A 144,179-nucleotide genomic window follows, 5' to 3' on the forward strand; every position below is an offset into this window, starting at 1 on the left:
CTATATATCTATATATCTATAATATATATATATATATATATATATTAGGGGTGAGCGGGTTCGGATTTCTGAAATCCGAACCCCCCCGAGCCCCCCCGATCCGAGTCCGATCCGAGTCAGGCTCGACTTTTCCCGCCTGACTCGGATCTGACATCGAGGCAAAACGTCATCATCCCGCCTTCCGAGTCTCGCGGGTTTTGGATCCTATATAAGGTACCCGCGTCGGCGCCATTTTCTCACTCGGCTGTGGACAGTGAAGAGGGAGGGTGGGAGTTAGTGCTGTGTAGTGTAGTGTAGTGTAGTGCTGCTGTTGTCCACTACTTCAAAGTCCATAGGGGCTGGCTGTGTTGTGCTGTGCTGCTGTTGTTAATAGGGGCTGTGTCCACTACTTCAAAGTCCATAGGGGCTGGCTGGACTGTGTTGTGCAGTCAGTTCCAAAGTCCTGTGCAGTGTCCCAGTCCTAAAGGGGTGCTGTAGTGTTGTCCAGGGGGTGCTCTGTCCATCAGGGGTGCTCCCCCCAAGTGCTAAAAAAATAATATATTTTCTGTGTTTGTGAATTGTGTGCGCAGTAGCCGCACGTGCATCAACAAAGTAGTGCCAAGCGTGCGCCTGTGTCATAAGTAAAGGGCCGGCTGGCTTGACCGTTAAGGGTGCTGTAACCCCCGAAAGTACACTCCAGTCCAAACCAAAAAAAAAATTATTTTCTGTGTTTGTGAATTGTGTGCGCAGTAGCCGCACGTGCATCAACAAAGTAGTGCCAAGCGTGCGCCTGTGTCATAAGTAAAGGGCCGGCTGGCTTGACCGTTAAGGGTGCTGTAACCCCCGAAAGTACACTCCAGTCCAAACCTAAAAAAAAATTATTTTCTGTGTTTGTGAATTGTGTGCGCAGTAGCCGCACGTGCATCAACAAAGTAGTGCCAAGCGTGCGCCTGTGTCATAAGTAAAGGGCCGGCTGGCTTGACCGTTAAAGGGTGCTGTAACCCCTGAAAGTACACTCCAGTCCAAACCAAAAAAAAATTATTTTCTGTGTTTGTGAATTGTGTGCGCAGTAGCCGCACGTGCATCAACAAAGTAGTGTCAAGCGTTCGCCTGTGTCATAAGTAAAGGGCCGGCTGGCTTGACCGTTAAGGGTGCTGTAACCCCCGAAAGTACACTCCAGTCCAAACCAAAAAAAAAATTATTTTCTGTGTTTGTGAATTGTGTGCGCAGTAGCCGCACGTGCATCAACAAAGTAGTGCCAAGCGTGCGCCTGTGTCATAAGTAAAGGGCCGGCTGGCTTGACCGTTAAGGGTGCTGTAACCCCCGAAAGTACACTCCAGTCCAAACCTAAAAAAAAATTATTTTCTGTGTTTGTGAATTGTGTGCGCAGTAGCCGCACGTGCATCAACAAAGTAGTGCCAAGCGTGCGCCTGTGTCATAAGTAAAGGGCCGGCTGGCTTGACCGTTAAAGGGTGCTGTAACCCCCGAAAGTACACTCCAGTCCAAACCAAAAAAAAATTATTTTCTGTGTTTGTGAATTGTGTGCGCAGTAGCCGCACGTGCATCAACAAAGTAGTGCCAAGCGTGCGCCTGTGTCATAAGTAAAGGGCCGGCTGGCTTGACCGTTAAGGGTGCTGTAACCCCCGAAAGTACACTCCAGTCCAAACCTAAAAAAAAATTATTTTCTGTGTTTGTGAATTGTGTGCGCAGTAGCCGCACGTGCATCAACAAAGTAGTGCCAAGAGTGCGCCTGTGTCATAAGTAAAGGGCCGGCTGGCTTGACCGTTAAAGGGTGCTGTAACCCCCGAAAGTACACTCCAGTCCAAACCAAAAAAAAATTATTTTCTGTGTTTGTGAATTGTGTGCGCAGTAGCCGCACGTGCATCAACAAAGTAGTGCCAAGCGTGCGCCTGTGTCATAAGTAAAGGGCCGGCTGGCTTGACCGTTAAAGGGTGCTGTAACCCCTGAAAGTACACTCCAGTCCAAACCAAAAAAAAATTATTTTCTGTGTTTGTGAATTGTGTGCGCAGTAGCCGCACGTGCATCAACAAAGTAGTGCCAAGCGTGCGCCTGTGTCATAAGTAAAGGGCCGGCTGGCTTGACCGTTAAGGGTGCTGTAACTCCCGAAAGTACACTCCAGTCCAAACCAAAAAAAAAATTATTTTCTGTGTTTGTGAATTGTGTGCGCAGTAGCCGCACGTGCATCAACAAAGTAGTGCCAAGCGTGCGCCTGTGTCATAAGTAAAGGGCCGGCTGGCTTGACCGTTAAGGGTGCTGTAACCCCCGAAAGTACACTCCAGTCCAAACCTAAAAAAAAATTATTTTCTGTGTTTGTGAATTGTGTGCGCAGTAGCCGCACGTGCATCAACAAAGTAGTGCCAAGCGTGCGCCTGTGTCATAAGTAAAGGGCCGGCTGGCTTGACCGTTAAGGGTGCTGTAACCCCCGAAAGTACACTCCAGTCCAAACCTAAAAAAAAATTATTTTCTGTGTTTGTGAATTGTGTGCGCAGTAGCCGCACGTGCATCAACAAAGTAGTGCCAAGCGTGCGCCTGTGTCATAAGTAAAGGGCCGGCTGGCTTGACCGTTAAAGGGTGCTGTAACCCCCGAAAGTACACTCCAGTCCAAACCAAAAAAAAATTATTTTCTGTGTTTGTGAATTGTGTGCGCAGTAGCCGCACGTGCATCAACAAAGTAGTGCCAAGCGTGCGCCTGTGTCATAAGTAAAGGGCCGGCTGGCTTGACCGTTAAAGGGTGCTGTAACCCCCAAAGTACACTCCAGTCCAAACCAAAAAAAAATTATTTTCTGTGTTTGTGAATTGTGTGCGCAGTAGCCGCACGTGCATCAACAAAGTAGTGCCAAGCGTGCGCCTGTGTCATAAGTAAAGGGCCGGCTGGCTTGACCGTTAAGGGTGCTGTAACTCCCGAAAGTACACTCCAGTCCAAACCAAAAAAAAAATTATTTTCTGTGTTTGTGAATTGTGTGCGCAGTAGCCGCACGTGCATCAACAAAGTAGTGCCAAGCGTGCGCCTGTGTCATAAGTAAAGGGCCGGCTGGCTTGACCGTTAAGGGTGCTGTAACCCCCGAAAGTACACTCCAGTCCAAACCAAAAAAAAAATTATTTTCTGTGTTTGTGAATTGTGTGCGCAGTAGCCGCACGTGCATCAACAAAGTAGTGCCAAGCGTGCGCCTGTGTCATAAGTAAAGGGCCGGCTGGCTTGACCGTTAAGGGTGCTGTAACCCCCGAAAGTACACTCCAGTCCAAACCTAAAAAAAAATTATTTTCTGTGTTTGTGAATTGTGTGCGCAGTAGCCGCACGTGCATCAACAAAGTAGTGCCAAGCGTGCGCCTGTGTCATAAGTAAAGGGCCGGCTGGCTTGACCGTTAAAGGGTGCTGTAACCCCCGAAAGTACACTCCAGTCCAAACCAAAAAAAAATTATTTTCTGTGTTTGTGAATTGTGTGCGCAGTAGCCGCACGTGCATCAACAAAGTAGTGCCAAGCGTGCGCCTGTGTCATAAGTAAAGGGCCGGCTGGCTTGACCGTTAAAGGGTGCTGTAACCCCCAAAGTACACTCCAGTCCAAACCAAAAAAAAATTATTTTCTGTGTTTGTGAATTGTGTGCGCAGTAGCCGCACGTGCATCAACAAAGTAGTGCCAAGAGTGCGCCTGTGTCATAAGTAAAGGGCCGGCTGGCTTGACCGTTAAAGGGTGCTGTAACCCACAAAGTACACTCCAGTCCGAACCAAAAAAAAATTTATTTTCTGTGTTTAGCCGCACGTATATATCAAATCGATATAACATAAATGGAGGACCAAACTTTCTCCGATAAAAATAAAATAGAGAAAGATCAAGAACCACTTCCTCCTAGTGCTGAAGCTGCTGCCACTAGTCATGACATAGACGATAACATGCCATCAACGTCGTCTGCCAAGGCCGATGCCCAATGTCATAGTAGAGGGCACATACAATCCCAAATGGCAAAGTTCAGGAAAATGACCTTGAAAAAGACATTTAAATCAGCTGAAGAGAAACGTAAACTTGCCAATATGCCATTTACGACACGGAGTGGCAAGGAACGGCTAAGGTCGATCCCTAGTATGTTCATGACTAGTGGTTCAGCTTCACATGACGATGGAAGCACTCCTCCCACTAAAAAAATCAAAAGAGTTAAGCTGGCAAAAGCACAGCGAAGAACTGTGCTTTCTAAGAAGATATCACAAATCCCCAAAGAGAGTCCAAGTGTGGTGGTGGTTGCGATGCCTGACCTTCCCAGCACTGGACGGGAAGAGGTGGCTCTTTCCACCATTTGCACGCCCCCTGCAAGTGCTGAAAGGAGCACCCACAGTCCACTTGCTGATATGCAAATTGAAGATGTCACTGTTGAAGTACAACAGGATGAGGATACTGGTGTAGCTGGCGCTGAGGAGGAAGTTGGCGAGGAGGATTCTGATGGTGATGTGGTTTGTTTAAATCAGGCTCCGGGGGAGACAGTTGTTGTCCGTGGGATGAAAAAGCCCATCACGGTCATGCCTGGGCAGAAGACCAAACATTCCACCTCTTTGGTCTGGCAATATTTCTATCCAAATCCGGACAACAACTGTCTTGCCATATGTACCATATGTAAAGGTGAAATAAGTAGGGGTAGGGACGTCAACCACCTAGGAACATCCTCCCTTATACGGCACCTGCAGCGCGTTCATAAAAAGTTACTGTCAAGTTCAGAAACTTTGGCTCAGACCGTAAGCAGTCCAGGGACACCTAAATCCCGTTGTCCTGTTGTATCCAAGCGCCTGCAAACCACACCGTCAACTCCCTCCTCGTCAATTTCCTCCTTAGTCAGGATCGGAAGTAGTCCTGCAGGCCATATCACTGGCATGACTGACTCTCCTATCCGGGATTCCTCCGGAGGATCCTGCATTGCTACGCCTACTGCTGCCGCTGCTGCTGTTGCTGCTGCTGCTGGGAGTCGTTCATCATCCCAGAGAGGAAGTAGGAACACCACTACTTTTACTAAACAATTGACCCTCCAACAGTCCTTAGCGATGAGGATGAAGTACGACAGCAGTCATCCTGAAGCAAAACGTATAACTGAGGCCTTGACTGCTATGTTGGTGTTAGACGTGCGTCCGGTATCCGCCATTAGTGCAGTGGGATTTAGACAATTGATGGAGGTAGTGTGTCCCCGGTTCCAAATCCCGTCTAGATTCCACTTCACTAGGCAGGCGATACCGAGACTGTACAGAAACGTCAGAAAAAGTGTCCTCAGTGTCCTGAAAAATGCCGTTGTACACAATGTCCACTTAACCACGGACATGTGGACAAGTGGAACAGGGCAGACTAAGGACTATATGACTGTGACAGCCCACTGGGTAGATGTATCACCTTACGCAGCAACAGCAGCAGCGTCACCAGTAGCAGCATCTCAGAAACGCCAGCTCGTTACAAGGCAGGCTACGCTGTGTATCACCGGTTTCAGTAAGAGGCACACCGCCGACAACCTCTTAGAGAAACTGAGGGAAATCATCGCCCAGTGGCTTACCCCACTTAGACTCTCCTGGGGATTTGTGATATCTGACAACGCCACCAATATTGTGCGGGCATTACATCTGGGCAAATTCCAGCACGTCCCATGTTTTGCTCACACAATAAACTTGGTGGTGCAGAATTTTCTGAAAAGCGACAGGGGCGTGCAGGAGACGCTTTGGGTGGCCCGAAAAATTTCTGGCCACTTTCGCCATTCAGCGACTGCGTGCCGAAGACTGGAGCGCCAGCAAACACTCTTGAACCTGCCCCGCCATCACCTGAAGCAAGAGGTTGTGACGCGGTGGAACTCAACCCTCTATATGCTTCAGAGGATGGAGGAGCAGCAAAAGGCCATACAAGCCTATACATCCACCTATGACATAGGCAAAGGAGGGGGTATGCACCTGACTCAAGCGCAGTGGAGAATGATTTCCGTGTTGTGCAAGGTTCTTCAGCCCTTCGAACTTGCCACACGTGAAGTCAGTTCAGACACTGCCAGCTTGAGTCAGGTCATTCCCCTCATCAGGCTTTTGCAGAAGCAGCTGGAGAAAGTGAAGGAGGAGCTAAGACGGAGCGATTCCGCTCGGCATGTGGGACTTGTGGATGAAGCCCTTCATTCGCTTTGCCAGGATTCCAGGGTGGTCAATCTGTTGAAATCAGACCACTACATTTTGGCCACCGTGCTCGATCCTAGGTTTAAAGCCTATGTGGTGTCTCTCTTTCCGGCCGACACAAGCCTGCAGAGGTGCAAAGACCTGCTGGTGAACACACTGTCAGCTGAAGCGGAACGTGACACGTCAACGGCTCCTTCTTCATTTTCTCCCGCAACTGGGGCTGCCAGGAAAAAACTTAGGTATCCTAAGCAACCCGCTGGCGGTGATGCAGGGCAGGCAGGACCAAGTTTGGACATCTGGTCCGGACTGAAGGACCTGGCAACAATTTCTGACATGTCTACTGTCACTGCATATGATACTGTCACCATTGACAGAATGGTGGAGGATTACATCGGTGACAGCATCCAAGTAGGCATGTCAGACAGTCCATACCTGTACTGGCAGGAAAAAGAGGCAATTTGGAGGCCCCTGTACAAACTGGCTCTATTTTACCTGAGTTGCCCCCCCTCCAGTGTGTACTCCGAAAGAGTGTTTAGTGCAGCCGGGAACCTTGTCAGCGAAAGGCGTAGGAGGTTGCTTCCACAGAATGTGGAGAAGATGATGTTCATCAAAATGAATTATCAGCTCTTCCAGGGAGACCAGCCTCCAGAAGGTACAGAGGGACCTGTGGTGGTGGATTCAAGTGGGGACGAGTTAATACTTTGTGAGGATGAGGATGTACACACTGAAGAGGGTGAGGAATCGGTGGATGAGGAGGATGAGGATGACATCTTGCCTCCGTAGAGCCAGTTTGTGCAGGGACACATTAATTGCCAGCTTGTTTTGTGGGGGCCCAAACGAACCAATCATTTCAGCCACAGTTGTGTGGCAGACCCTGGCGCTGAAATGATTGATTTGTTAAAGTGTGCATGTCCTGTTTATACAACATAAGGGTGGGTGGGAGGGCCCAAGGACAATTCCATCTTGCACCTCTTTTTTTCTTTGCATTATGTACAGTTTGGGGCCTAGTTTTTCTAACTGCCATCCTGCCTGCCACTGCAGTGTCACTCCTAGATGGGTCACGTGTTTGTGCCGCCCACTCGTGTCGCTTAGCATAGTCATCCAGCTACCTCGGTGCAACCTTTTGGACATAAAAACACTATTGTGAGGTGTGAGGTGTTCAGAATAGACTGGAAATGAGTGGAAATTAAGGTTATTGAGGTTAATAATAGCATAGGAGCAGAAAAACCTACAAATTCTGTGATTTTAGCTGTTTTTATGCTTTTTTTCAAAAAAATACAGATCCAAAACACAAAACCCAGAACCCAAAACACGGAAGGGTGGTTTTGGCAAAACCAATCCAGATCCAAAACACGAAGAAAGATCCAGATCCAAAACCAAAACACAAAACACGAAAAGTGGCCGGTGCACACCCCTAATATATATATATATTTTTTTTTTTAGAAAGTCCTACATTTGCCCCTGGCCTCCTTGGTGTCAGCAACCCACCCTGTTCTTTCGCAGTCCATCTCTACTGCCTGCATGCACCTTGTCTCCCCCAATCACTCATTTCTGTCCCACCCCACCTTACTCCCCAGCAGCACTGCGCATCAACCTATCTCCATGGAAGACCTGGACATTCCCACCTCCAAGTGAGATTATGACTGTGTCCATCTGCATGGGACACATATAACCTGCTTATGTGTTTAACCCCTTTTGGGGGGAACAGGGGCGGTAGGGTGAAGTTTTGCCTAGGGCGTCTAGACACCTTGTACCGGCCCTGCCGATCAGCATTAGGCTGTAAAAGATTAGTATGTGGATGAGGAAGAATTGCCCAGGTATTCAGGGCCTGATTCTCAGGTGGGAGTAAAGCAAAAAGAGCAAGTAAATGTGCACCTTGGCAAACCATGTTGCACTGTAGGTGGGGCAGGTTAAAAATGGGCAGAGAGATTTAGATTTGTGAAGGGTGTGTCCAAACTCAACAATAAATTGCTGTGTAAAAATAAAGCTGACCAGTATTTATGGGCTCCATGCAAAAGCATTAGGATTTACGTTTGAGGTTCGCACTATAGGGCTCTATGTGCACCTTTAGCTGCTGTATACAAGGAAGGTATCCGGACCAGTGGTCGAAGTGACATACCGCCACTTCCCACCGCCACTTCGTTTTTGCTGCAGAAGATGTACCAGCACTCGGATCGAGTATGGGATCCCAGCGCTGGAACAGCAGCGTGTGGAGATGTGTCCCGCTGGGGACACATCTCTCTGTCTGCGACGGCGCTGACACGGAGCCAGGAGCCTCGGGTAATGGCTGCGCTGCAGTAGTAAGCAGAGGCACTGAAAGCCAGCCAATCGCGGCTCACAGAGCGCTGCACAATGAGAAGCTGCCAAGTGGGATTGGCTGGCAGCCGGTATGGAAACTAAACTGCAGTTCAGCAGGGACAAAATGCTCCGGGCCCCGGGTCCGTTCCATCTGCAGTGTACCTAAAGGTAAGAGGGAAGGGTGAAGGAGGGGATATGTTAATGAGAGGGGCAGGGGGTGAGATAGATGAATAGGCAGTTAGTGGTGTAAAGGGGATGAGAGAGGCGGAACCAGTTAGAGAAAGGGACAGGGGGTGAGAGAGGGGGAAGCAGGCAGGGAGAAGTGCAGTAAGTGATGCAGTGGGTGAGATAGAAGCAGGGGCTAAAAGGGTAGCCGCACCCACTATTCTGTGGTGACTGCACCAGGTGTCACCCAGTGCAGGAAAGCCACTGGAGTGAGAGTTGTGGGAGTGGGGGGATTCAAATCTCCATACCCCCACCTCTAAATTCCCACTTCGAGCACTGATCCTGACCTAAACAAAAGACTTTAAAATTGTAGAAGGTATGTGTAAACGCTCTAAGGTATAATTGACTAACTTGAGTAATGTGATGCTCATGATGTTTGGTGTTCTATATTTAAGACCATAGTTGTGTAAAATGCTCAATATATTATGTTAATGTCCCATGGTGAACCACCTTGTGAATCTGTGGGATGGGTGTTCTTGGAAAGGGTAAGTCCAAAATACTTTTAGGCTCTCTGTTTTGGACTTACCTTTTCCAAGAACACCCATCCCACAAATTCACACTTGGTTCACACCGGGACATTAACATAATATATTTTTGCATTTTACACAACTATAGTCTTAAATATAGAACACCAAACATCATGAGCATCACATGACTCAAGTTAGTCAATTATACCTTAGAGCGCTTACACATACCTTCTGTAATTTTACATGTAAAAGCAGACAGTATTTGCCCTGAATGTAAAACAAATGTATTTGCAACCCTTGTATTGCAACATGGTTTGTCCAGGTCATACTTGCCGACATTCTGGCAGCCAGGTCGGACAAGCAGGGGGGGGCGTGTCCGGGGATACTACCCGGCAATGGGGAAGAAGCGAGGGGCGTGGCCACAGAATTGCATCATTTTGGCCTCACTCTAACTACACAATGGCGAACATTTTTTACATTGTGAAGCAGGGGGCGGGGTCATGATGCGACTGAGCGCAAATCATGTCATCAGCCCCCCCTCCCGCTGCGAAGGTTTGTCTGGGATTCGCGTGGTTGTTCAGGGGATCGGCAGCCGGCCGGAAGGGAGGTTTACCTACTTTTCTGGGGCCGGGAGCTTAACCCAATTTTCGGGAGGGTCCCGGCCAAATCAGGAGTGTAGGTAAGTATGGTCCAGGTGCAGTTACTTGCTCTTGTTTTCTTTATTTCCAACTCAGAATCAGGCCCTCAGTGTCAATGCACTTTTGAGCAATTGCTCCCTTTTAAAATGACCACCAAGTCATTATCTGGAACCCATTTGTGAAAGCAGAGGGAGAAAAATGATTAAAATGTGTTATTGTTTAAACAACAGGGGACATTTAGGGATAGAATTGAATAATATATTTTACAAATAATAATTTCAGTTCTTGGGTATATCTGTCCTTTATCGAAAAAGACAAAGAAGTCTGCATGCAGCAGCAGCAGCGTAACTATAGCGGCTGCTACAAGGCTCAGATATGTAGGGGTGAGTTGGGATTTGGCAGGTGCTTGCAACTTTTTGTAGCTTAACAGCCATGTTACTGGAAGCTTATTTTAAAGATCAATCATTCTGTGTTCTCCATATACAGTATATTTCCTGGTCAGCTATGTTCTATACTGTCCTATACTGAGCACCAATTTGCTGAAGGAGCTCTGGGCTTGATTCAGTGATGGACGTAATGCTAATATTTACGCAGATCGAGCGATTGTTAGCCATTGCGCATGTGTGTAAGTCGCACTGCGCACACGCAGCGCTTGTTTTGTGATTACGCTCACACAGAGGATCGATTCGCAAAGTGAGTGACAGGCAGTGTGCGTTTGGGGAGGTAATGGGGGGTGGCTAGGCAAATGCAGGCATGTCTGACCATTTAAACGCCATTTCATGGGAGTGCATAAATTAGCCACTGCGATCTCCTTTGCAGCATGAGAGCTCTCTGTGTGTCAGGAGAGCCGCTGTGTTTGAAACAGGCCAGACTCGGTGGCAAACGCAGGATTTTTAAGGATGGTTTTCATAATATATATATATATATATATATAATATATATATATATATATATATATACATACACACAGCATACATACTGTACTGTACACACAAGCTTGCATGCATTCACACATAGCATACATACACACACGCATAGCAAACATTCACACAGCATACATACATTCATTCACACAGAGCATACATACACACCAGTGGTCGAAGTGGGAATTTTGAAGTGGTGGTATGGAATATTTAAGCTTGTACTTATGCGTCGAAAAGAGGGGGCGTGGTAACTCAAACGGGATGTGCCCTTAAGATGTGTCCTCCTTTTCATCAGTGTAGTGTACCACACCATAGTACCCCTTATGCACATTATGCCATGAGGTAGTAGTTCCCCTTATATATTATGCCACACAGTAATGCCTCTTAGATTTTATGCCACACATAGTAATGGCCTTTACAAGTGATCCCACACAGTAATGCCTGTTACAAATTATGCCATGTAGAAATAGTCCCCCTTACACATTATGCCACACAGTAATGCCCCTTAAACCATATGCCCTACAGTAAAGCCACCCCTTCACGGCAGCCTCTTACCCGATGTCTTTCCAGCATCCTGTCACTTCCGCATCATGAGGCAATCGGCAGCAGCCGCAGACCACTCCCTCATGTGCCAGCAAATGTGGATTTGGTGCCGTGTCTGGCAGGCATCCATGGAGAGACAGCGGCACAGCTCCGAAGTCATTTTGAATCTGGCACTGTCCACTAACTAATTAGAGCTGATGGACCGCTACATGCGCAGCAATCCCGTCTCTCCTGCGTTGTTATAGTATGTATGTTGGCAGTAGATCGGGAAGTAGTAATGTAGGTAGTTGGAAGGTGGGCAGTAGATAAGTAGACAATTGGTGGTTAGGTTAATAGCAGGTTGGTAGTATATAGGCAGATTGTAGGGGTAAGTAGAGAGTAGATGGTGAGTAATAAGGTAGGTAGTAAAAAAGGGGGCAGTAGGTAAGAAGACAATAGGTAGTTAGGTTTATAGCAGGTAAGGAGTATAGCCAAGTGGTAGGTAAGTATGTAGAGAGTAGACTGTAAATAAGTAGTAAGGTAGGCAGTAGGATGGTGGGTAGTTAGTAAGTACACAATAGCTAGTTAGGTAGATAGCAGGTAGGTAGTATGTAGGCAGGTGGTAGTTAGGTGAGCAGAGAGTAGGCAAGTAGGTATGTTGGTAGTAGGCAGGCATGCAGAGAGTAGGCAGGTAGGTATGTAGGTAGTAGGCAGGCATGCAGAGAGTAGGCAGGTAGATAGGTATGTAGGTAGGCAGGCATGCAGAGAGTAGGCAGGTAGGTATGTAGGTAGTAGGCAGGCATGCAGAGAGTAGGCAGGTAGGTAGGTAGTAGGCAGGCAGACAGAGAGTAGGCAGGTAGTTGGGTATGTAGGTTGTAGGCAGATATGCAGAGAGTAGGCAGGTAGATAGGTATGTAGGTAGTAGGCAGGCATGCAGAGAGTAGGCAGGTAGATAGGTATGTAGGTAGGCAGGCATGCAGAGAGTAGGCAGGTAGGTATGTAGGTAGTAGGCAGGCATGCAGAGAGTAGGCAGGCAGACAGACAGTAGGCAGGTAGTTAGGTATGTAGGTTGTAGGCAGACATGCAGAGAGTAGGTAGGTAGATAGGTATGTAGGTAGTAGGCAGGCATGCAGAGAGTAGGCAGGTAGGTAGTAGGCAGGCAGACAGAGAGTAGGCAGGTAGTTAGGTATGTAGGTTGTAGGCAGACATGCAGAGAGTAGGCAGGTAGATAGGTATGTAGGTAGTAGGCAGGCATGCAGAGAGTAGGCAGGTAGGTATGTAGGTAGGCAGGCATGCAGAGAGTAGGCAGGTAGTTAGGTATGTAGGTTGTAGGCAGGCAAGCAGAGAGTAGGTAGGTAGTTATGTATGTCAAGCAGGCATGCAGAGAGTAGGCAGGTAGTTAGTATGTACAGGCAGGCATGCAGAGAGTAGACAGGTAGTTAGGTATGTACAGGTAGGCATGCAGAGAGTAGGCAGGTAGTTAGGTATGTAGTACAGGCAGGCATGCAGAGAGTAGGCCAGGAGACAGTATATCGATAGTAAATCACCAGCTCCTCTGCGCTCAGCAGGAACCCCCGAGGGACTGGAGGGCGGGAGGCAGCAGCGGGGGGAGAGACACTGGTCGCAATCTGGGTGGAAGCAGCAGGAGGAGAGGAGGAGCCAGTGGGTCGTGGGGAACATGTGGGGAGGGTAAATTTTGGAGCAAAGAGTCCTTACAACTGCTAATCCGGGGGATCGTCACCAAGCCCCTGCTGCTCTGCACTTCTCCTCCTGCACTCTGCCAAGGCTCCCAGGTCCGCTAGCTCCAATTGACTCGTGGAACAGTCAGCAATGCAGCATGTGATTTCTTGTTGTAGGGACTCTCAGGCTCTGCACCAAAAGTTAGTCTCCCCCACCGGCTCCTCCTCCCCCCGCTGCTGCCACCCGGATCGCGGGACCAGCGTCTCTCTGATTGCCCCACAATATGTAGTTATAGGTAGTGTGTGGCATGAAAGGGCCGCTGGAGTAGGTTGTAGTTTCCTCCTGTTAGGGCAGCGGGCGGCACAGAAGAGTTCAGTGCTTGAAGTGCCGGTATACCATACCTTCGTATACCGGCTCACTTCGAGCACTGATACACACACACACACACATAGCATACATACACACACACATAGCAAACATACACACAGCATACATACTGTACTGTACACACAAGCTTGCATGCATTCACACATAGCATACATACACAAACACATAGCAAACATACACACAGCATACACACACACACACACAGAATATACACACACACATACAGCATATAGTACTTACATAAACCCAGGGCTGAGGAGGAGGAGCTCACTGCCGTGGCTACTCTAGCAGATGGTATCCTGCACATGCGCCTCTGCTCCCTCGGCCATCCGTATCTTCTGAATCCAGTGCAGAGAGCTCTTCCGATCAAAGGGCCTGATTCAGAGTCGGACGCTCTGACAGAGCGCTCGCTCTGAATCAGGGCCGTCCGTCTTGTTTTTCAGAGCCGCCTCCTGGCCGCTCGCATAGCTGTGGGTGACCACCCACAGCTATAGCGAGCGGCCAGGAAGATGGTTGCAATGGTCAAGACCATCGCGACCATCGGGCTTGCGACGAGACCCTTGTGGTAGGATCTCGTTGCCGCAAGCCCCAGAGTGCTTTCGGCTCTAACAGAGCCGAAAGCACTCCCACTGACATCACTTGTGATGTCAGTGGGTCCGGCCCCAGACGGTAGGCGTTCCCATGGGAACGCCTCCGTATGGGCAGCCATGCCCCCGGCCCGCCCACCAAAGGGGCATGCTGTCACTCAACATCGACAGCACGCCCCCTTTGGTATGAGACCCGGAGCGACGGATTGCCTGTCGCTATCCGGGTCTCGCGCATACGCACTGGGCCACCATCGACCCGCTTGCGAGCGCATATCGCTCGCGAGCGGGTCTAAATCAGGCCCAGAGCTCTCTGCCTGAGGAGCTGCTGCACGTGTGTGGCAGCTCCAATCGCAGTCGCAGGTGGCCCGCTGACTCTGCAGAGTCAAAGTTGTCTCCATCTTTAAAAAAAGAATTATTCGTCTGGGGGGGTTTCTGTGTGCTCGTAAACCCCCCCTGCGTGCACTAGAGACTAGCCACATATGCAGCATTGCTGCCCTATCTGCGTCAATGTTACCGATGTTTATGCTGTGCGCAACGTCAGACGGATATGAGAAGGTAGCAGTGGGCGTCCCTATGCTCGGGTAAGCTCTGTAAATATTAGCAAACTTTCGCAATTGTGAACCATGTGAAATCACAGCTGTGATTGCATGAGCATCCATCTCTGATGCTGCAAGTGGATGTAAGCCCTTCAAAGAGAGTGAGCCTGTGGATGGAAAGTACTCATATTGGAGACCACACACGGCTCTATATTAGACTGGCACCAGATATGATTCTTGTAAGTATTATTTGCAGCAGTAGAAACACACACACACACACAAAAACATGTGGACTGTAATGCATGTCTGTATATGAATCACTAATGGAGTTATCTGAATGCAGATCACTAAAAATGTCTTCGTACTGCGTGCACATAGCACGCACCAGTAGCTTCCTGAATGTGCACAACTGTGAAACTTGTTTTAAAACCTTTCACTGAGTCAGGTTTTATGTGTTTCTAAAATGTTTTTTTTATTAGACATACTGGTGCTGATTCAAAGTTGGGAGCAAAGCAAAAACAAAATGGAACACTGAACCCTGACAAAACCATGTTGCACTGTAGGTGGAGCAGGTTTAGAGGGGAGAATTTATGAAGCAGCAGCTTCTGTAAGCTGCTGCCTCCCGGCGGGTTGCAGGTAAATATATAAAACGGCACCTGGAGTCAGTGTAAAGTACGCCGCGCTTCACACTGACTGTGGGTGCCTTTTTAAGTATGTACCTGCAACCAGCCGGGAAGCCACGGCTTACAGAAGCTGCTGCTTCATAAATTCTCATAAATTCTCCCCAGAATATGCTGTGAGGTTTACAGTTGGAAATTCTGGCTTAAAACTAAATTGCAGTGTAAAAATAAAGCTGTCCAATATTTGATGAATACATACAAAAGAAGCCAGCATTTACCCTGCATGCAATAAAAAAGATGTGTTTGCATTTCTTGCATTGTGGCATGGTTTGTCCGGGCACCCCTTGCATTGCGACATGGATTGTCCAGGTGGATTTCCTGGAACGGCACCATGCAGCCTAGAGAGCCTCTGGAGCGTCTTTAGGATGCTCCAATCTGCACCCCCCTGAGTGTCCCTGGGTGCTCAGCTCCTTCCTGCTCCAGGATGCTCAGCCCCCTCATTGTGACATCATCTCACATGTTCGGAGGCAATGCCGACACTGGGCAGAATATAACCTGGCTCAAGTTTATGCAGCCTATGGCTCTCCAGCTGTTATGGCGCATGCGTTATACTGTGTGTAGGTGCAGTTGCAATTGAGACACACGGTATCAGAAATGTATTAGAAATGTGCAGGGCAGTCCTGGGTGGTGACTGGAATGTGGCTATCAAACACAAGGAGATGGTCCGTGTTATGGGAGTGTCGCAGGTGTGTCACTGAAATGGATGCGTGCACAGATGCTTAATTGTTTACATAGGAGGCCATACTCGGATGGAAAATCTGCACCTGCCATAAGGCTGGTGCAAGTTTTGATGGTGCAACCGATGATGGCATCTTTAGAGGCACCAAACAGTATTACAACTAGAGATGTGCGCCGGCCCCCATGTTTTGGTTTTGGATCTGAATCTCCCCTGGTTTTGGATCTGAATCTGGTTTTGGATTTTTTTTCCTTGGTGTTTTGTTTTTAGGTTTTGGTTTTGGATCTGTATTTTTTTCAAAAAAATATATAAAAAGCTAAAACCACATAATTTGGGCCTGTTTTTGTTCCTACAGTAATATTAACCTTAATAACAATCATTTTCAGTAATTTCTAGGCATTTTTAACCACGTCACAGCTCACAATATTGATTTCACTATTTTTCACCAATACAGGCCAAAGGCTGCAGCGAGCTGGCTGGCTAAAGTAAGCAACAGAGCAGCGGCATAAATGCACGGCAGTTTAAAAAAATATAGGACATCTATGAAACATTGCCACACAGCAGTGGCATACAAGATGGCAGTTTAATAAACTATAATAATGTCAGTCGGCAATGCCCCAAATTGTGCCAAATGTAAAGGAAAGAGGTGCAAGATGGAATTGTCCCTCCCACCCACTCTTATGTGGGATATTAAAAAGGACATGCACAGTTTAACAATCCAAGCACTTTAGTGACTAGGACTGACACTCTTGTGGCTGAACTCCTTGGTTTGTTTGGGCCCTCACAAAACATTTTTGGAAGGACTACCTTCAATTATTAAGGAGGAGGTTGATGATTAGGGTGTTGGTGGTGGAGATTGCATGTGCTGGTCCAAACTGCTGGTAGCTGATACTGGACTGCTTGTTATTAATTTATAAATTATAATTTTGTTAAACAAATTACATGAACTTGCTGCAAATGACGTAACATGGAGGAGGTGCCTAGATGGTTAATGTCCCTTCCTCTGCTAACTTTGGCTTTACAAATGGAACAGATGCCTTCACAACTGTTGTCAGAATTTAGATTAAAATAATTCCACACCCAAGACGTTGCTTTTTTGGCTTTCTTTTTATCATTAACAAGAACTGCTGCCACTGGTGGCTGATTTACGCAAACCACATCCTTATCATCAACATCCACATTAGCGTCACATAGGACACAGATTTCCCCCTCATCCTCCTTTTGCACTTCCTCCACACTATCAGCCTCATTTTTTATTATTTCACCATCGAATTAGGGATGTGCTCTGGACCATTTTTGCCGGATTTGGATTTGGTTCTAATTCGTCGTCCGACTTTGGATTTGGATTTGCCAAACTGCGGTGACTGTCTTTGGATTTGGATTTTTTTACAAAAATTGACAAAAAATGCTAAAATCACATAAATTTGGCTTTTTTTTCTTCCTAGAGTATTATTAACCTCAATAACATTAATTTCCAGTCATTTACAGTCAATTTAGACCACCTCACAGTTTAAATTATAGTTTTCACCATTATTGGCCAAAGGTTGCAGTGAGCTGACTGGTTACTAAGCAGAGCAGCGGCGCAGTGGCACAGACACCACAGTATAAAGCACATCTATGACACATTGCCACACAGGAGTGGCAGAAATGAAAGGCAGAGCAATGGGGTATGGCCAGCAGAGTCACAGTACTTGTATACACAGGTGGCTACGGCCCAATGAGTCACAGTGCACAATCTTATTCACATTACACCATAAAGTAGTGTCTCTTATTTATGTTATGACACACAGTAGTGCCCCTTTTACACAATGCCCACAGTAGTGCCCCTTTTACACAATGTCCACATTAGTGACCCTTATACACAAAGCCCACAGTAGTAATGCCCCTTATACAATGCTCACAGTAGTAGTGCCCCTTATACAATATCCACAGCAATAGTGTCCCTTACACAATGCCCCCGCCAGTGGTTGTATCCCTTACACAATGCCCTCAGTAGTAGTGCCCCCTATGCAATGCCCCTCAGTAGTATGCCCCCATTACAACTGCCCCCAGTCGTTCTGCCCCCATTAGTTATGCCCCTTGTAGTATGCCCCCATTAGAATAAGTGCCCCCAGTAGTTGTGCCCCTTGTAGTATGCCCCCAGTAGTTATGCCTCTTGTAGTATGCCCCCATTACAATAAGTGCCCCCAGTAGTTATGCCCCCATTAGAATTAGTGACCCCAGTAGTTATGCCCCTTGTAGTATGCCCCCATTAGAATAAGTGCCCCCAGTAGTTATACCCCTTGTAGTATGCCCCCATTAGAATAAGTGCCCCCACTAGTTGTGCCCCTTGTAGTATGCCCCATTAGAATAAGTACCCCCAGTAGTTATGCCCCTTGCAGTGTGCCCCCATTAGAATAAGTGCCCCCAGTAGTTATGCCCCTTGTAGTATGCCCCCATTAGAATAAGTGCCCCCATTAGTTATGCCCCTTGTAGTGTGCCCCTTGTAGTATGCCCCCAGTAGTGCCGCCTTACACTGAAAAAAAAAAAACTTGCCTGCATCCCCGCTCCTGCTTGTGACCACAGCGGTCCGCTCCTCTTTGCACTATGGGAGAGACGTCACACTCATTTCACATAATTTTAGTATCACATAAATGTATCAAAGGGCAGTTTTCGTAAAAAGCTCCTCCAAGCCCGTAAATTTGCATTCTTTTAGTAAGAAGATCGCATTTCCCATACTAGTAATGAGAAATGCGATCTGTTTCAGATTTATTATAAGAAATTGTGAGAAAACATCGGGATGGAGCCCTGCAATATTAACTCTATCTGGAGATAGTGTTATGCAGGGTTCCTTTCCATTTTACCTACTTCCTGCTGACAGGGAGAGCAGAGCACGGAGCAGGCTTCTGTGATCAGCAATGTGTGTCTGATAGACCACAGGCTGATTACAGTCAATGAAAAAAAAAATAATAACACTTACCTGCACCCAGGGACCGGTCATCAGTGATCTGGTGAGCTCCTCGGTGACCTGGTCATTTGATTGCAATGCTCTGTTACCCCGGTCAACTGATCTGTAAAGTGATCTGAGATGCTGTGAAGTCCCAGCCGACATCTCAGTTTACCAATCAGATGACCATGGTCACAGAGCAGGAGCCCAGCGATCAGATGACCGGATCACCAGTCCCTGGGTGCAGCTAAGTGTAAGCTTAGTGGAACAGGGTGGGGGGGAGAAGCAGAGTCATCTGAAGATGGCATTGGCCACTATAGCCTATGGGCTACATTCACATACCTTACTGGGAGAGGGTTCCTCCGGAAACCCTAGGCAATGGCCATCACACATGCATGGTCAGCAGATTGCACATGTGCAGTAGCGCTGAGGGATCACTTCACTCCTCCTAACACATCACAGGGACAGGCACCTTTAGGAGCCTGTCCCTGTGAATTTCTTATTGTCGTGAATAACGGCAATAAGAAGTAAAACCCGATAATTGATATCTGTGGAACATGAGGAGATGGAGCAATAATGCAGCAACCTCTCACTTAGGTCACAAGTATAAATAAAAAAAAAAAAACATTTTTAGTATCATAATTTATTTTCCACAGAAGAGAAAACAATTGGATGGGAGTAACTGTAGCTTGGAAACAAGCTGAATTTTCAGTACATGTCATGCAAGAGAGTGCTCTCTAAACACAATAGGTAAATGGCTAGAAAATTCAGTTCAGTATAAACTTCCCTTGTCTATAATGCGGTGTTGTAACCACTACTATTGGAACTCTGTGACTCTTCCCCTTTGTTCTACATAGATGTTTTAAATGTTTTCACATTAGGAGACACATTAGTTTAATGGCAAACATTGTGGTTTTGGCTCAGTATGCACATCAGCTGAAACGAGAGAGAGGAGGAGGATACACATTAGCTGCACAGAATAAAAAGGTGAATGCTACCTCAGAAACTATGCACTATAGGCACACACTGACTCCTGATCAAATATCACAGTAGCATCCACAGCCTTAAACTTCCTCTCCACGCCTCATCTGTCCCTCTCTTCTCAGGTGTCCTTTATTCCAGCAAATAACATGGTTTTAGGTTTCTTATTCCTTTTTGCTCTTCTTTCCAACCCCCACAGCTTCTGCCTGGCTATTTTGTTTGCTCCTGAGGGATAATCTGTATTTAAATTCAGAAATGTAAATAACTTAATCTGATTTGATGTTCCAACAGGTAGGGATACCTGGGGATCTCTTAGGTGCTGACCGCACACATGAATACCCAGAGATGTATTAGCATATTCATGAATGGACAAAGAGCTTCAGGAGGGTGCTGGGAAACACAGCATAATCCTGTCCTTCAAAGGGACAAGCAGGTTATAAACCAGTCACAGTAATATACAATATAAACTTAACGTGGGAAGCATTTAGAAGATGAAGCCCAAAAGGATGACATAGCTATATGGACAGTAAGAAAATTTAAACACATAGATTTTGAAGGAAACCTCAATTTTCAGAGTAAAGTGGTCATAATGTATTTTATTTATTTTACAGTTATTTAGAGAATATTTCAGTCAGCCATTTTGCCTGCAATGTATCCTGCCCCCGACCGCAAGCATAGCAGCATTTAGTAACGCCGTATGCTTTACTCGTGCAATTGCGAGTAAAAATGGAAATGACCTCTCTCAGAACGGGGCCCATTTATCAAAGTGTATTTGAGGTATAATCCCAGAAACACCCATTTTCGGGGTTTACCTCAAATACTAAGTATCCCCCGCATGTATTAAGAAGGGACCGCAGTAGGTATATTCATTACCGCTGGCAGCCGCATCCCCCGTACATTTCTATGGGGGATGTGATGCTGCCAAACTTACCAATATTCGGAATGTGATGCATTCTAGAAATTGGCCCCCACAGCTAACGCCATCTGAAGATGGCGTTAGCCGCTGTAGCCTATGGGCTACACCACGCACTATTAGCCGGTGGAGGGATCCGCCAGAACCCTCCTCGGCAATGGCGGATGTGAATGTGCAGTCCACGGGACTACGCATGCGCAGCACCCCCTGCACTGGCTGGCAGCTCTTCGGAGACATCGCAGGGACGAGCCCGTGTCCCTGCAGGTCCCGGAAGATACATCCTTCCGATAGGATCGCTTTTTGCAATGCGATCATGGGCGTTACTGGCATGCCCTGATCGCATTGCAAAAGCAATCATTGATAAATGGGCTCCAATAAGAGCTGTCCTTTGCGATATCTGGGTTTATCACCATGGAGTCTTTCTACGCATGCTAGAGCCTTGGGGGGCAAAGGGAGGGATCTGATTGGCTTCTATTAGGCAACGCCATTTATAGATGGCGTTGCCTATTGGGTCCACGCTCTAAAACATTTCACTGTCTGGAGTTTTGTGCATATGGGGAATGTGGTCAAACCTACGAAAACTACATTTTCGGACATTTGACCACTTTTTTGTAGTTGATGCATCCTGCCCCTTAAATCTATACATACTAGGGTTAATTTTTTTGTCAGACTCCAATTAATCTACCAGTATTTTTTTGGAGTATGGGAGGAAACTAGAGCACCCGGAGGAAACCCACGCAAGCATATGAAGAACATACAAACTCAACACCTATAGACCATGACTGTGCAATGAACATTGCTGTGAGGCAGTATTCTAACCACTGTGCCATCTGTGCTGCACATAAATGACACATTCTTTAGGTTGAAAATCCCCCATACAGACTCATACAGGGATACACTCATCACAGCCACAATACTGCTACTCTGAACAGTATGTTAAAATGATTGGTTACTTGTGTATAGAGACCCCATGTGGAGTATGAATTAATTTACAAGATACATCATGTCGGGGCTATACATAAGTAATCAATCAGGCCTGTCATTCATGACGTGGATCCTAGTGTAGCATGTGTCTTGTAATGCAAAAGGGGTTTTTTTGAACCACAGACTTACCAGGTAAGAAAAGAAGGTGGAACGTATATTAAAACAAAGTTTTTACATAAATGTGTCCTAATATGTATAAGTGAGGTACCCTTTAAGTTTTATTTTTCAACAAGCTTATGTTTCAGGCCTCCCTCCTCCCTAGTTACTTCTTAGGTCTACTCCACTACTATTAATCTTGTTTAAATGCTACCTTTACCCATCAACATTTGGGATTTTATACTATTTAAAGGTCTGGTAAAAATTGCTTCAGAGCTATTGTCTGCTTTGTAGGACATGTGGTAGCTCTAACTTGATATAATCTATCATTACTTAGAGGTAGTTGTATAACCTGATGTTCTGGCTGTGATTATATGCCCTTCCAAGAATGGAATGACATTACTTCAAAAGGACAGAAGCACATTAACCTTTTCACTGCTATAGTTCTCTGTCTTCCATTAAGGACATTTCTTGTTCAGGGTTGGCTCAAGGGCTGTTCTAACTGAGAGGCAAACAACCACAAGGGCAACCACAGCTCCAGACGCCAGCAGCACTCTTAAGCTGGGTACACACCTATACAATCATCGGGCCGTTCATCCAATATCGAGAGAACAGCCGTTGGATTGTATAGGTGTGTATGATGTCCCGATGCAGGAGTGTTAGCCGACAAATGGCTTTTAACACTCCTGCAACTGTCGGGATTGGGAGGTCGCATCTTATGTATGGTTTAATATTTATCAGGTCGACCTCCCAATCCCATAGGAGCCAGTACACACTGTACTATGGGCCTGATTCAGAGTCGGACGCTCTTTCAGAGCGCTCGGTCTGATTAGGGCGGCGTTTTTTTTTTTGAACCGGCCTCCTGGCTGGTCGCTAAACTGTGGGTGAAAACCCACAGCTTTTGCGAGTGGCTAGGTGATGGTCGTGACCATCGCGACCATCGGGCTTGCGACGAGACCCTTGTGGTAGGGTCTCGTCCATCGCAAGCCCCAGTGAGCTTTCGGCTCTAATAGAGCCGGAAGCTCACTACTGAGGCCACCCCCAAACGGCAGGCGTTGCTTCAGGAACGCCTCCGTTTGGCCAGCCACCCCCCCTGCCCACCTCCAAAATGGGGTGAACTGTCAATCACAATTGACAGCTGCCCCATTTTGGTGCGAGACCCATAGCGACGGAGCGCCCGTCGTTGGCCAGGTGTCGTGCATGCACACGCCGGAGCTGGCTCCGGCGTGCGAATGCGCAGTGGGGGACCATGGACCTGCTTGCGAGTGCTGTGCGCTCGCGAGCGGGTCTGAATCAGGCCCTATGTTTGCATAGTGTGTACGCGGCACAAGGGCAGGGCTGTCTTAAAAGCAGTGTGGGCCCTGGGCAAGGCAATGCACTGGGGCCCCTACCCACCCATTCACGGGATAAAGTGCCTGTAAATTTTTAGTTTATTATCAATTTCACTTGTAGATTCCTCTTATTATATCCCTGGCATCACCTGGCTGCCCCTATCTCTTCCCTGGCCTTTCCCCATGAGGCCATTCCTTATTTTGGGTGCGTTATATCCCTATTTGAAAAATGGGGGGCAATGCTCTTTCTGGCACAGGGCACCAAAAAGTCTAGTTAAGCCTATAAGTATGACTGGCTGCTCAGGCTCTTCTTCCCCGTCCCGCCCCAGTCAGAGTCACTGCTACTCTGTCACTGCCACTGGTCAGACAATCAGAAATTATGTCTGATTGTCTGACCAATGGCAGAGTGGGCAGTGGCAGTGACACAGATACCACTTACTGATACAGAAACCACTTCCTGACTGTTAACCCTTACTGGCACACACACTTACTGACATCACTTACTGACACCACTTACTGACACAGGTGCATAGCGCCCGTCATTTACTGCTAAACCCCCTGGTCATACATCGGGGAGAAGCTGTATAAGCGCACGTAACGTGCGCTGATGCCGCTTCTAGGCTTCATACATTTCCCCCATAGGGAGAAACCAAAACACATAGGCCCCCGAATGAACAAAAAAAACACACATTGGCTCCCATAGGGAAAAAACCACCACATAGACCCCCGCCACAGAAAATAATCATACACTGTTGTGGAGGATGCTGTTTGCTCTACAGTTATATCTATTGTCTATACATCACTATAATACCTTGCATGAACATACTGTCAATTACATATATACAGTATGTGCTACATAATAAGGTTATGTACATTCATTTACAAAAAATATGGTATGTACACCGTACATGTATAAAGCAATGTACTAAAGTATGTTCACTTCTTTTATGACATAATATTGGGCTGAGGCAAGTGCCACTTTACCACTGCTTCCATGCTTTTCTATGAGGAGTCGGGGCTGGCGAAGGGCCCAGCCAGACAGAGCTGCGCGTGAGGAGGCTGCGGCTGCCCTGCAGGCTACTGTGGCCATTGGGGGGAGGGCATCTGTTACCGGCCATCATCCGCAATGCATGCTACGGGGGCCCGGGAAAGGTGTCGGCTGTTACTGGACAGCGGTGGGGGGTTGCCGCTGTTACCCGCCGCGGCTGCAGTGCACGCTTCGGGGGCCGGCGGCTACCTGCCACAGAACACACTTCAGGGGTCGGGAGGTGGCGGCTGTTACTCACCGCGGCGGCAGTGCATGCTTCATGGGCCGGGGGGTGGCGGCTGTACCGGCGGAATCGGTATGAATTACCGCCCAACAGCGGCTGGCTGTCTTGGCTGAAAATCCCGATCGTCCGCAGGTAAGTATCGACTAACCTAACCCCCCTAACCCTCCTTAGGGGTGCCTAACCCTAACCTTCCCTCCAGTGCCTAACCCTAATCCCCCCTCTAAGTGACTAAACCTAACCCCCCCGCGGGGGTGCCTAACCCTAAGATCCCCCGGTAACCTTAAACCTAACCCTCCCCCCCCGCGGCTCTCCGCAGCGGCACCCGGCATCACTTCGGCGTCGGTAAAATGACAGGCGTTTACATTTAGATGACGGTCATTTAACCCTCGCTGGGATAAAGCAGTCAGGAGGCCGGCTGTCGGGCTTACGTCCGCCGGCTTCCCGACTGCATACCGTACCGGCCGTGGCAGCAAGCTGTCATCAAACCTATACTGTACAAACAGACAGCACTAGGCGGAGGAAGGGCCCCGGCAGAGGGACAGGCACTAGTGGGCCTGCGGCTGGCTTTAGGTTTAGGGGCTGTCCTCCTGTGACAGCCTGTGAGCAGTGTGTCAGTCATTGACAAACGGGCGAAGGTATGTAGCTTCCCCGCACAGTACTGAAGCCACGCCTGTCCTTGCAACTTGAAGAAAAAAAATTGTTTAGTGCTTGAAGTGCCGGTATGCCATACCGTTGCATACCGGCACACTTCAAGCACTGACACACCTACGAAATGAGGCGCCATGACCCTATTTTGTAGAGCGGTCCAGGTCGCCACCCCCACTCGGTCTCCCAAACGCCACAGCAGGAGGGACTGCGAGTGACCATGCATGACTCCTGCGCATGTGCAGACCTGCAAACATCCGCGATGTACAGAAACCAATGGGATTCTGTACATCTCTGGCCCTGATGTTCGTAAATCACAATATGCTGCTTGCATTGCAGACAACTACAAAGAATACAACCAAGTACAGTAGCTAAAATAAAAATCAGTTGTACCACTCACCCCTCCTGGGTTGCAGAGTTAGAAAGCTGTACTTGGTCAGGCTAAGGTACTACTGCTCCCAGATGGTTGTTAGGAGGATTTTACCAGAAAAAAAGCCAGGGGACTAGGGGGCTCCCACACTAATGACACATTTTCCAGGTGACCAGGGGAGGAGCTTAGCGAGACCAAGGGCTACACTGGTGACACAGCGTTGTATGACAGGGGGCAGAGCTTACTGTGGCCAGGGGGCGGAGTTTACCACGATAAGGGGCGGAACTTAGAGTGACAAGTGTGCTCCCACAGTCCCACTCTTACTGTGGGAACACAACTTCGGAAAGGCCAGGGATGGAGATTAAAGGAAAACAGAAGGCGGCGTTTACCGCAACCATGGGGCTCTCGCACTAACAGCACAGGTTTGGGGTGGGGCAGAGCTCGAGTAGAGGGCGGACCTTTGGTGGTCAATACAGGGGGTATGGAGTAGACGATGCCTTGGCCAGTCTGGAGGATAATGTGCTGGGCTGTTGGTGGTGACAGTCTGGGGGGGTTGCTCGTCACCAAGGGAGGGAGGGAGAGGGCCTCGCGGATCGGAACACACAGTGCTTTAAAAAAAAAACATTTTCCAACTGACGGGCCCCTTGAAGCTTCGGGACCTTGGGCAACTGCAAAACAAGCCCAATGGAAGAGACAGCCCTGACACTGGGGACAGACTGCACGGCTGATCGGGACAGTTTTACCCGATCAGCCTGCAACCGTAATAGTGTGTACCCAGCTTTAGTCCTCACTTCAGACCCAGGTAGCTATGGGCTCTTCCAGACGGCTTACATGCGGCCTGGGTCGTGACCTATGGTGTCGTGGCGGCTTGACATCATAGGTCACGCAAACGCACTCCATCCCGTTGCCATAGTGCTTAACATGCAGTGACTTAGTGGTGCCGGGGCCGCACGTGGCTGAGAGCGAGGGAAGTGCTTTGAGCTCTTCTCCTCTGCAGTGTACTGACAGATCAGTCTTCTGTGAAGGGTTGTGGCAACTAATGTATGTTTAATTTTCGTTCTGTGGGCGCCAATCGTCCATATTCAGAAATGGATGCAAATCCCGTTGCGACTGCCATTCCATATGCAGTGGACTTGTGAAAACATGCTAATGACTCAGCTTCACCAAGACGCCCACCTCCAGCGCTTTATAGCCGCTGCTCACACATGCCCAGAAAACAGTCCTGACATGCCTGGATTTTCCTAACCACTCCCCATACACTGACTACATGTCACATACTTTGCGAATAAATCCTCTCTGCAACCGCCATAGCTAATCCATTACCGTGCATGTGCAGTGTGGCTTTGATACATGTGTAGTGGCAAAAAAAACACTCCACTGCGTGCAATATCAACTGAATCAAGTTCCAATGTGTTTGGGTTTATTTCCTAAGTGTTTGTTTTTTTATTCCTTGTGGTGGCCAATGTGTGTGTATTTTTATAATAATAATAATACTAAGGGGCCTATTCATCAACACTAAAATAACGTTTTTAAGGACATTTTCCTTAAATAACGTTATTTTGGTATTCATGAACAGACTTAACACAGGAGATATCACAGATATCTCCTTGCTAAGTTCCCCTGCGTTAATTTCCACACTCCCCATACATTAGTATGGGGATGTGGAAATTGTGGTATTCATCAAATTCCAAATATTATGAATTTTCGGAATTTGATGCAGTTACTATTCGCCACTGTGAGGTGGTGAATAGCAGAATCGACTTACCTGTATCCACGTGTGCAGGTCCCCCGACGAGTCCCTCCGGCGCTCTGCTCCGTCCTCAGGCTCCAGAGGCTGGTCGGACATGTGTGCTCCCCAGCAGAGCACAAGAAGGTTTAAAAAAAAAAAAAAGTGTTTTTTTTTCTAATCTGTCATGTGGTCTGCTGGGAAACCACATGACAGACCAGCAGGACGGAACCGGAGGCTGCTGCGCGGACAGGTAAGTCGGGGGGGGGGAGGTGAGTGGAGAGGGGAGGGTACACAAACTTAACGCATCTGTAGGCAGTGCTGCGCATGCGCTGGTTTTACAGATGTAACAGCGCATGCGCAGCACTGTTTCCAGATGCGATAAGGTAGTGTAGGCAGGGAAAAGTATCTATTTCCCGAAAAGCTGTCATCGCAAAAATGACAGCTTTTCGGAATAGATACTTATGGAGAGGTGGAATGATGAATTCCACCTATAATTAGGTAGAACTCCATGCGAGTTCTACCTAATTATCTCTAGAGAATTTTTAGGTTTAATGAATAGGCCCCTAAATGTATTAATTATGGATATAGTTGGGGGGGCACGCTCTAAAATTTCTTGCACAGGGTTCTAGTGGACCTGGAGCTTGTCCTGCTTCTCGTAACTTTTATTCTGTCCTTCTGCACATATGGGATTGATACATCTTTAATTCGCCACAGATAACACTTTCATGTAATGTAATTATTGTACTGCTAATTAAATAGTTATATTGCAAGAGTTTTAACTGGGATTTTGCTTTGCCCACCTTCGCCATCTTCAATTAATTCTATCACATTGATGTAATTCTACAGATTGGTTTTCATTATTCATTTCCCATGTATTCCTTTATTTACACATCTGTACAGATTTGTTTCTATTGTGTAAAATTGGCAAAGCTGTTAACATTGCACAATCTTATCTAGAAAACAAGTAGCTGCATTTTTTTTTTTTATTTATAAATACCTGTCTATTCATGCATGAACACATTATCCCAAAATTAAAATACAAACTCAATGACATTCCAGCAGCCTAAGCTGATTAATTATAATGTATATCATCTGTGCATTTGGCGCAGAATAAGCCAACTATGTGCACTCAGACCTTTCAAGTTTGGGATGTATGATGTCTAGTCAGCACTTCATTACTATGCTATCCGTTCACTTTCATTGAGAGGTCCCATGTCCTAACCTGCACACCCCTCCCCTTTCCCTTAATGGATTGTTTTTCTGTTCAAAAGCACAAAATCCTGGGGACATGAAAACCCTGAAATTCATCACACATCTCTCTGGTTTCAACACCATTAATCATCTCCTGATGAAGAAGTCACAGGTCTTGATCTCTGACCCTGCAGAAAACTTTACAATGCCCAAGGTGTGGCAACCCTACTTCATGCCACCAAAACATTCCAGTTCTATCATCTTCTTGGTTTCAACTGCGAAAAGTCATCACTTTGTGTAGTTTGAGATTGTTTTATTCTGCAATTGCCGGACTGCAAAACAGAACCTAAAATGGACACGGACCATATGCCACATACTAATTTAAGATTAGAATTTATCTGTCCTTATTCAATCTACAGTATACATAGCATAATTGCTATGGGGTTATGTGTCCTGGGACCTTTTCCTCCACACTTTCTGCATTTCACTTTATTTGGTTTGCAAGTGCTGATCCTGGCCTGAAAAGAAAAATGCCTTATATAAAGCAGCTACTAGAAACATTGGCATGTATAATTGTGAAAGCAGCTTATCAAAAATGAATATACAGTTGTGATTCTGGGTGAGATTTTCCCCCTTTGCAAGAGAGACCCAGCTGCATAACAAATGGAAATATATTTCACAAATCTCCCTTTCTGTAAAGCAGGAGAACATTTTATTTATTTATTTATTTATTAACAGTTTCTTATATAGCGCAGCATATTCCGTTGCGCTTTACAATTGGAAACATTGATAGAACAAAACAGGGTAATAACAGACAGACATAGAGGTAAGAGGGCCCTGCTTGCAAGCTTACAATCTATAGACATTCACATATACATTTATTATGTCACAAGCCCTGGGCTGTAAGATCGGTTTCTGCGCCTTGCCCCTCCCAACATCCCCATGCCATTTAGAGGTGGTTCGCTTAATTGCTTTGTTGGTTCTGTATTACAGAAATGGCTGTGTGCAGGCGCTGCAGGGCTCTGGCTAGAAGGGTGAGGCCCTGCTTGGTGCAGCATTAGCTGATGAACAGATTACATGGTAGTATCAATGTAGAGGACTTCATTTCCAGTTCACATCTCTGGTGGTTACAGTCCAACTATCTATCTTCTTTGTCTGCCTGTGTGCTGTATATGTGTGTACTGTATAATCATCTACAAATCTCATAGGCAGCTCCACACTTAAGCTGGGTACACACTAAATAACCTGTGTACCCAACGATGCGACCGGCGACCCCCCCCCCCTGCCGACAGGCTGACATGTTGGACAGCCTACATGCAGGCAAACCTGACGAAGCGACGGACGACCTCACGGGAGCGCGTACCGGACGACATAGTGCATACACACTAGACGATTTATAACGATATGTCGTTCCGATGTATCGGAATCGGGCATATCGTTCCAAAAATTGTCCAGTGTGTAGGCACCTTAAAGGGTAAATACCCCTGGGTGTGGTAAGAATCACTGTGTTTCCCTGGCAATAGCTATCCCAAGATCCTCCCTCCAGCATGGGGTAAAAATGATTATGCTGGGGGAAGCCTGGCATCCGGCACCCACTCTACCACCTTGTGCTTCAATCCTCTGTACATGTTTATCTCGATTAAATAATTTTTGTCCTGTAAAACATAAAACCTTTTCACATGTTGATGCAAGAGTAGGTGCACTCATGGATCTGAACCATACTTATGTATCTGAGCCACACTTATGTATCTGAGCCACACTCATGTATCTGAGCTACACTTATGTATCCGAGCCACACTCATGTATCTGAACCACACTCATGTATCTGAGCCATACTTATGTATCTGAGCCACACTTATGTATCTGAGCCACACTCATGTATCTGAGCCACAATTATGTATCTGAGCCACACTCATGTTTCTGAGCCACACTTATGTATCTGAGCCACACTCATGTATCTGAGCCACACTCATGCATCTGAGCCACAATTATGTATCTGAGCCACACTCATGTATCTGAGCCACACTCATGTTTCTGAGCTACACTTATGTATCTGAGCCACACTCATGTATCTGAGCCACACTCATGCATCTGAGCCACAATTATGTATCTGAGCCACACTCATGTATCTGAGCCACACTCATGTATCTGAGCCACACTTATGTATCTGAGCCACACTCATGTATCTGAGCCACACTCATGTATCTAAGCCACACTTATGTATCTGAGCCACACTCATGTATCTGAGCCACAATTATATATCTGAGCCATACTTATGTATCTGAGCCACACTCATGTATCTGAGCCACACTCATGTATCTGAGCCACACTCATGTATCTGAACCATACTTATGTTTCTGAGCCATACTTCAAGGGTATACAATCGGGAAACCGGCTGCATTAATACCGGCAGCCAGCTTCCCGACTGTCATTTCCCGGCGAGGGTGAAATGCTGGGCGTCTAGATGTAGACGCCTGACATTTCCCCGACGCCGGGAGACCGGCGCCCGGCTTCTCGATCGAAGGGATGCCGGGCGCCGCGAATGGACAGACGCAGGGAGGGGAGGGTTAAGTTTAGGGCACCCGGGGGGGACTTAGGGTTAGGCACCCCCCCGGGAGGGTTAGGGTTAGGCCAGGGGGAGAGTTAGGGTTAGGCACCCCCGGGGGGGACTTAGGGTTAGGCACCCCCCTGGGGGACTTAGGTTTAGGCAGCGGGGAAGGGGGGGTTAGGCTTAGGCACTTAGAGGGGAGATTAGGGTTAGGCACTTGGGGGGGAGGTTAGGGTTAGGCACCCCTAAGGAGGGTTAGGGTGTTAGGTTAGTATATACTTACCTTAGCGACGATCGGGATTTAAAGCGCTGTCGGGCTTTTGCTGCCGGGCTCTGCTCATCTGTCGGCCAGGCGCTGCCGGGAATCGATACCGATTCCACTTCAAGTGTCTGATTGTCTCACTGGGGTATTGGTGGGATCCACTGCCAGTCCCTTTATTACAGGACAATGTTTAGAGGTGCCTGGTTCTCTGCATTTGCACCTACAATCAGCAACGCATACTGATTGCTACGTCAGCCATGCTGATTATATATGAGGGAGCAGATGCTGAGAGCTGGGTGCCACTAAGCATTATCATGGCATACACGGTCTGGCAGCAGATCTATCCCACCAACACCTTGGCGAACCAGTACGATGCTGATCACTTCCCATCCACCTAACTCCTGTAAACCTAGATGTGTTATATTATTTAGATAGGGTTTTGGTTGTGCATGTACTTTCAACAATGACCCTTTTAGAGTTTACGACTCATCACTGCCAGGTTTTGGCCTAGGATCAGCCGTTACTCACCACAGCGCCAACTTCCCCTGACGTCTCCTGCGGTCAGATGTCAGGTGCGGCGGTGAGTGACGTGCTGAGGATTATGCCTTAGGTGTACTTGGGCATCCATGTGCTGCTCCGTGACTTGGTTACCGAGGTTGCCATCATGGGCGCAGCCATGACAGTCTTCATCACCTGATTGACCCTTCGTCCAATGGTAGCATGGTTGTTTTCAGCTGTCCTCCAATAGACTACTACTTTGAGGTATATTGCTGGGCTCTGGACAACAGGAAGTTGCTTGTACAACGTTGTTACTACTAGTGTTTGCTTGCCGTCACTTCGTTCCAGGTTCTACTCTCGAGTCATTTCTAGTCACTCTCCTGTGTCAGCGGTGTGTCTGATGCCATGCCCGTGTACTCTGTACTCAGTACAACATCATAGCTCAGAATCCTCGCTGCTGCTTCTATCAGAAGTACACTCGCTTGGGCCTTATTGGTGTCATCTCCCTCCATTTCCCACACCTGTATCGGATACCTGATCAAAGGACCGTGACCTGCTTGCTGAGTGCAGCTTAAACCCATATCCCGCTTGGAAGGGTCACTGGTGAACACCTCCCAGCAGGTTAGACTTCACACCTTTGGTCAGGTCTTGCCAACATCCGATACTTGTGGATGAGGAGGTTGTACATCCAGGCCCCTTGCCTCCGATTTCTTCCTCAACCCAGGACCTCAGCTTTCAGCTCCTCAGTAGGAGATCCTCCTGAGCCAGTCATGACAATCATTTTGAATTCAGCACACACAAGCAAGGGAATAATAGAACTTTATTTAGCACTGATATAGTGCACAGGCCTTATGTACAGAACTACTTTTCCCAAAGGTAAGGTGTTCTTTTAAACAGTGTTCCTGCTAGTCAGAACAATATTATAATTGATTTTAGCTCCCGAACCTTTGTAAGTTATGTATTCTGCAACATAATTTTAGACATTAAGATATTAGACATTAACAATCCATGGTAAATTCTGTAATCTTTTTTTTTAATACACACATTAGTCCACTCCTTGACTGTCTCACAGTCTGTGCTTGGGAGTCGCTGGACTGTCTCTGTTGTAATTGGCTGTGATTAATGAAGGGTGCAGTGAACATTAGTGACTGGCAGAAGGTGACACTGACAGATGTACTCCTCCTGGCCATGTGGGAAGGGTAGGGCAAGGGTGGAGACAGGCCTGAACCCACCATTAAACTACATATAATGAACTTATGTTCACCAAAGTAGTTGTGGCTGTGTTAGTTGACATCAGCAGAATGCTCCCCAATTATTTAAAGACAATGCTATGAGACATCCACCTGGAGTGATAGTGTGACAGCTGGGAGGGATAAATAGGAGGTCATCCTGCCTTTCTTTCACTTTTATCTATATGTCATATATAAGCACTATTATTATGTTGTATGCATCAGTGGTCAAAGTAATGTTACATGGAGTCCATCTGTGAAAGAAAAAAGGTAAAATCTAAAAAGAAATAAATGAATAATAAAACAATGACTGTCTCACACAAGTGAGGGGTTCTAGGAAAAAAATTTCTTTACAGCAAGAGTACAGTGATTGTATTTCTGGCTAAGCACAAACAGTGCCCCACATTCCAATGCAGAATGTTAATGCTTAGCATAGCGGAGACTAAATAGATTATTATGATAGAACTGTTCTGAATTTTACCATTTTCCAACAACCTTGGGGGTCCACTGATGTCATGCAGGGCCCTCGCAGAGTACACTGCCTCTGATAGGGGCTTACAGATCTACCTGCATTAGAAAGGAATTTACTGATATGATCTACAGTACCTACAGATAAAGGTGCTTCAGCCTCCACGGAGAGAGAGATTGAAACCAAAATCATTACTTTTACAAAACAATTTCTTCCTAAAGCTGCATTATCACATATGCAGTAACTTCTTCTCTATATGGAGTCCCTGGGATGTCTCCATGTAGCCATATTTCCGAGGCACTGGCGTTTCTGTAATACAGAGTTAGTAAATCCATAAAAGTCACATCTTAAATAGGGAGGTGAGAGTAAACGGTGCACTAGGCATCCCATCATAAGGGGTTCCCAGTCCATAATAAAACGGCCAAAAAAGATACCCATAATGTCCAGAGAGATGTTGGTGGAGGTGGTCTTGTATAGGGCGTGACAAAGTGATCGCATCATTGTAGCCCTGCCCCCCAATATGCAATGCCAAGATTACCAGAATTGTGAAGTGGAGGGCAGAGCCACGAAGACACGATTCAATGCAAATCACGTAATCAGCCGCCTACTTCACTGGGGAAGTGGGTAACCGCGGCCGGGTGGCCCAAGCACCCGGGAGACTTGTCCACCTTTCCGGGTGGCCCGGAGTACCACTCGATTTTCGGGAGCCTCCCAGCCATTCCGATAGGGTAGGCAATTTACTAAAGTGCAGTTTTTAGAAGTGGAATTGTTGCCCATAGCAACCAATCAGAATCTAGCTGTTATCTTCCAGAATGTGCTAGATAAATAAGTAAAAACCGATTGGTTGCTATGGGCAACAGCTTCACTTCGAAAAACCTGCACTTTAGTTCATATACCCCATAGTCTTTAGAAAGGCGCACCACAACAGAGCAAGATGCAAATAACCATGGCCTTACTTGGAACAATGATGTTTAGTTACACATTTTTTATAATAAATATAAAATGCATATTTAAAAGAGATGGAGTTAGTATATAGTTGAGCACAAGATAAAGTGAACAACCAGTAAAGCAGACAAAGTGAAAGTACAGTACACCAATAAGGAACAGTGACAGATGGAGAGGGGGGGAGGCAGGCAGGTGAGGAATACAGACCACACAGAATACTCAGACAGTGACTGGAATCAGATAAAAGATATTCCGACACGCACCCACACACCATCCAACCCTCCTTCTGCCCCAGGGGATGTGCACAGAACCATTACACTGCCAGGAAAAGCATGTCATAGGTAAGGGGGCCAGTGAAAAATAGGAGACCTGACAGCAGGAAGCGAAAGTGCATTGAGGGTGACACATACTTGGTCTCATCACGCTTAGTGCAAGCCCACCTTCCCACCTTCACTAACAGAACGGTCTCTCAAGTTACACAATTTTGCTTTGTAAAAGAGCTATTTCATGTAACAAGGAGTAACTAGTAAATAATTGCTGTACTTGATGTTTTTATTATTTCCTTAAATGCTTGTCATTATGCCAGAGTGCAAGATCATTAAAAAAGCATTATCACAGGGACATTATACAGATGATTAAATTAGTTTTATGAAATTCATATTTAGCTTGCATTCCTGTCTTATATTTGAGAGATGACTTGCTGACAACCAACCAATGAACATTCAAATGAATGCAGACAATAAAGTATTGTTCTGTTGGTGCCTATAGATAATATTTTATTAAAGGGTCACAGAATAACAGCACATGGATGATCTGCGTTTTCCCATTAGTGACTGCATGACAAATAGTGGAGAGTGCATCCTGCAATTTTTTTGTACGGAGAATGCGAGTCCTACGGCATATACTGACAGGCTCATTCACAAACAGCAGAATATACAAATGGGAATACAAAGTCACATACAACTATTGTCCACCTAGTGCATTTATTGCTGCACGCTTACATCACGCTATGGGAAGGGCAACCATTTGCAAGGCCAGAAAGTAAAAAACACTGCACAGTCCTGTCTGCTGCCACCTTAGGACCATTTCTTAATCAATGTAAACTTTTACATTTTTCTCCTAATATACTACATCGCCACACTCTGATATGTTTGAAACATGACACTAAGGGGTCATTTAGCAAGGTGCTGGCAGCTATCCCTAAAGATTCTGGTCCATGTTAATATGATAACATCATCCAGATGTTATATATGTTGTATAGTGTGTGGTAGGTATACAAGATCTACATTCATCGACATTCATAATGGTTGGAAAGTAGATATGCATGGCATGTCAGCATTCATCATGTTGACACTGCTGAAATGTTGACATGATAGAATGTCAAAAAACTGTCCCTGGTGGCCCAGCACTTACCTGGTCCCGACAGCAGCAGTGTCTCCAGCGGCTGCTTCAGGCTCCCGGCAGTCACATGATGAGCAGTTCTGGTGCAGTCATCTGATTCACCAGTGTTCTTGTAAGAACAGTCTGCCTATCCCTAACAATAAACACTCCCCCAAAGCCTCCCCCTAGTGCCGACACTAACCCCCCTCACCTGCAGCCTAACTCTAACCTCCTCCTAGTGTCAAATCATAACTCTCCCATCCCATAGCCTAACCCTAATGTCGACATTCTGGAAATATCAGGATTCACATGTCAACATTTCCAATGCCGACATTGTGAACATGGTGGCATTCTGAGGCTATCACCATGTTGCCTGTAGACATTTCAACAATGTCAACATAATAACTGTTGACATTGTGATGTCGACATTATGCGTGCTGACCCTATGGCTGCATCCTGATAGATATGTCAGCTGCACAATCATGCTGTGAGTCTCCCATTCCAGCACATCCCAAAGCAGCTCTATTGGATTTAGATCTGGTGAGTGTGGCCATTGGACATAGGTGTATTTATATTGGGTGCACACATGCCCCGTTGTCCAAGAGGTCCCAAACTGCACACCCTACAGCCAAAGCAGGGTTGCCAGTGGTGCAATAAATGGGTCCCTCACCCTGTTTAGTGTGCCACGGTACCATTTTCCAGCAATATCTTTGGAAAGATGGCACCCATGCAGCACATGCAAAGACTCTGGCACTGTTCCAGAACGTTTGCTATCTTCTGCGCATGTGCAATCTGCCATCTTCCTGTAAGTAACTGGGAAGATAACATTATCCTGTTGGAAGCAGCCATTAATAGATGGGTAGGCTGTGGACAAAAAGGGAAGAACATGGTCAGCAACAACACTCAGGTAGGCTGCTGCATTTAAATAATTCTTAAATGTATTAATGGACAAAATGTGTACCAATAAATTCCTCACAGGATTATACCAGTACCAGCATGAACTGGTGACACAGGCCAGGATGGATCCATGATTTCATGTTTCACCAGATTCTGAGCCCACCACCTGCTTGTTGCAGCACATAAATAAGATTAATCAGACCAGGCAATGCTTCTTTTTCTTTTCTGCACAGTTCAGCTGTCTGCATGATTATTCAAGTTACTGTTGCTATCATGTCATCTTGAGCAAGTCTGGTCATTCTCCTCTGACCTCTCTCATTAACAAGGCATTTTTCACCCACAAAACTGTCGCTCATTTTACAGAGAATAGTTAGACATTCACATCAATCCCCAGCCCAGTGGAGCTTACAATCTATATTCCCTACCACATGTACACACGAACATAAATACACACTAGGGGTCATTTTTGTAGGCAGCCAATTAACCTACCGGTATATTTTTGAATTGTGGGAGAAAATTGGAGTACTTGGAGTACACACACGCAATCATAGGGAGAATGTACAAATTCCACACAGTTACGGCTGTTATGGGAATTAAACCCACAACCTCAGTGCTGTGAGGCGGTAATGCTGACCACTACATCAACCTTGCTAACCAATGAAAAGATGTCTACCAACACACTTTATTGACAAAAAAATGGACAAAAAAGCAGCCGCCGCTGGACTCCCTACACAAACCAGCAGGTAATCTTGACAATATGTGAAAAAAACCAATAAGGCACAGAAATGAGCTTATAATTGTTGCCAGATTGCCGTCACCATACAACTGTATGGTGATAGTGGTATTGGTGCATGTATGCAGAGACTGTGGAGAAAAGTGATTTTCTCTTTGGCAACTGCCTTAAAACATGTTTAAGATCAATATGAGTGTCAAATCCACTGCATCTAGTGCATTTGACGCACATCTTACCCATAGACACAGCTAACATTCTGTCCAATCAGCTACCATGGACCGTATTCAATTAGTGGCGAAAAGCCGAGATCAGCAAAAATGTATCGCCAGTCTGTCAGTTTCCTCTGTATTCAATACCAAAGAGTTTTCGCCAATGCATAAACGCAATGCTATGTAATAGGCAAAAAGATTTGCCTATGAATAGGTGTCGAAAAAAAGTGCAGAATTGCAGTTTTGGGGTGCAAAGGTGGGGAAACCACCCTGCACCCTTGGGATAGCCCACCAAAGGTTAACTGTGTAAAAAAATCCCACCAAAAAATGAAGAACACCCCAAAAAATTACTTTGAAAAAGGGAGCGAAAAAGTACAGAGTTGGGGTACAAACTTAAAAAGTAGCGAAATAAGCTTTTGAGGGTTCTGCAAGTATGGGGGAGGTGTTTTTTGATTGCAGGTGCTTGCTGGAGGTGTGTTTTTAACGCTTTTTAAAACTTCACTTTTGCGATTTTTAACCATGCTTGCACCCATTTTCATGTACCCCAAATTTGCTGGGACTATTTATTTTCTCAAAAAAAACTGCTAAATGCTACTTGTGCAAAGATGCTATATAGAGGCAATTGAAAGCATTTAAGCACCCCAATAACTCTAAGAGGGGCTAATCAGGGACATCTATACTGATCCACAATGTTAGTGCATCTTTTGGGGGTGTCAGGCTGATTTCCCCAAAATTGACAGCACTTTTGGCCTGTCTGAGTTTCGTCCCAGACACGTTTTCGCGTCCTTTGGAATTGAATACGGCGAATAGCGGGGGCGCGCACGGAAAGTTTCCACGGCTAAAACATTCGAAGTCGGCGAAAAGTGCAGCATGTGAAAAGTACGGGACTTTTCGCACCTGATTGAATATGTCCCCATGTTAGAAGCCACAGTGCTGTTTGCATCTCATTTTCTCATTGGTGGGAGGATCTGATGCAGTTTAAATTAAATGGCAACAGATGTTTGAATCCTCTCACATAGGTTAAGAACCCGGCTGGAATTTCTTATTTTGTTGAGAACTAGTTGCCAACTGGAATAAGGTGAGGGGTGCTTGCAGAACATAACAGGTCCACTAATTCCCTTAGGAGAGGGTACACATGGAAAACATTGTATCTGAATAAATAGGGTAATGCATGCACATGGTTCTATCACTGGAATTGTACTTACCAAACAAGTTTTAATATGCTCTATAGAGCGTAAAAGAAAAACATAATTCATGGTGTAATAAAACATGCTAATATATGTAACTGTCTCTATTTTCAGAATAACTATATTTGTGTCCTAGGTCAATTTTCCCTCATAACTAAAAGTAATACCATTTACATTAGAGTTCCCCCATTTCTGGGTACACCATATTATTATTATTATTTGATGTAATTAAAGGTGAGGGTAATGTTTAACAAGTGTCTGAATAGCCAAAAAAGTGTTACATGGGTGAGTGACTTTTATTTGTTTAAACACAAATTCTCCCAGTGTTCTGCTCATTGCTCTGAATGTCTGAGGCTGAGACGACTCCTTGTATATCTTGTTGTGTCCTGCCCACACCTGCTCTGCTGTATGTCCCACAATCCCGGGGGTGTTGCATTTCTTCTCCGGCTGACAGGCCAGCTATGTGCCATGCAGAGTATTCACGCAGGAGACGCTTTCTCATCCACATCCAGTCGCTGTGTCACTCCGCAATCAGCATTTGGTTTAGCTGTGGATCATATATTTCAGTGTTCCTTAACCCATAAGTATCCCCAACAGGTCATGTTTTGAGGAGTTCTGTCTGTGGAAGCAGGTGGGCTAATTATCGACCTGTGCATGATTAAAGAAATCCACAAAACATGACCTGTTGGTGGTACTTGAGGACTGAAGTGTTGATAACCATATATGCGACTTATTTAAGGAAATCTATGGGATTGTTATATTAAAGGCAGATACGTGGCAATGCACAGGTTTTCCTTATATTATGCACAGAGGGACTGCAGCTAAATGGAGTCTAATGCAAGTTCTGCTTCAAACCCTCGAATAGCAGAATCCCTTAAATAACAGATGGGGTCTCCCAGAAACACGTACCCATTAATTCGACAATACTACAGTATATCAAGCCTATGCAGTTTGTGCATCCACCAGCAGGGGATGCTGTTGTTCCATGAGTGAGATAAGGAAACCCACCATTCTCTCCTGAACAGTCTAATGTGACAAAAAAAAAAAAGACTACGTGGAATGGATGTCCCACAGCAAGTTTGTAGTGCATGACTGCGCTGCAATAAATACATGCAGACATTATATATTAATTGTTTTTCTAAACAGTACGTCTCATTCCCACACACCTATGAACAGCAGGCACATTCAATGTTTATGAAGAATTCAATTAAGTGAAGTATTCACAGGCTCTAGTCATTGAGGGGTTACAATTAGAGAAGTGAATTCAACCTATACAATATCCATTCAGTAACACTCTGTTAAGGGAATGGAGTGTATAGGCTCTATAGTATAGGCTCTATAGTATTCCGTTTCCTCATGTTGTGCTAAGTACAGTATACTTCATTATTTTAGATGAGCTCCTTTCTCAGCATGATGTAGTTCTCTTGTCTTATGGGAGAGAAGCTCTGATCTCACAGCTTATGAGAGTATATGGAATTGTATTTCTTTTTGAGGATTTTTTTATCAATTCATTGATTAAAAAATTAATTAATACTACAGTACTTAGGAGGGAATATGGGATCCAAATATATCCCTTTTCTCAGATTATTCACATATCCAAAACCATTTTTCTTAAAGACCCCAAAAATGCGCTGAAAGTTCTGTTTTACCTGCAGATGTAATTAATGGTGTTGGAACATAAGTGCTGATAACACAAAAAAACAGCAATAATTAAACATTATTATTATTTTATTATTATTATTATTATTATTATTATTATTATTATTATTATTATTATCATTATTATTCAACACATGCAATAGTGGTGCTTATTTATTGTGTAATGGAACACTTTATTAGTATCAAGGCTTGTGATATAATCATAAATATATAGGTGTTGCTCCAGATCACTTAGTGAATATAAACATATAATAGTTGGCTATAATTGGTTAACTCTTCATCATTGGTCTGTAATCTAACTCCATATGCCAAAGATCAGAGCTTCTAATCCTCATATTACCTTAAAAGCTGGTCTTTTATTAAGCTGTTACCTTCACACCTCACAATGGCTTGTGAGATCCTTATCTGGGACCACTAACCAAGACATGGCTTGTAAATCAGATAAATAACAGAAAGGACTTCCTTCACTCATCACATACATTCCCTCAGCCTGCAGATATATATCCCCCATCTCCGCGCATTGCCAGAGGTGACTTCACAAATCACAACTGCCTGCTAATCTGTTTATTCAAAGTTTTTAGCACTTTCTTACATTCTTACTCTCCCTCCCCAGGAAAGCTAATAGTGCATTAGGAACCTGTTGGAGGAGACCTCAGTGTATTGTCTATCTACTACTCTCCATAACTGACAAATAAACACAACTAAACTCACATTTCATTTACATTCCCTACTGTAATTTCAACCCAAATATTTAGGCCTACAAAGACCTGTGTCTTCTGTCACCTCATTTAGGTACAAATTGTTTTCAATTAGCTAGCACAATAAAATAACCAGTTTATGTTCTTTGTGTTAACTACATTATTTGTGTATTGCTATACAACCCCAGATAAGGAGTATGCTGATTTCATTAATGAAAGCACCAAAAATTTTATGTAAATGTACAGTCAACAAATACCATGTTTCTTTTTTTCACGTAAACTGTTTGTTACATTTTTTTAACAAAAATGTTTACTTTGTTTTATTTGTTATATATTGTGAACAAAATTGTTTAGCAAGTGTTTAGCATTTTATTTTACATAATGTTTATTTTAAATACTGAAATATTGATGTGAAATACTCCACAATTACTTTGGGATAGGGGAAGAAAAGCAGAATTGTCTGTAATAAAAATACTTTCACTCAAACAAAACCACACAAACAAAATCTCAAGAATATTCAGCCACCTGGATTTCAGCTTATAAATCAGAGACATAAAACAGTCACGTGGGCATCTTTTAATCCCCCTAATATGACCTAAAAATAAAGGAAGCTTTTAATATGCCCATAAACTTGTCATTATTAACCAATGAAACTTAGACCTCACCATGTTTCAAACGTGTCACTGCAGAGTTTCAGAAGCTCCAAAAATATATATTTTTTTTTAAATCAAATTGTGTGAGTCTAATCAGCTAAATATTAAGAGACTACTGAATCATAATTAATGACTGCTGAAATAGTAATTATCCTCTATCAATAACTAAGAGAAAACATGTCGACATAACCTTGTCATGAATATGCATTGGTGCCATAGAATTGTATTGCTAATATACACCCTCTCAAGCACTTGGGTGTCGTTATTTGTAATACCTAATAGTATATATATAAATAGAATTATTATTGTATGACTACAGTAATCTGAATGTGTGCAGTACTTTAAAATGTACAAAATTACAAAGAAAATGGAAAATTAAGAGAGATGTCTGCTCTGTGACATTACAATCTAAAGCTGACCATAGATGCAACAATGTTTTTGTACAAATAATTGGCTTTATATATGATTATATGCTTTTTCAATTATGGTACATGTAGTGTATACACCCCCTCCCCATATTAAAAAAAAATATTAGAATAATAACTAATGATTTTGAGGTAGACTTTTGTTGCAACTGCAGTCCAGCCATTTCATACTACAATTATAATGAATTTCTCATGTAGACATCGACCTCTGCTTGTATTTAATCCATTGTCAGACACATTTTCATTGTCTTAAAATTATATTTTTAGATCTTCAAATCACAACTTAAATGGACTTTTGGGATATATACACAATAAATTTGTAACAGGAAAGTTCAACTTTTGCGATTATTGATGTGCTGGGATTTTTAATAGACCAGTCAGCTAATGTCCCCCTTTTTGAAGGCCGAGTAATAATCCTTAAGTCAATTATATCTGTTAATATTGCATTATGGTTTATTATTTAAATTGTGTGTTTTGAGCAAACTGCTTATGAGAAAACAATGGATACTGTATAATCCCTGTATAGATAGTATATGAAAATGCATTGACATGTAAATTGCATGAGGAGAGCACCTCCTAAGTGTCCACAGAACTGCAGTACAAGAAAGAAAGAAAGCCACTAAGATTGTTGTAATAAAATGTGAGAATTCTGGTTTCCTGGGAACTGAAAGGTGAGAGGACACATGAGAGAGATCACCGGTTGCCTATTTAGGGTGTAGAATAACAAGAAGCTAAACTAACAAGTTTACACAGAGCTGAAAAGAGCTTTCTCATTGTGCAGGGAGCAGAAAGGAGTGAGACTGAGGGGAGGGGACAATGTGCAGAAGTCAGAAGATGACCTGTCCATTGTGTAATTCACACTGGGACCTCTGTGAGGGGGAAAATGGCTGAAATAATGAAGTTTCAGTGAAAATAGACTACTCAGTGACAGCACAGTCCCAGCCCTTCCCCAGCCACATTACAGCGGTAAAAGCAGTCAGTAAATCACACCAATTCAGCTTCCATAGGCATAGAGTGAGCCCAGCATTGTGTGCATTCCAGCAAGAGAGAGAGACTGCAGATCTTTCTACTGAGAGACACTACTACCCGATTATTATTATATGGAGTGCCTGATAATGAGTGCTTGATTAGGGCTACTCCTGGATGACTGTTGCTGCAGCTGCCTGAGTGACACCCTGCAATATGCAGCAGAGTCGGGACCTGCTCTCAGCAGCATAGAGGTTCGGGTCTCAGCACCTCTAGGGGGCGTGTCTCGCTGTAAACGCAACGCCTTCCCCGAGACGCGGGGGGGCGTGGTCTGTTCCGGGACACTCATCGGTGCACTGACATTGGCGGACGCCGTGATTATGTAGGCCACACCCGCGGGGGCGGGGGTGATGCGAGCGGCGGGCGCCCTGTGTGCATCAGTCTGAGCCGGGCGGCCGGAGGAGAGAGACTGGGCTGCTGCAAATCTGGCATCAGAGCGGCGACCGTGCCCGGAGCACTTGCTGTACGGACGCGGCAGCGCGGGAGACCGTGCAGAGCACGGGAAGTGGTCGCTGCGGGACGTCCTGACCGTGGGAGGACAATTATAAAACGGACCCTACATGGAGCCGTGAGGAGCCCCCGGGATCAGCGGAGTTGGGGAGGATTACAAGCAGCGCTCCGGACCTAGGGGATGGGAAGCCTGGCGGATACCTGACGGAGCTTTGGGGTGGTTCAGTGCTTGGACGGGAAAAGTTCGGATATTCCGGGACAGGCTCTGTGACCCGGCGGGGATTGGCATGGAGGGTGTCCGGCCGTGGCTCGGGCTCCTGCTCGCCCTGTGCCGGGTGTCTGCGGTGCTCAGCAAGATCCTGGAGCCGGTGACCTGGAACTCGCAGAACCCGCGGTAAGGCTGCTACTCGGGAGCCCCGATCCTGGAGCGTGGCCCCTGGTGCGGTGCCGCATCCCTAGCCCGGGCACTCCGGGTACAGCGCCGCCAACATGCCTGTGCCCAGCAACCTGCCGCTGCAGGGTATCACAGTGCTGTGGGCACCATCAGGCAGATGAGGCGCACAGCACTGCACCCAGGCATGCCAGTTAGTATCCTACAGTCACGGTGCACAGGGTGATACATAACACTCTATAGTATAGGTGATTGTATAATGTATAGTAGTATAAGTACGGAGTGTGAGCAGCTGGATGCCTGGAGTAATGACCGCACTCTTCCCGTACAGGTGTCTCTAGTTAGGGAATAAATCCTATATATTGAAGTGTGAGATTCTTCACTGTGTGAACATATTATAGGCATAGCGAAGTCATGGTACTGGAAACTTCCTGCAATAATACAGTACATCCAAGTTGTAAGCTATGTAAGACCTTATCCTTTGTGAGCTATGTTTGGCTGCCTTGTGTAGGGTTAGGGTCCTGGATCTCTTATTATATGTGGGTCAGGCGCTAAGGACCGGTCTCCATTTTCTAGTGAAGGTGCAGTGTATGCTGTGAGTGTAACTGCTGACCATGGATGTGCCGCTGACTGACCCCTCTCCCCATAAACCCTTTATGCAGTCACCACCAGTAATCCTACTTGGATAAATCATCTTTGTGAAGAAGTTTGTGATCCGTTTTAGCCACAAGTTGAGAGAACCATTTAAAGCCTTACAGTAAACTCTAAAACTTAGTAGTTTTATGGCCCATAGTCTAGTACATGGAAAAAAAAATGGCTTTGGTTTGTAAATCTCTTTATTATATGTTGGTATAGTAGCATCAACATAGAATTTCAAAACTGTTGTGGCATATAGAGGAAAATCTTGGCATGGCGGTATGGGCACATAAATGTTACAGTTCTGCTAAGAACACCCAGGCACTCATCCGTCTTATGTTCCTAAAAAGAAGTGAAAGTCGTTGTAAACCAATGAATTGATAAATTTGAGTGGAAATTGGTGACGTGCTGTTTATTGGAAGGGCAGCCGAGATGCAATATTGGGCTTTGTGTGTGGAGAGCAGAATATAAAGAATGATGTCATATGTCGATCTAAGCCAGTCCTATTGGAATTAGTCTTCCATGCCACAGGCTAACTTTTCTCCTGGGGTATGCTTTGTAGCTTCAATGTGGATGCGATAGCTGCTATTGAGTATATACACATATGGCTATCCTCCATTCATGGAAGGCCTATGTTAAAAGCGCTACTTGGACATCCACAGCTATATTGGTAGTCAGAAAACTGAAATTACTATTTGTTAGACACTATATAACATTTTGGATGTTTAGGCCCATAGATATATGGAGGTACACGTTTTATAGAATGCCACTTCCTAACCTGAATACCACTTTCTGTGCAGTTTCAACAATAATTTGAGTCAGTGAGACTTCTGTCTGTGGTTTTCAGCAATATTAGTTTGCCTCTTACGTTTTTTGTGTTAACATGTTATTAAATAATCATACAATAAGGTTAACAGTTTTTATACTTATAATTAAATTATTATGGACATGCACCTTGTGGTTGTTGAGCATTGGCATCGCAATATGGCAGTGGTCTTACCATGTCACACACAACCTTTATGGATCTGACGGTCACAGTGATAGTTGCTGTGGTTTAACCAAAGGCACTGTAATACTTAATCTCCTAAGTAGACCATGTTTAAGTTTGTAGTTATTCTAAATCTGCCTTACTGGCTCTTAGTTTGATTCTATGAGAGTACATGCACTGGTTGTTGCATTGTGCATTTCAAATCCCATTTAACAAGTCCTCCCCACAGTCTCTGGGTACAAGCTTCATACATAGTGTATGAGGCTTACGAGATAATGTTGGCTCCCATTATGAAGGATTGCAAAAAAAAAAAAAAAAAAAAAATATATATATATAATATATATATGTCCTTGTTAAAATGCCACTCAGTGTAAACGTACTGGGTGTGGCTGGGGCTTCACCTTGAAAGGGTCTTTGTAAATAACGTATTTGAAAATAAAACCGTGTGCTGCCAGAGGGAGCTCTACAGAGTTGCAAAGGTGCCATTCCCAGCCTTCTGACTGCATGCTATGTTAACACATGATATTAAAGGAATAAAGTATCATTCTGGGGGGCACCTTAAAGTAGTTAATGAATATTCAATCATTTTATGAAAAGCACATACATTGTATTTAGGTCCAGGCTTACGCGCTACCCAGGGTAGCTGGTAATTTTTTTTGCTTTATCAAAATGCTAATAAAGAAATCTCCTCTTTCTCGGCATTGCTGTGCATCACTTTTCACAGCAAGAGCATATACAAATGTGTTTTTATTTTTTTTTATTTTTTGCTAACTTCTCTTGTAGCCTTTGTCATCTGTTTGGCAATGTCCTAGCAATCTGATGGTGGGAAGATGGTAACACTACTATTTACTATATGTGCTGTTTGGGACAAATCTTGCTGTGTATCTTTCCGGTGTTTGGATTCTGGGCCTACGATTTTAATAGTGAAGTTTGGACTTGTCTGAACCGTTCATTCTAATGGAGCGGCAAGATTACTAGGCCATTACTTGTATATAATGTGCATCAGATTCTAATATTTGTAAAAAAATAAAATATAAACCCTCTAAATATTTGTATAAACAGTCCATTCTTGAGATCATCACTTAATTGTTCATTAGGGTACCTCTTGTGAACTATAATGGATATTATAAGTTACCTCCGAGATCCTATGAACTGCAGAAAAAGCACTCTGCCTGGGGCTCTGGTCACATAACTCCTGTGTGACTTATAATTATCATTACATTTTACAGTAGGCGAATAAATACCAAATATCTTTCCTGTTAAAAGGAAATATTCACTCCAGTACAGTTGTTTGTTAAATGTTTGTTTTATTACTCGGCATACAATAATTAGTGTGTGTAGTTATAAAAGAATAGCATACTTTTTCTTTTTGCCACAAACCGTGCATCCAGAGAACAGCTGTAAGGCTTCAAGGCCAAACTTTTCTTTGCCCTAATTCCATCATCTTTAACTTTTTGTCACGTGTTCACACTTCGCCAAGTTTAGTTGTCCACTCTGTGCTGAATCTGATTACTGGCCTTCTCCCATTTAAACACTCAAAGCAAACACAGACCGTTGTATAATTTGCAGCGTCGTCTGCTACTATGCATGAATTGTATCGTGGTCTAAGTTACTGGGGAGTGGGGGGCTTTAAAGAAAAATTAAATCATATACTGCCGCATTTTTGTATATAGGAGGTAGAAAAGATGCCATTTTGTCATGCAAACTGCTCGATCTACCTTTTAGAGCAGGGGTTCCCAACCACGGTCCTCAAGGCACACTAACAGTCCAGGTTTTAAGGATAGCCATACTTGAGCAGAAGCAACTTAATTAGTACCTCAGTTATTTTGATTAAACCTTCTGTGCTTTAGCATGGAGATCACTAAAACCAGGACTGTTAGTGTGCCTTGAGGACCGAGGTTGGGAATAACTGTTTTAGAGCATTCAATTTTAACAGTGGGTCAACCCTCTAGTCTTGTTAGTTTATTTTGTTGAAGTCTGTATTAGTTTTTTAAGAACAACAATGCAGTAGTAATGTGTGTGCATATATGGGTATTTAATCTCTGCAAGGAAGTTTCGTTATACCTAATTAAAGTGAAGGGCTCTGACAGACTGAGAATATGCAATAATTGTTTTACTGGTCCCTTGGTAAGCCGGACACCCCTTTCCCACCAAGAGAATTTTGACTTTATCTCATTGATTTCCAACTTAAAAATAAAAGGTACGAATCATTCTTTTCTGCTAAATTGGTATCAAATGTTGAATCATAAGTAGTTTATAGCTTTCGAAAAAAAAATCAGAGCTCTTAGCAAGCATTTTTCTGTAGGAAACGTTAGTTGGCATTTACTTCTCAACTTTCCACTTCAAGTTGATACTTTGTAATTGTTGGTACAAATAATATTGGCTTTTACTGAATTCTGGCATACACATTAATAATAATTATTAAAACAAAATAAAAAAATAAAAATATATATATAAATTTTACTTTATTTTTTTTGTTTTTGTTTTTTTCATTCTATCCTGAAGTTGTTTATTTGATTGCTTGTCAAGATAAAAATGACTGGATTCATGCAATGGAACAGAATTTAGAATAAATTGTCGTTCTAGTGACTCGCTGTCGCGTCTGACTTTAATTTGACAACTATCACTGCCGTAGAATTGAAACATTAATAGGCGGTTCTAGGGCCACATGTGGCCCTCCGAGTCTTCACTTGCAGTCCCCAATGATTTGCTGCTTTTTTTTTTTGTCCCATTTTGTTTTTTATATTGCTTTGTATCAAATTTTTTTATAATACCTGCTGATATGTTATTAGAGAGGTGTCTTTCATTGATTAAAAGTATAGCTTTAATTTATTACTGAGGTTGAGTAATGTAATTTTGAAGGCGGCCCCCAAAATGTACCAGCTTGCCTATCGCTGATCTAAGTCATCTCATAATAGCCTACATGAATAATTGTAAAGTTCTTATTCTAATGCCATTACCCATAAAGGGAATAACTGGGCGGATTTCTATTGTTTGCAGCCACCTACGCACCCGACGGAGCTATTCAGTTATTGCTCCACTCGGGCGCAATCGGCTGCCTGCGCCGGAATTTCAGCTCGCACCCCCTGTGGGATTCGAGCTGAAATGCACGAAAAGTGACCCGTTTGGCCGTTCAAACTGCACTTTTCACGATCGCGCCCAGCACTTTGGTCGGATGTAGCTGTTTTACAAGGCTAAACCCGGCCTCCTTAGTCGCGATATTCTAATAGAATCTCGCCCCGCGATTTCCTGTCACTTTAGACGGGAGATCGGGCGCTAAAAATCAATTGAATTCCGCCCTGTGTGTCCTAATCATATTGCACATGTTTTTGATTTTTCTTTCAGTCTTTCCCCAACAATAAAATGTCTCTCTTATATCTGTGGCCTGTGAGTCTCCACCAATTATAGAATTGTTACTGTCGTGTTGCAGCTGGTTTAGAATGGAAATTGCTCTGTTCTGCGTGTTGAAGTAATGGCTTTACGGCATGTTTCTGAAAGCTTAATGTGTGGTTTTTAAAGAGCAGTTAAGAAGAAGAAATACTCTTATTTTGAGACATTCTATATCCTGTGGGCTTTTTCCAAAACTTTAGGCGTGGCACATTAACCCTTTACTCCCTGTGGGCTATGGCACTTTCATTTGTCTTTGGATGCCGTAATTGGTTGACAGCCGTAAACAAGGTTCGATATGGAGCATGTGGTTTTAGGAAGCAATGACATTTCTGCTGCTTCAATGGCTCTGTTACACTTGCGGTAAATAAGACAATAGTTGTCTGGTAATTACCCTGTGCTGCGTTAGCAATGTGTGGTAGGAGGATTGCAAGAGGAGTGGATCGTTCTCCTAACAAGCTCTCATTTGCAGCCGTGACAATCCTCTTCTCCCCCCCCCCCCCCCCCCAATATATTTTTCACTCTGCAGCACCTGAATTTAATGGCTCCAGCTCTCACTTACAATACAGGCTTATTTTGTGTAGTCTGTTCTTCCAATGCTTTGCATAGCGACTAAATTTATACCGCGCAACCGGGACTGACAGATTAATATTCAGCATGTCATTGTTACAGGTAGCTTGCTCTGTACAATTCCCACTTGTCTTTAGAGACGAAATGCAATAAGGCACCCCAGGGGATGACGTGCCCACCTCCTCTAGCGCGTTCTTCACTGAAAGAATGTGACAAGTTCTACCAAGCAGACACGGTTCACAGGATGCTCAGGGGGAGGTTCAATATTGTGTGCACCACTTGTGACTTCTGTTTAATGGAGATGAATACAGGAGCAGCGTTAAAAACAATTGCTTGTGCTATGTATTGAACTTGCTACTTTTTGCTTTTTGTTTTCCAGACATTTTGTCCAATGCTTAATTTTATTGTCAGTGCTAATAATATAGTTGCTAGGTTTTGGTTTATACATTTAGAGCCTGTCGTTAATTACAGTGTCTATACTTGGTGTTCTTCAGAAAAAATTTTTTGTTTTCAGTCTTCATAGATCTGTTTTTTTACTTTCTGCTAAGCAAGTTATTATACTGCTGGCATTGTACATTATTTGGTACTTCTCCCCATTGGGTGTTATACCTTGCATGCCAGGGGGACTGGAGAACTGAAAGTTAAATCTTCCATTTTGAAATGTGTATTCTGTTAAGGCAGAAACGTTTCAGTTGCAGGCTCTTCAGACTGGAAAGACTCCCCTTTAGAAATGACTGTCCCAACCTGTAATTAATGTGCATTTCTGACGTACATGCTGCTGGGTCCTGTGACTCCCTAATCTCCAGTGAGAAGTTTACAAGTGTGTGCAATAATACAGCATTACTTTTCATCTTGTTCACTAAACTGCTTTAAAATCCCCTAAGGCAAGTTTCTTAGAAGCTCTTCTTTGCCAAGCCATGCCTTGGTAGCCATTTTCCAGGCCGTTTTGTATGGATTTCCAGTGAAGCGCTAGTAACTGGCTCTTATGTGGGCACTGCTCTGGGGAACGTGCATGTGGGCCAGACATTACGCAGAAGCAAATTGCTCTCCTGGTTCTGTGCGCTCCTGTTGTACTACATGTCTGTTAACCCTTGTCATGCTGTAGTACTGGTACATGTCACATCATTTTGATTTCTTAGCAACAAGAAGATAACTACAATGAAATTGAGCATGTTTTTCAGATTGTGTCCCTGTCCTTGCTGTGTTTTGTAATCCTGCTCTTACTAGATGAAACGTCTTTTCTATAATATTCCCTTATTATTTTCTATCCAAGACTTTCCTTAGTATCCTCGCATTAAGGGTGTTAATAGTAGCATTTTGTATATTAGTCTTTTTTTAAAATGTCCTTCTAAAAATTGATTTTCTTGGCTCCTGAGAGATTCTTGTTTGAGGCAGTTTAACCCTTGTTAACCTAATGCGATAGTAACTTTTAAACAGTAATTTATCTTTTAAAAATAACAGTCTTATCAGCTGTGAAGTGCATGTCCAAACACTGGTAAGCTTGTCGTGGTTATAGGCTGGGGAGAATGTCTGAATGCCTTTCCAACACAATCTCTTATCTGGAATAATGTACACATTAAAATCAATGCATCTGGAATATCAGTCTGCCACAAGCCTCCCCATACGTCTGTGCAGTGTGTAACCCCAGCAGTATTAAATTAACATGTTTCCCTTATGCTGTCATATCTTCCGCCCCGGTCTAGTATAGCGAGGGTTACTGATGCCATATTGGTGCAAACACCATCTTAAAAAAGAAAATGTTTGTCTGCTGCATTGCTACCCACCATGTCCCCCCCTCTAAAACAGACGTTTGCAATTTAGTCCTGTAATTTGGGAGTAGTGAGTTCTCTGGATTTGCTTTATTGTGTGTGTGTGTGTGTGTGTGTGTACACACAACCGAGGAGCCCCCCTCTGCTGCAGAGTGTCATTATATTGTCCCTGTTGGAGCTTCCTCACCTGACTTGCAGTAACACTGCCTGGAAGCCCTAAATGCCATTTGGAAAATCCATTAGGAAGACAGAGCTTCTGCCAAAAAGAGAAAACAATAAAACAAAGCAGTGACTTGTAAACGTGTTAATTAGTCTAGGGACCCAGCAAGCTGCACCATGGCAGATAATGAACTTTCCTGAAGAGTGCTACATGTTGGAAACTGTAGTCTGGAAATAGTTAAATTGCTTTTTTTTTTGTAAGGCTACCAACACTTTAAGTGCATTTGTTTATCCTTGAAGCCTGAGGGACAAGAGCTGTCTCACAATACAGTATTTGTCACAGCAAAATATTAACCACATGAATGGAATTGGCTTTGCCCTGAAAAGCCCTTTTATATTTCCCTTTCCTTCCTTGTTTGACAAAAACTACAAAATCTTTAAAGCTTCGTCTTCACAGTAACTTTAGACTATATCATTTATAAAGAATGTAGGCAATTGGTTTATATCTGAATATATAAGGATTTATGAGCTGTTTTCTCTCAATGGGGGGGTGAGAATTGTTTTTGCTGGCGGCTCTAATGGGCGCCCGATGGAGCAATTCAATTGTTCTTTTTCTGGCGCGACAGCCGCCAGCATTTCTTCTCTCAGCCTCTAGATGTGGCGCGCAGAAATGTGTGCTAAGTTTTGTTTTTGGGGTACCCAAACTGCTGTTTAGGTGCCCTAACCAGGACTTTAAACGTTTTACGTGGCTAAACCCAGTCTAATTTGGCACGACAAGCACAATTAATGGGCGCCCAAAAACAATTGAATTGCAACATTGGGCGCCCATTAATTAGCGCGCCTTAAACAATTCAGTCGCCTTTAAGGTCTGCCTGATACTAGTCTGCATACAGATAGTCATTTTGTATTGTTTTCGTATTCGCATGTATCTTCAATATTTGGTCAGATTATTAATGTTTTTGCCCAAAACCACACTCATTGTCTAAGTTTTTAATGTTCCTTCAAGTTAAGTTAGATTATATTCTTTGTAAAGTTTTGTGGTCCAATTTAACATTTGCTGTAAGATAAAGACAACTACTAATACATAACATTTATATCCGCTATGAGATAACAGCAGTGACTCTCCCAGTCATCAGCTTATGTATCAGGAAATGTTTGTTAATTTAACAAATAATAATAAGTAAATGATTTACTAACCTATTGGTAGTATATGATCCTAATATAAATTGTGACCCATAGAGAGAAGCATCTAGTGGACAAATGGTTAAGTCACTGTCTACTTTCTATGCTGTTTTCTTATCGATGTTTATCTGTAAGTTTACAAATCCATCTTTATAAAGCTAAATCTGAAGATTGGGATTATCTGCAGAGGCATGTTTAATATAGTATTTGTTGCCTATTTATTTATTCTGGCTTTCCGGCACTGGGTAGAGTTTCTGTGATATTTATGCACGTGTATTTGCTTTTAGCGGTTCATGAACTACATCTCCCAGCAGGTTCAGTCAGATGGGTGATATCTGTGTAAATTGCTCCAACAATAACTTGAGCGCAAAAGTTTGCTAGTCCCTGTTCATGTCCACTCCTGACATTATCCTGCTGAATGGTGCTTAATGAGGGGAGAGACTAAGTGAATGGGTCTGCATTTGTCTGCGATTTAAGATGGTATATCTGCAATAATGATTCTATAGCAGGATTTAGATTTTCTCTACTAAATGTCCCTGATTGTTCATGGTAATTTTGTGGTAGATGTGCTGCCTTTGGTAAGCCTGTTAAAACCTCATCTATCCGTGGTTGGGGATTGTACACTTAATCCCTTTGCTGTAGAAGGAGCCAAATGGACATTTTGTATTTTACTGGCTTTTCACGGACTGCGTATACTGTGAAGCACTGAGTGTTTCTAACCTATTGTTACTGGAAGCTAATAGCATTGAATACATCTAAGTATATGAAACGTGTCTGGTCTTCAGAAACCCAACTTAACCAAGGTTTGTAGTAGGAAAGTGGCTGCTGCTTTAACTGCAGATTTCTTAACCAGTTATTTTGCCCTGTAATGTGCAGCCTGTCTGTTGTATTGACGTCAGTACCGCACTGTGTTTTAACAAGGTTTTTGTGTCTAGCTGAAAATGATTTAGAGGTTACAGGTGGCATTTGCTCCTCTATCTTAAGGAAGCCTATCATATATATATATATATTTTTTTTTTGGTTAAGGAATGAAAATTACTTTTAGGTTTTATTTTAACCCTTAAGTTTAAAATTAAGTCTTTAATTGCGGAAGCTGGAATGATATGTGCTGAGAATTTCTCTTGTCTGGTTGCCTTTAACAGTAAATTGAGTATTTCACAAATCTTGTTGGGTATAGATTGTAAGCTCCACTGGGTCAGAGACTAATGTGAATGGCCAGATATTCTCTGTAAAGCGCTGCGGAATATGTATGCGCTATATAAATAACTGGTAATAAATCCACCTTCTGGTAAATTTGGCTAAATATGCTGTTTTGTTCCAGGGATCTTCTTTTTAGTTGAAAATAACTTGTAATTAGTGGAGTGTACATATCTGGTAACTGTTTGTTTCGATAGTGTACACTTTGCGTTCAGTTGCTGTGTTTTTTTGTTTGTTTTTTTTTATAGGATTTTACTAGTTTGTTGCATGTTAGTGTCCTAATTTTGGACACCACCAATCTATATCTCTCCATACCAGTTAATGCCTGAATGATCTCTCCTCTGAGAGAACTATATATGATAGTGATTAATTTTTGCGTTTTAAATCCTGTATAAAATGCTACTTGGCTGTATGTCAAATCCCCATTTATTTGTTGGCCATGCACTCACACATGTGAGGGTCATATAGAGGCTTGTGAGTAGCCCCAAAACTATTCATACTTGAAATAATCTGACCAAAGCGGATTATATCATTAGGCATGTGCATAGATTTGGTCAGCAGATTACAACTCTTTGGCACCATTGTGATCTGAGCTGAGTGCTTGCCGGCTGGGACTCTAGTACGATCTCCTATATTTGCCACTAAGGACCGTATTCAATTAGACGCAAAAAGTTTTAGACGATTTGGACTTTTCACCAGTTTTCAACTTCTCCATATTCAATCCCAAGAGTTTTCGCGTAAGCTGGGAAAAAAAAAGGCAAAGGTTTCTCTATGTATAGGCAGGTGAATTGGAAGTGCAAAGTTTTATATTTTTGGGTGCAAATGTTGGGATTTGGTCCAGAACCCTTTGGACCCCCCCCTCCCAAATGACTAGTCAGTCCAAAAAACGTAAAAAATTTTTTTGAGAAGACCTTCAAAATGACGTGTCAATTTTGGGGGAAAAAAAGAAAAAAAGTGTTGGAAAATGGGTAAAAAGTGGGGGGGCTGGTACTTTTGGGGGCTATATGGATGGGACAGGTGTTTTTGGGGTTGCACGAGGCTGCTACAGGTGTATTTTTCAGATTTTTTAAATCATTAGAGACATGATAATGGGTACTAGCATATGTACCCCAAATTTGACCTCTACTTACTTTTCCAAAGATACATTTTCTATCTTTTTCAGCACTTATGCATATAGCATCCAATTCTGACACTTTGGGCATTATTCAGTTGTCTTTGTGGTCCGCATCTCCCTTCTAAAGTGACAGGAGATCGAGGGGCGCTATTAAATTGATTCCCATTTTCACGCTGATCTTGGCCATGGTGGTTGGGTTTAGCTGCGTAAAACTGCTACCTCCCATTTCAGCTCGCACCCCCCCCCCCCTCTCCGGGGCTGCGAGCTGAAATGGTGCACCGGCAGCTGATCGCGCAATAATTCAATAGCTTCTGTCGGGCGTGTAAGGGGGCAAAACAATTGAACACTGCCTTTTAAGAACACACAACACTTATTAGGGCTGTTTGGACACTTCTATATTGATTTCTAATGTTAGTGCAACTTTTTCTGGGGTACGGACTGATTTCTCCAGTTTCGCTTTCTGACTATTTCGCCTGTTTGCCTATTTTCGCGTCTTTTGGTATTAAATAGAGATAAGTGGGAGCACGCACTGAAAAAGTATCTTCTAAAAACACGCAAATGCGGTGAAAACATCGCAGCTCGGCTAATTGAATACGGGCCCTAATTGGAAAGTGATTCAGTTTTAGTGCCTGCTCCATGTGTCCAGTAGGCTTGTGGTATAAACCTTACATAATTAATTTATGAAAACTACAAGTAGCCTCAAGTAAATGTAATGACTTTCTGTAGATGCCATACATTCATTGCTGCATAGGTTGAGTTGATTGCATAAAGGCAGCATGAGGGGGGGGGAGGAGTTACTGCAAACAGACAATATAACATACAGTACAAGGCTGAAGGCAGTCATCTCCATGTCTGAGTGTCGTCATTTTAGGAGAGGCATGCAGCATTATCAGGCCAGTTGTCAAATATCCCTGGTGCTATTGCATTGTATTTGTGCAGTATTGGGTTACAGGATTAACTACTGGAGGACGGTTTAAGTAATATCATTTTTATATAAACTTCTGCTGTTAACGCCCCTTTTTTTTCTTTAAGGTGACCAAACACAATTATTTTTAACCATCCAACTGACAACTGTTTAACTCTGTCCTGGCAAACCTGTGGCTCTCCAGCTGATTAGTTGGAGGGTATTCTGGGACTTGTAGTTTCACAACAGATGGAGAGCCACATGTTGGCCAGGCCTGATTTAACTTGTCTGTCCAACTAAAACCGTGTTCCACACACTGACCTAACTGTTTCATCAGATCAGCCAGCTTCTCTACAACTGTGATGTAAAAAAGTAGGCAAACAAACATGTCCCACAAAAGCGCCCCACAATTTGACTGGCATATGATGACTAACTTGTGCACTAAAGCAATTCAACTATAACTCCTGTCATCCTCAGCTAAGTACAGGTAGTCCAGCAGCAGCTGGATGGCACGTGCTGGCTGCTGCTTCTTTTAATATGTCTTTAAAATTGGGGTCAGTTTTGTAATGGTAAAAGAACGGACATGGGATATTTTACTTGCTCGGCTGCTCCTGGGTTTAATCCTTCCCGGGACTCTGCAGATGTCGGGGAAAATCCCCTGATTAAAGGTGGAAACTGATCTGATGATCGGAGCTGAAAATGACCTCTTAATCTTCACCTCACATCTCGGGATTATTTACGCTTCAAAACAGAACCTGTGCATATGTCCTGTCTGCAAACATCTAATGTGCGGCTGGATGATATAATTAATAAGACTTTGTATAATGTGATTGAAAGCACTTGGGTGTTGCTCTATGTTCAGTGCTGTTTATACTCTATGGGTGTGCTACATATAAGTTCTAATGTATATTGGTTATATGTAAAGATAAGAACGCCTTTATCTAACTTGTTCTACTTGCTAGTACAGATTAATAAATCACATTGTTTCTCTTTCATCCACTAGGGGACACTGGAGGTGCTTACGCTGTGGTATAGAGGCGTGGATAGCTGGAGCCGGCACTTTAAATAATTTAGAAGTGTGAAGCTCCTCCCCCTCTATGCCCCACCAGCCCTCAGTTTAGAAAATGTGCCCTTGGAGCTGGTCACAACCTGCTGTGCTCCAGCAAGTCAAAGAGTTTATTTCTTTTATTTAACATATATTTATTTTTGTTTTATTATTTTCTACATCTTTTACATTTTTTTCTGAGTACCCTTCCCCACCTCTCTAAAGGTGGGGTCCGGGTTACTGGCACCCTGTTAACTCCATGGGTTACAGGAAGGAGTGTGCAGTGCTTCACTAAAAGCATCTGACAGCTCCTTACTGCCGCACACAGCACACACACACACACGGAAGAAGAAGACTGTGAGTGCTGTTCACGAGGAGCCGTCCGGAGGGGAGCGCAGTGAGTATAAATCATCTGCGCATCCCCAGTCCCCTGTCCTACGGCCAGCGCTGGCTTGTTAGAGCGCGATAGCGCTGTTTACTATATACAACTCTCTCCCCTCTCCCCGCTGATGAGCGCGGCTAGCGGCTCCTACTCAGCGGGGCTTGCACAGAGGGGAGAGGATCCTGCAGGCGGGGGCAGCCATTTTCTAGCCCTTAGGGCATAGAGAAAGGGGGCGGAGCCTAACAGCGCGGGCTCACTGTCCTAATAGAGCGGCTCCCTGTCTAGAGAACGCGGCAGGGGCTGTGTGCACAGCGTGGCTGCCATGTTTAACTCATAAAAGAACTGCATCTCTCCACTACAGACTGTATGCAGTGATTACAGAAGGCTGATTCTCCTGGCTACATCCCTGGCAAAGAGGTTGTGAGTAACTGGGGTGTTTGGCAGGGAATCTAATTGTGGGAAAGAGTGGGGAGTGCCTCTTCCTCTGTGTCCCATACCAGCCTTCTGTTCTATTTCTCTTTTCATTGCTGTACTCTGTGTCTGGGTGACTGTTGTGTATCCATGTCAAACAGAACAAAAGCGGCTCAAAAGATGTTTGTCTGTTCTAAGTGTAACAACAAACTATCCAAGCCGCATGCTGCTGGGTCCACTTTATGTGAGGCTTGTATAGCAATAGATCCGCCTATAACTATTACGGCCGCACCTGCTCCCCCATGGGCCGCTGACATGGTAGGTGTTATGACGGATTTAACATCTGAGTTAGCTGAGGCACGTAGGTCTCAACCTCCCTGGGTGGAAGGGCTAACTAAGTCTCTAGACACCCTTGTACAGGTGATGGGTACAGTGGTGCCTGCACCCTCCACCTCCTACCAAAGACCGACACAAAAGCGTACTCTGGCGACTGTTCTCCAATCAGAAGAGTCGGACGAAGAATTCCTCGCTACGGAGGAAACAGAAGAAGGAGAATTGGAAGAAGCGTTACAGGACGCTTCTCCTCAAGAATTAGAGTCCACCTCTCCAGGGGTGAAATCTCTAATTTTGGCGGTCAGAAAAGTTCTGAATCTACCTGAGGATGTATTACCTGCATCCCAGGAGTGTGAATTATTTCATAAACGACCAAAGAGCTCTACGGTTTTTTCCGTTCTCACAGCAGCTTCAACAGCAGCTCTCAGTGGCCTGGAAGCAACCGGATAAACTGTTCCAAATTCCGCGCCGGTTTACGTCTAGTTATCCCTTTCCATCAGCCATGATGGAAAAGTGGGAAACACCCCCTCCAGTCGATGCGTCAGTCTCACGTCTCTCTAAGAAAACAGCACTCCCAGTACCGGGAGCTACAGTACTAAAAGATCCTTCGGATCGTAAGTTGGAGACAACGCTAAAATCAATTTATACTGCAGCGGGGGCTCAACTTAGACCCACCCTTGTTACCGCTTGGGTTAACAAGGCAGTGGTCGGCTGGGCTGACCAGTTGATTACCGGTTTGGACTCTGGTACATCAAGAGCAGAGTTACGTCTACTAGCAGAACACATCCGTGAGTCTGCAGTTTTCCTGGGAGAAGCTTCGAAAGATATTAGTCAGATTAGTTCTCGCATATCTGCTTCTGCTATTTCAGCCCGCAGAGCCCTGTGGTTGCGCGCTTGGCAAGCAGATGCAGAATCCAAGCGTGCGGTGGAGGGTTTACCTTTCACAGGCGATATGCTGTTTGGCCCGGAACTGGACAAATGGATATCCCAGGCCACGGGGGGTAAGTCTTCCTTCCTTCCGTCTGTTGCTCCAGCTCCCAGGAGATCTTATAATGGACCTTCCTTTCAGTCCTTTCGTGCGCCACATTCCTTTTGTGGTAGAGCCAGAGGTGCTCCCACGCAACATAGAGGTGGCAGAGGTAGAGGTCGTCCACACCCTGTTGCACGTAGACCAGAGCCTAAACCAGCGGAAAAGCAGGTGGCATGACTGTCTTCCGTCCCACCTGGGACCTCCTGCAGTAGGAGCCCGCCTGAAAGATTTTCAACAGGTTTGGAACCAGACCTCTACAGAACCGTGGATCCGCAGACTAATTTCCCTGGGGTACCGAATAGACTTCGAAGTCCCCCCTCCACCTCGGTTCTTCACCACAAGTCTGCCAACGCCTGCAAGCAAGGCTAAGGTTTTACAGGAGGCTATCCAGTCTCTAGTAGTATCTGTACTAGTTCCGGTCCCGGAACATCAGAGAGGTTTGGGGTTTTACTCGAACCTGTTCGTAGTACCAAAACCAGATGGCTCGGTCAGGCCTATCTTAAACCTCAGGTCTTTGAACCTGTATCTGAAGATTTATCGCTTCAAAATGGAGTCTCTGCAGTCAGTCATAGCGAGCTTGGAACCAGGGGAGTTCCTATTATCCATGGATATCAAGGATGCCTATCTCCATGTCCCCATTTGGGAACCTCACCAGGCTTTTCTGCGTTTCGCCATATTGAAGGATCATTATCAGTTTCGGGCATTGCCGTTCGGGTTATCCTCTGCTCCCCGCGTCTTTACCAAACTCATGTCAGTAATGATCGCTCTCCTTCTGTCAGCAGGAGTGAACATAATCCCTTATTTGGACAACCTGTTAATCAAGGCTCCATCGGTATCTCTTCTATCAATTCAGGCCTTACTGACATATCAGACCCTAATCCAACACGGTTGGATAATCAACTTAAAATAATCACATCTCACTCCGTCCCAGAAACTTCTTTTTCTGGGCATGATCTTGGATACGACCTCACAACGGGTTTTTCTTCCATTTGACAAGGCCCGGGATATCCGGTTGTTAGTTCAGCTGGTCCTCAGAACTAGGAAGGTGTCCCTGCTTCTTTGTCTGCGCCTCTTGGGGAAGATGGTAGCAGCTTTCGAGGCGCTACAGTTCGGTCGATTCCACTCCAGGGAGTTTCAGCTGGAACTGCTATCACAGGGGTCAGGGTCTCATCTGCTTCTTCATCGACAGATCCGTCTGAGCCCCGGTACCGGAGTGGCCCTTCTTTGGTGGACGCAATCCACCAATCTGTTAGCGGGCAGAAGATTCGGAGTGTGGGACTGGATCATTATAACAACAGATGCCAGCCTTCGAGGTTGGGGAGCTGTAGTCCTCGATCATCACTTTCAGGGTCGATGGTCCCATCGAGAACAGAAGTGGCCGATAAATGTGTTGGAACTCAGAGCGATACAATGCTCTGATAGAGGCAACAGACTTGCTAAACGCTCGTCCGGTAAGAGTTCAGTCCGACAATGCGACGGCCGTCGCTTACATCAACTGCCAAGGAGGTACTCGGAGTCGCATGGCTATGCGGGAAGTAACTCGGAGCCTTCGGTGGGCCGAAAGACAGTCAGTAATCCTGTCGGCAGTATTCATACCGGGTGTGGACAACTGGGAAGCGGATTACCTGAGTCGACAGGATATGCATCCCGGGGAATGGATGCTTCATCCAGAGGTGTTCAACGCGCTGATACGTCGATGGGGATGTCCTCAGGTGGACCTCATGGCGTCGCGATTGAATCGTCAGCTCCCAGTATACGTTTCAAGAACTCGGGATCCGCAGGCAGCAGAGGTAGATGCCCTGACAAGTCCGTGGATCTACGACTTCGTTTACATTTTCCCTCCGATTCCGCTTCTTCCTCGTCTTCTAAAAAGGATAAAACAAGAAACAGCCTCTGTAATTGTTGTAGCTCCGAACTGGCCTCGGAGAAGTTGGTTCTCGGACCTTCGGTCCCTATTGTCAGACGATCCGTGGCCCCTTCCTCTACGCCCGGATCTTCTACAGCAGGGCCCATTCGTACACCCCAATTTAGCGCAACTGCGTTTAACGGGGTGGCTCTTGAAACCGATATCCTAAGACGCAGGGGCATCCCGGACGCGGTTATTCCCACCATGCTACGCGCCAGGAAACCAGTTTCGGCTGCGCATTATCATCGCATCTGGCGTGCTTATATCTCATGGTGTTCTAGTCGGGGTCTTCCGTCTAGAATTTTTCGGTTGTCCCGGTTTCTACTTTTCCTTCAGACTGGTCCTGGATTCTGGTCTTTGGCTAGGAACTCTAAAGGTGCAGGTTTCTGCCCTTTCCATTTTCTTTCAACGAAAATTGGCCCTCATTCCTGAGGTGCAGACGTTTCTTCAAGGAGTCTTGCGGGTGCAGCCTCCTTTTGTACCTCCGATAGCTCCCTGGGACCTAGACTTAGTGCTTCGGTTTCTTCAGTCGCCCATGTTTGAACCTTTGGAGGAGGTTGATCTTAAGTACTTGTCTTGGAAGACTGTCCTCCTCCTGGCTCTCGCTTCGGCTCGTCGAGTTTCGGAATTGGGTGCTCTGTCCTGTCGGCCACCGTACCTTGTGTTTCATGCTGATAGGGCGGAACTCCGGACGGTAGCCTCCTTTCTTCCCAAGGTTGTGTCGGCTTTTCATATCAATCAGCCTATTGTCGTACCGTCGTTGCGGGAGGACTCTGGTGGATCTTCTACCTTGGATGTGGTTAGGGCTCTCCGCATCTATGTTGCCAGGACGGCGTCTCTCCGTAAATCTGAGTCGCTTTTTGTCCTCTATGATGCTGTTCGGAGGGTTGGCCGGCATCTAAGCAGACTTTGGCACGATCCGGCTGACTATTCATCAGGCTTATAATAGTGCTGACCGTCGTCCTCCTTCCTCCATTTCGGCTCATTCCACACGTTCTGTGGGTGCGTTATGGGCGGCCGGTAGAGGAGCCTCCACGTCACAGTTGTGCCGTGCGGCTACTTGGTCTTCAGTTCACACGTTTGTCAAGTTTTACAAGTTTGATACGTTTGCTACTTCGGCATCCCGTTTTGGCCGCCTTGTCCTGCAGGCGCCGCAGAGCGCTCCCGCCCGTGGGGAAAACTTTGGGACGTCCCCAGCGTAAGCACCTCCAGTGTTCCCTAGTGGATGAAAGAGAAAATGGGATTTTGGTACCTACCGGTAAATCCTTTTCTCTGATTCCACAGGGGACACTGGACGCCCACCTCAGCGCTCTTCGCCTGCCTGTTCGGTTTGTTCCGTATGTTGTATGTTTTGATTATTGTGTGTTCTTCTCTCCCTTTCACTCCGTTTGTTCTCCATCTCCTCTCGGTCTTCATTTTCTAAACTGAGGGCTGGTGGGGCATAGAGGGGGAGGAGCTTCACACTTCTAAATTATTTAAAGTGCCGGCTCCAGCTATCCACGCCTCTATACCCCAGCGTAAGCACCTCCAGTGTCCCCTGTGGAATCAGAGAAAAGGATTTAGCGTTAGGTACCAAAATCTCATTTTTACAAAATTATGTACACTACAGCAGAATATCAAGAAATTATCTTAAAAATTAACAATATTTTCGCTTTCTCCCCACCCATGGTCAGATCTGATTGGTCAACCAGTTTCTTAAACGACAATCTGTGGACCGATTTCCACACATCATTGGCTGAGCAGGTGTTGTGTTAGCATCGTAGACCTGTTCTAGGTCTGTTGCCATTAGCATTGTGTAGCTAGCGGTTTACACTCCGTTATCATCTTGCTTTGATAGACATCCAAAACTTTCATGACAGTTCTACAGTTTCTCTAAATCATTGTTGTAAATCCATTATAGAGCTTTATCAAACAGATCTCATGCTGCCTGATCTTCCAGAAGTGGCCGTTTCCTGTGTAGTAATGTTTTGTGCTTTATTTAATAGTTTGTACAGTATTTTCTAAAATCACAGGATTTTCTGTGCGCCTTTATAGCGAATTTTCATTACTAAGCATCTCTGCCCCTCCATCACACACGTGTGTGTGTGTGTGTTGACACACGCACACGCTTTCTGTGTCTGGTTTAATTGATTTACTGGCTCTTTTTCCCCTCCTAATTGCCCTGATTCACTGCATAGGTAGGCTGTTACCTGTGCTTATGAGACGGCAGAAATGTAACATCTCTATCTGAATGTTCACGCCTAATTACATCACTGTTTGACTTATGCTGTGGCATAGAAGCTTAAAATCCCCTTGTCTATTGTTTCATTGCAGGTTGCTCATTATCCGATTCTCAGGGAAGTATTGTTTATGGCCATCCTAATTTCTGGGGAAAAAAAAAATCAATCACGTTAATTTTGTCATGCTGTGATGCACATTTCAGTTGATTGTTTTGGGTTATCTTCCAATATATGGATTGAAAATATCTTTCTGTGTTATAGAGAAAATGTTAAGACTCCTATAAACAAGTTAGTTTCCATGTTTTGTAACTCTCAGTCTAATAACGCAAACGGCAATTCAGCAATCTGATTCCAAACCATGATCTATGCACCAGCTGTAGCAAAACAAGAAGGTCTTCAAACTCTTCAACACACGACAGGAAGAGTGACATGAAGCCACCCTTATGTTTCAAGTGCTAACACAGGATGGGAGGCGACGAACGGGAAGACTCTCTCGGCCTGGGACAATAGTGTTCCATCTGAAGATCACGACTTTCATTGTCAAACCCTTTCAGTGCTGAATGGTAAGCAGAGCAATCTGCATACCATCTATCTTCAATAAGTCTTGCGTAAGGATTTTAATTTCCCAGTAACCAGTCACTACTTGTTCAGATTCCCTTCTGTAAGCCGATATATTGGACCAAAACTGCTAAACCCATGTTCCCTAACATTTATCTATTTTCTTCCACTGGAAATATAATACAGGTTCAAGTGTGTGGTATTTGCCGAGGCATTCTGACACCTATGATGAGCTTGCTACCACACCAACTGGTAGTTTTTTTTTGTTTTGTTTTTTTTGTTGGAAGAAAATTTAAAAGACTAATTAAGAAAGATGGCAGCCAGTTTGCAAATGTGCAATATATTGGTCAGAAATACACCAACAATGTATAACGAGATCTGCCGGTTGCAATGTTGAGTTTGCAATTTAGCTCTGTTATACGTATAGTACATATCCTTACCTTAGCTTTGAACATGGGAATAATCATGTGATGTGACTAACTTGTCTCGTTTTGTGTGCAAATAGCAGACTAGAGTCAGAACACACGTAGAAAGGCGTGTGAATTATGTTTCCATCATCAGTAACCTAATCTTGGGTTATAGTTCCTAAAAGTAATTAATTTGAACCCAAAGGACATGTTACAAAAATGACACGAACCATCTGACATAAGTTCAGAGACTATTCCACCAAATTCAGGCTACTGAAAGATGGCAGACAATTAAATCACAAATGGTGTGTCATAACAAACCATGTGCAACCAACACACACAGGTGTCTGTCAGTGCTCTAGTGTGGGCGAGCCTGTCTGGGCACTTGGTACGTAAACTACAGAATGTTTCTCAACATGTACCTAACAGAATTGAAAGTCAGATGTCCTCTTTATACATAACATGGTTTGTGGTGTGTTTTTTTTTTTTTCTTCTGCTTTCTCTCTTATTTTTTTTTTTATTTTTTTTACACTTCAAAACCACATCTGAAAGTTATCTTTCTGTTTTAACCTTCATGTAGGTTTTTAACTATATATTGGTCCAATTATGTCTGACTTTCGGTGTCAGAATTTGCAAAGCATTAGTTACCAGTTTGATCAGTCTTAAAGGGAATCTGCAATATAAACCAGAGCCTAGTTCTATAAAAGTGTGTGTGTGTGTGTGTGTGTGTGTATATATAGGTATATACTGTACATTTATTTTGTTACCAATTCAGTCGTAACTTTCATTTCTCTTCAACCTCTCTGAAATGCTGCGACTTTCTCACAATGGATAGTTTACAATTTTTTTTTCCCCGATGACTTTCTCCAGCAGAGGGCTGTCCAGACACTCCTTCACCATTTTATAAGCACAACATACTATTGACTAAGGACTTTCAGTGATCATTGATAGCTAGGTGGTTGTGTGGGGCCTTTTGGTTTTCTGTTTGCAGAACTGAGCTATAGTAGCAAAGTGTTCTTCAGTGCTCAATAATAGTATGTTTAATACATTATTATTTTATCACTTTACATTGGATAAACTTCATTTGAAGGCGTTTATTAATTCATCAAATGTTGCAAGGATGTGGGGGAGGTATACATTCAGCATCCCGACCATCTGGATACCGAAGTAGTGGGGTGGGGTGGGGGGTGGGGTTCGGTTTAGGGGATAGGGATAGGCACTAAGGGGGGGAAGGTTAGGTTTGGGCACTGGGGGGAGGTTAGGTTCAGGAACCAGGGAGAGTTAGGGTAGGAGAGGGTTAGTGTCAGTATGTTAACCTTGTCGGGATTCTGACCACCTGGATCCCGTCTCTGTATTACATACAGATTCCGTGGGTGGGGATCATGTTTTTTCTCTATCTTGTGCTTTTGTTGTGCACTAATGTCTACACCAAACCTTCCTATATATTGAGATGAAGGGACACTCACATCTGTGATGTGCTGCTTGTGCCCTATTCTAGTTTACAGCAGGGCCTAAACGGAATCTGCTGCAGTGAGATGTTGTACACACACCCATTCACAATTTCAGTGTCAGAATCCTTTGTCTGAAGCAGTCCACTCCAAATGACAGGCTTTACACAGTGATGTTAAGCTGTAGACTTATTTTATTTTTTTACTTATTTGTTGCTGGCTCCTTGACTGCTGAATATATATTATATTTTCAGAAAGCTGCCTCTTGTGATCAAGCAGTGCATGTAGTTTTGTGGTGAATCCTTTCCCAACTGAGGCATTTCATTTTTTTTAATGTATGATTTGCCCACTAGAGGGAGCACTTTTGGTTTTTCCTGTGTTGGAACAAAAGCTTTTATTTCTCTTCATTCACCTACACTTCAGTGTGCACGGAATTATAAACTCCTCCTCCTTCTGATCCGTTTGGCTTGTAACATAGCATCCAGCCCTGGGAGAGGATCCAGGGAAGTGACTGCATGTTACGATGGTGTTATAGACAGACTCCTTTCATGTTCCCTAATGGGCTTGCTCTGTCTGTTAAACTCATTACCACCCTCCTCACTGCTTCCCTCCATGCTTTTCTATCCCATTGCACTCATTTACTTTCTACATTTCTGCTCAAGCTTTTTTTTTTTTTTTTTTATGACCCCTTTTGCTGTACTTTTCTCCAGCAACAATGACTCTTAGAACTTAAAAATATAGCAGAGTTGCCGAAAGCCAAGAATTTGTTTTCTTTTCTACATCTTTAGCCGAAGCATGGCGTTCTGGGCCAACTGGAATATTTCTGGTGTGGTCCTACACTACAAAACCCAGAATTCTTTGCTTTATTTTCATATGACCTGTACTCCACAAAGTAACATAATAATTACACCAGGTTTCTTACAGTAAAGGTACCCACACACTAGGCAATATTTTACACCATCAGCCCGATTCCGACACATCAGGATGACAGATCGTCTAAAATATGTTCTAATCGTGACTCTAACTCACTATTACGATGCGCGAACCCGCTGGTCGTACATCGCATCTTCAGATCTTGCCTCCTGCTGCAGTGGGAGAAGTCATACACTATATCTGATCGTGACCTGAACGCCTAGTGTTTGGGCACCTTAACATTCCTACGTAGGTTTAATTATTTTTATTTAAAGTTAATAGTTAAGCTATTTTTCTTAGCTGTGCTGCTAATTGCGATCTCCTTTTCATAATCTCTCGGGAGGTTGCAAAAGATATGGCAGCCAGTTAGACCACGCTCACCTTGTCATGTGAATGTAGGGAAGGGGAGGAATTTCCATACAGAGATCAGCGGGTGCTCACTACCTTATGCCCAGTGACTGTAATTGATTTGGTATCCCATGAGTCTATGCAATATTATAAGCCATTAATGGCACCCTGAATACACAAACCTTGGTTATATGGTAAATACTAACATTCTTTTTATAGTCTGCCACAGCGGTTCATGATAAATAATTATGAGATTGCTGCTTTTAATATAAGAAACAGAAATGTAGGGATAGGAAAAACATAAGCTTTAAGTTTGGGTGGTCTGAAAAACACAAGTGGCAGTTAACCCTTCCAAAAAGGATCTGTACTTACCCACCCAACCCAAGTAAATCTCATTCATATTTAAAACAACCCGTTTTGATTTGTTTCATTTACTAATAAATGTGTTTCTGAGGGGCGCTTTTGCTCTAGTCTGAGGCACCACAGGATGAAAACCTATCCTTTGGCAAAGAGAGGGCGTGGCTGCTACCTGGGTTTAACTAACTGGAGGCATATGGCCCACAAATAGTGTTGCCATCTTCCTTTTTCCCAATGTCCATATCATAATGCTATAATATAGAGATTGGCAGAAGTTTGGAGGTGTCTCACCTGCATGTATTAGGAGGCTGTCTACACAGAATCCTGCTAAATATTAAGGAGATAATTCTTGATTTACTTTAAAGCTAAATGGTGTGATGGGCTGTATTTTTCTCCTGGAATAAAGATATTTTGCAGCACTACTTCTGCTCCCCCTCGGTCTCCCCAGCGCAGGTTTGGCCTCACTGTGGTTCAGTTATGAAGGAAGTCTCCCTCTGGGTATGGGAGTGTTTGGTCTTCCCAGGATTCTTTTTGGCCTTGTTTTATGTGTCTGGTAATCTATCCCAGCTGGGCTGCTGTGTGGAATCTGGCCTGCTGAGCCTCCTCTCCTTTCGCACTTTTGCCTCCAATTCTTTGTTCCTCCGCTTGACTCAACAGCTGAGGAGTTTTGTTGGAAAGAGGGGGAGATGATACCGAGCAGCCAACGTGAACTCTTTCCTACACGCTGTTTCAGGCATGTGCAGCATGTTTACTTATAAATCTATACTATTGATGAGCTACCAATCTGCTGTGCCAGGATACCTACATGGGGGACCGCTCTGCACTACAAAGTAGCACATGTTGCAGAGCTAAAGGTGAACACAACATGTTGGACAGGGAATTGTTGTAGGGTAGAAGCAGAAATACTCAGAGGGGTCAATGTGTTTTCAATTTTGTGCTTTTACATTTGAAAATATTTGTATCTATGGGAAAATCTAAATAGTGGTGGTTTTTGTTTTCCCATAATCCTCAGCAACAAAGTACTAGCTGCCTTTTTTTGTTTTTAATGGTGCTAAAAACACAAAAGAAATGCCTTCTATAAATACCATAGACAGTGGTGGAGAATTGTTTTGATTTATTTTTGTGATGCAAACCTATATAAATCACTTGTGGAAGCAAGAAGATAAACTAGAATAATCTAATGACCACATAACCATTTGGGGGAAGGAGAATACAGTTCTTTCTTCTACCAGATTATTGCATGCAGCCCATACACCATTTCTAGTGTTATGGCTTAAACACCTAACATCTGGATTTTAGCCTAGTTTAGCCACACATACAAGTTTGGTTGGTTGTCTGACTAAATACCTGCATATCTGTTCAAATTTTAATTCAACTGGATGGGTGTGTTCGCTCCACCTGCAACACACACAATGTAGCCAAACGCTAGACGTGTGCCCATGCTCAGCTTATGTGATTTGTATCCAAGTGCAGACTATAAATCACTAACCTTTCCTTCACTTATTAAAAGTACAGCTTGAAAAGTAGCAGTTTTAGGGGGCAATTTAATAGTTTGTTTTTTTAGCCGCTATAATTAATAGGTACCCAATTTAGTAATTCAATTTGTTTGGGCGCCCAATAGAGGGGGTTTAGCTGCGTAAAACGGCTAAACTCGTTTAAATTCCTGGTTAAGGAGCCCAAACCACGGATATATCGCAAATTTTCACATGCCACCTCTGGAGGCGGTGAGCAGAACTGCAGACGGCTAATGCGCTCAAACAGAGCAACAATTGAATTGCTCCATCAAGTGTCCATCACTGACAGTCGCCGGCGCTAACAATCAAATTCTCACCTTGGTTGTGTACCTCTCAGTGAAAAGCAGTGACGGAAAAGTGTGCACAGCCTATAAAGTGTTGTGTTTTTTTTTTTGTGTAGTTCCTTGTAAAGTTTTGTTGTGTTCTCATTAAGCAGCAAACCCTTTCTCCTGCTCATGGGATGACAGCTGCTGCCTCTTATAAAGAGATAAGGGAATAACCATTTACTAAGCGCTGTGTGAAAAGGTAATAGTCTTTCTGAACCAAAAAACTTTTTAACTTGCAGAGAAATATTTTTATGGTTTTAATTCAGAGCCTCGTGTTTCAAGATTTGGGTAGACGGTGGTCATTTTAACAGACCATGGTTTGAAGGCTTGTAATGTGAGCTGTGTCTTGCGAGATCCTTAAAGCCAACCTTTACACTCCGACCTTGGAGCTGGCCTTGCTCCTGTGTCGACACAGGTGGGGGCCGTTGAGTGACGAGGACTCCCCAGAAACGCCAGTAACCCCCAGTCATCTCAGGGATCAAAGACATGGAATGTGTGTGTTGGGTAGAGCAGGGAATGTTGACCCTGATGACTGCACAATGACTGTTAATAAGCTAAAGGAGCCAGCCTATACAGAGGATCATATTCTCACATGCAAGTGATATGGAATTCTACAAACCTCCGGGAAAGTATACTTGGTATAAAATTACCACCTGTCTGTAAAATTGGACTGAACTTTATATTTTATAATGTAACTTTTTAAGGTTTTTTTTTTTTTTTTTGCGTTTAGCAGAATTAACTTTTTTTTTTCATTGTCTGATGCCTTGTCAGTATTTTTATTTGCTTTGGTCTATTATACATATAATTACCTTTTTTTAGTAACTATATCCCATATCCTTGAAAAAATTGTCAGCTCAACAGAGGTCCACTCAGCACTCTTCTTGCGCCCTGACAGCATTGTCTTCAGCAGGTGATTAACACATTTGTTTATTCACCTGGAGCTGGGAACGGAGTGGTCATGCCTGTCTGTTACCAGTCAACACTACATTAAGTGGGAAAATCTCTGTTCTCAGGGACACTTCACTTTAAGGGCCATATTCAATTAGGCTGTGAAAAGCTGCAGAATGGGGTTTTGGGGTGCAGACTTCCAAAAACCACCCTGCACCCCTTGGACGGGCCCCCAAAGGTATTATGTATAAAAATAAATAAATAAAAAAAATAATAATTAGAAAGTACCACAGGACACCCCAAAAAGGTACTTTAATTTCGGGGGTGAAAAATAAAATTGGGGGACAAACTTTTAAACTAGCAAAATAGACTGAGTACAGTATGAGACAAGTATGCCCCAGGGTTTTTTTTTTTTATTTCTTTTTGCAGGTGCTTGCAGCAGGAGGATATTTCACGATTTTCCCAAGTTCACTTTAGCCACTTAAAAATATGCTTGCACCCATTTTCAGGTACCCCAAATTTGATGGGACTAAACACCCCCCCCCCCCCCCCCCCCCACACAAAAAAAAGTGGCTAAATGCTATTCACCACTGTCCCAAAGACGCTAAATAGCACCTATTGAGACCATTCAAAGACCCCAAATACCTTTTAGCAGGGCTATATGGGGGTACCCACAGTGAACACCCATGTCAGAGCATCTTTTGGGGGTGTCAGGCTGATATCCTCAAAAATGACAGGACTTTTCGACTATTTTGTTTTGCCTGGTCCAGTTTACGCCGATTTGGAATTGAATACGGGGATAATCTATGACTAGCGCGATAACTTTCTGACGGCAAAACCTCCGATGACGGCGAAGAGTCTGGCAACTGACTTTTCGCTCCAGACTTGAGGGCATATTTCAATCTGATTTTTGCCTGGATTTTCACTGCTTATTCCTCCTATATATGATGGGACCAGTCTGCAAAAACCTCCCCAGTTTTGCTGGGGATTCACTTTTGTAGATTAAAATGTATAGACTGACTAATCATCCACTCTTTCTGTAATGTTGAATAAAGTCATTTTCCAATTAGGGATGGAAATACCAGAGGGCTTTTCCTAGTGTCTATATTTTGCTTAAAGTTGTAATACTGGGGCTAAAGACATGGCTATGGAAATAACCAATTACACTTCTGCCAATTAAAGCAGCGACAGCTGCCGTCCTCCCGCAGGCATTGAGACAGGTGCACAAAATGCACAAAGGGTTAAATGACGGGTGTTGCTCCTTATCAACACATGAAGCATGTCTGGAGGTCTGAGAAGCACCTTCTAGTGTAATTACTGGAGAATGGAAACTCCATGATATTTTCTTCAGTGCATTTTCTTGGTACTGTATTTTGATGTCACAAACTTTTATGCTGACCATAATGTGTGCCTCAGGGACGGATATCTGTCAGGTTTGTGTACATTACCATGTTGGTATACTGTAGGCTAGATCCTGGTTGGAGATTTTATCCAAGGCATCATCCACTCACTTCTGTCTGGGGAGGACTTGAAAGGCCCCCACAAGATAAAAGGGCAGGCTACAAATTCAGTTTTTCTGAGTTTGCTTTGTGATTTATAGACCCTCCTCCCAGTGACTTTAGTCTTTGTTGCTGCAGATCCCATTCTGCATGAGCAGCAGGGAGGCTCTGTGGTTCGGCTTTTGTTATCCTCCTCATATAACAAGGGGGCTAGTGAAGATGTGCTCTGCCTATATGTCCCTCCTCATGCCATAATCTCATGTCACTCCGCTCCTTCCCATAACCCTGACGTCCACACTGGAAGAAGCACCTCCCAGCACACAATAGACAGACACTAATTGGATTGGAAACGCTTACATCCTTTCACAATGGCAGCAGATCTGTCATGGCAAATGCTTCACCAGAAAACCTGCAGTCCTAAAAAGAATTGTGGTGGCAAACAGCCACGAGGTCCGGTAGAGATGAACAGTTATGTGGCTTTAAGTTTTAATTTTCATCTACAGTACTAATAGACTCCTTTTACTCACACCAGTGGCATTCTAAGCATCACTGAGCATATATCCAAATCATTAATCCCTTTATACTGTGTTTTTTTTAAGCGAATGGACTGTCCTTTAGTGCTTTAGATCATGGCCAGAGAACTACAACGCTCTAAAACGACCATATGATCAGTTTGCAGATATAGAAAAGGAGAGAACACTACAGCTATTAGCACTTTTACATCAGCGTTACTATGGCATGGCAGAGGTACAGCTTTCACTGCACTCTTGTGCTACACTGAGTGTAAAGCTGGGTACACACCTAAAGATTTATCTGTTCACTCTGTCTTGTGGGAAGGTAATTCTAGCAATGGATGGGAGGAAAATGACTCGAAATTTACTACAAAGCACTGGAAAACGGACAATTGATTTATCCAATTTGTCTGAACAACTTTTGTCTTTTCTGGCATTTGGGAGGAAATGGTTGATGCCCATTGGCTGAATTTATTTCCTTCCCACCAGACAGATTGGACATATAAATCTGTAGGTGTGTACCCAGCTTATGCTGGCCATATACCTGTGCGACCAGCATCAGATCAGATTCACCATCCGACTCCCCGGAGCCTCCCGGCGGCATATTTGTTGTTCTTGGCAGATGATTTGTCGTACGATCGATTGTGTGCCTCACGCACTCATCAGGGAAAAAGTCATTGAAATGACTTGAATGGACACACGATGCATCGCATGCACAAAATAAACTGTACGATCTGCACACGATGGGATGGAACATGTGCTGCACATCTGATCATACGATCCATTTATAGGAGCTGTGGGGGAGCACGCATCGGATCGTATCTTACTCCAAAAATACACTATTTCCGCATGATCCATTGTAAGACTCGTTGAAAATCGGGCAGGTGTCTGGCTAGCATTATGGTGCGTACACACTAGACGATATGCACCCTGAACGATATTGTCTAGTGTGTCCCCGACAGGGTGTGCTCAATGTCATTCATGACATTGAGCAAACCCGCTGAACAATATCATTAACGATATCGTTCAGCGCCAGGTTCTCTCCCCCATTCCATAACATGCAGCAACCTGACGAGGTTGTCAGGTTTGCCTGCGTGTTAACCCTATGAACGATGATGACGAACGACCCACGGGAACGCGCGTCTTCGTTATCGTTCATCATTTTTTGTCTTAAAAGTGGACGACTGAACGATATCGTTATCGTTCAGTAGTCCACTTTAATCGCCCAGTGTGTACGCACTATCATCCACTTTAATCACCCAGTGTGTACGTAGTGTCTGATACTTGGGCAGAATATTGCAGCATTTCAAAGTAACCATTTGACACTACCCCTAGTATGCTTTAGAAGTTCTAAGGACTTTGTAGATATCCTACTAGCGTCCCTGCTAGTTAATGGTACCGCATACATTATATTTGTTTCAAGCAAGTTTAATTTGCTGCCTTAATGGTCTCCCAATGTGCCAACATGTGATGCAAATATTTTTTTTCTACAATGAGAACACATTAGTAGTTGTTACCCTAAAGGCTTGTAAGAATATTCCTCACATTTAAGGCTTGGACTATACTCAGTCATGCAGATTAGTGCTATTAGAAGTTCACTTTTTTACAACCTACAGTATCTGCTGTAACTGAATGGTGTGGGTGGGGGGCATGCAGTTTCTGACCACATCAGACTTTGTCTGTTTATTAGTACTGGCATAAAGTAGGTTAGCTATGATGGTAAGAGCACAATTAACTTGTAGTATTTGTGATAAAGTGCAGTGGTTGCAGGAGCTGATCTATTTGCTACCATATTTAATGTGTGGCATTTTAAAGCAACTATTGTGCAGAACATTAAAAAAATCCAGTTGTTGCTCCTTTTGCCTGTTCCTATGTATGATGGTCCAGTAGAACAGACCTGGCCAACCTGTGGCTCTCCAGCTGTTGTCAAACTAAAAGTCCCAGCATGCTTTACCAGCTGATTGGTGGGAGGATATGCTGGCACTTGTAGTTTCAGAACAGCTGGAGAGCCACCTGTTGGCCAGACCTGCGTTGGAACATATTGTCAGACACTAAAATAACAAACACAAAAAATCTAAAAAATCTAAATTTAAGTGTTGACCTGGTAAATGTTGAACATTCTGTCTACTATTTAACCATTTTGACCCTAAATAAATGTCTACAGAATGATGGTTGACCTAATGACCATGTCAATCTCTTTACTGATGATAGAACCTGTGGACCTTCTGAGTGTCTAGCTTTATACTGTCTACCTTTTATTCCACACCAGCTATTACACCCTGTCCTGGTGTAGTTTTGGCAATGCAGTATTCCAGTTAGCAGATTGCTTTATAGAAAAGCGAAGGTTCTGGTGACCTTGGTTACTGCTTGTTATAATAATGGGATGGGTAACAAGTACAGAGCTTATCAGTTTGCTTAGTAATCCCTTTTGAAATACTAAAAGTTCAGCAATAGCAGAAAGTAGAACATGCGCAATGGAGTACATGCTTTAATATTAGTGTATGTATATATTTAATACTATGCTTTTGCCAACCTGGGTATGATGTCCTGCAAGAGGCTTTTATTGCTGCCCTGCCAGGATTCCCTTTTTAGGGAGATTCCAGAGTCATTTGATTACAAGAGAAAGGTGTCTTTAATGGGGCTTCTCTTATTGTGCTGGGCTTGCTGACCCCTTTGGACTCCCCTTGTCACACACATTAACCCTGTCAGCTGTTGTTCTTTCTCCTTCCCATGCATTCACAGAGGAAAGCAGAGCTTCCTGCCAGCTATTCCCTACTGCCATAGAACTTTGTTGCTGATCTCTCCGGTTTCTGAGCCCGATGTTTCTTTCTAATCTTATACAGGTAACTTGGAGCAATGCACAAAACAAGACGTCTAACTACATTTTCTAATCTAACCATTCCAAGCCCACGTTATGCTTATGCTACAAACTTGGCCAAATCCCTTATTGCTGGTATTCTGATAAACTTTTATGCCCTGGGTATATTTGCTCGGGCATAATTTGTTTTTTAGCCTTTTACTTGTATACTCAAGCAGCACGTTAACTCCCCCATACATGGCTTAGCTGCCCCAAATCCAGTACCTCCCTTTCCTGATCCCTTTCATCAGAGCCGGTCTTGTTCGTCTTCTTTTTTGCGGCTCAGTGAAAAAGGTGGGGGCTTTGTGAAATTTGTCATGGTCCTTGCACTTTATCCATCTTCTTGAAATAAAGAAATTGGAAGGGTACCGGGGGGGTGGATAATGCTTAACTCCCTCCCCCTGTCACTCTTGTTCAGAGTCCTCTCACTCTCAATGAGTTTCTGAATAGAAATCTGCAGTAATTGGATGCAAATTATACAGAGGGAGCCCAAGGCTGCCTGGAATTCCGTTGGGGGGACAGGAGGCGAGGGTATAATTAAGATGGCAGGAATTAGGAAGGAGCATTTGAAGAGAGGGGTGGGGCAAGCATTCATTTGGATTTTAATCCTTTTATTGTTTGAGAGAAAAAGAGGACTTCTGTGAGCACTGAAGACTGTTTAAAGGGTTAAACACCTGACATAATGTGAAAAAAAGAACTCCTCTGTTTAGCCCATAACTGATAAAAATTACCTTTAGCATAGGCATTTTATAGTGATTGTGTTGTGACACTGATCTATACATGAATTAGATATTTCCAGGATACATTACAGTCAAGTGGTTTAAAAAAAAAAAAAAAAAAAGTTGGTGAGTTTGTATATTGATCTCCAAGGCAGGTTAATGAGTCTGTCACTACAGTGTGAGCCAGTTCAGTAAGTTACATCTATGGGACAAGCCTGTAGCCACTGAGTCAGGTTAAGTGCTGCAGTGCAAAAACCTAACCCGAACAGTGATCTTCCCCCCCCCAAACACACACTTGCTTACCTCATGATGGCTTTCATGACCTGTGACACTTAAAACTGGTACTTTTTTTTTTTTTTTTTGTACAGATAATGCAGGTGATACACTGTTAATGGTTCTTGGTCGTCCTTATTCTGTACATGGTTATGTTGATTGTGCAGTTCTGCAGGAAGTGTTCTGCTATTAAGGAAAGGTCTGCACTCGGTGAGCTCATTCACACATGCATGGAAAAATGGTAAAACTATTTTGCGCTTTTAGTGGTATATGAAGTATTATACTTGGTATTAGTTTTGGAGCACAATACAGTGTTGACTCTTATTTTTAGTGGTACTCGTAAACATCTTCTAACAAGCAGAAAGACAGAGCAGTGAGCAAGCTCTTCAAAGTAAATGTACTTATTTGGAACTCAAAGTATTTTTATCCTGCATATACAAGCAGCAAATACTGCCACCTCCCGAATGACCTCTTCATTCTGTAGATCCATGACACACACACAACTGCAGCCTAAATGGACCTGTAAGTTTTTTAACGCAGAACTGTGTTTCAGTGGGGTCTAAATGAGCCCATACATAAATTGCCCGATTCCCTATTGCCTGATGATCGGCAAACTCCAACATGTTGGAAATCCTCAACTTTTTTTTTTTTTTTGTTCTGTCTGCAAATCAAGTATTTCCAACATGTTGGATTTTTTTTTTTTACAAAATCATTGGCAAAACGCAGAATTGGGCCGATTGATGTATGGCCCCCTAAGATATATTAGATCAAGTTTTAATTTTTGCAATAACTTTGACCCATGACCATGGTGCTATACAGCATTGCACAGTTCTTCTGTAAATCTGGTAAAGAAAACACACTTGAAATTTTTATATTGTACATTCTGAAATACTGTACATGTCGCTCTATTGGAATCCTCACACTCAGAATTGTGTGTTTCACAAAATATGATGAAAATGGATCACTTGGGTGCTATGATAACTGTTGATTGACGTCTAACTGCGACTTTCATAATGCAGTAGGAAAAAGCAATTTGTGCAGAGAACTGTGTCGCTCCAGTAACAGCTGAGCAATATGTTCATGGTCCCTGTGGAAGTAAGAGGTTACGAAGGCTGGTGACCAAGCTTCTTGTGCAATACATCGCTAAACACGCATTATTAACCCCACTCTTTGCCAAACAGCAATGCTGCCTAACTTCAGCAACATAAGGGCCAGATAGGAGACCTACAGGTTGCTGTGCAGTGTCTTCTGACCCGTTGTTAACTATTCTAAGGGATAGTGTGTGCGCATCTTTTCTACTAAAGGTGTGTGTAATCTATTCATCACTGCATGAAATAAATATAGGGCTATTTTACTCTACATTTGTTGCTTCGCCAAAGTTTTTACACAGCCTGTGGCTTATGTTGGCATTTCATAGTGCCAGCCGGGTATTCAATGTCCGTTTGTACAAGTTCATTAGATAAATGCAGTTCTGTGAAAGGAGTCCCTGCACCTAAGCATTTAAAACCTGCTCAGCTTGGGGAGATGGCAGAATTTTGTGGGATAAACTTTAGTAGTGTGTGGCTAAGCAGAACATAATGTCGTTTTTGTGAATGTTTGTTTTCCAATGCTTGCATGTATTTGCTCTTCTGTGAGAAAATGGTCTTTACCAACAGGTCAAGGAGTTTATAATGGAGCTAGTAAACAGATTTTGGGTTTCAACATGGTCTCTTGTCTTTAGGCAACTTATACCCCTTTTCCATCAAATTCCCGGGTCTGACCCAGTATTTGGAACACTGTTCCAAGCCGGGTCAGACTCGGGATTTACCCCATGTCCACTGTGGTGCCCACCCGGGATAATCCCGGATCGGCGCTGTTCACACTGCACACTGGTGCAGTGCTCGCACTTGGAGATATCATCACCAAGAGCTGGAAACTCCAGTTCCTCCTCGAAACGCCAGAGCGGTCCAGCGACCAGTGGAGGGGTGGGTGTCATTCGGGAGGCTGTCTGTGACGGCTGTCACCGGGGAGGGAGAGATTACAGCCTCCCCATAGGAAGCTGGGATGGGGTGAAAACTGGAATGGTCCGGACCAAACGGGGAGGCTGTAATCACTCCCTCCCCGGTGACAGCTGTCACAGACCGCTTCCGAATACCAGCCAATCACAATGCTGTAAACGGGTCCTGGGTTGGAAGACCCGGGTCACCCGTTTACACTGAGCATGACCAGGGTTTTACACGTGTAAAACCATGCTTGAGACCTGGGAAGAAATGCCTGGTCGCTGCCCAGGTTGACACTGCAATAACCTGGGTATTTTGGCCAGTGGAAAAGGGGTATTCGAGTCCCTTTCCTTGTGTTTGCAGATAATGCTATTAGATTGGCTTCTTGGACTGTTTATATGCCAATTTAGAATGTGTGCCTGGGAGTAGCTTCTACTGCAGGTTTAACTGCTTTCTGACTTATTAATGCGTTCACACGCATCCCCTTTCCGCCCATGAGCCCTGCGCTCCCACTCGCTGCAGGGATTCGGCTCCCATGCAGGGGATGAGGTAAGAGGGTGGGCCACTACTTTTCTTTTCTTCTCATTGCATAGAGGGAGAGAGACAGAGGCAGAGAAGTTTTTGACAGGAAATGATAGTAAAGGAACAAAAACCCCTGAACAACTGAATGACAGGCCTGGCTTTTAATTGGCACTGGAAAGGAGACAATGAATCTCAAGTTTTGTTGTTTGGTGCGCGCAGGAGATCCTGATGGAAGAATGGAGACTAGAGGCCCTTAACCCCTTCAGTGTCCTAGTTACTTCTGACACCTTGTGGGAAGCGTGTTACGCTCTTTCTGGCAGAAAGTGTTATGTACACTGCACTGGTGAGCCCTTCAGGTACCATAGCTTGGAATGCTGTCCTCCCAGCTAGATTTGAGGGTCTGTTTTTGTCTGGCAGTAACATGCAGGAAGGGACATTGCAGAAGTCCCATTGAGTGTTTTATTGAAATTATTTTAAAATCTTAGGGAAAAAAAAAAAATGTAAAGTGTATTCTTGTTTTCCTGTACTACAGTACTGTAATCACATGGTGTTACCACATGAACAAGTGTAAACTGCTGCCCTGTCCATTAGAGAAGGAGTACTATATGTAATCCCGAGATGAGGTTGGCACTAATCACGTATGCTTGTCTGTTGGTCTTTGGTCTGTTCATAGTGTGTCAATGTTTCCTAGTGGTTTATGGGTGCGCTACACGGACACCTGTGCTTGCTCAGTTAGACCCCTCTGCTGGGATACTCATTCCATCCTGACTGGAGGGGAGACATTTTGCAGCTGTTCTGCACTCTGCTCTGAATTCGGAAAAGAAAGGATTTGCTATGGGGGAATATGTTTTTGTTTCTCATCCTCAACTCTGAGGTGAGAAGCTGCTGGTCAGGAGGACATGTGAAGATGTTGGGAAAGGGGGTGGGGGAGTAGGTTAGTAAGGGGTGAAAGGGGAGCAAAGGTTACTATGGAAACCGTTTTCTGCCTCACTGGTGCATCTTGTAAATCCATTTAAAAACCAGAAAGTGGGTGTGTAGGGAGCACATCAATAGAGGCCGGTGTGTGAAAGAAGAGAGCTTAAGTGTGTCTGTAAGGGGGGAGCCCCGTGAATAAGCACAGGGAGCAGAGGCACAAAGAGTGCTCTGGCTGTCCCTTGTCTTGGACAGTCCATTAAGAGTCACCCTTTAACCCCAGACAATAGAGCTATACTTGTCTCAAGTATATTAGCTCGTTTATTCTCCCCATCCTGGCCTCTGGGTGGGGTTATTTTTAATTGGCAGGGATGGGGTTTGGTTCTCACAGTAAAGATACTCTCCGCCCCAGTTGTGTACCGCTTTGGCATAAAAGATCTAGTACGAGCTGACACTGGATCTACAGAGTGCTGTGGCATTTTTCTATAGTGGAGCCCTTTATTTTAGCAGGTCGCTCCTTGAACATGATCAGTGCTGCATAATGATACAGAGCGGCTATTATTATTGTCTTTGTCTGTTTTGTGCACTGTTTAACTCCTCCAGTACTAGAGGTTGTTTTCAGGATACCATACCATGGGAGCTAGAGTATGCAACTGGTCCTCTGCTAGGGTACAGGTTTATTGGTGTAATGCTGGGTACACACTAGGACGATGTCTGCCCGATATGTCATACAGATTTGTCCAGAAACAACATAACGCCTGGATCGTTCCGTGTGTACGGGCTATCTGCTTCCGCTGTCACATGCGATACCGTCAAGTCAGCCGTGCTGCATGGCCAACTGGATGATATCGCATGCGGCGCCATTGCAGGTAATGAAGGCCGGAGCGAGGGATCATTCTGCCATTCATTACATCGCTCATTGTGTAACTGCGGAACGATATGTCGGGCTGACCTGTCATCCCGGTGCACTTTGCGAAGTGTTAACCCAGCTTAAGAGTTCCCAGATGGTTTACCCTCAACTGCATTGACTACACCAGTAACTAGTAACAATAGACACACTACCATCATTTTTTGTTTGCCTCCTCACAAGAGCATAGTTTGTTGTAGTGAGTCTGCCAGACAAGTCTAGCAGCATAAAATATACTGTAAATAACATGGAATGTTATGAAATGAAGTGAGTGTGCAAACCTTCCCATGCTACTTACTAAATGAAATTATTAATTATCCGTGGTAAACTGGCATCTCTGGGTACTGCCCTTTCTCTTGGGGGCGATTCAATTCAGTACAATGCTGAATAGCCCCAGGAATGAGTTCCCGGAGTGATTCAATGCAACGCGCTATTAAGTCTGACTACAGGATTTCTGCTCACACCCTCCTGAAGTGTAAGCAGAAATACCAGTTAAGTGCCATCCGCAATAGTGTTTTCCAACTTAGCTCGGGGCTGGCACTTTAGTCGGAGAACGCCGGTTACTGTGATCAAACACCCAGCTTAAGGTGTGGTAACCAGCATTCTCTGACTTTAGTCTGACTTAACAGCGCACTGAATTGAATAGCTCTGGGAACTCCTCCTCGGGGCTATTCAGCATCCAGCTGAATTGGATCGTCCCCTTTAAAATGGTAAACTTGCAGATTGACGAAAATAAACTTGGGCTGAATCTAATTTAAAAAATATTTAATCGATTTACGTAACGAGCCAGTGATGAGTTGCATCAATTAGCCAAGCTATAGAAACTACCTCCATTTGCAGAAGCCGTGACTAACCTGGGTCAGGTGATTAGTCGAGTTCTGCCATAGACTACTTTGTTGCCCAACTCCCAGTTTGTATCCCACACTCAGTGTAAAACTGTCTGATGGCATCTTTCCATTTATAAGGACGATTCAATGCGATGTTGAATAGCCCCAGGAGGGAGCTCCAACATTGCAAAGAATTGAATCGCGGCCCATGAGTAATATTATAGTGTTATGCACCAATAGAAACTCTGGTTTTGAGGACAGTTGCCTGTCATCTGTGCATTGTACAAATAAAATCTGACCAATCCTTTTTTACCAATTATTTTTTCATTAACTGATTTGCAAAATGGTGTTTCTAACTTGATTCAAGTTAGTGATTTAGTAAGTAGTATGAACCCTTTTTTATTTCGGTAGTATTTTATCCTTTTTATTATTTCTCCCCTCAGTATGGTAATAAACACACTAAAAATAGGTCACATCCATTTTTGAGATTTTGCTATGCCCTTTTTCATGTGGCAAAATAGATTGAATTGGCAAACAATGCATAGGTAACGCCTCACTAAAAGGAGTGTTTTTAGATTTCAGCAGCACGTGTGTGAATAAAATTGTTTGCAGATACAGGGTTGTCATAAATGGGTTGGGTATGGCCTGTCGGCGCTTGGGATCCCGGCAGTCAGAATCCCGACACTAGCATACCGACACCCATACAGCTAAACCTAACCCTCCCTCCCCGCAGCCTAACCCTACCCCTACTGCAGGAGTGAGGAGGGCAATAAGCAGCCCTCCAGCTGTTGTTGAACCATGCATCCCAGCATGCCTTGCAACAGTTTTAGCTTGGCCAAATGGCAAACTGTGACAGGGCATGCTGGGATCTGTAGTTCAACAGCTCGGAGGGGGGGGCAGCTAATTGACAATCTTTACCCTGGTGCTTAACCCTAACCATCCCCCCTAATACTTAGGATGCTGGCGCTGGGACTCTGACTGGTGTCGGTATTCCATCCCCGGCATTCTGAGCGCAGGCTTCCCGACAGCCAGGATTTACATTACACTCCTCATAAATTTAGACCCCTATTCTATAGTAGGCACGTATCTGTTAAACAGGTCCCTGTATCTGCCATTGCACATTTCATATGGAGCCTAAAGGCTTTTCGGCAGGTAGAAGTGGCACTGTGCTTGGCACACCTTACACAGGCTGTGTCCTGTCCCTCTCAAAGCACGTTAAATAGTTTTTAATCATAACTTTTATTAAACTTTTTTAGAGAAGGGGGGGGGGGTAATAAAGAGCTTTAGTAAAGGAGCATCAGCGGCATGTTAAACTATGTTTGTGATAACAAATCTAAGGCTATGAATTGTAGATCTGTCAGTTGTGTGCATTTCTTCCATGGCTGCTTAAGGTATCCTGCATTCTCAACTATAGTATATTGTTTTGACCACCACCCCACTGCATTTTTTTAAGGTGCCTACACACTAAACTGCGTTTTGCACGATTTGGCTGATTCCCGCAGGTTGTTTGTCGTACATGCAGTAAGATCTGGCAATCTCGTTAACGAGATTAAGGTAGTTGGTCAGATTGCACAGTTTTATGCACGATATTGTATGTCCAGGGGTGCTGGCGAGTTGCCGGGCAGTTCAAGGGAAATGGTTGACTGCCTTGCATCATTTGCGAGTCGTCTAGTATGTAGGCACCTTTTATAATGTAAACCATGTGGAGGAGTGGGTGATATCAACCAAAGGCTTGTAACAGGCTTGGTCTGATGTCCTAGTAGTGTTGGGCTTCATATAGTCTGTGTGTGGATATAATGGATGCCATGACAAGCTGTGAAAACTCAACCATGAACAATTGTATACTAGGTAACCTATTTCATAAAGGATGAGTTAGTGACAGTAGTTACAGGAGAGAATGAAGTCCCAGGGAGGACAGTGTTTTATGACCCTTGGTACAACTACATTTCAGTTATTAAAGGTCAACTGGAACTAAAGTACAGAGCAAGGTACATGTTATAGGCAATATTACATTAGGTTTTGGTCACTTAGGGAGAGATGCATCAAACCTTTATAAAGAGAAGAGCTGGAGAAGATGTCCATCGCAACCAGTCGTCTTTTAATTGTCATTTTTATAGAATGTATCTGGTAAATGATAACGAGAAACTGTTTAGTTGCTATGGGCAACTTTTCCACTTTAGAAGGTTTGATACATTTCCCCAATAGTTTCTGTGAATACAAGTGAAGACGTGAGATGAAGCTTGGATTGAATAGGTAAGTCTTTTCACTATGCGTATCAGACTTGGGGCCATATCCAATTAGCCGCGGTAACTTACCGTGGCTAATTATAGCTCGCCCGCTGCTCGCTTGGGGCTATCCAATTAGCCCCGAAATCGGCCTGACAACGACACTTATCAGTGTTTTTTTTTTCGGGACCTGATGTGTCCCGAAAAGTAATCCACAATAAGTGACGTTTTTTCGCCCAAAAAATGGTGAGCACACATAGGGCAGCAAACTTATTGCAGCTCCTATGTGTTAACGGGCGAACTATCCTATTAATTCGCCTGAATTAATAGGATAGGGAGGAATAAAATATCGGCGAAAATCGGGTATTATCAGTGAAAAATCCCCGTTTTATCGGGGATCAAGTAGCGCCTGAACAGTGTTCGGGGCTAATTGGATATGTCCCTAAGGGTGGGTTGATAGTTTCCGCAATAATCAATTTCATACGGACTGACCAGAATATAAAAGCATGGACAACTAACATTGGCTCCCTCTGCTTTTTTGGGGGGGGTGAACTGGTAGTTTCACATAATTGCATGGTACATGCCTAGAGGACTCTATCTCCAGAATAGTTACTGCATTAGTGGAGGGTGTACTCCTGGGCTTATCAAGCAGACATGCAAAAGTGAAGCCTAGCCCACCAATGAGAGATGCGGACTACACCTAAACATTTGGGGCGGAATTCAATTGTTTCCTGTCCCCATCGCGTCCAACGGAGCGGATATCTCCTTCTTGCAGCATAAAGTTGTTGGTGCAATAACAAAAAGTAAACCTTCACTGGACTATTCAATTGTTGCTCCTGTTGGGTGCGATCAGCTATCAGCACTCCATTTCAGCTCGCAGCCCCTGAGGGGTACGAACTGAAATCGGCGAAAAGTGACCTGTTTGGGCGCCCAAACGGCACTTTTCGCGATCGCACCCAGCACTTTGGTCGGGGTTAGCCGATTTACGCGGCTAAACCCGACCACTTTGGGCGCGATCAGTGCGTAAAGCTGTGACAATTGAATAGCGGGCCCGCGATCTCCCGTCACTTTAGATCAAAACCATTGAATTCCGCCCTTGGAAGGGGATGTAACACATATATTCACATATATTCAATGTATCTTGTCATAGTGGACAGCTGGTAGCTGAGGTTTATTGTGATGTGTTTTCCCTCCAGTAAGACTCTTGCATGGTGGTGATTACATATTTGTTGAATGCAGTGTTACTCCTTGATACTGTTCATGTTCTCCCGAATGGTTGTTGATGTCTGATAAAGCTGTCAGGTGGAGAATGATCCCTCTCTAGTAATTCTTCGAGGTTTTTGTTCCATCTTTTCTTGCCCTGTTGCCAACTGGCTTCTCAGACCCACCCCCTCTGTGCCAGTCTTTATGCGGCTGAATGGGCAAGGAATGTAAGCCGCATTACACAGCTTTGATCGTTAACTTCCCCACTTCATGAGGATAAGGGGAGTTGTGTGGAATTGAGGGAGAGCTTGTTTAGACTCTCTCATATGCAAATGGAGGGTATTGAGAGCTGTGGAACGTAATGAGATAACACGGCTTTAGAGACCCCAGCACAATTGTGGAAATCCTAAAACAAAAGCCAAGCCGGGACGTGAAAGGGATTTGTCAGGCAGAGACTGGGGGGGATCCTTGTTCTCCCCCCTCCCAGCTCACACACAACAGATTTTTCCCATCCCCAGTGGAGCCAGAAACCCTGAGGATATTCAGATTAGCTGTTTTAATATTCATGAATTTGTCAGGCAGAGGTTCTCGTCTGGCAACTTTACTACTATCTTTTTAAGACTGCATCCCCATTGGCACCATTAGGAGACTTAAATGACGCCATGAACTAAAGGAAAACTTTGTAGTCTGAAATTATCTGCTTCCCACCGAGGGATTCACTGTATACTGTAAGATGGTAGAACATTTAACCCGTAAACAGCATAAGCAACAGCGCCCGGAGTTGTCCTCATCCTAAGGAAAGCTGTCGGTGGCTTTCCTAGACTGTTTCTCTGGTTTACACGCAGGTCCACGCATGTCAACACTACACACATTAAACATACACATTTATCACGCAGCTTGTGAATCCGGCCCAGCAACAAAGCATTTCTTGTTTACCCAACTCGGAGGGATCATTTTTCAGACCTCACAAATCCCCTCTTCACCTTTCCCATCAGAAAACACCTCCCTGAACAATAAGAAAATTGGGGCCTGCCACCTGATAGCTCTCCCAAGGAACCAGGGAGAGAGGAATGTGCAGAGCTAACCAGCTCCTGTGAGACAGCCTTTGTGTTCTGTGTCTGAATCTGCCGGGGGACGCCCTGCCGAGGCTTTATGCCTTTCCCTGGAGACTGCAATATATATGTTTGTGTGTAGAAATATATCTTTTATATAAGCCCAAAAGGCCTGAGACCTTCTCTCTCTGCCGACCAAGTAAAACATTAACTACTTCTCACCCCTGAAGACACTCTCTTGACTGCTCCATATTGCTGAATAGTGAGCGTCACCAGTGCAATGTAGACTAACACGCTTACACTTTATCCTCAATCAAACATTTCCCTGTACAGTCAGATCACAGCACTAGTGGAAACAAATGTATCCTTCCTCATGCTACCCTAGCTAACCACGGCACAAGCTCTCTGTAGAGCACAGCCAGACGGCTTGTGGTTATGTACTGTACCCCCAGTATGGCTGGCAAAGCATAAGAGTTCAGCAGCTGGAGTGTCCTTTTGCTGAGCGTTCTGCAGTATATTGTGTAAATGGATTTTTGCAAGCATATTACAACTTTATAAATAAGTGTTTGTCTGTAAAACATCCATTTGTATATGTTTATGGTCAGGTTGTATACCAGCATAGATCGCTGTGTAACATCAGGTCCATCTGATTTAATAGTCCTAACCTCTATATTGCTGTCGTGTCCTTGTATTAGCTTCTTCCTGGCCACCTCCACACCGAACCATGTGAAACCTGTGATAGAAAAGTACACTAGGCCTGCTCTTATGTCTAACTCACTCCCAGTACAGCTTTGTGTTCAAAGAACAGTCCAAGGTGTCCTTTTATTGTATCAATTTTTCTTGATCAGCATATTTGTGTAAAGTGATGGATGGTCGCTCTTGTGCCGTTTGCCCTCTGATTGTCTGCAGACTCTAATCTGACAGCATTTTCTATCACTTTAGGTTACAGTAGATTACACTGTCTTTTATGACCACTGCTGCTTGAATTTAAAGCCTTGGGCTGTTCAAGCATAAATCTGGTTATTTTTGTTTTACAAAAAAAAGGGAAATGAAGTGCCAACTTTGACTGGAAAATTTGCAAGCGATCTATGTAGAATAGTTAATGGAATTGTGTGTTGCTCTCATGTAAAGGAGCACTTTATATAAGAGCAACATATCCAGATTTCACAGTGTAAAATCAGGCTCCTTCTACACCGTCACAATCTTATACGGCTTTTCTGGACAGAACAGAAAAATATGGCCATCAAATCATCCCCTGGGCCTGTTAGGAAAGTGTGTGTGTGGCTTTATTCTATACACCCCAGTTTAGTGTGCCAGAGATGGGGGTGATAGTAGTTTGATGTGGCACTGTACATAATCTTGTGTGTATGTAAAGTTTATATGTGAGAATTACAATAAAAGGTTATTTTTGGTAGAAAAAAAATGTTGTACTATCCCATTGACTGATGAAACTTTAATGTTTATCAACCTAAAAAACCCAGTCTGACAACTCCTCCATACAACCTTAGTATCAGTAATACATTTTCACATTCTATTATAACATGTTTCAAGTTTTTGAAGCATATACCCCAAGAATTGTTCTGTAACACATGTCAATGCTTACTTGTGCGAGTATATGATCCTGTGGCAGTGAGTTACTCTGCAAGAGACCAGACCAAGCCCAAATGCCTGAGACGTGCAGCTTGTATGAATGCTGTTCTCTCTGCAGCCGGTCTGACTGGAAAATGTCTGCATTGTATTTCATATTCTGCTCATGTGGTCAGTTATTGGGTGCACTGTACATGGCTTTGGCAATGAAATGGTAAATATTCAACTGTGTATTTCCATGCTAAACATGTCTATATTGTACTGTAAATCTGAGGACATCATTATTTAAACAAAAACATGAATATGGTTCAATAAAGAGTTCCAGAAAGAACAATAGATTGTTTTATTTATTTTTAATTCCAAAGCTAGAAGAGTGAACATATCTAATTGACAGGTTGTTGTGTTTTTTTTTATTTTTATATATACTCTTAAGCCGCGTATCCACTTGCAGATATAAATGAGCGATTGAACGATAATGACATCGTTATCGTTCAGTCGCTCATTAATCATGCATGAATCGGGCAGTTTAATGTCTGAAACGACCAGTGATGAGCGCTCCCGCTGGCCGTTTCTTGCATCAATAATCGCCTGAACATGACAGCTAAACTGCTGAGAACGACAGATTGGCCATGTACAGGGATGAGGGAGGGTGCCTGCACTGAACGACCTATTATTCTTCAGTGTAGGCACTACAGGGGATGAGGAACGACTGTACGATTACGATGTTGTAATCATACTGTCGTTCCACTATCTGCAAGTGGGATACACAGCCCAACATGTAGTAGTAAAGTGGTGTAATAGTAATACTGTAAATTAGTAACTGCTTCATTTTATAATCCATCAGGGGATTATCTTTTTTTTTATTTTGCATATTACATCTAAAGGTGTACTGTAGTTTGTGTGTAGCATAGTCCTTTCTATCTGGTGTTTTATATATGCTACAGCAGTGGTCGCCAACCTTAATTGGGATGTGAGCTACTCGAGAAAAATGATCTCCCGAAGAGCTACTAACATTTTATTATTATTTTTTTTAAAGTCTGGCTAATAACCGCAAAATGAAAGATCATTCGATGAAAACAATGCATTTAATTAATAAAGTGCAAGGGCGTCTTAAGAGCGGAAGGGGCCCGTGTGCACTCACCATGCGGGGCCCCCTCCTCTCTCCCTGGTGGCTGGCAGCCGACTGACGCGGCTGGCCAGCCACCGGAGCCTTAGTAGATTCCGGGCACTAGAGTGTGTCCGGAGTCTACTGCGCATGCGCAGAACGCCAGAAAATGGCCGCAGCGGACATTTTCCGGTATTCTGAGAAGCATTGAGACCCGATGCAGGACCTCGGACAGGTAAGTTTAAAAAAAAAAAAAATGTGTGCAGTGCAGGGTCCCCCTGGACTCGGGGGCCCGTGTGCCCCGCACACATTGCACCCATTATAGATACTCCACTGATATTGTTGCACATATCTTTTAATTACTGGCTCCAAGGAGGTAAGTACAGTAGAGGAGTAAAAAATATAGGAAGGGCTGCTGTGACTTTTCGGCAGGGCTGGACAGGAGTCACTCGCCCCAAATGTAGTCGTCCCCTGTGATGTCCAGATGGTGTCAGTCACGTATTGTCGCCCTATGGAAATCGCATGACATGCTTCCCCGTCGCTCCACCCACAGCTTTCAGAGGTCACTTCTTACTAGTTGACTCGGCAGTACTGCAGCTAGGAGAGCAACCCAAATTACGTCAAGCGTACAGTAATATAGATTGATACAAACCTAAAACCATAGCAGTGTTTCCGAACCTTGATTCTCAAGGCACACTAACAGTCCAGGTTTTAAGGATATCCAGGATAAATAATACTGGCCAACTATGCCAATTTAAGACCTTTCCAATTTTGGAATTGGTTTTGTCCCAACTGCAGGAACTAGAGCGATTTCCCACTGCGACCAGTGAGCATGGAATTGCAGAGATGTTTGTTTTAGGAGAGGGCAGTTGCGGGCAGTCTTGTACTTGGACATGTCCCAAGGCTGATGTGTTGGGTTTGCTGCACCAGTGTGATGTGAGCACTAAGCTTTATTTCCAGGCTTTCTGTTCTTCCAGGCAAGAGATTTTTCATTGCTTTTAATATGCAACTCAACAAGACAAAATAGTGCAGTTTGGAGATCTATTGCCCTTCATACCATTCTGCGCAGACTGTTAACACTGATGGCAGCACAGCACAGAGGAGCATGGGGACTTGATGCAGAAACTGCTCATCTAGATGAGCCTTCTAGGGGGTGATTCAGTTGTTTTGGACACCCTCCTTTTGGGCATAAATTCAATTCTTGCTCTGTTCGGACGCCTAAAGCTGCAAGAAGAAATGTGTGCAAAGTCTGTTTTGGGTGCTCAAACGGCTGTTTGTGCGCCCTAATCATTTCTTTAGGCGGGTGGCTGTGTTTAATAGTAATGGGCGCCCAACCAGAGAAACAATTAAATTGCTCTGTCGGGCACCTATTTGTATAGACGCCCAGAAGGGGGCGCGCAGAGCATGTGAAACGCCCCCTCAGTGTCATTTGATGGTTCTTGTTGCTGTTTGTTGTCATTGCAGGTGACGCTTGAAATAAAATTAGTTTTCTATAATCCTCTGGGGATACATTAAAAAAGATTTTTTTTTTTTTTTTTTGTAAGTGTCACTCCATCTATTTGTATTTAGGAGTAAGTGTACATTGTATATCCTAAACAGAACACCGTGCCTGATTCAGAGACATACGTTTATGCCACCGCAGCAGCAATTTTGTATGCAACGCGGATTTTTATTGAGAAGCCCACCTGCGGCTTTGCATATCCAAGCGCAGCATCGATCGCAGATCAGTTGATTATCGGAGTAACCCTATGGGCGCACAGAATGTCCACCAGAGAAGCCGAAGCCATATTTACTGCGTACGGAATTGCAGTCACAGGCTGAGACACAGTTGCGACATGCCTGCATTTGAGTCGACATCCCCCAACCCCCCCCTCCACTGTTGCCACACGCAGTGTCTTTCTGTCAATTACTTTGCAACTTAATCCTCATTGCGAGTGAGCTTGTTAATTTGAACTTGAGGCATGCGCATCACCAATAATCACTAAATGCATAAACATCGGCATTACGTCCATATCTGAATTAGGCCCACAGTCCCACAAAGCTATCTCTGCCCAGGCAACCTGTGAGCTTACATTATAAGCCGATGCAGAATCCTGCCTGTGTAGAGTCTGACTCATGCTTGCTCTGGATGGAGGTGGATGCAGAATCGGGGAACTCTGGGCCTTATTCAGCAAGGAACGCAGTTATACGCAGGCAATCGGCGATTAATTCGCACTGTGCATGCATACGCATCAGTGTGTGATTCAGACGCGATCGGCACTGCAATCACAGAGGATACGCAGACCCAAGGCAGTGATTGACAGGAAGTGCTGTTTGTGTGTGGCAGTGGGGGGGGAGGGGGTGGTTGGGTGAACACAGGCGTGCCAGTACTTTCAACGGCGTGAACTGCGTTGCCTGCGTGTATAAGCAGAATTGTCGTACGGCGTTAATCGGGCCCTCTGTTCTTTTAGAGATCCATTAACTGGGATATTACATTGCATTAATGCTGCATAAACTGGTTTCTTCTAACTTTTTATTTTTTATTTTTTTATGTTTTTTGTTTGGCTTTTACCATTACGGTAAAATTTTACTTTTATTCAAAGTGTTTTATTTAGTTTGGCAACAAATCTCTTGAGTATATTTATCTTTACTTGTCCTTTTGATGTAATATCTATTTTCATATTTCTTTTTATACGTGTAGTGTGTCCTGTCCTATTGAAATTTATAATAGAGACAAACTGCTCAGTCAATTTATAGTGTCAGGTGCATAAATATTGGGACATTGACAGAATTTTCATATTTTGGCCTCTATTCACCACCACAATGGCTTTCAAATGAAACAAACAAGATGTGCTTTAACTGCAGACTTTCATGAGGGTAATTACATCCAAATCAGATGAACGGTGTAGGAATTACAATGGTTTCTATATGTGCCTCCCACTTTTTAAGGGGCCAAAAGTAATGGGACAAACTAAACAATCCTAAATCTAACTTCCACTTTTTAATACTTTGTTGCAAATCCTTTGCAGGCAATTACAGCCTAAAGTCTGGAACGCATAGACATCACCAGACGCTGGGTTTCATCCCTGGTGATGCTCTGCCAGGCCTCTACTGCCAATGTCTTCAGTTCCTGCTTGTTCTTGGGGCATTTTCCCTTCAGTTTTGTCTTCATCAAGTGAAATGCATGCTCAATCGGATTCAGGTCAGGGGATTGACTTGGCCATTGCATAACATTCCAATTTTTAGCCTTAAAAAAACTCTTTGGTTGCTTTTGCAGTATGCTTCGGGTCATTGTCCATCTGCACTGTGAAGCGCTGTCCAATGAGTTCTGAAGCATATGAGCATATAATATTGCCCGAAACACTTCAGAATTCATTCTGCTGCTTTTGTCAGCAGTCACATCAATAAATACAAGGGAACCAGTTCCATTGGCAGCCATACATGCCCACGCCATGACACTACCACCACCATGCTTCACTGATGAGGTGGTATGTTTTGGATCATGAGCAGTTCCTTTCCTTCTCCATACTCTTCTCTTCCCATCACTCTGGTACAAGTTGATGTTTGTCTCATCTGTCCATAGGATGTTGTTCCAGAACTGTAATGGCTTTTTTAGATGTTGTTTGGCAAACTCTAATCTGGTCTTCCTGTTTTTGTGGCTCACCAATGGTTTATATCTTGTGGTGAACCCTCTATATTCACTCTTGTGAAGTCTTCTCTTGATTGTTGACTTTGGCTCATATACACCTACCTCCTGGAGAGTGTTCTTGATTTGGCCAACTGTTGTGAAGGGGTTTTTCTTCACCAGGGAAATAATTCTTCTGTCATCCACCACAGTTGTTTTCCGTGGTCTTCCGGGTCTTTTGGTGTTGCTGAGCTCTCCGGTGCGTTCTTTCTTTTTTAGAATGTTCCAAACAGTTGATTTGGCCACACCTAATGTTTTTGCTATCTCTCTGATGGGTTTGTTTAGATTTTTCAGCATAATCGTGGCTTGCTTCACTGATAGTGACAGCTCTTTGGATCTCATATTGAGAGTCAACAGCAACTGATTCCAAATGCAAGTGTCACACCTAGAATCAACTCCAGACCTTTTACCTGCTTAATTGATAATGAAATAACGAGGGAATAGCCCACACCTGTCCATGAAATATAGCTTTTGAGTTGATAGTCCCATTACTTTTGGCCCCTTTAAAAAGTGGGAGGCACATATAGAAACCATTGTAATTCCTACACCGTTCACCTGATTTGGATGTAATTACCCTTGAATTAAATCTGAAAGTCTGCAGTTAAAGCACATCTTGTTTGTTTAATTTCAAAGCCATTGTGGTGGTGAATAGAGGTCAAAATCTGAAAATTCTCTCAATATCCCAATATTTATGCACCTGACTGTATATTCACAGTAGGTGTTAAAGACCACAGAAAGAAAAGTTGGGCCCACCACACCGCTGCGAACCATTAGCTGCAATTCTGCATGTACATAATATGCAGAAGTCTCACACATCCTGTAAAACTATAGTGCAACATGTTACGTTTCCCCTCCTCCTGTTGGGAAAGCTCAGGTGTACAAATTGCTATCTCTATTATGAATGCAGCCTGGGGGGTTCAGACAGGTACCAGTGATTCACACCTATGCATGTCTGCACACACCTATAGGCTGGGCAGACCGAGACTTGACATTGCCTCCCTTTTCTTTCCCAAAATGCTCCTGTGTGTGATATACATGTGTACTCAGTAAATGTCCATCATAAGGGCCACTTTGCCTCACTAGAACATTTTCAAGGTTTCTCTTTCTATGCTTGATGGAGAGGAACAGCTTGCCTACCTATTATATCGTCCTGTCCCTCTTACCTGACCTACTTGGAGCAAACTAACGTCTCACTCCCACTTTGTATTGTATGCCAGCTGCCTGTAGAAGCTGCGGCAGGCACACACCCCATCTGCCCACAGGTTTTGTTCATGTTGGGTGCTATCCAAATGCCAAACCCCATTGAAATGCCTACAGCAGTAGCTAGGTTTCTGGGCTGTCTGCTCCTACTTCCTGGCTGCAGGCGCTTGATGTTCTGATTACTCTCGTTTCATTTCTCAGATATTTCTCCTTACTGTCCCTTCCTCTTATTTTGTGTCAGTGTGAATAAGCGCACGTTGTGTTAGAGGATGTGTAGATCGTCTGGTGAAATGTGTGTATTGAAATGGCACGTGGTGTAGTGGAATGTGGGAAATGTCAAAAGGTGTGAACATACGGTAACAGATGGAGCTTACAAGGTGATTGCTGAAGCTGGGACAGTAGTGTGGGTATTTATATAACTGTTTAACAATCCCATTAAAGAAAGGCATATTTTAATTATGTTTTTGTAATCTTTGCAGGTTTCTATCTGGAAAGGGCTTGGTTATATACCCGGAGATAGGAGACCGTTTGGACATTATCTGCCCCAAGGGGGAGCCATCGCGGCCTTATGAGTATTACAAGCTGTACATGGTGCGCAGGGATCAAGCAGAGTCCTGCAGCACGGTTCTGGACCCCAATGTCTTGGTGACCTGCAACCAGCCAGACAAGGAATTTCGATTCACCATAAAGTTCCAGGAGTTCAGCCCAAACTACATGGGCCTTGAGTTCAAAAAGAAACAGGACTATTACATTACATGTAAGTGTGTCTTCTGGGCAGCTGCAAACTGGCATCATAACAGCCACCAACGCAATCATGTGGCTCTGTTCATTTGCAATAACAGCACAGCAGGCTGCAGAGCTCTAGCTATATATTTTTGGTATTTTTAAAATCCTCAGCTATTTTGAGTTCCTAATAGTGCCTAGCTGTGTGGAATTAGAAGAACACTTGGTAAGCTATTTTGAGTAGATCACTATGGATTCTTTATTGCTGTTCATTTATTGAAGATAATAATTTCTAAGTAGAGGTCCAAAGCAGGAAACCTATTCTAGAGCCTACATTCTCCTCTCTCGTCCTTCCATATAATTAAAGTGTCCCCATTTTTCACCAGCTTTATGTGAAATGTGCACACACAGCAGTGTTGAGTATATCTCAAGCATTCCCTTTAGTGGAACTTGTGGCCTGTTAAGTAGAAGGGTTTCTGCAGTTTAGGGTCATACCAAGGTTTATTGCAGCCCAGGGCACTGCAATAAATGTACGCTCCCCCCTCCTCCTGCAGTAGTAATGATTGTATTCCTTAGACTGTGGGAACTGTATGAAAAGTGAATTTATTCATGAGATAAATTCCTCTCTGCCATTTCAGACAGCTTGTGGTAACATTTTGTGTTTTACACAAGAGATGGTGTTAGACCTGATATGGTATGTTCTCCGCATTAACACTATGATCACCAGTATGGAAGTTTCTTAGTAGTGATGCTGCTTCCTATTGTTTCTGTTAGTCTGTTTAATTGTTAAAATGTTTCACATTGTCTCCCCAAAACTGCTTGTAAGAAACTACTGCTGCATTGTCTGGTCTAGTAGGGTATCTCTCATGGGCCTTGTCATACAGCTGTTCATATTCGTCACATCATGACTAATATGAGAATGCATTAAAGCGTTCTTAGCGGGGCTCTTGTCCTTTTGTTGTGCAGTTTGGCACAGTAGTCTTGGATCCCCCTTTCCCCTGTTTGTGCCCACCTAGTGGTATTGGTAGTCAGAGGGAAGGGTGAAAAATGGGCATTTTTTCAAAACAAATGTGTATGAACTATTTTCATTTTACTTGTGATCTCTGTTCACAGGTACATTCTACCCTATGTATTTCTCCTCTCAGTATGTTGAGGTTAAATATTTTTCCATGGGGATGTTCTTAAAACTTTAGCTTGTGGAACTTTACCCACTCACTGGTATTGCTATATATATATCTACAAATGGTACATATGCCAGCTCATGTGGTGCCAGTGATCCCTGTGTTCTGGCCTTTCCGAAGTGAAAACAGGAGAGGGTCCCTTCAGGACACCACTAGATTTGATGTACCAGCATGTGACCCATTCTGCATTATTTCTGTAGATTGTCAATACTTGGGCCAGATGGAGCGAGTACAGTAGTGCTGCTCGTGATGGGAAGTATGTTTACTGACCCAGTCTTGCCAGTATTACTGCTGGGATTCAGAGTTCGCAGAGCGTGAAATAACAGAGCAAAGCCACGCATAGAGAGCGCTCTGCTTCTGACTCCAGCCGGAGTAAAGGGTGAGCAGTGTTGCTGAAGGGATGTTTTTCCTCTGCAGTGCTGCGTTGGATGGGTGAAGCTCCTTGGCTATTGGCTTCATCAAATGCAGTCTTCCTACTTTCTAGACACATCCAGCTTTTCGCCATAAAATTGCTTTTTCCAGACGTGGACTCCCTCCTTTTCTTTTTTTTCCCCCTTTTCTCTCCTTTTATTCCTTTGTCGGTTTTTCTCTCTCCAGCCCTAGCCCCTGGCACTGGTTGGCTGGTGGGTGTGAGTGTATGGGAGAGATCTTTCACAGCAGCACACATCTGGAAGTGTTCTGTCCTCAGCTGGCAGGTGGGGGTGTCCAGCAGAATCTGTGGGTATCTCCCCTCCTTAGCACTCATATGCTTGCCAGTCTCTCACTCTTTGTTGCCTTTTCTTCCACACTAGTTCTTAGAAGTCTGTTTCTGGCTAGTCTCTACTTTTTCCCTCAGCTGTTAGTGATTTCTCTCTCTCCTTTTTTTTCTTTTTTTTTTTTTTTTTTTTTTTAAGTCTTGCATTTGGCCATGTTAAAGCTGATCTTTGGCCTTTTATACTTTGTTCTGGTCAAACTGCTGGAACTTGCTGATCTGGGCCTGGAGGGTGCGAGTGGTGCTGGTCTGGACCACACATGTTCCATAATAGAACGGCACTCTGGTCTCTTCTGTTGTGAGGGGTCAGACAGCCTTTCCAGCTCACAGGCTTGGATATGTTTGGGTTAGATTTTCTGTTAACACTGCACTCCCTGCAGTAGTCCATATACAGGGTTGTATCATAAATGTCTGTTTAGCACAGCTTTACAGTATGCCGGGCTCCTTGAGTAAGAAATAGTTGCTAGGAGAGATAATAAACTGTCACACAAGTCTATAGGTTTAAGGTGGGGGAACACAAACTTTCAACTTACACTATGCCACTACAGTGTGGCATAATGTTTTATAACTGGCAGCACATGGTATAAGTCACAGATGGGAAGCCTCCAGATATCCTGCTATAGCTTAACAAGCTCTCATGATGGTCAGCCTGCATCTGGCAGAGTGTCTGCACAGATGCAGTCACTCAATATATATGTTGAGCTTTTCAGAATAGTCAGAGTAAGTGTGAACATATAGCTTTTTATATAATATGATTGTTCCTCGTATCCATGTTCTCATGTGCCCAAGCTTTGCGCTCCCTATGGAATTCTCCTGTGCATTGCTGCTTATCACTTTTAACTGAAGCCACACACTTCTCTATTCCTTCCAGAAGAGCACACAGCTGTGCTCAGCAGCTGAAGCCTTTGGGATGATGTTTAAGCCCCTGTGAAATGAAGCAATGACCTGCAGAGTGGCATTTGCTGTGTGCGCGCACAGGAAGCAGCCAAGACACTGCATGGCCATAGCATCTGTTACTCTACTAGCCGTGGAAACTCTCATCCATGCAAGTCTCCTTCAAACTTCTGATTGCAGATCTCTAAAGCAAAATGCTGCACAATGCTTCCAGAGCTAAACCCTTGGTTCAGTGATGCATTAATATCTTCCACTGGTCTACTGACCTGTTCTGGTTAAAGTGTTCTGCTTATAACTCTGAAACTTCTTCCATCTGTTCCTGATCACTGGACTGCTTCCTTATCACTTTCTAGTAACAGAGTCAAATCTATTCATAGCTCCTCTAATCATTCTTTATTGTATGATATGACCTCACATTGTGTGTTTCTGTGAAAAGGGAGAAAAATAACTTTAATACCATCAGGGTCTTGCTTTGCCATATTTTGGGGGTGGAGAGATTAGCCATGTGTGGACAACTGTTACAGGGCGATTCTATTAAATGAGATGGCCTTGATGTGTCCTTGCGGAATAGCACATGGTATCCCGCAGCATTGCTAGTTTTTACTTGTACCGCATATGACGGATATGTCGGGATTGTGACCGGCGGCCTACATGACTACATTCACAGCCGAACATTGCAGCGATGTTCAGTGGCACATTCCACTGCATTCAATCGACCACATAGACTGAAGAATCTGAGCGGACAATGGCATTGCTCTGTATACAAAAAATGTGTAAAGGAAGATCAGTGTGAAGACCTTACCAGCTTTAATAAATGTGAGTAATCTTTGGGACGAACTTCAATTTTGTTTCCTGCTAAATTTAAACTTTATAGACCTGTTTTGATGACCAGGCTGCATTTCATAGTACAGATACAGAATTTTCATCTAGTCTGCAACAGTTTTTGTAAATAATTATGATTAATGCAGAAAACTACAAAAAATATGTTCTCACAAGTAGGAGCAGATGTAAGTGGAGTTTGTATTTGTTTTGCTGGTAAATGGGATATCCCTTGTTTGCCTACTGTCATTCTGTTGTCTGGCAATTTGAAAAGAATGATTGGACGGCTAATCTTTATAGCCACTAAATTACACTTCCAAATATTTTTGTCATGGAGGTTTTGTTAAACTCACACTGTCTGTTTTATATATAGAATATTTAGATATAATATTACACCTAAAATGCTTATATCACAATTAAACATCCATTTGAATGGTTTTCAAAGAATATTTATTTGCTGAAAATTGTACCTTATATAAGATATAGGTTTTACTGAGACACATCTGACCAATCTGTCACACATGACACTTGTGCTCATGGCTGTAGGAGGCTGTCCTAGAAGGCTACTTCTAGCCAGTCCTAAGACTGTGGCATGACACTGCATGTGGTGGAGTATGCCTGACAGAACACTTGTGTTATGTATTACTCTCTGATATAGTAGCCAAAACAAGGTAAATATAGTTCAAATAAAGGAATACTAAATAGAATACTTGTGCCAAAACAGTCTTTATAAACTCTATGCCAGTGAAGGTCATGCTACTTGGACCTTAGACTGTCCCAGGATGCATTGCTTTATGCGTTGGTGTTCATATTTAAATCTGTAATTTCCTCAGTCCTGTTTCCTTAGTTTACTTGTTCCCTGTGAGGGACATGGCATGATTCCTGCCCCTAAGGCAGTGGTTCCCAAACTGGGTGCCGTGGCGCCCTGGGGTGCCTCAGAGTACTTGCAGGGATGCCTAGTCCAGTACCAAATAAAATGATGTGATGAGCAAAACCAGTGCTAATGGCTGCCAATCAAAAAAAAGTGTACAAAAAGCGCAGCCCTGTCATCAACCACATAATTGAACCTAAGTGACATATAAGAACAATTTACTTCATTTTTGCTGAATTTCTCAATAAGAAACTCTGGGACCAGTGGTGCTGTGGAAAAAAATGCTGACACTCTAGGGCACCGTGATTCTAAAAAGTGTGGGAACCACTGACCTAAGGGATAAAGTAGGAATAATTGTGTGAATGTTTCCTATAGACTTGCATTGTGTTTTTTTTTTCTTGGTCCTAACATATGGTAATGTTTCTAGTCGCACATGGAAGATCAGACCTTTTTAGAATGAAAACAGAAGCGTTGGGTTTTAGGGAGGTCCCCTTCTTATTCCGCTCCTGCCGCTAATAATCCTCCTTCCACAGACTTGCTGGTTTTGCCTGGAGCCTTCCAATGCTTTTATTTCTTTTTTTCTATTTTTTTTTTTTTTTCCTCCAAACCCCATGAATCCTACTTCCCAGACTGGGACAGAGGTTTAATTTCCTGTGTGGGGGAATCCTGCAGAGATTGGGAGGAGACGCTATAATTTAACCCTCCCTTGGCTTGGATGTCTCTGTAATGCTCTTTGTGGAGATGAAAAGCACTTTCTGATCTACAAAGCAGTCATGTATAAGGCCAATTTGATACTCCACTCAGCATCTTCTACAGTCACCTCACACTAAAAATGCGTTGCATTGACACATCATGTATAAGGCAAATTAAAAATGACGGTGGACATGAAAATCAAGTTAACATATCTCATCCACATATCCCTCGTCCCCTCCCTCCCATTCTCCTGAGCCCTCTGGAATACCAGATCCATCTGCAATAAACTGTCCGCTATCCACAACCTCTTTATTTCCCACTCTCTAAATCTTCTTGCCATCACTGAAACCTGACACTCCTCCTCTGACACCGCCTCCGTTGCTGCCCTGTCCTATGGGGGCCTCTTTCACCCACTCTGTCAGACCTGACAACTGCCAAGGCAGCAGAGTGGGCATCATCCTACCTGAGCCCTTCCTTTCTTCCTGCACCTTTTGAGGTCCACTCTATCCATCTCTTGTACTGCATTTGTCTTTGTTGCAGTCATCTACTGTCCCCCAGGCTCCACCTCCCTATTCCTTGACCACTTTGCTGCCTGGTTTCCCCATTTTCTCTCTGCTGACATGTTATCCTTGGTGACTTTAACATCCCTTTTGACATCACTAATCCTGCATCCACCAATCTTATTGCACTCTCCTTCTCCTTTGGACTTTCTGAATGGATCTACACCGGGATGCAATCAGGAAGCCGGCTGACGTAAGCCCAACAGCCGGCTTCCCGACTGCTTTATCCCGGCGAAGGTTAAATGACAGGCATCTAAATCTAGACGCCTGTCATTTTTCCGACGCCGGGAGACCGGCGCCCGGGATCCCGATCGAAGGGATGCCGGGCGCCGCGAGCGGACAGCCGCTGGGGTGGGGGAGGGTTAGGTTCAGGGCTCCCGGGGGGGGGGGGACTTAGGGTTAGGCACCCTCCCGGGAGGGTTAGGCCTCCCCAGGGGGAGGTTAGGGTTAGGCACCACCCCGGTGGACAGGTTTAGGCAGCAGGGAAGGGGGGGTTATGTTTAGGCACTTAGAGGGGGGGGGCGGTTAGGGTTAGGCACCCCTAATGAGGGTTAGGGGGGTTAGGTTAGTTCTCACCTACGGATGATCGGGATTTCCAGTGCTGTCGGGCTGCCGGGATTCGAACTCCCGGCCATGCGGCCGGCGGTATTTCATACCGCTTCCCCCTACACCACTGCCTCTGCCACTCCCTTGACCTTGTCTTCACCAATCTGTGTGCTCTCTGACTTCTCCAACTCTCCCTTCCCCCACTCTGACCACCATCTACTCTTTCACTCTCTCAACTCCTCCACTCCTCTCCTCACCCAAAGCCACTGTCACTAGGCGCAATCTTGAGACTCTCAACCCTGCTATCCTGTCCTCACTTGATACTCAGCCACTATCAACGATGGCCTGCCCCCCAACCAGACGGCCTCCTTCAACTAAATCACCCTCACCTCTGTACTTGACTCAGTTGCCCCCATCTCCTCTATCCCCCTCAGTCGTTTTAATCCCCGACCCTGGCACTCCAAACTGACCCGTTTTCTCCAAAAATGCTTGCACACCGCCGAGCGCCTCTGGAGGAAATCTCGCTCTCTGGTAGACTCCCCTCCACTTCAAGTTTGTCCTCTCTTCCTACAGCTCGGCCATCTCCCTCACCAAGCAATCCTTCCAGTCACTCATGTCCTCTCAGTCCTCCAATCCCCGCCATTGGTACTTTCAACACTCTCTCCTTCACTCCTCCCCTCCCATCCGCCCTCACTGCAATTGACTTTGCCTCAATTTTGGAAGAGAAGGAGGCAATCCATTACATAATCTCCGATCTCCTTGCTCTTCTCCCTGTACATCTCTTCACTAGGAGAACTCATCAGTTTCTTCGGCTGCCGATGACACGCAATTATACCACTCCTTTCCTGAACTCTCCCCTTCTGTCCTCTCTCTCGGGTATCCAGCTGTCTTTCCACCATCTCTTCCTGGATGTCTGAGTGCTCTCTGAAGCTCAACATGGACAAAACTGAACTCATCTTTCCCCCCTAAAAGTCTCTCCACCCCCACCAATCTCTCTCACTGCTGACACCATCTTCCCTGTTCCCAAATTTCACTGCTTGGGAGTCACTCTTGACTCCACCCTCTCCTTCGCCCCCCACATTCATTCTGACTCAATCCTGTCTGTTCCAGCTACATAACATCACTCACATTAGGCCATTCTTCTCCCAGAATGCTACCAAACTGATTATTCATTCACTAATCCTTTCTCGGCTCATCTACTGCAACCTTCTCACCGGCCTCCCACGTTGCCATCTTGCTACCCTCCAATCTGTTCACAATGCTGCAGCTAGACTTATCTTCCTCTCCCGCTGTTCGACTTCTGCCACTCCCCTCCGCCCAAACCTGCACTGCCTCCCATTCCCCTACAGAATCCTTGTCAAATTCCTCACCTTCACATACAAGGCCCTCTCTAACTCCACTGCTCCCTACATCTCCAACCTCCTCTCCTTGCATACTCCCTCACGCGCGCTCTCTCGTCTGACTGTTGCCTCTCCTCTAACCTGGTTACTTCATCTCATGCTCATATATCCAAGATTTTGCCTGTGCAGCCCCCCTCACTGGAATGATCTCCCTCACTCGATCAGGCTCTACCTGACCTTGCATAGCTTCCAATGTGCACTGCTGAAAACCCACCTGTTAGTCAAAGCATACCCTTCCACCGCATAACCACGTCACCTGGCCACTCTCCACACCATCCTGCCTCAATCATCTCCACCTTGCCTGAGTCCTGCCCTAAGATCCACATCTACACACTCATGCCTCATGTCATCTGTCTGTCTCTCCTAGATTGTAAGCTCCTAGGAGCAGGGTCGTCCTCCCTACTGTCTCACAGCCCTCTTCAATAGCACTTCAATGACTGCCTTCACCTTCCCAGCTGTATTGTGTATGGGGAATTGTGGTGCTAATTGTTACTTGTGCTCTGTTTGTTTTGGTCACTGTATTGTAATGTTCTGTGTACCCTGTACTGTCCTATTGTTGACTTATGTACTGCGCTGCGGACCACATGTGGCGTCCTATAAATAAAATGTAATAACTTGCAATTTCTATTCCTATTGAAAAGGTCAGTAGTAATATGAGCCTTGCCTATTATCATAATGCTTCTTTGTAGCCAGGGTTTGTGTATAGCGTATTCATTTGGATTTGTCAGTTTCACGTTCTGCCCATTAGCTGTTCACCATTTAGCGGCCTAACTTGCCCATGTTAAGTTACTATACTTCTTGCAAATTCTACTCCTTTAGCCATGTTCAGGCCTGTACAAGACTTCCGAATAGTGGCCTATTTATGCAGCCGTCACCAGGTGCGGAACGCTCCCTGCTCCTTGGCCTTTTCTACTTATTATGGTGCGCTCACACATATGAATGGAGCAATCCAGGCTCACCCCTGAGCTCTTGCTTCCCATTTCTCTGCCATTTAGTCTGCTCTCCAGTTGTGTTTACACAAGGGTTGCTGTTCAACTATGTATGAATGAAGGAGTTGACTGTATTTAGCATAGTGTGAAGCCATGCAAGAGACCATACTCTGTTACTGTGTTCCCCACAAGCTGCAGAGAAAAACTGTGTTCCAGCTGGGCATCTGCTGAAGCGTTAAACCACCTATTGACTAATGTTTCTGCAGTATGCCTGGTCCATGTCTGTCATTAAGGACAGACTACTGAAGTGTAGGAAGTAGAAACAAATGTCAACCATTTTTGGGTTGCCTCCATTTCTGGCAGATAAATGCTTAAGATTACTCCTGCCGAATAAAATTGTTTCTCCCATTGCTCCTTGTCTGGTCAAAGTAAATTTTATCAGATATGAATTCAAATTGATGTGTTTGAACAATGAATATTGACTACACAGAATGTTTTATTGGTATTGGTCTTTCACACTACCTTATGATAAGACTGACCTTGCAGTGGCGCATGACCATAAAGCCTAATGGAGATCAATGACCCTACCATACACGCTGTACAATACAGCTATATATGTCTCCGTGAGTCGGTAAAAGTGAATAAAAACTTGTGGTGTGCTGGTGCCAGGAAAATGTCTGTAGCTATGGTTGGCCTAGGCTTACCACAGCTGCTGAGGCATGTCTCGCGCATGGTGCGTGCACTATTGTTTTCATAAGAGCATATGCGCGGTCATTCTTCTAGGAGTCTGCTTTTATAGAACACATGGCTTAAAAGAAATCTTAATGGGAGGAAAATGCAGTTGAATATTACAATGTGTTTTATCGATCTATAAAAATGCACAAGGCATGCAAACAAATACAGGGTACACAGCCAGATTTATTGTTGGAGCAGTTTAGATGCTGGCTTTAATATCCCTTTTGATCTGAGTGAGCAGGCTCCCCTCACTATCTGAAAAATCTGTGCTCTTCCCTGGCCTGCAGGTACTGGAAGGGCGGCTCTCATTCTAGGGAGATGACTTCTTCCTAATCCAATAACAAGCCTCAACACTGTCCACAAAATGTCCTAATTAATGTAGTTCTGAATCCAGTGTACTGGTGGCTACATTTTGTAATGCATGTTCTCTTCTGGCAGTCAGATCTGCATTAGCAGTAAAGCAATTTGGATAGTGGTTAACACTTAATAGGAGGTATGCAAAACCCAATAGTGATACTGTATATGTGGTTTACTCTTAAGTATGTGTCTCCCATAAACACTTGGTCAGAGACAGTTTGGCATTGTGACCTCACAGCACTGAGGTCTTGGGGATAGATAACCTCCATGGTTGTATCTGTGATGAGTTTGTATTGCGTGGGTTTCCTCCGTGTACTCTGATTTTCTTCCACAACCCAAAAATATTCCTTAGGTTAATTTGCTCATGGCAACAAAAATAAACCCTAGTTTTTGTGTGTATGTATATATGTTGGGTAATATAGATTGTAAGCTCCACTGGGGCAAGGACTGTTGTGAATGGCCAAATATTCTCTGTAATGTGCTGCAGAATATGTATGTGCTATAGAAATACCTGTTCAAAGATAATCACCAACATACCAAGCCAGTCCTTGGCAGTTGTAGTTTCACAAGCCATAGACCTGTTTTGGCCATATTGAACATAACAAAGATTTGAATTGAAAAATGTGTAGACCACTATTTATTTGGGTTTGCTTTTAAAGTCTGAGTTTTTTTTTTATATATATATATATATATATAATGTGTGTGTAACTTTTTTTTTTTTTTTTAAAGCTACGTCCAATGGGACGCTACAGGGTCTTGAGAACAGAGAAGGAGGAGTATGTCAGACACGATCTATGAAGATAATCATGAAGGTCGAACAAGGTGAGTGAGCAGTACATACAGTTCAGTTTCCAACCTGAGCAGGAATTATTGCAAGGGACAAATCCCATTAAGCTCCTATTTATTCTTCAGACGGCAATGTTTTTTATTTTTTTTAATTGCATTTTAAAACTTAAGTTTATAACCATGGCTACAAGTTTTGAGAATGACACAAGTATTGGTTTTCACAAAGTATGTTGCTTCAGTTTTTATGATAGCAATTTGCATATACTCCAGAATGTCATGAAGTGATCAGGTGAACTGCAATTAATGGCAAAGTCGCTCTATGACAATTAACTTAATCCCAAAAACATTTCCACTGCATTTCAGCCCTTCCACAAAAGGACCAGCTGACATGTCAGTGATTCTCTCGTTAACACAGGTGAGTGTGTTGACGAGGACAAGGCTCTCACTCTGTCATGCTGATTGAGTTAGAATAACAGACTGGAAGCTTTAAAAGGAGGGTGGAGCTTGAAATCATTATTGTTCCTCTGTTAACCATGGTTACCTGCAAGGAAACACGTGCAGTCATTGCTTTACACAAACAGGGCTTCACAGGCAAGGATATTGCTGCTAGTAAGATTGCACCTAAATCAACCATTTATCGGATAATCAAGAACTTCAAGGAGAAAGGTTCAATGGTTGTAAAGAAGGCTTCAGGGTGCCCAAGAACATCCAGCAAGCGCCAGGACCATCTCCTAAAATTGATTCAGTTCGGGGCTCTATCAGTTCAGAGTTTGCTCAGTAACGGCAGCATGCAGGTGTGAGCGCATGTTCATGCACAGTGAGGCAAAGATTTTTGGAGGATGACCTGGTGTCAAAAAGGGCAGCAAAGAAGCCACATCTCTCCAGGAAAAACATCAGGGAATGACTGATTTTCTGCAAAATGTACAGGGATTGGACTGCTGAGGACTGGGGTAAAGTTTATTTTTTTTTTATTTTTCTTCTTTTTTTTTTTTTTCTCTGATGAATCCCCTTTCAGTTTGTTGGGGCATCTGGAAAATCGCTTGTCCGGAGAAGGAAAGGTGAGCTCTTCAATCAGTCCAGTGTACAGCATCCTGAGACCATTCATGTGTGGGTTGCTTCTCAGCCAAGGGATTGGGATCACTCACAATTTTGTGTAAAATACTTTATTATGTGATGTAAATAGCTCACCTACCTTGAGACTATTATACAAATTGAGACTTTTTTTGAGACTGTGACCTGTTTACATCACACCGCTATGGCCACTACATACCTAAACAATACCAGATACATGTCTATAAAGTAGGGTAAGCCTTAGAGCAATGTGACTCGTAATAAAGGATTTTACACACATCTACTTGTTTCTCTATTTCCTTTACTTTAGTTACAATACATCTATTGCCTGCACAGATCATTTAACCTGCTAGAATGTATTCACTCTTACCAGGCGCAGACCTTCTGTTTAGAAATATTGTATTATTAAAGGGAGGTGGGGACCTCTCTATCCTTAAGGTAATCTGAGGCCGGCCTGCAGTGAGCATTCAGTCATATAATTTTTATCTATCACTCACAATTTTGTCTAAAACAACAGCCATGAATAAAGAATGGTACCAAAACATCATCCAAGAGCAACTTCTCCCAACAATCCAAGAACAGTTTGGTGATGAACAATGCCTTTTCCAGCGTGATGGAGCACCTTGCCATAAGGCAAAAGTGATATAAGTGGCTCGGGGAACAAAATCTCTACATTTTGGGTCCATGGCCAGGAAACTACCCAGACATTAATCCACTGAGAACTTGTGGTCAATCCTCAAAAGGCGGATGGACAACCAAAAACCCACAAATTCTGACAAACACCAAGCATTGATTAGGCAAGAATGGGCGGCCATCAGTCAGTATGTGGCCCAGAAGTTGATTGACAGCATGCCAGGGTGATTTGCAGAGGTCTTGAAAAAGAAGGGTCAACACTGCAAATATTGAGTCTCTGAATAAACTTGATGTAATTGTCAATAAAAGCCTTTGACCCTTATGAAATGCTTGTAATTTTACTTCAGTATACCATAGTAACATCTGATAAAAAGGTCTAAACACTGAAGCAGCAATCTTTGTGAAAACCAATACTTGTATACAGCCATGGCCAAAAGTTTTGAGAATGACACATGTCACTGAGTATGTACATTTGTAATATGTATTTAAACATACATCCGTGTTCATGCATTCTTGCCCATACAAATTCCATATAGTATCTGAACACTTCTTAACCTCTTGTTGCATTTACAATGCAGTTCCATTGCACTGTTTGTAAGTTTAAACTGTGACTAGTGAATAAAACACACTGTAATAAAAGTTATTCACATGCAAAAATATTATTTGCAGGAGTTTATCTTGTTAGGCTATGTACACATACTGGCAATAGACTTCTGCATTTAAGATCGGTTTCTAACATAAGTAAAGATGCCAGCTTAATATACAGCCTCATTGATTTTCCAACCAAATACAATAAATCAAAATAAATACTTATAGGGTGGAAGTTTTTCTGGGACCAAGGAAATATTGGGCGTTTTGGCCCTGCTGAAGTTGGCATGTTGGGCTAACCCTCCTTTCAGTAATAAAGGCTACAATGGTACATTCAAGAACTCCTGCTGAGAATATTTTCATTTGTCTCTTTGCTAAGCTGATTGGGCCTGTATTGTTTTTGTAGCCTGGAATGAAAACGTATGAATAGAATTTGTAAAATTATGCATTCATGAAATATAACCATCTCCTGTCTTTATAACAGACCCCAATGCAGTAGTACCAGAACACGTTACTACTAGTCGGCCAAGAAAAGAAGCTGATAATACTGGAAAACTAGCAACAGATGGACCATGGCACAAATTTGAGGGAGAAGACCATGGGAAGCCAGGTGAGCTCCAGAACCACCTCTGTTCCTTATGTAGTAGTAAAAGCATTGGAATAAATTTAAATTAGGACCTTTTGTCCTGACCCTTGTGAAACATCACAAATGTACAGTGTTACTACGTATGTTCTAAAGTTTTATACTCCGCTGATGACTGTTTCTGGGCAGTTTCTCTTTGCCCCTATTCCCAGGTTGCCAGAGCAGCTTCTGCCTTGATAATGTATGTTTGAAGAAGATAATTGGAAATTATTCATAACTATAATAAATGGCTGTAATTGGTAATGGTAAGAAACTGTAAGAAGTGCACGTGTGACGAGTGCGATTTTTACATTCACTTCACCTCCCTATGGGGTCTGTGTACTAAGCAGTGATAAGAGACAGAGTGAAAAGTGATAAGTCAGTGCCAGCCAATCAGCTCCCAACTGTAAATTTTCAAACACAGCCTGTGAGATGGCAGTTGGGAGCTGATTGGCTGGCACTTATCAGACTTATCACTTTTCACTTTCTAATCACTGCTTAGTACATAGACCCCAATATCCGATTAATTTGAGGGAACATTACTAAAACAAAATGTTTCCCTCCGTAAAGTATGATCTCCTGGACCACTAAAATGTCATCTGTTTGTTCGTTCATGTCAACAAAGTATACGTTGTAGTTGTACAACGTGGCCATGCTGTATCTTGCCCTATTTTCCATTGGTTGGTTTATTGCATTTGTGATGCATATTGTTGAAGTTTGTTTCTGTAAAGTAGTAAAATAACTGCAAATCTAGTTGCTTCTACATTTAATGAAATTTTTGTTTGTTTTATATTCAGCCAATTTTGACAGAATGTAGTATATTTTGCACTTCACAATTGTTCGATGATCATCCAGTTTTTAGTATGACAGTGTGCCACCTAACACAGGTCGACGATCTTCCAGGGAGCACCTTGTAACAAGCAATCTGGCAATGCCAGCAGAGATGTATATGTATGTGACCTAAGAACCCCTCAGCTGTGTGCTGTCATAAGCCTGCTAATCACCCATTTGATGCTTATTCATATACGGCACATAGTGATATCTGAACGCCCAGTATTGTAGCTCAGTGTAATTATTACTGCATAATGTTTCGTTTATTTTACTGTTCTACAGTAACCCTTTACAATATCTGCCATCCTCTTTATGTTTCAGATACTGTGAACCAGGCCGATAAGCCCTCCCCTGGAGGGGGGGTTGACAATTTTTTCAGCTCAAAGGTTGCTGTTTTTGCAGCAATTGGTGCTGGATGTGTCATCTTTATTCTCATCATCATCTTCCTGATTGTCTTGCTTATCAAGATACGAAAACGCCACCGCAAGCACACACAGCAGCGAGCAACTGCCCTGTCCCTCAGTACCTTGGCAAGTCCCAAGTGCAGTGGAAATGCTGGCACTGAGCCAAGTGACATCATCATCCCGCTGCGGACTACAGAGAACAATTACTGCCCTCACTACGAGAAGGTGAGCGGTGACTATGGACACCCTGTGTATATTGTGCAAGAGATGCCGCCTCAGAGCCCTGCGAACATTTACTACAAGGTCTGAAACCATCACAGCTCACCTTGCTCCCCATCGGTGGGATGGCTTATCAAGCGCCAGGAGCACAGGCCAAAGGTCACTCTGCATTAAGGGACTCTGGGAGACGGAGCAATAAGACTAACTTTCCCTATGTTAGGTATTTTTATATAGTTTGCCCAATTATTCTGCTCCCTTTCCTATTCAGGGGAGGGTGGTTTGGATCTGCTCCTGTATGCACTTTGCACACCCGCAGTAGTCATCCCTTACAAGAAATGCGAGGGCAGTCTGAAGTGGGGACACAATGATGCAGGTAGTATCAATGGCTGAGGTAATTATTCAGCAAAGCAATGTCCTGTACCATGTTGGCAGAGGGGCTGACACAGGTTCAGTACCTGTGTTGGGATGGATGCCCTGATTTTATATGTACTGTGCCAGATTATCAGTGACACTGTCCTGAGCTTGTGCTGATGGGTTATAGGGCACATAAAGAAGTAACCTGCACAGATCCTACATTTTGTTTGGTCAAACGTGGCACCACCCAGAAACCAATCGAAACCCACCCTGGCTCCATGTAGTTCTTGTGGTATCTTGATGAGTTTCTGAGCAGCTGTAGACAAAGAGCCAGAGAGTGCACTATATACATTCATCCACTCATGCACACGAACTGTGCACTGGTACATAGCACACATGCTACCTGTGTACGCATATGCACTTAATTGCACACTCCTTTCAGTAGGCTGCATCTCCCAAATCCTGCCCATCTATTCCATTATGATGAAGTTAGTGGAGTTCATGGGCGTCATGAGTGTTGAAAGATAGTATTTCACATTTGTAACAGAATTGTGAGTGTCCTGAATCCATTTGACCGCAGTCACCGTACACAGGGCAACAGGTATTCAGGATTCTTTATAATCACTGGGACATATACACGAGAGCCATGCGCATAGTCTGCTCTAATACTCTTCTTTGGGAAGGGATATTTTGAGTAAGAAGTAATAGTTAAAATGTGACCCTTGCAAAGTTCTATATTGAGGTGGGCAACAATGACCAATGTGATGTGGGATTTTGTTCTGAATCGCTACAGTAATATTTCCACTGTACCATTTGCTATTTTATCACTGACTTTTCATTGTTTATCCAGCATAGTTTCAATGCCAACCAGTAAATATCTGCACATGTCGAACATCTTCCTTCTGTTCACTAAGGAACTTGGAGGATGTTGCTTTTGCACCATGTTCAGAGCATCTTGTTACTGATAAGATGGTGATGACATTTGTTGACAGCAATCTAACCATACAATGCTGTCCAAAAGACATAGTCTCTTGCCACTTACAGGAGAAGCCCACATGGAGCCAGATTTCTGAAATTAATGTACAGGTTAAAAGCTGCCTTCAGTAAAGTTAATCACATAACTGTGTCCGGCATTTACTCAGCAACTGGAAACAGTTGGCACAGTCCTGGGTAAAGATTTAAGATGCATTGTCACAAATCCCTTCAAGATATGACCTCTGTAGTGATCTTTCGTGCCCACTGCATTGTATTTGAAGAACTTCAAATAGAATGTTTGTGACATTGACCCACTATTTCCTTCAGCATGTGCAATGAGCATAAATGTAACTCCTGTAGTTTACAGTCTGCAAGTTTGCATTAAACAGCTGCCCAGTCCTGCAGTATAGAAGTCACATAACCCTTTCAGACTGCATAGCTAGGTGCACCACCAAACACATGTAAACATCCCCCTCCCTCTTGTCTCTTGTCTAGATGATGCATAAACTCTGTCCATAGAGACCAATACATTACTTAGACCCAATCAGTGTGGCTGCATCTTTTCCAGCACAACCTTGCTATAACTTGTGGCTGTTCAACAGCTCCCACATCACTATCTGCAGAACGCAAAATGCCTTTCCTTTGCTCACACAACACTACTGTCCCTGCACATAACTAACGTCACTATTCCTCACCCTTTGGAGTATTTGGCTGTTTTTCCCTTCTTTAGCCCCACTCTCACTTCCTAATATGTTTCTCCATTTTTGGGCCCCATAAACAAGTAAATGCTTGTCTAGTCCTGTGAGTACATTAGGGCATCATTAAGACAAGAAGGCTACTGCAAACTCCTTGACTGGCCTTATTGGCTCTCCTATTTACAGACCTTTTGCACACTTATAACTGGAGTGTTCTATACAGACACATGCGTGTGTTTATTCCCTCCTCCACACTTAACACACCCTGCTGTAAATCCTGTTTTTGAAGTGTTACTACACGCTTGTCTGAGCACAACAGCCGAGTTGGGACATGTGCTGCAAGTCTGTCTTCACCCTGCTCCACTGTGACATTATGGATGTGGCCACACTGGAACTCGCACATATAACTGACAAAATCTTAACGCATGTGCTTCGTCAGAACATCTATACACATTCCTTCACTCTGGCTAGGTCTAGATCAGCTATTTGGACTATTTGAAGGTTGTGGCATGGTCTCGTATGAATTTTTTTAAATTTAATTTATTTTTGGTACTACTCTTTCACACTCATATTCTCTGCCCATAGAGTAACACATGACTGATATACGTTAAGTGCAGGGTTGCTGTGTAATTCTCACCCAAACTACCTGCCTTGCTAGTGGCTACCTCCCTTTTATTCCCCCCCCCCCCCCCCCCCCCCCCCCGGGCAGCTCCTGTGACCTGTCTTACATTCTATGCAGAGTTGGATCTAGTGTCATTTTTGTACTGAGGCAGATTAAGGGCTTGTGTGCTCTAAGGCAGCAGCTGTCTGTCTGCTAGAGAGGGGCTATGAGACTTTTAGTCTCTTGTGACAAGGAAAAAGGCCTTAAAATAGAATTTAAAAAGCACCATACACTCAACCCTCCACCTCATGTTCGCATCCAGCACTGTTCTATGCTAGAGTTTATTTTGTCATTTTTTACTTTAGAGTCGGACCGGCTCTGTTATTTGGATCAGGCCGAAGGAGCAAAATGTTTTTAAGCACATGACATAAACAATTATTCCTATAAAGGTTCAGCACTCTTACCCTGTTTAAGGCCTCTGTAGTTACATATTCAATTTTCATTAAATTATAGACCGCAAACCCATTTCATTCTTTTTTTTTTTATTTTTTTTTTATAGTGTTTCATTACATAATGTAAGTTAGGAGCAGTCAGGATCCTAAATGTCAGCCTTTGGAGATGTATATGATCTATCCCTTGTCAGTCATTTCCAGACATATTCATGCTTTGGTGGCTAGAATTTGTTTTAGCTGCACAAAACTCTTAAACTGCAACAATGTATTTTTTTTTTTTTATATATATATATTTTTTTTTACATTTTTTTTTTTTTTTATATCCTAACTGAGCCCCCAGAATCCTTGTTGGCCCCAAGCGCCATGTACATATGTGAAAATAAAAGGTGGAATTTAAACTTATTAGCACCCTTTTCATATTTCAAATTAATTTTTTTCTGTACTTTAAGAGATTAACTTTGATATTTGATATATTTTGTAAATAATGTGTTTTTTTTAAAAAGGATACTGTAAAGCTGTTTTGTATAAACTCAAAATTTATTTTAATTTTGTTTTCTTAGCTAGGTTTTTTTTTTTTAAAAAAACATCCCTTACATATTCATACATAAAATCATAAATCACCCTTAAAATGTATTCACAGGATATGAAGCAGGCTTCAGTAAGAGTCGCATTAGTTAATAGAGGAGGGGTTCCAAAATATTCTGGCTGTAAAATATCACTAATGAGATTAAGTTAGGGGTAGGTGATCACTGGCTAAATGTGTGTAGCCCTAGCTAGGAACCTAAGGGTGTATTTTTGTGTATCAGATTCACAACAATAGCAGCAGTTAAATTGTCAAACCATTGCTTGGGGACATTTTTACTGGTCATCCAGTACGTTTGTGCACCTAGGATGTGCGAACAGTCCATTGAAAATGGTCGTTATTGCCAGCACAGAGTTAATGGCAGTAAAAGACTCTTTGCTTGTGTAAAAATATGGAATGTTTGCGCTATTTTCACCCATTAGAGCTCATTTAAATATCTCAAGTGTATGTGTGTTGCATTCGACACATGGTTGCATCTGTCACTGGTACATACAGTCTAGATCCACCCATGATCCCGTGCTTCACAAAAGATCCCAGCTTGGCTCACAAACCAAGGCAGACACAGTGAGTAAAGGCAGCACAACTTTATTAAAAAGGGAAAGTCTTCTGTGAAGTTCTAAATGACCCCATTGTCTGTACATTGTGACAAAGAGCTGATGGATAATTCAGTGGGTTCATTCTCAATGGTAAAGCGAAACACTTGTTTCCTCTCAGCAGTAATCTGGCCCAGTGCTCAGTTGCAACCTGGACACGCTGCAGGCGCTAAGATTCTATTCGATAAAACACAATTGTGAGAAGATTATGGTAAAATAGATAAGTCTTGTTGGACGGCAATATGTTGTTGGTCTGGCAGCTAAAGTGGTTAATAGCAAATTTATTATAGGTAGTAGCTATCAATTTGACAGTTTTATATGACAAAATCTGAAATCCCAAATGCATAAATCTTCTTAGCATTATCTTAAACCACAGCTTTTGCAATGCTTTGTGCTGAGGGGCTGATATGTAATCTTGTTTCTCCTGAGTAACACAGGCTGTGGCACAATCCAGTCCCTGTCCCCAAGTTCCTTTTTATGTGTATTGAGATCTGGTTATCATCAGGGTAATATTCTGGCAATGTATCCACCATATTTGCTGCATCTCTCAGGCCTTGGAGAGCGGACAACATCCCACATCCTTAACTATCTTTGATGTATGCCACCTCTGTACCCCTTTCAGCTTTGCAATGTTACCAGTTACAGAATAGGACACAGTTTAAACCAATGGTAGGAAAAACACTTTTATATATATATATGAAATAGATTTTATTTTTTTTTTTACTTTTTTGAACTGTGCCTTTTAGACCCTGAATTCTCGGACGGAGCTTTGGCTCCAACCTGCTATGCACGCCATTTCATGTCCGGGGCCTCTCAGCCAGGACGCTTGTCTCATATCACCTGGCGCGGGAGGCAGGGTTTGACTCCATCACTTTTAGGGAAGAGATTTCCGTGCACATATTCAGTTCTCAGTGTAAACTGCATACTCAGATAACACTACTGTTCGCTAGTCATTCCTCAGGCACTCTGTATTTCATTTCTATTTTATTTTTTTTTTCTTAGTCTCGCTTGAGACTTGCTACTTATTTCCTTTGTTTCCTGTTTGAATACATTTTTCCTACAGCTCTGCAGTTTAAACTTCACCCCATGTCCATGTTTAATGCCTGGAACTCCAGTTTCCTGGAGCTATGTTGGAATCCTGATATATTGTTAAATAAAGTTTTTTTCCTATGGAAATGATCTTGTGTTTTTCTATTGAATACAGTGAAAAGTGATCCCGTTTCTAACAATATTATAGAAAGTTTCCAAAATTTACCATTATAGGTTATACCTGAATGCTTGTTTTGGGCTACAGTGTGACGGTGTGATCAATTTGTGTGTTTGAGAAATGCTTTATTTAAAAGTTGGATTTTATCAGATTGTACATACACACAAACATGACCTAATAATAATGTAGTTCACACAGAGCAAACAGTATTGCACATGAACAGCAAATCTGAGTGCCCAAATCCCTCCAAACCACATTGGGTCTTGTTACAGTGTTCAGTTAAGGATGACACACAGGTCAATAGTGGTCATCTTCCATGGATGTGCTGGATAATTTCACCTTATCGGGCACAGTATTAGCTGTGGGGCCACATACCCAGCCAATTGTCTAGTTTAAATGTGTGTACTCCCACCGTTTGACATCTTGACATTTAGTAACGGCTCTGCTACCTGACCACACAGGTGTAGCCTTGTTCTAAATGATAGGAAGATGGAAGTACAAAAGGTGAGGTAAGTGACTGAGGTTTTGCTATCAAAACAGTTGTTCCTAAATTGAAGGCTAGGAAGTTCCTTCCTATTTTGAGGTGGATTCTTAAAACAAGTTGATGATGGACAAGATAACATGTTTTTGGTTTTAATACCCTGAGAGATGTGTATATATTATTTTATTTATTCACTCAAGGTCCGGCGGCAGACTTAGAGGGAACCTTTTCATCACTCTTGGGGGCTTGCCAGGCTGCCCCAAGCGCTCATGTCTCTGTGAATAGATGCGCCCGGCATCCATTCACTGGCGGCACTGCAAAAGACCTGAGCGCATTTGTACCATTTATTTCCATTATCTAACTGAAGTGCACCCAGGTTCTTGCCTTCACATGGGCACAGTATGTGCAGGAATGTTGTGTGTTTGTGTGTGTATAGACGTGTCTTCTCTACACTCTGCATTGAAGAATGGAAAATGAAATGTGACTTTGCAAATCTCCAAAGATTATAGAGTAAAATGGGAAGTGCTTGAAGTCCAGGTTGTACTGTAGAACAAAGCGACTAATTTCAGCTCTTGCCCATGTCTGAGTGCAACTGACAAGATGCACCGGGTATACTTCAGCTTAGGTCATTTAGCAGGCAAGAGATGGGGCATGATGGTTTTACAGTAAAAACATGAGCAGGCCAAATTAAATGGCATGAAAGTGAAAATAAACAGTGTGTAATCTGCATCCAGTAACACGTGGAAATGTTGCACTGCACGGACAGAAATCAGACTAGAATCATCAATGGAAGCTGGAATATGATTTTTTTGCTAAATATAATGACTAACACTTTTTGGCCTGACCTAGTGATGCTTAGACTATCTCATGCACAGGAATGACTTAGAATTTTTTCACACAACAAAGCCCAGTAGGTATTGATATATCATCCCAACCATATATAATTTTGCAGTTATGTCAGCCACATCTTGTTTGTACAAATGACCACAAGATATGTTTGTTGCAAGAACTTTTGAAAATAACATTAAAACTGGTCGGACATATTTAAATGGCTTTCTCTGAACAGGCCTTTCGTGCAGCTAATTGGTAAGTGTGTATGCACAATACCGTGCAAGTGCATCGTTTCCAAAATCATTAAATCTGCTGTTCGATCCTCACATTGTTGGGCGCACATTTAGTAATTTTTTTTACACCTAATTACCCCCAACAAAAATTCTAAAAAGTATGAGACATTTGGATGAGTCTTTAAACTAAGTATATCAGTTGATGACTGGGATGGATGCTAAATCTAGATTATGGCTGCATCAGACATGGCATGCAATCTTCATCCAGCTGTGCCACCCGTCTGCCATTTGGCCTCAGCACTGAATCGCCAGACCTTTCAGATTTCACAGCACACGTATAGCAAATTTCAGTGATCCAGAACAGAAACTTTTGTAAAATAGCTGTCACTGCACCATAGTCCAATTGTTTGTGGGAAGATTAACAAACCTTTTTGTGTATATATAATCCTAATAAACATGCCACTGACGTGCTCAGTAGGTGTAATGGTGGGTACATGCTATACAGATATATCTGCAGATGTTTGTTCGTATACACTGAACACCCATCATCTGTGTCTGCCCGCAGGCCCGGCGACCAGGGGACGTGTCCCGCCCCCTCCCCGCGGCTGCCGCTGTGTGTACGGGCGTTCTGCAGACCGCCCATACACACTTACCGATGGACAGATATGTCTGCAGACATTTGTCCATCTGTGCAGCACAGACAATGCGATATGTCTGAACGCCGACGTTCACCGACATATCGCAGGTACACATTGCCAATGGCTAGCAGATACATTGGGCGATCAATTGATCGGCCAATACATCTGTCAGTGTGTACCCAGCATTAGAACTCTCAGGTTATTAAATCACTGAAATTGGTGGGAGGGGTCAGAGGGCAGACCAAATGTCTGTAATTAATGTAACGTTTTACTTAAATGCTAATCTAAATATTTTTTAGATTTGCAACCAAGCTTTAATTCTTACCAATGTACAGAGACATTGGTAAGATAGGGGGCATCTACAAGGTCTTTTCCGGGAAACCATATGGTCGCCTAATGGCCAATACAGTGAGTGATCTGAAAGTGGTCATCCATAAAATGTCACACAATGAAAATATATATATTTTATACCACCACTCTGCAGCATCTTTGCCAGGCCACTTGCTCAATTGTTTGCCGCAAAGCAATTATTTGGGCACTTTATTCTCGCCGGGTAAAGCAATTGCCAGCATTGCTCGAAATGACATGAAATATGCATCGCCGCAGTCGGCTGGGCAAAGAAGAAAAAAAAAAAAAACTCACTAAGGGCTCGATCCAATTAGGTGCGAACTGCCACTTCGAATTCGCTTAGCGAATTCATTTTGCAATACAGTTAGCAACTCACACTGATCAATCAGACTGAATTCGTAAGTTTCCACTTGCACCTCCCTGGGGGTGAGAGATTGAAAGGAAAATCTTTATTTTAAGGTTAAAATTTGGGGACACTGTGCTTGGACACCTCCCCTAATGACCAAATAGGCATTTTGAAGTCTCTAATTTGCTTCTTTAGTCCAATAATTGTCATTTTTTGAGGTTAAAAAAAGTCCTCAAATTACCCCAAAATCAACTTTTTTGTTAGTTTAGGAACCCCAAATTTAATTACAATAATTTTAGTTGAAAAATAATTGTTTATGGTATTGTTTTCCAGTTCTCAAGGTGCCCTCAACGTACCCCAAAATCACCCTTTAATTTTTTTTTTTGCTTTAAAAAAAAAAAAAAGCACAAATCAACCATTTGACACCATTTCAAAACCTACAGTAACTTCCTAATGGCCACGAACAGCAGCACCGTATAGAAGGCCAACAAAATTATCCATTTTTTTTTTTTGGGGGGGGGGTGTTCAGGATAGTCTCCCCAGATTTTCATGCATTTCTTGCAAATCTCATTTGGCAGTTAATTCGCACCCCTCCGCTGCGGGTAGTGCGGCTAGACATTTTTAATTGGATTGGAGAATTCTCTGGAGCACGCTTTGCGGTGAAGTGTGCGAGTTTAAAGAAACAAACTCGCTACTTGCAATTCGCACCTAATTGGATCCAGCCCTAAGATTGTAAAGAAACTGAGAAAGTTCAATACTACAGGAGAAAAACATTGTAAAACTAAACACACATGGTGGAGGCAGGATGGAAGGGTATAGCACACCCTAAACTGAAAGAATCTGTAAAGGAAACACTAGAATTAAAAGTTTAAACCAAAAAAACTTAAGCCAAAGGTGCTTTCAGAAAGAGAAACCAAGACAAAAAAATAACACATGGATGGATGTAAGAAGTGAAAAAAATCAGAGCAGACAAGACTGTAAAGGAAATGGACTAAAAACAAAAAAGTACAAAAAGGCAGATGCTAAAGGGGAAAGTATTTTCACTACACCACCGTAGTGTACTAGATGCCAGTGCAAATGAAAATAAAAGCTACCCAATTTGTGTTTAAGGCATACTTTTGGAGTAATGCCACCTCCTATACTTAACGAAAACATTGGCGCAGTAGTTATTCTACTACGATACCTTGACCCTACCCAAGCCCTGTGTAATGTCACTATATTGTTTGTCCCGCAAATTGTCAGTGTTGATTGACTGTTAAGTCCTTAACCACTTAACTTTTTCCAAAAATGTCCCTAAAATTGGCGATTTATTTTTTTATTTTTTTGTATTAAATCAAATTATGTAAATAAGATCTGTTTAAACTTGATTCATTATGATTTTTTTAACAAAAAAAAGTAAATTCAGGTTTAAATAATATAATGTGATAATTCCCCAAAAATGACAATTTTGGGTACTTTAAAAAGAAAAGAAAAAAATAACATTTATATATATATATTTTCATGTTCAGTGACTGGCTGGTCTAGGGGGCAGGGTGCCAGCTGCCTCCCGGGCCGCTACAATTTTACAGCTTTGGGACCGCTGGCAGGCTGCACTCACATACTGAACCACATGCTTATTGGCCAGGAGGCAGGAAGTAGTTCCCTGGCTGCTCCAATTCTGTCTGCCATCTGTCTCTCGGTGGTCTCCTTGTTTGTGCCACCTGTCGGGAGTTGGTCTTGTGGTGCTCAGAAGTCTTACTGCGGGGACAGGCCAGTGTCGATGACATCACAGTGTCACCAGTCTGCCCCGCTATCCACTTCCTGCTGTCTTGTTTATTCAGTCTAGTGTGTGAGCAGGGGCAGAAATAATGGCGGTGCCAGCCCTGAAAGGGGCACTTCCTCTATTTGTCCAGAGTCCACAATATAGTCGTCCTTTTAACAACGGCCCCGTAGCGCACCATCATGGCCCCTATTCTTGGCACCTGACTACTACTGTGATATGATACCATCCGTCACTGACAGTCTTGAGACAGAAGGGGTGCAGTGGGCAGTTGATTGTAGGAGGAGTGTGAGCTGCGGGACCCAATGGCGCCAGTGGTAAAGAAGGAAGTTGTTTGCCAGGCACCTGACTCAGCGGTGCGGAGCAGGAGGACAAGGCACTTGTACTCACAGACCAGTGGTGACTGTGGGAGACCCTGACCATGGATGACACACACGAACACTAAACAAGTTGTGGTTGCAGTTGGATACAGGAGCAGGTAAGTGAGGGGAAGCTGCATTCAAGTGAGTAGGGGGACAGGAGGGAAGGTGAGTGGGGATGAGGGAGAACACAGAGTTGGTGAAATAAAGAAAGGTGAGTCCAGAAAAGGAAAACTGGCACATGGGGACACGGGTGCGAAGGGGCACAGATAGAGGTACAAGGGGCAAAGAGGCAGAAGCAGCACAGATAGAGGCATATATAGAATCACGGACAGGCAGAAGGGGCAGAGATAGAAGGAAATGTGTAACTCGATGGTTTAGGTAACAATACATTATTAGTTGCAGACAGGTCACTAGACTGATTTAAAAAATAAATAAATAAATAAATGGCGTGCAGGCAAATGAGCCTGGATTCAGAGTGTAAGGTCGAATGTCTGCCAGATATACTGACAGGCCGCCATCAATAGGGTTAAAGGCAGTAAAAGGACATAGGTCCAGTTATACTGACAGTGCAGCAGTGGCGGTCCTTCATGCATCACTGTCTCGGATGATTCAGTACATCTGAGCCTTGGAACAGTTTTCTCCCCGTGTGTGTGTGTGTGTGTGTGTGTGTATATATATATATATATATATATATATATATATATATATATATATATATATATATATATATATATATAATGTCACACACACACTCTCACATATAGGTGTGTGAGTGTGCATGTATATATATATATATATATCTATATATCTATATCATTTTTCCCATTTATAATGGAGAAGGTGCTTTTTAGACTGTCTTCCGCTCCATTTTATAAAAAAAAAAATTTGGCAAATTTGGGGGATCAAAGATGGAGGTGCCCATAATCTATAACCTGTCTAGGGCCCCATGAAATGATAATCCAGCTCTGCTCTTGTCTATCAGAGGAGCCATATAGCAAGCGGAGAAGAGATGGAGAGGGAACAAGAAGCCATCCGACTCCTAAGGTAAGTGAAAAGTGAAGAGGTGAGCACATTGCGGAACACAGAGTTGGGGAGAAAGAGGTACATTGAAGATGGGAGGAGAGAGTGTATGGAGCACAATAAAGAACATTGGGCAGTGGTGTCAGTGTAAGTTTATACAATACAGGGGCGGATTTGGGATGGAGCCCAACAAATGAAATACAGACATGGTGCATTAAGAGACTTTTTAATAAAATGTTAAGTACAGACCTTTTTAATAAATTAGTCTCAAAAAATGGTGCTTGCTCAAATCAATTTATAAGCCCACTACAGGTGCATGTAAGGGAAGGGTTAATCTAGACAAGAAAAATAGACAAAAAAACATTCCACTTGCAGAGTTCTCAGTGCATAAATTTGCAAACACATGGTTAAGTCACCAGCGCCGCCAAGAAGTCCCAGCTTTTGGTGGTGCTAACGCTACATGATAATAACACCCACTTTAGGTCATACATTTAAGCATTTTCTTATTCTACATGATAATAGCACATACATTGACATATTTCTAAACTGAGAGCTAACTCACCTGGGTGCTATTATTTTGTAGCATTAGGACACTACTTTTTCCATCGAAGTTTTCCTCGTAGGAAAGGTGAGGCCACATGGTAGTGTTTGCCCTCCCCCACCCCCCCCCCCCTAGGCTGAAAGTTGCCTGCCAGCCAGCCCCTGTATATATATATATATATATATATATCATGTTAAAACATGTCACATACCTGTAGATTTAAGGGACAGAGATACACACACCTCTATCTACAACTGTAGACTGGGGGGCAGGCTTGAGTGACCGGCAGCTGCAGACACACACAACTGTAGACTGCTTCTTTCTGCAGCTGCCAGCGCTGTACACTATGACCGGCGGTTGCTCCTCTATGCACCTGCCGGGACTGGGGACAGCAATGATTGACCGGCAGCCGCTCGCTCTTTACATCTGATGTTACCACGCCAGGCAAGTGATTAATGGATCTTCAAAGGGTAGAAGGAAACTTATTCCTTGAAATGTACTTGCACCAAAAGGCTCAAACTTTCCCTCTTTAGTTAGCTGAGCTTCCTGTATCATAGAGGGAGCTGAGCTGCAGCTCAGAGATATCACAGATTCCTGACTCGTCAGCACAGAAAAAGCTCCCTATGTAAAAGGGACAGGGCCAGCCTGCACCCCATCCCCCCCCCCCCTCCTGAGTGCTACACAGTCCCCACTGGACTGCTGACCAGCCCCACCAGTGCCCCCTGACAGTGTATTCCACATCAGCTCCAACCGTGACTGCCAGTGCACCCCTGACCAGGGACGTTGCTGAACGAACCTACGCCAGCAGGGGGAGCAGCAGCCGCGAGCGCTGTCCATGCCGCCTGTGCCATCTTGGAAGAAGCACAAGCCTCAGCAGCACGGAGCCTTGCCACGGCCCTCCGCAAAACCTGACCTCCGTGCACAGTGCATTACGGAATTGCTTCAGAAAACCAATCCCCAGACACTGAAGTCTGGTGTGAACTCACGTGACCATGAACAGCCGCAGCTCGGTCAGGAGGGCACATTTACCCTCATGCTGGGAGGCAAAAGCCTCCCTCAAACAAACTAAAGGGGGCGGGGGGGGGAGGATACGCTTTGGGGGCATGGCAACAATTAAAAATAGGTAAAGCAATGAAAGAAGAGAAAAAAGGTCAGAAAAATACAAACTGAGGAAAAATAAAGAAACCGAACAAAACAGACAGCAATCAAGCAGGTTACTTAGGAAATTTCTCTAACATCGACGCACATCGAGCAGCCATCTTGCCATTGAGGAAGATCTGACAGCTGCAAATGTTGATGTTATAATGTCACGTGTGGGAGTTGCCGGGCCATGGCCCCTTTGCGTTTTGCTAGGGCACTGTATAATGCAGTTAAGGATGTAAACAAATATATACACAATCGGCAACGTAATATTATCAAGGTTATACTAGAGCAATTGTCTGCTGAATATATTTGAGAAGTCAAAAGAAGATGAAAGGCCTGATACTGAGGTGGACGCAATGGCATCTGGGTCTGTGTCATTTGCTGGTCTCATGTCTGCAACTTTGTGCAAATACTGCTATATGCCCACCCTGGTGTGTACATCTATGCAACTGCATGTGCAAGGACAGAGATGCCCACTTTGAGCATCTGTAGACGTTGAATTACCACTTGGTGCATCTTTAGACTCCACCATCAGTGGCACCATAGAATGTTACACCAGCCCTCGGTGCAGGTTTTCCATCTGAGTATGACCTCAATATGAGCGACTAAGTATCTGTGTATGCAAACACTTCAGCAGCACACCTGCAACACTCCCATCACACGCCCATAGGACGTTCCAGCTTTGTGCATCTGAATAGGCAAATATGGTCAGGTATAGTCTATTAATAATGGCAGGAGAGACGTTCATTGGGAGGTACCGGACCATCCTCCCAACAGCCCTGACTAGGGGTGACCATCGGTGTGGTTACCATCGATAGTGTTATAGCAAGTGGCCATCAATGGTTACCATCTATGCTCTCGTTTTTCAACCACTGTGCGAGCGGTTGTCAAGTGTGCTGCTGCAGTCAGCACAGCGCACTTGTACTGTAGTGGGTTTTATTCCTGTAGAGGCCAATGTGTGTGTATTTTTATTATGTGGGAGCCAATGTGTAGGTTGTTTCATTGGTTACGCACGCTGTGTCATCAGATAGTGTGCCTTGGCAATTTTAAAATCTTGTGTAGTGTGCCTCGAGTTGAAAAAGGTTGAAAACCACTGATCTATGCAGTGGATGACCATCGATGGTTTCTTTAACTGACTGGCCCATGGGCCAATCAGTAGATGCAGACGGGGCTATGCTCCGTGTCCCGGTACTTAGTAAAAAAAAAAAAAAGCAAAAAACTTTTGGTTATGCAGTTCCATCGATGGTAAAAGCATTCAACATCGGCCATACACTATCGATTATGAATCATCGATGGTCAATGGCCATCCCTAGCCCTGAGCTGCCACCGAGTGAATTCCGTCTCTTTGAACCGTTAAAGAAGCACCTGGTTGGAAGGCAATTCGCAACCAACAGTGAAGTTCAGCAAACCGTCATGTCCTGGCTTCAGGCGCTTGACACTGATTTCTCCTATGTCAGGATAGATGCCTTGGTGTACTGCTGGAACAAATGCTTAGACAAGTATATGGACTATGTAGAAAAATAATCTGTACCTAGGCCATACTCTTGAATATATGTACATGTACGAGTTTAATAAATTTATGCAATGAGAGGTCTTGTTACCTTATTTATTGAACCAGCCTCATATATGAAAAAAAAAAAAATAGACCTTTGTTTCTGTGTCGTACCTCATATGTACATATATAAATAGGTCCAAGTTATATGAGTCAAGCTGTTTTTTTATAAATTTTGAAATTGTTCCCGGTTTAACTAAAACCTGGCAAAACTGTGACTCTATACATGCTGTGTGTCCTGACGAAAGGGCGTAAGCCTTGAAACGTTGACAACTGGGATACACATTTGTTTTGCATCAATGATCGTGGAGGATATATATATATATATATATATATATAATTATATATATCTATTTTTTTTAGCAAATGTAACCCTCTTTACCACTGAAGGGTCACCAGGTTCCCAACTCCCTTGTAATTCAGGGTACCTACTTAACTATTCCCATAGTGTTGATTCAGTGCCTGCACCCAAGTGTAAGTTAGTAGTAATGGGCCTACTTGGGAAAAACCACATTGACCAATTTAGACTTGGGTAAGCCTAACCCAAAAGTCTAAATTATAAACCTCTATAAATTGCTTGAATTAAGATTACTACAGTAAATAAACTCACGCTTAACTTATTTCACAGTACTTTTATAATTGTACTTAAGTTCACAGCTGGCACATTGCAAATATGAACATTTTGCTTTGACATTCTGTAATTACATAACTGAATTACAATATGAATAGTAAAATGTAACTGAACAGAGTAACGTACAGTCCCTGTATATACATGAATAACTTAGATGTATATAATAGTAATACAAGGCACATTTTACTGTAACACCTACAGTCATAGAGTAGTTTATACATTGCAAGTCCTTAACTTGTTTAATACGGGGTTAGCACTTTACACCCCTGTCCGTTTGTGGTCCCTTTGACACTTTCCGCCAATAGGCTGTTCCTAACTTTTAGTATATAAAAGTTCCTTTGTCGCACTATCCTTTGACGGTAACTGTCCCTGTATGCTGCTGTCTCTATCCATTGAAGGATGATTATATTAGATACATGTGTTGCAAATGTTTCTAAGAGAATAGCATTTAGTTATAATCCACCTCCTGAGTTTTGAAATATTTCCTGAGTTGGTAATTTGCCTTATACTTTTATATATTCTTATGTACATATATGTATTTACCAACATAACTGAAAACTGCCAGGCTTCTAAATGAGAATATTACACCAGAGAGTGCAATCGGTTGCTAGAATTTAGTTAAACCAAATGAGTATATGTGAAATTAATTTAGTATAATTAATAATCTATAAGGTCACAGTGCCTGCTTCAGAAAATGTCAGCTGTGCCCATTACATTTTTCAGGCATGAAATAAGTTATGAGTTAACTACCTCCCCCGGCTATTTGCTAAAATGGGCAGTTTAGGGAAGTCTATCCAACTCAATGCATGGTAGTATCAAATTCAGCCATATGTATTAGTGTTCCTTCTACCACTGTGCATGTGCAGAGCTTGAAGTCTACTCCCAGATAAGTAACCGCAGTCTCACCACCTCCTTAATGTAAATGAGGACTTTCACTAACTCGGCGCTGTGGCTACAACTTCCATAACCGCTGAATAGAGGGCACCAGATGAAGCTCCTTCACCTCAGCACGGTATCACTGGCCCCATCTGACCGCAGCCCGCCTCCTGCTGCAGTCCAGCCTATGCAGCCAAGCCCTCTCAACAGCGAGGGTGTGCCGCAACTCCGCCCCTCTCACAGCCTCCGGTCGCAGCTAGTCTCTATGTGTGGCTCCGCTAACAGGACCACCCTACAGCTCCACCGCCGGGACCCCTGCCTCCTGTCAGCGGTAAGCTTACACCGCCCTACTACTGACAGCCAATGCTGCTGCCTCCTCACCAGGAGCCCACCGCGACTCCGCTGCCTGGATTACAGGGAGGTGGGCACTCGAGCGGAACACCAGACCGGCCGGCAAGGTTGCTGGCCGCTCTATTTATAGCCCTCCCTTGGCCACATGATCCTTACTCTGGCCACGAGCCCCAGTCCTTCCCGCCTGCAGCACGAGCCGCTGATGCTCGCGCTGCTTCTAGAATTCTCTTCTATAGTGCGCGCCCAATGCCCACTATGGGGTTATTGTTATGCCAGCTGTTACCCCAGTGAATGTGCCTAAGCACTACACACAACACCACAATATAAATGTTTATATAGATACACATATAAATCCCAACTGCTCCTACACTAAGTATGAGCATATAACTTATTATTTAAAGTTGTTTATTGTGACAAAACAATTTCATCAATGAGCTTTTATGACATCACTGCTGTGAGCCTTAGTGCTGAAAATACAATTTCTACTTCAGGGTCCATAGGGTTCCACAGGATACCTTGGGGGTATAGGTGTGACGTCAGTCGCAGGGCACCAAAGAGTTAAGCTTTCAGCCTCCCAGGATGCACTAGGTCCCCCCCCTATACCCCGCCCCCGGGCCAAGGCACCTCAGTTTAGTTTGGTGCCCGGCCGGAGTCGGGTGCACCTGTTGGAGTGGGGGCTAGAAGAGCCCCTGAAGCTTTTTCTTCATGCAGCTGTGGCTGCACATCTGGATGAACAGCATGGACAGTCAGTCCTGACGTCCATGCTGTCTTCCCTACACCCCGCCGGTACCAGAACGCCGGTACTGATCCGGGGATGATGGTGGGCGTCTGGGGTCACAGCTAGCGGTGACCCCAGATGCTCCGGACCATGGCCGGATTCAAGGGGGACAGAGGTAAGCAGCGGGGTCCCGCGGTGGGTCCCCGCTGATCACATGGTCCTAAGTCCCCAGGCAGGGGGCTCCCTGGGGACTGGCTGCAGCGTGGAGCCAGGCGACCAACCTGCGCTTCCACTACCCCCTGGGACAGCGGACCACAGCAGAGCGGTAGCGCTGCGGCGTCCCAGGGGTTAAATGCATGCCAGGGGAGCGCGCCTTCCCTGTCTCACAGCCGGCGCCTCCCCCGCTGCACACAGCCCTCTCTGCATGCTGCCGACTGGTCCTGTGGCAGCGCTCCTCCCCCAGGCCAGCCTCCTCTCTGCTCCTCGGCGGCCATCTTCTCCAGAACGCATGGTGAACGCTGCTGGAAGCGCTAGACGGAAGCATCGTGGTCTGGGTCCCCCCGCATACCTCTCCTCCGCTGTGGCTCAGGTCTGTGTATGCAGCGCTGTGTCCTACCAGGCCCTGTGTCTGTGTAGTTGAGTGATCAGCGCTGTTAGTGCAGGAATTGTTATTTCTCTGCATTGTATGTGACTGTGCTAGCGCTGCCTGTAACTTTTCTTCTCTAAACTGTCAGCTTTATTACTGTCCCTGTTCTTCTGCTAAAGCCCTTGCGGTGCGGTGCTGCAGGGTGGTCTCTCGCCTATTTAATACTTAATTGGTGAGAGAGGTCACATACGTGGTGCCATCATGTCTGAAAGTGATTTTCCCCTCCGGCTACAGTGTACCACATGCAAAGTACCGTTAGCGGAGGGGGAGGGTAGCGCGGAGGGCCTTTGCCGGCAGTGTTTGTCCATGGCGCGGCCTATTACGGTTACAGCACCGGTACAGGAGCCGCCCTGGGCTTGTTTCGCTCAGGCGTTAACAGCTTTAGTGGGCCAGTTAGCTCCGCAGCCCGCGTTTACTCCGATGGGTTTGTCCCAGCAGTCTGTGGTGTCGTCACCCATGCAGGGGTTCCCACGACAATTGGTGGTACCCCACAGTCTCCCTATTTCCCCGCTCCCGGGTTCTCAGGAGCCAGCGTGGGTTAACTCCCTGACGAGTTCTGTACAGCACTTGTCGGATGTGTTGCAAGGGGAGTCTGTGATGCGGCCTCATAAAAGGCCGGTGGCGTCTCTGTCCGCTCCTTATGAGGATGACGAAGGGACGTCTGATGATGGGGAGATTCTGGATCCTTACGATCAGGAACCTCTCCATACTAAGGACGCTGATGCTAAGTCCAAAGTATATATTCCTGGACTTATTCGGGCGGTCCGCACAGCCTTGGTGATTGAGGACGAAGTTCCCCCAGCGGCTAAATCTAAGTATGCCTTTTTCAAAGATGTGAAGGGCGATGCCACAGTCTTTCCTCTTTCGGGTCAGTTGGTGGACCATTTAGAGGAGGCGTGGAAACAACCTGGCAAAAGATACCAGCCGCAGAGACGCCTGGCGGTGGCTTATCCGTTCGCGGATAATTATTTTGCTAAGTGGGAATCCCCTCCACAGGTGGATTCTCACGTGACCCGTCTTGTCCGTAGTGCCACATTGCCGATGCCATCCATGTCCTCCCTTAAGGATGCTACGGACCGCAAGGTAGAAATCTGCCTGAAGTCCGCTTATTCCCTTGCAGGGGGGGCAGCACGGCCGGCTATGGCCATTTGCTGGGTTGCCAGAGCGATGGAGCGCTGGGCGGATTCATTAGAGGCTTCTTTTGAATCCGACTGTCCGGCCGAACAGGCGGAGTTGATTGGCAATCTCCGTGATTCGGCCACCTACATCAACGAGGCGGCTCTAGACATTAGTACTCTGGTGTCTAGAATTTCTTCAGCAGCGGTAGCTGCTCGTCGCACCTTGTGGCTGCGATCCTGGAAGGCGGACGCAGATTCCAAGAAAGGTCTGGAAGCGTTGCCGTTTACCGGAGAAGTTCTCTTCGGTCCGAATCTGGATAAGATTGTGGCCACGCTGGCGGCAGCCAAATCTGCTTGTCTCCCGTCGGCCGCTGCTCCTTCTGGTTCGGGACCATCGTCCTTTTGGTCATCTAGGGCCCAGGACAGGCCCAAACCACAGTCGTTTCCTCGACAGGCTGGCCCTAAGAAATCGGTCAAGCCCCGGAAGCAGGCATGGAGTACCAGACGTCCGGCCCCCAAGCCAGATGACAAGCCTGCGGCCTGACGGTCCGGGCCTCCCTTTGGGGGATCCCAGGGTGGGAGGCCGCCTGCTACAGTTCGCCCAGTGTTGGTCGACCACTACGACAGACACTTGGGTTCTGGAGGTGGTTTCCCACGGATACGCCCTCTCCTTCCGGCACAGACCCCCGGCTCGCTTCTTCACCACGGGTCTCCCATCAGACCGGAACAAGGCTACGGAGCTGCGGAAGGTATTGCACACTATGCTCCAGGCTGGAGTTATAGTGGCTGTTCCATTCTCCCAGAGGGGCCAGGGTTTCTATTCAAATCTATTTTTGGTACAGAAACCCAATAGGTCATATCGTTCGATTCTCAACCTCAAAGCACTCAACAAGTCTTTGCGGGTCCCGAAGTTTCGGATGGAGACCCTACGGTCCATCATTCTGGCGCTGGAACCTGGGGACTACTTGGTGTCATTGGACATACAGGACGCTTACCTGCATGTCCATATTCTTTTGCGCCATCAACAGTTCCTCAGGTTTGCAATCCGCAGCGACCACTTCCAGTTTCGGGCGTTACCTTTTGGCCTGGCAACAGCACCACGTGTTTTCACCAAGGTGATGGCGGTCATGGCGGCTTTTCTGCGGCTGCAGGGAGTCCGCATGTTGCCGTATTTGGACGACCTGTTATTGGTGGCAGGATCTCCAGAGCTCCTGTTACGCCACTTGGACCTGACCATTGCACTGCTGCAACGGCACGGCTGGCTAATCAACTGGCAGAAGTCCACTCTAATCCCGTCTCGGAGGATTCTGCATCTTGGAGCCTTATTGGACTCGGGACAGCAAAGGATCTTCGTGACGGAGGACAAGATCTCTGCTTTACAGTCAAGGGTGCGCAGTTGCCTGCACAGCCGCCGGGTGTCCTTACACTCGGCGATGAGGTTACTGGGCTCCATGGTGTCGGTGTTCGACATGGTGGAATACGCCCAGTTTCACTCCAGACCTCTGCAGCACCTGATCCTGTCCAAGTGGAACGGGCTGCCTCAGTCTCTGAAGTCCCGGACGATTGTGTTCACCCAGGAGGTTCGCCTGTCCCTTGCGTGGTGGTTACAGACGACCCACCTCAACAAGGGACGTCTGTTCTGGGTTCCAAATTGGGTCCTGTTGACAACGGACGCCAGTCTTCGGGGCTGGGGAGCAGTTTCGGGTCCACACTTGTTCCAGGGCAGGTGGACGCCGACAGAAGCGGAGCTTCCAATAAATATCTTGGAACTCTGTGCGGTCTTCAATGCTCTCCAGCAGGCACAGCGGTTTCTCCAGGGTCGCCCGGTGCAGGTCCAGTCGGACAACGCTACCACCGTGGCCTACATAAACAGGCAAGGAGGAACTCGCAGTCGGGCGGCTCTCGTAGAGGTCTCTCGGATCCTGGTTTGGGCGGAGCGCAATCTTCCGGCCATATCAGCGGTCTTCATCCCGGGAGTGCTAAATTGGGAGGCGGACTTTCTAAGTCGCCAGGACGTTCATCCGGGGGAATGGTCCCTGCACCCGGACGTTTTTCAACTACTGGTGGACAGGTGGGGTCTTCCAGAAATCGACCTCATGGCGTCCCGGCACAACAACAAGTTGCCGGTGTACGGGTCTCGCACAAGAGACGAAGGGGCGTCTCTGGTGGATGCTCTGTCCGTCCGGTGGACGTTCCGGTTCGCATACCTGTTCCCTCCGGTCTCCCTTCTTCCACGGGTAATCCGGAAATTCAAACAGGAAGGAGGGACGCTCCTGTTGATAGCTCCCGCGTGGCCCAGACGGCACTGGTTCTCAGACCTTCAGGGTCTGTCCGTGGACAGTCCTCTGCGGTTGCCGCTACGACCGGACCTTCTGTCTCAGGGTCCTTGCCTTCACCCGGACCTGACTCGGCTGTCTTTGACGGCGTGGCTGTTGAGACGACCATGCTGAGGTCCCGGGGGTTTTCCAGCTCTGTGGTGCGTACCATGTTACGAGCTCGGAAACCGTCTTCCGCGAGGATATACCATCGCGTGTGGCATACGTTCTTCCAGTGGTGTCGACCGAGAGGTTATGCACCGCGGGAGTTTCGTCTGTCTCGGATTCTCGCCTTCCTGCAAGCGGGACTAGATCATGGGCTTCGCCTTGCTTCTTTGAAGGTACAGGTTTCGGCCCTATCTGTCTGGTTTCACCGTAGGATTGCTACAATCCCGGATGTGCGCACCTTTATGCAGGGTGTTCTCCGCATTCAGCCGCCCTTTGTTCCACCTGTGGCGCCTTGGGATTTGGCTGTGGTCCTGAGGGCTCTCCAAGGACCGCCGTTTGAACCACTGGGCTCAGTGGATCTTAAATGGCTAACAGCTAAGACTGTTTTCCTTCTGGCCATTGCTTCGGCCAGACGTGTTTCTGAGTTAGGGGCTCTTTCTTGTAGACCCCCTTTCTTGGTTTTTTATGGGAACAGGGCAGTGCTCCGCACTCGGCCCGAGTTTCTTCCCAAAGTTGTTTCCCAGTTTCATGTTAACGAGGAAATAGTTGTTCCGGCCTTTAACTCACCGGGTCTTTCCGTGGGTGAGGCCTCTTTGGATGTTGTGCGGGCCTTAAGGACTTATGTTGACCGCACTTCTTCGTTTAGGAAGTCGGACGCTTTGTTTGTCCTCTATGGCTTCCGTAAAAAGGGTTGGCCTGCTTCAAAGCAAACTTTGGCAGCCTGGATCCGTATGGCTATTTCTGAAGCTTATCTTCATGAAGGCCTACCGGTCCCTCCTTCTCTGAAGGCTCATTCCACTAGGTCTGTGGGTCCTTCGTGGGCAGCTCGACGTGGTGCCTCGGCAGTTCAGATCTGCAAGGCTGCTACGTGGTCTTCTGTCCATACCTTCGTGAGGTATTACAGGTTTGACACCTTCGCCTCTCAGGATGCTTCCTTCGGGCGGCGGATTCTCCTTTCTGCACAGGAGCGTCCCCACCCTTAAAGGATACTGCTTTGGGACATCCCCAAGGTATCCTGTGGATACCCTATGGACCCTGAAGTAGAAAATATGAGATATGGTAAGAACTTACCCTTGTTATCTCTATTTCTACGAAGTCCATAGGGTTCCACAGGACTCCCGCCCTGTCGCACCTGTGCTGCAGATGGGCTTTGCTCTGGTCACCGGTTTTCCGTCTCCCTCTGGTGAGAATGTGATTCTTGTATGTGTCCAGATCTTTGTTCTCTCTCTTCCTTCTCCTCCTCCGGCCTATGGCTTGGTAACTAACTGAGGTGCCTTGGCCCGGGGGCGGGGTATAGGAGGGGGACCTAGTGCATCCTGGGAGGCTGAAAGCTTAACTCTTTGGTGCCCTGCGACTGACGTCACACCTATACCCCCAAGGTATCCTGTGGAACCCTATGGACTTCGTAGAAATAGAGATAACAAGGGTAAGTTCTTACCATATCTCATATTTTTTCTTTGAGTGTAGAGAGAGAGTGGAAGAGAGAGGAAGTGTTGTTTGTTCTGTGATATTGATCATGCCGATACAGGGTGTGGGATTCCTACCATGTCTTTGGGTTACGTGGACATGTGTGGGTATCGCCACAACCTTATCAATGACTATAACCGGAAGGTCATGTTATGGGACCTTTTCCATATATCAGGTAAGATATTATATATATTATATATATATATATACATACATACAGGTTTAGTCTCCCATATCCAAATATTCCGAAATATGGAATTTTTTTTAGCATGACTGAGATAGTGAAATCTTCGCTTTTTGATGGTTCTATGTACATAGACCTCGTTTAAAGCACAAATTATTAAAAATATTGTATAAAATTACCTACAGGCTGTGTTTCATTATATTATGCAAATATTCCAAAATACAGAATATTCCAATATCCAAAATACCCCTCGTCCCAAGCATTTTGGATATGGGAGACTCAACCTGTAGATGTATATATATTAGGCAGACAGGTTGGCTACGCCTGGGTAATGCAAAAGTGAGATAGTTTGTGCAAGATTAATTCAAAGTTATATGTTATTTTTTTTCACAGTGATACTGGAGCCAACAGTCCGGAATCAATACTATTTACAGTGATTCTTTCTGTTTCTGCTGTTCTTGGTAAGTGTCTCATATACATATTATATAAAAGACATCTATTTTTAATAAAAGGCTTCTATTATAAATAGGACCCTCATTTTACACTTTTTCTGTCCCATCCCCCTTACAATTGGTGACTGTCCATATTTACCATGTAACCACCATCCAGCGCTGACTGCTACTGCACCCGCTTCCTTACCTGTTCTGGGTCCAGCACTAAGCGGTTATGCCTTTTAGCATTTGGCAGGATGCCGGTATGCCAGCACATAGCAGGCTCACCTCACACCGCTATGTTGCATTATGGTATGCCATGCAGTGATCATTATAATATGAGCTATTATCTATCAGCCAGTTATGTCTGTGAGTCCACAGTATGTCATAACCCGAGAACACTGTATATCAAACACTGTAACATAACTACTTGCTATGAGTGCTCGCGAGTCTGCATATTTATAAAATTAGTATACCAGTTCTCTAATATTAACATAAGGTACAGACGGAGCTATTTATAGTTAGATAAATGGCATGTCAGAGAGGAATCACTATGGCCGGCGATTCAAATCCTGACGCCGGAAGACCGTCAGCAATGAGGATCCCGACAGGGGATTTGGGTAAGTAGAACTAACCCTGTCCCCCCCCTAACCCTCCCTTAGGGGTGCCTAACCCCCCTCCCCCTGTAAGTGCCTAAACCTAACCCACCCGTCCCCGCAGCCTAAAGCGACACATCCACTAGACGATCTACTCCCTGTCCAATCTCTAAACGATTTTCCCTTGATTTTTTCCCTTGAAATTTTATCTTTCAGTCTGAACGATTTACAAACGATTTACAAACGATTTGCAAACGATTTGCAGACTATCTTTAACGACCAAACACTGCATGATTTATAAACGATTTTTAAACAATTGAACGATAACGACGTTGTTAACGTTCAATCGACTGCTAAAATCGTGTAGTGGATGCTCCCTTTAAACCTAAAGGGGCCTATCCATTAGCAGATAAACTTGAACGATGAACGATATATCGTTCAGTCGTTCAATTTACCTGTCATGGATAGGCCCTGAACGATGACAGATGCGTACTCCCGCGGCCGACAAATTGTGTCTTTCATCTCTCCAACATGTTGGTCAATTATCGCTTATCGCTGACAGATATTACAAATATCTGTCAGTTTATAAGCGGTGAACGACGAACGATATTTTTAATGAAAATTAATAGAAACATTAAAAAAAAATCCACTCCCTGAATGATGTCATGCAATATCGTTCGTCGTTTGCAAAATTCTGTCATGTACATGACAGATATCTGTCACTGCAGCCCCAGGAATTTTCAAGGGATACATTTTTTGTCTTTCATCGTAGAGAAAGGTCTGCTAATGGATAGGCCTCTTAAGTCTCCCAGGGGGTGCCTAACCCTAACCTCCCCCCGGGGGTGCCTAACCCTACGTACCCCAGGGAGCCCCTAACCCTCCCCCATGCGGCTGTCCGCACCCGCCGCCAGGCTTACCTTCGTTCGGTATGCCGGGCGGCGGGCTCCCGGCGTAGGGATAATGATAGGCATCGGGATTTCGACGCCTATCATTAGACCCCTGCTGGTATTAAACAGTCGGGAAGCCAGTGGTCGGCATTTCGAATGTCGGCTTACTGATTGCATCCCTGTCAGAGAGCCTGATACATGTTTCAGTGATCATGCCTTTTATCTCTAATCACACTGCACAATCGTTTAAGGTTAGTATGCTATGGTTGGCTATGTTCCCCACAACCTGGAGGCACTATTTCACACCATTTTGTTAAATATGCTCTAAAATTACTATCTAAATTGGGGTGATATAGGGGGAAAATATATTTAAGTTGTAGAACATATTTAGTGGACTAATAGCATTCACACATATATGCCGAAAACGAACACCCTTATTGCCTGTATTTGCGTCAGTGCTATTGATCCTGGCCTTTGTGTCAGGACAGCTGATCAGATAAATGAATCATAAAATCTTTAATTTCGCCACTAATGGGGTCGGTAAAAGTTCACACTGCTGGATTTTGTTCCGGCAATGTTACCGACGTTAGGCCAGCGCATGTGCACTGCCTGAGCTGGGGGAAGTAGAGGAATTTACATAGAACTATTTACTTGGTTTTAGATTACATCATTAAGTATTGTGTATACAGTTTTTATATTATATTCATAGTTAATACATATTTTTATTCATGGGCAAATGCAAAATTGATGGGCTAACATAATTTATTCTGTTGTTACAGGGGCAGGCACAGTATATGTATACTATAAATTTATGACCATACGGTGTAGAGACTTGCAAGTGAACCATCCTGCTGCCCACAAGATCCTGCTCCTGATAGGCTGGACGTCCTGTGGGGGGGATTATGGGCACTGCTTTTTTACAGGTTTGTAAAAGTGTGAAACATCCCATACACAGTGACAAAGTTTAGGTATTTTAAAATTACAAACACTCTGGCAGAGTATTTGATTGCTAGCCTAACCATTAAACATGTTTATAATAAATAATGGACCACTGACAATAGATGCAGAATTGTGTCTTTAGGCAGATTGAATGGCAGGAGGAAATACTCAGGTGCATGGTACAGTCTGTAGGGGGGGAACTGAAGCAGCTTTCTCAGGGATAAGGTTATAGGACAAACAGAATGTAAGCAAATAATGACAACCTCCAACCAATGTATAAACGATTTGGTAAAGCCCCCACCACTAACCAGGGTTGTCTTAACAGCAGTGTGGGCCCTGGGCAAAGCAATGCACTGGGGCCCCTACCCACCCATACATGGGAAAAAATTTAAATGATCAATAAAATTAAACCCTCCTGCATGCCCATCAGACCTCCCACACATGCAGAGAGACTCTGTCTGACTGGTCTGAAACCGGTGGATGAAGTGAAACTGGGACTGAGGTGAGTACTCGTCACCGGGGTGGGGGAGGTTAGATCAGAATACAGTGCATCGGCGGCCGGCTTATAAAAATATCACAAATTTACCAACTGGCCACGGCTGCAGCGAGGCGGGTTGGCGGGTCCCTAAAAGCTTCGGGCCCTTGGGCAACTGCCCAACAAGCCCAATGGAAGAGATGGCCCTGCCACTAACAGAACAGAAGAGATCTAGTGCCTGGGACCACCACATCTTCTCAGATATGATGACCTCCCTAATGTTTTACAGGATAATTCTGTACAATGACTATTACAGTACAGTGAATTATAAACTAACATATATTGTTTATGTTTTTATTTCAGGAACAACGCTATTCAAATTGGCATCAGACAGGAGCAATGCTGGCATTCGGATGTGGGTTATTAAATAACATCTCTCAGGCTATATGTCTTCACAGACTTCCCAACAGCAACAAAATTATTTTTCATCTTAAGGTTGCTTTCTGTCTGGTGGCAATATTAAGTTTTATTACCAGTATCCTTTTCATGTGCTAGACAAAGTAATGAATTTGGGTCTGATCAGAGTTTTCCAGTTATCACCTGTCTCCTGCTGAGTGGTAAAGAACAACTATATGGACAATGTTTTCCTAAACCAAATAAGTAAAATCATACGGTTCCCATTCCACCCCCAACCATTCATTATTAACTGTCCCATGCTATATGCTGCTATCCCATAATTCTCCAGGACTCATAGCCTAGGAGTTTGAATGTAATCTGCTGATAATAGTACTCACCAGTGGACTAGGTGTGATGACAGTAGGCAAATGCAGGAATCAACATTCAAACTTCCATACATGATCCCTGTTACTGTACGTCAAGAGACTAATAGGCCTATTTATTAACAATCAGCTATAGGACTGGTTTTCTAAAACATCTATCAATAAAAGCTTGCCAGTCGTAAGAGTCAATTTACTCCTTGCTGGGCCAGTATGAGTGAATAAGCACATTGTAATTTGGGGTGCAGGTCTCAGATGCAGTGTGTGCTGACTGCTGATAGATCTACTTGGTAGAATTTAAATTGAATATGCCAATAAAAATGTAAAAAAATATAAAAACAATAACATTTTAATTTTACTCTGATCTGAAAAAACTTGGTAAATAGGCTTCTCCATTATTTACATGGTGAACTTCTATGGATAAACTTGTCCAATCTCTTCTCCTTTGCTATATAGGGAGAAACCCCATCTTGCCTGATTTTGAGAAAGTGCTTTTTTACTTTAATAAATATAAATCCCTATGGGAGACCTTGCTTATTGGTCTCAGGGCCTGATTCAGAGCCGGACGCTATTTGCGCTCGCTCGTTCAGAAAAAGGGTCCGGCTATTTAAATTGAGCGCTCGCTCTTTGCGGTCTGTTGACGCCTCTATGTCTGAGCGAGCGAACAAAACATGCGCTCGCTATTTTGTAAAGAGGCCCCTGGCCGCTCGCATCATACGTCACCTCCACTATTTATTAGATTAATCGAGTACATCGAAAGGCGTCTGAACTTCTCGCAGTGCTTGTGGTTGGATTTTCCTACCGCAATCATGCGAACAGTTCAGGCTAAGAAACAACCAAGTGACGTGGTCGATGACGCAGTTTTGTTAATTATGCACACCCTTAAAACGCCCGTTTTGACCGTTTGGCACGTCTGCGTTCGGATCTCCACTCCCCGTTTTCAAGCACCTTCCCCTGTTACCACCCACAAACGCCTCATCCTGTCACTCAAATTAGCAGGCACTCGCAATTTTGCGAACACACGTTTTCCGACCGCACTGACTGGTTGGCGCATGCGCATTACGACCCATACGCATGCGCAGATGTGTGAACATCGCTCGGAGCGATCGAGCGGCCGCTTACGAGCGGCTCTGAATCAGGCCCTCAGTACCATGCAAGCGCACTGTAGTGTCACAACAACTGTTCCTATGGACAACTGCTTAAAACAGAAAATATATCTCTGTGCTAAAATATATCGAGTTGAGAACAGGATGAATAGAATCATTCACTGTATAAATGATAATAATCACATTTAATAAAAATTCATACAAATAATACAATAATTACCGGTCATAAAACATATATATAGAACAAATTCATGTAAAAAACGTTAAGAATCGGACTGTATATTGTGTGAATATAAACACACTTAAAGAGGTGGATCTAAATTGCAGTCATATATAGGAACCCAGTCTGTTAGGAATTGGGACAATATACACATCCACACCTGCAAGTAGCAATGTGTAACCAAGTGTATGCGAGCGCTCAGTGGAGAAAAATTTCAAAGTTATTTATATTGAGGTGGATACAATAGATGATCTCCACAGAAAGTGTTTTTGAATTTTAGTCCTTTCAAAGATTCTTTCCAACATGTGTCCATGATAAGCACCACTTGCATGCACCCTTAATAATATGGTCTCACAGTTCGATTTTATTAAATGTGATTATTATCATTTATACAGTGCATGATTCTATCCATACCGTTCTCAACTCTATATATTTTAGCACAGAGATATATTTTCAGTTTTTTCTTGTCACACCTTTTTAGGTGATTATTGTGCACCCACAGGCACATTTTTCTTTTCCGCTGTAGATTTATTATTTGGAACAGTTTATATTTACTTCAGCTTTTTATAGCACTGGGTTATATTTTTTTCCTTTTTAACTGCTTAAAACAACCAAGAGGACATACTTCCTAACCATCCTGATTTCAGCAGGACAGTCCTGCTTTTCAGGCACTGTCTCGCTGTCCCACCCATAGGTCGCAGTGTCCAGCAGGCAGTCGGGAAGTTGTGGGACACTCTGGCACCCAGGGGCATTTTTATAATGGGTGCAAGGTGTGCAGTGCACATGGGCCCCTGGGTCCAGGGGGGCCCACACACCGTGCACCATGCACCCAATAAAATATATTCACCGCAGCCATTTCCCTAGTGGTTCGTGCATGCGCAGTAGAGATGTCCTGGGCATAGCGCGGGCACCGGAGAGGACCCGAACAGAGCCTGCTCATGGGCCCCCTCCTCTCTTAAAGCGCCGCTGCTGGCACCGCTAGTCTGCATAACAAAGCAGCAGTGAATGGATGCCACGTGCATGAGCGAGGTGTTCATTAAGTGCCAGGAGAGGCTGGGGGCAGCCCAGTGACCCCAGTGTGACATGAAACAGGGACACGGACATGCGGTCATGCCCCGCATGTGGAATTGAACCAGTGCCTTCCTTGGGGTACATAGTTCACTTAAGGCACACATCCACTAGACTATTAAATTGAGCGATTGAACGATAACTGTATCGTTATCGTTTAATAATCGTTTGCACATAGTTTAAAAAATGTCTAAAATGACCAGCGATGCGGCTCCCGCTGGTCGTTTAGACATCTATCATTGGGCAAATATGCTGAACAACCGGCCGATAACGTCAGGTTCAGCATGTTAATGGATGTTTGTTGTGCCTACACTGAAAGACTGCTCGTTCAGTGTAGGCTCATCACAGACTGACAAACGACTGCACGATTACAATGTCGGAATCGTGCAATCATTTTCATGTCTTTAAGTGGATGTGTGCCTTTAGTCAATAACAAACTCAGCACAAACTTCATAATGTGGCATTTCTTGTATACAGTGTTTGCAGTCCCCCTTTTAGATTTAGTGAGTGCTTCTCCAAATTAAAACTACTGCCCTTCATATTTTTTAGTTGACATGGCTATATTAGAAGAGTATTCATTAAAGGTAATATCCAACCAATATAAATATTTCCACATCCTCCTATGCACCTAAAGTATGAGATTGCCAAATACATTGTTCAATGTTTTTCACTCAATTTAAATACTACTTGACAATGCTTATTTTATTCAAATGATCTTCCTCATGGGTATTAATACCAGTTCCTCTAGCGCAGGGTTCTTCAACCTTTAACGCAGTGTGGGCCACATTAAAAGATTCAACGAAGCCGAGGGCCACTAAGCTATATTGCGGTATTTAGACTCTTCCCCCTCCTCACACAATTATGACCCATAACTGCCCCCTCCTACAATTTTAATTATGTCCCATAACTGCTCCCCTCTTCAGTGCCCTCAGTAGTGGTCCCCGTTATGCAGGCCCCCAGGAGTGATCCCCCCTATGCAGTGCCACTTATACAGTGCCCCCAGTAGTGGTCCTCCCTATGCAGTGCCCCCAGTAGTGGCCCCCATTATGCAGTGCCCCCAGTAGTGGTCCCCTTATACAGTGCCCCCAGTAGTGCCCTTTATATAGTGCCCCCAGTAGTAGTTCCCCCTATGCAGTGCCCCCAGTAGTGGTCCCCCGATGCAGTGCCCCCAGTAGTAGCACCCCCCAGTAGTGGTCCCCCCTGATGCATTGCCCCCAGTAGTGGTCCCCCAATGCAGTGCCCCCAGTAGTAGTCCACCGATGCAGTGCCCCAAATAGTAGTGCCCCCAGTAGTGGTCCCCCCCAATAGTGCCCCAAGTAGTAGTTCCCTCCAATGCAGTGCCCCCAGTAGTGGTCCCACCAGCAATGCAGACAAAGACACACACGTAAAAAAAAGAAAAAAAAAAGCACCTGAATCCCCGTTCCAGCTCCTGCCGCCATCCGCTCCTCCATCCTCCCAGGCCACGGCGCTTTGCATTATGGGAGAGACATCATGACGTCTCTCCCATCACCCACTGTGGGAGCTGGAAGATGGAGCTCATGAGTGAGCTCCAGCCCGGCTCCTGCAGTGGGTGCTGCAGGCAGTGAGAGTCTGTCTGACTCTCATTGGCTGGCAGCCAAAACAAACACACCGCCAGCGGCGGCAGTGTGCTTGTTTCTGTGTGTAGTGCAGACTGCACTCACTGCAATCTGCACTACATTAGCCAATGACAGGCCACAGGGAATGGCTCCACGGGCCCCCTGCGGGCCATGGGTTGAAGACCCCTGCTCTAGCACGTCAGTAACCATCCCCTGTGCACTACATCATCTTAACTGACAGTTGGATCAAGCCAGGGAGTATTTCAGTCTGGTTTCCTGGTCTATAGAATGAGAAGCCTCCCTGTTCTGGGCTGTCTGACCTTGCAGAGATACTGTAGCTCCAACAGCATTATGGAGCTACAGATTTTACTGCCCCAGCACAGAGTGCTCCGATATGACATACTGAGCCATTCAGGTGCCGCACACAGTAAGAAGATTGGAATCCACAGGACATGTCTAAAGGCTACATTTACTATACGTCCTTTTTTTTAGAGTCTCCATGGTTTTGGCAGCTGGATTTAAAGGTGAAATAATATTAGATACAATAAAAACAAATGGGTGGTTCAATAAGCGCTGTCTTCTGCTGAAATGAGAATGTCCGTCTCAATAGGGACTGTCACTGAAAATGTAAAAAAGAAGATACACAACAAATTATGCTAAACTCGTATCAGGAAACGTTTTCTGTTTGCACAGGGTCTTTTTCTCCACGACTCACCTCTTTAATAAACAATGTGTTCCTATCAAGGTTTCTTTGTATTCAGGATTCCATCACTATGTATGTTTGATTATTTTCATACATTTCCCATCCAGAACCCTTAAGTATACGAACTCACTACAATTTTGTATGCTGGTATTTGTATAAAACGCACCTAAGTGGAGGTGTCCAGCTGCCCTAAATATGTTCTCACACACAGGACAAAGACATTTATTGATTAATGATGTATTTAAACATTTTGAGGATGAAAGTATAGTGGATGATAATCTAGATACTGTCATGTCTAAATTAGAGAAATGTTTATTAAAAGAGGGAAAGATTTGGTGGGAAATGAGGACACTGGAAAAGTATTGCAGTGAGAAACTCATTCCTAGGGGTTTACGTATAGATAAGATTCCACGTTTTGAAAGTAGTTCTACTGAATTTAGAACAGAGTGGTTTAAAATTCTTGACCACTGTTCTTTTGCTCTCATGAATCTTATCATTAGGGAAAAAAGTAAGCAAATGCAAAAATTGGAAGATGAAATTAAAACTTATAGGAGTTTAGTGGATCCTTTTAAAGATTCAGGCGATTTTAAGTTCCTAGAAGAACAAACTATTAGAAAAATAGAAAAGAATGAGAGGGAATTGAAAAATAAAAAAAGAAAGAAATATTGGAGGGACAAAAATTATTATATTAATGGTAATGAACATATGATTACTAAAAAATAAAAAAATTACCACTCTAACCATTCTCAAAATATCGATACCACTAAGAGGAACTTGCAGAAACCTAAATATAGAGATATTCGAGCTCCCTCAATTGAAAGGACCATCAGACCCACTAGGCCCAGTCATTACGATAGAAGACCCTTTAGAGCTTACAATGACCTAACTACAATAATAAGTCCCAAAAATCACTATATTAGAAATAGAAACTGTCCAACCGTCAATTCATCAGATCACTGGGGAAGAAATAACAACTATAACCAATCAGGGAATTGGAGAAACAGGTTTGAACCACTTACAAACCATGATGATTTTTTAGTATAAGCAGGGTTCCCTATATCCCACAAAATAGGAGGTTTAGGGGAACTAGGGGGGCCAAAGCAAATCTAAAAATAAGACAAAAAGGATAAAGGGTAGGAGGGCTACTAGTGTGAATTTGGATAGCACCCTCAAGGATACAACGTTATCCAAAACCACAATAGTTAATCCGAGTAAATATGAGCTAAATGCCTGTGAAAGAAAAGTCTTAGAACAAGGACTGAAATTTGCTCCATTGAGTCATCTGAATGAATTTGAGGTCTTTATTGACCTCCAAAAGTTCATCAGAAAATTAACCTTATACAAATATTATGAAGATATCAATAAAGAACCAACTAGAGCAAATAATGGATATGAGTTTTCTGTTTTTAAGAAAAAATTGAGTTTTTTCCCAGCCCATAAGAAAGGATGCTATATAGATACCTTTGAAAGATAAGTAAAAGAAGATTTAGAAAGATTAGATGTAAAACCTATAAAAAAATATGAATTTAATAAAAGAAGAGAGAATAGCAATTAAAACTCTGAAGGATAATAAACAAATAATTATAAAACCTGCGGACAAGGGGGGGGAGTGTCGTTATTCTAGATGTGGATGATTATAAAGCGGAAATTATCAGACAATTGTCTGATGGAGAAACATATAAGACATTAAGAACCAATCCATCCATTACTATTACTAAAAAACTGGATGTATTTTTAGCTTTATATACATCAAAAAAAATAATTACAGAAACTATACAAGGATATATCAGCATAGAAAATCCATCCATACCGGTAATATATATATTACCAAATATTCATAAGGATAGTGAAAAGACCCCCAGACGCCCCATAGTAGCAGGTACCAACTCTATTTTGTCCAACTTATCACATTATCTTGACCATCTCCTTCAACCCTTTGTGCAAAAAACTGCATCTTATTTAAAGGACACTATTTTTACCATCAAAGATCTTTCATCTACAGAATGACTTCCAGGGTATAGATTGGTGACAGCCGATGTCACCTCTCTATACACGATTATTCAACATCAAATGGGCCTAGAAGCAGTTAAATATTTCTTAAATAAGGAGAACATGATAGAGGAGAAAAAGAACTTCATTCTGCAAGGCATTGAGTTAATTTTATGTAATAATTTTTTCTGGTATGACGGCGCTTTTTATTTACAGCTCGCAGGAACTGCGATGGGTACCAGGCTGGCACCAAATTATGCCAATTTATTTATGGCATGGTGGGAGGATCACTCAGTTTGGAGTGGGCATGACTTTGGTGCCAGCCTGGTGTTGTGGCGCCGTTATATCGACGATATCATTTTTATTTGGAAGGGAGGTCAGGACACTTTGGATATTTTTTGTCAGCATCTAAATAATAATGTCCACAATATTAAGTTGAGTTTTTGTGCTAGTGAAGTTTCAGTTAACTTTCTTGATCTAACCATTTATATTGAGGATATTGTAATTAAAACAAAGAATTACACCAAACCAACGGACTGTAATAGTTATATTGAGGCAAAAAGCAACCACCATTTGAATTGGCTTAAAAGTGTACCAAACAGCCAGTTTCAACGTAATCGCAGAAACTGCACAGAAGTGTGTGTATATGAAAAACAGGCTGAGAAATTAAGCGATCAATTTGTCAGTAAAGGGTATGACAGGAATTTAGTAACAGCAGCTAGGGAAAATGGACTACGTTTAGATAGATTAAAGGCTATCCAGGACACTAAGGAAAATGGTGCTTCATGCAAAAACAAGGATATAGCTTTTATTACTCAATAATATAATAGTCAGCATAAACAAATAGAAAAGATTATACAAAGACATTGGGGAATTCTAACGAAAGACCCCAGTTTGAAACCTCACATTGATCATAGACCCAGATTTACGTACAAAAAGGCCCGTAATATTAGGGATAGTTTGGTGAGAAGTGCAATCTCTGTTCCAACCATACCTGGTAAGAACAAATCCAAAGGCTTTTTTAGGTGTGGTACGTGTAGTATGTGCAAAGCTTGCAAAAGCCCAATAACTAAAATCACTCAATACAAGTCAACCCAAACTAATAAGGTCTTTTCAATAGACGACTTTATAACACGTCACACTAAATACTGCATCTATCTATTAGAATGTTCCTGCGGTAACCAATATGTGGGTAAAACTAAGAGAATGCTAAAAGAAAGGCTATCTGAACATGTCAGAAATATCAAAAAAGGTTTAGAATCCCATAATGTGTCATTACACTTTAAAACTCAGCATCAATGTGATGTAAAGCATCTTGTTTCTTTTTGTGGTATACAAAGAGTAAAGACCAATTGGAGGACTGATAATAAGGATAATATACTTGCTAAGATGGAGATGAAAACTATCTATTTACTAAAATCTCTAGCTCCAAAGGGTCTAAATGTCGATTTTGAAATGAAGTGGTTTTTATAATTTTTATTTTTATTAGAAATTGTTGTTTTAATATTTGTTTTATTATTAGTGGATTGTTTTTAAACATTTATATTTCTTTGTTATTGCATGGTATTGCAACTTCTATGAGGATCTTCATTCTTTTCCACCTATGGAACCTTCCAAATCCTCATTGCTCCATCAACTCATGACAGATACGATGAACCTTTGTATCCATTTAAAGACCAAATAAATATCTCCTGAACTTGGACAGGAACTATGTTTCCCCATAGGAACCTTTTTACTAGCATTTC

At 44.0% G+C, this 144,179-nt stretch overlaps 1 protein-coding gene and 1 long non-coding RNA gene across 2 annotated transcripts; both read left to right on the forward strand.

Annotated features, from left to right (window-relative positions):
- The first annotated feature begins 43,361 nt into the window (after positions 1 to 43,361).
- On the forward strand, positions 43,362 to 111,954 carry EFNB1 (ephrin B1). Its single transcript, XM_088471156.1, has 5 exons — positions 43,362 to 43,836; positions 93,346 to 93,623; positions 104,055 to 104,147; positions 106,888 to 107,013; positions 108,178 to 111,954. The coding sequence occupies exons 1-5, from the start codon at positions 43,730 to 43,732 to the stop codon at positions 108,567 to 108,569; spliced, it is 996 nt and encodes a 331-aa protein (XP_088327282.1). The 5' UTR covers positions 43,362 to 43,729; the 3' UTR covers positions 108,570 to 111,954.
- Positions 111,955 to 124,856: 12,902 nt separating this feature from the next.
- On the forward strand, positions 124,857 to 134,437 carry LOC148525147 (uncharacterized). The gene is made up of 3 exons (XR_015878307.1): positions 124,857 to 125,031; positions 132,061 to 132,128; positions 134,361 to 134,437. It is a non-coding gene; the product is annotated as an uncharacterized LOC148525147 (long non-coding RNA).
- Positions 134,438 to 144,179: the final 9,742 nt, after the last annotated feature.

This window comes from Taudactylus pleione, unplaced genomic scaffold (genome assembly GCF_031769625.1).
Source record: "Taudactylus pleione unplaced genomic scaffold, aTauple2 ptg000111l, whole genome shotgun sequence".
Taxonomy (NCBI): domain Eukaryota; kingdom Metazoa; phylum Chordata; class Amphibia; order Anura; family Myobatrachidae; genus Taudactylus; species Taudactylus pleione.

Bases quoted from the DNA above. Each gene is read 5' to 3' on its own strand.
- EFNB1 (XM_088471156.1), top strand. From the start codon at position 43,730: ATGGAGGGTGTCCGGCCGTGGCTCGGGCTCCTGCTCGCCCTGTGCCGG. The intron at 43,837-93,345 runs GTAAGGCTGCTA...TAATCTTTGCAG, and splicing joins TGGAACTCGCAGAACCCGCG to GTTTCTATCTGGAAAGGGCT. The intron at 107,014-108,177 runs GTGAGCTCCAGA...TTTATGTTTCAG, and splicing joins AGAAGACCATGGGAAGCCAG to ATACTGTGAACCAGGCCGAT.